Consider the following 126,990-nt stretch of genomic DNA (forward strand, 5'->3'; position numbering starts at 1 on the left):
TGTTTGAGGTTGTTGCTAGGCAGCTGGGTGGTACTCTGGATAAAGTGCGAGGTCTGGAGTCAGGGAGAACTGAATTCAAATCTGGTCTCAGACACTTACTGTGTGATCCTGGGCAAGTCACTTAACTTTATTTGCCTCAGGTTCTTCATCTGGAAAATGAGCTGGAGATGGAGGGAGTGAGAGAGCGAGGGAGAGAGGGAGAGATGGAGGGAGGGAGAGAGAGAGAGAGAGATTGAGGGAGGGCAAGAGGGAGAGAGAGGAGGCCACAAAGAGTCAGAAAGAATTGCACAAAAACTGGTCAAAATACCAAGGCAGAGACCCAGCATAGTTTTAATTAACCTTCTGCTCCCCAGTAGATTGATCAGAAATTCAGTTGTGGGTCCTTTAAGGTGAGGAACAAATAAAGACAATCCTTCTTTCAAAATCAACAGAGCCTCTTTTGAGCTGCTTTTCAGAGAGCATGTGGAAGATGAAACAAAGCAGGACTTACTTGTACTTCTGCTTAGCAAAGTAATTATTTAACTGAATTCTCAGCTTCCAAATCATCCTTTCCACAAAATAGGGGTGTTTTGAATTTGGATTGGTTTTTGCAAAGAGGAAGAACCTAAGACTCGAGGTATATACCATTAACTAGCAATTTTGATGCATAAGGCATACAGCATTAAATATACCCTCAAATCAATTTTATAATCCATGATATAAAAATAATTCAAGAAGTAAGAAAAATCCATTCAAGCAGGACAGAGAAGTCCATTATTTATAATGGTTTCTGCTGTAAAATGAGCACATGTGATACTTTTTTGTACCATTTAAATTTCAATGCCCTGAAGCAAAATCCCATTTGTCCTGCCCTGGCTTTGATTCTGACATATACTATATGAATATAATCTTCAGGTCCTTTTTAGCATCCATGAAGTCTCTTCCTCTTCTTTCCTTTGCTCTCTACTTTACCATTCTCCCTGACCCCCATTCACTACCCAACAATGACTAAACCCCTTTCACTTCAAGGTTTACACTCTCTCTTCACAGAGACAAGATAGCATGTTTACACACTCACACCTCCTCCTCCTCTACCACATTCCCAGCTTCATAAATTGTATCCCCAAGCTAGGAAGCTCATGGAGGTTGAAGACATGGGAAAGTGGCGGGAAGACAGGGGAAAATGGTATCCCCAGAAAATTTAAAAAAGCAAGCTGTTCAGGTATCAGATATTTTAGGAACAGAAGAAAGTGTGCATTTAAAAGAGTAACTTTCACCATATTCCCAGGATAGGAATGACCAAGAATAAATTCAGATCAGTACATTTTCTCCATTTCCTGCCTAACTACCAGGACAGGTTTGGAAAATGTTCAACAGATTGGGAAGGGGTACCAAGTCAGCTTTGCCATTTGAATGAAATTCTCTTTTCTGTTATTTAATTTTTTTGATCCTTAGATGGAAAGTATAGCTCCAAAATTATGTTTCTTGTTACTACCTGGAAGACAAAAGGAGGACCCCATGAACAGAATCCCCAGTATTTCAAAAGAGAGAAGATTCTACACAGGCAGGCAATAACTACCCTGTGGATAAAGCTCTAGATTGCTGAAATTCAATGAGAAATTTTTGTTCAAATGAGTTTTCCTATTGGAGTCTAACTGTCCATTATCTCCTTCCATCTGTGAAGATTTCTGGGGCCTTTAATTAATGAATTTTCTGAACAGTTAATCTGTGTATACAAAATCAATCAATCAATATTTAATAAGTATCTACCACTAAGTACCAGGCACTAGGGAATACAAAAAAGGAGCCAAAAAAGTAAAAATAATATTAATAATAATTCAGGTTTTTAGCAGCAGTTTTATTCACAGAACTTGGCTTTACTGCTTGGGACTGCCTCTGTTGGAAAGGGGAGAGGTATGTAATCCTGATAGACTTACCATGAGCTCCTAGGAGTCCAGAAAGACAGGGAGAACAAAAAAATCAGTAATTTTGAAAGACTGACACATGAAAAAAAAAAAAGGATTAATCTGGCTCTGCATAGCCCCAGATAGCATTGGAAGAAATTCATGGCAGTTTGGTCAGATATGAAAACTTCCTAATAATTACAATTGTCCAAGGTGGAATAAAGAGATAGGAAGTTACCTATCATTAGTGGTTTCCAAGAGAAAGCTAGATGACTCCTTATCAGGGATGATGCTCTAGAAGTACAGGGTGGACTAAGTAGTTCTGATGTGGTTAGTGACAGTGCAGAGAGTTGTGAGAATTGAAGTGGGAATCCCCTCTGGTCAGCGCAGGTCCAATGTGAAAGAATTTGTGATCCCAAAAAGTCTGAATGGCAGAAAAGGAAAGTTTATTGTTCACTAAGCAAATTCTTAATAAGGAATTTTGCAAAGTGTTTTAACAGACCCCTGTTTATGGGTAAGTCTTGTCCTGGGAACTGGGGGTGCAGTTTGAGTTGATTATCAGACTAACATCTCCAATTGAATGAAATCATTTTGAAGGCTTTTTTTCTGGCAATTGCAATTTCCTGAAGGAGATCCAGGCCACCCCCAAAAGATCAATGGAGGATGATTTGACCAAGATCTCCAACTGAATGATGCCACTTAACTTGGGAATATCTTGAAAAAGTATGCTTTTTCCCATGGGAGAGTCTGAGACCCTGAATCTAGTTTCAGGGTTCACCCCCCGTCAGTCTGCATTCCCATCTGATTCTGTAAAAGTGAAATTTTACAGAAGCATATAGATAAGAATTATACAGGAGGAGAAGACAGGAGGAAAAGGATCAAAGAAAAAAGACCGAAAGAGAAATGGAAGAGATATATATAATAGGAAGTATTAGCAAATCACTAATAAATTGTCTCTAAGGCCACAGATGTTTTCCACCCTGGTCTCCTAGAAGTTCAGCAGATAATTGTGGCATTTGACCCTTATTTGTCCATAGCCAATTTTTTAAAAGTACCCTATAGTTAAAGATGGTCCTAATATACCCAAATGGGTTTGAGATGGGAGGTAGCCAATTGAAAGTTGTATATGAAGTTGCCAAGCCACAAAGCTCCAGGGAGGTGCTCCCAATGCACTTGCCTAAGGAAAGTATTTCCTAAGAACTTAGTATTTATAATGACAAATCTTAACATCCCATTACCAGAACCCTTCACCACATAAAGGATTTTAAAGGGTTTTTTTTTTATTTTGATTTCCTCTTCCCAGTGATGTCAGGATTTCCAGTTCAAAGCCATCAAACAAATTTATTACACCCAAGATCCAATGCCATTCCCCCCCCAATTACCCCTTTCTATCTAAATACCCCTAGTTGCAAATGGCTAAGATTTTGAAGCCTGATCCAGTAAAAAATTAGGAGGAGGATGTGCAGGAATGTTGAGGGGATGAGTCCTTAGAAATGGCAATAGAGCACATAAAGATATAAGTTGCTAGGGAAGGCATAAATAAGAATTCTGGCTAATTCAGCTGGGAGTAGGAGAGGTCTACAGTGTGTGATTGAGTTAGATTTGAGAAAGAGATGATGGGACATGAGGAGATTGAGAACTGGGAGGTTAAGTGTCTGAAGGCACTAGGGGCTTGTTTAAAGGAGGAAAGGTATTTATTGAGTGAGGGTAGCAAATAAAACTCTAAGAATGCAAGAGGAAAGCAATGTTCTCATCACTCTCCTAGTCTTGTTGGGAGAAGAAGCAGCTATCCTTGGAAAGGACACCAAGAGATGTGGAGCCTTCAGGAAGAAAAAAAAGTCTCAGTGAGCAGCAGAAGCTAAAAGGTGAGAGAAAAAAAAACATCTAGAATCATAAATTTAGATGCTTTACAGCAGTGGTTCTCAAAGCCTGGTCCAGAGCATCCTCGGAATCTCTGAAATTCTTTCAGAGAGTCTATAAATTCATAATTGGTTTTTATTTTTAATGTGATCAATATCTATAACTATAAACCACATAAACAAAAACTCTTTGGACAGATCCTCAATCATTTTTAATAGGATAAAGATATTGAGAACAAAAGTTTGAGGACCACTGCTTTACAGGGAAGGAAATTGAGGCCAAGTTACTTATCAAAGGAAATCATAGAGCTAAGACTAAAACTTGGGTCTTCTGAGTCACAAGTCAGTGATCTTTTCACTGTGACATACTAGAGAAAGGCTGCAGAAGCCTAGAAAGAGAGACAAAAGACTGATAATAACAGAGAACAAGGAATAGGATTACTGGGACATGAGAAAAGGGAGGGCCATAGGAATCAGAGGCAGCAGCCAATGAGCCTGGCAGACGGGTGTCTATGCCCTAAGTGATTGAGAGCTCCTACCCCAACCATCCCCAAGCTAGGAAGTCCATGGGTATTGGCAATATGTCTGAGAAGGCACCCTGGAAGAGAAGTCTCAGGAAGCAGTTGGACCAAGAAAACTAAAGGAGCAAGTCCATCAGATGTCAGATGGGGCAGGAGAAAATGGGGAGGGGGACGGAAGAAAAGGAAAACTTGTGAGATCTTGCTCTTATCAGTATGTAGGATTCCAGGTAGGGACTGAGAATAAAGCTTTTCTACCTGGTCTCTAAGCAGTACCAAGTGAGGCAATGCCCCTGAATGTCCCATTGCTGAACTATTCAGATAAGTAGGTTCTTTCTTCTAATTTGGCTTGCCTTGGGAGTGGTGATTTTGGCCTCTGTAATCCTCATCTGTATAATGGAAATGGCAAAGTTCCCAGAAACCTGCCTCAGAGAAGTATAATGACTGCTAATTAGTCATTTTGAAACACTTTAAATTCTTAGGGAAAGTGCAAAGGACTATCATATGTTGTAATAAAGGATTAATTAAATGGCAAGTTTAATGCAGTAATTTTTGAAAAGGAAAAGAGATCATGGGTCTACTAGTCCTGTTTGTCAGAGCACAAGTGAATTGATTGCAGACCTGTAACATCTGGTCATCCAGATTCACCTGTAATTGTCTTAACGGCCCACAAATATTTCAGGATGGGACTGTTTGTGTTTGGATCTGCAGTCTCCCTATCTTGGTTGAATCTGGTGCATTTTTCACATTAAACTTTTCAGTCCTGTTCGATCAAACTGTGCTTTTCTAGCCAACGGAACCTCAGGAGTAGAGAGGAGAGTTCTTCCTTGGATCCCTTCATTAGTAAGCGTGGCCTGCCTCACTCTCTCCACCAGAGTCAGAAAGGGCCATTATATACCTCTGTGAGTTTAAACTGAAGCAAATAGGAGTTTGATTTCTTTTCAGATAAAAGAGATGATGCAAATGAGAATTTTATCTTGCATGGAGGAGTGACAAAGTATGAGACTGAATCCTACTTGATTACAATCTTCCATCATTCTGATTTTATAATTACTGAATGAAATCAATCAGCTTTCAATTGTTACCTTGGTGAAAGATTAAAACATCTTTGCTTGTCGTACATATTTCACACTTTGGCAAATTTTAATAAACTGAATGCATGAGAAATGGTGGCATTATCTTTCATAGTATTGGGATGCTAATGACATTTCTATTGATTTTCATTCACATTTGTTGGTCAAAATGAGTCAGATTCAGGTGAAGCATGGCATCCCATAATCAACATTAACAAATGGAGACTGCTGAACACTGAAATGGCCAAAATGAAATCATTCATCAGGAATATCATAAAGTAATTGCCAAAATACAAGGGAGGTCTTATTTTACTAATGACCATCATTTATGGTATATTGATCCGTTTATAATGTTTAGATGTTGGTGACTTCTCAAAAGGAATATTAAAAAGGATGCATACAAAAGCCCTTCAAAATGGGCAAAATTTGGAGGGAATCTGCTGATCAGTTTTATGGAAACAGATATATGATCACATGCCTAAAAACCTCTCCTAACTTCACTACATCTCTGAAAAAACTTAAAAAGACTTTCAAGGATCATTTTTTTTAATTTAAACTTTTCTCAAAACCATTTGGTAAACCTGTAGTCTAATGCCAATTTCATTTCATAAAATGTGAGCAATTAGGATGATAAATGTGAGCATTTCATAAAATGTGGGCAATTAAGATTATACATCTTTTATATGTTTATAAAAGATGTACCTTTGCTATTTAACAGATGGAATTCTTTTTCAATTTTAGATTGGACTAGATAGCCTCTAGTGTCCCTTCTCAGTGAAATCCTATGAGTCTGATAATAATTTTTTTAAATAGCATTTATGTAACACTTAAAGGTTTGCAAAGCATTTTATATACATTGCCTCATTTTATCCCCAGAACAATCTTGGGAAGTAGATGTTTTATTATCCCCATTTTACAGATGAGAAAACTGAGGCAAACAGAGGTTGAATGACTTGGCTAGGATCACCCAGCTAGAAAATGTCCAAGGCTGGATTTGAAATGAGCTTCTGACTCCAAGTCCAGCACTCTACTCACTGCTGATTCTGAATAAAAGAAAAGGTATCGTTTCACTGCCAATGAAAAGCCTCTTTCCAAGGTACCCCAAAAAATTCCTTATTTAAAAAAGAAAAAAATTTTCTATTTTTGATCCCATAAAATCCCTCCATATTTATAATTTTTTAGCATCCAAAATTCCCCAAATACATCTACCCCTACATACTTAATCTACTCTTTAGTTAGATCAATAGGCCAAATGTAGTAAGATGAGATTTTTTTTAAAGATGAATAAAAAGTTATGAACTTGGCTCAAAGGAATCAGCTTCCTAGTTAAAAGATTGCTAGAAATCAATTCATGAGAGAGAGATAAAAGACCCAAGACTTAGATGTGGCCATAAGAAAGTTAATGCAATGTTAGACTTCATTAATAAAAGCATAGTTTATAGATAAGGAGAGGCAAGCATCTTATTTGACCCTGATTAGATAAAAATAAAACTTTTGGGTCCAGTCTGAACAGCATATTTTGATAGAGGCATTAACAAGTTGGATTACAGAATGTTATGGAATATTATTGTTCTATAATAAATTTCAGAGAGGCCATAAACTGATGCTGAGTGAAAGGAGCAGGACCAGGAAAACATTGTGCAGAAAAGCAGCAAGATTATACAATGATCAATTCATTCAGGCTCTTTTCAACAGCAATGTCATTCAGGCCAATTCCAATGGTCTGGTGATGGAAAAGCCATTTGCACTCAGAGGACTGTGGGGACTGAGTTTGGAACAGAACATAGCATTTTCACTTTTTTTTGTTATGTTTTCTTTCTCATTTTTTTTTCCTTTTTGATCTGATTTTTCTTCTGCATCATGATAATTGTAGAAATACATATAGAAGAATTGTACCTGCTTAACATATTGGATTACTTGCCATCTAGGAGAAAAGGTGGGTGAGGGAGGGAGAAAGAAAAAAATTGGAACACAAAGTTTTGTAAGGGTGAATGTTGAAAATTACCTGTGCATATGTTTTGAAAATAAAAAGCTTTAATTTAAAAAAAGCTGGATTATATCCAGAGAATGGCAACCATATGGATAAATTGGCTCAAAATCATCAACATGAGGTTGAAGAGACCCAAGAACATGCTATTTGAGAATCAATTAGTGAATCAAGGGATAGTTAGCCTGGAAATGGCTTAGAGAGAACATTATAACGATCTTGAGAACGCTGCTCCTGGAGAACCAAATCATAACCAATGGGCAGACATTGCAGAGAAATACCCATAAGATTCAGGTTAAGGAAAAAATATACTAGTAGTTAAAATTGCTAAAAATAGGACAAGCTTCATTATGTAGTCATTGGTGCCTGTCACTGGAGATCTTCAAGTAGCTATTGGATGGGAAGGTTGTCAATGGGATTAATGCTCTCAGTGAGAATTAGAATAAATGACTTTAACACTTCTCTTCAGATCTCTATGGTTACAGTTCTCTAAAAGACAAATTTAAACTATGATAGTCTGAATTTTGGTAAACCTGGATTATGTACAAACACCTTGTTTTGTTGTAACATCTTGCAGATATTGCATTTATATACAAACTGAAATGTTGGTGAGTCCTGCATCAAGCATGTCTATACACCATTTTACCAACAGTACATGTTCACATCGTGTCTCTGTGCCAAATTTTGGTAATTTTTGTATATTTCAAATTTTCCATTACTATTACATTTGTTACAGTGATCTGTAATTAATGATCTTTAATGTTACTATTGAAGTTGTTTTGAGGTGCCATGAACTGTGCCCACATAAGGTGGCAAACTTAATAAATGCTGTGTGTGTGACCTGCTAGTCTGTTTCTCTCCCTCTTTGGCTTCCGTATTCCTGAGACACAAAAACATTAAAATTAGCCCAGTTAGTAATCTTACAATGACCTCTAAGTTTTCAAATGAAAGGAAGAACTAATCTATAAGACAATTTTTATTGTCTTATTTTAAGAACTTGCCATAGCCACCCCAACCTTCTGCAACCACCATCCTAATCAATCAGCAGCCCTCAACATCCAGGCAAACCCTCCATCAGCAAAAAGAACACAACTTGATAACATAATTCAGATGGTGGCTTGAATTTTTTTTAGCAATAAAGTATTTTTAATTAAGATACATGCATTGGGTTTTTTAGACATACATCTAATAAAGTATAGCATAGTGTAAATATGTACTGAGAAACCAAAAAATTTTATTTCACTTGCTTTAATTGCAGTATTCTCTTTATTGAGGTAATGTGAAATCAAACCCACAATATCTACAAGTTTGGCCTGAATTCCAAATTATAACATTTAGTGTAAGGTAATCTTTGTCAGATGATTCACCTAATATATTTTTCAAAGATCAAAAATCTAATTAAATAAGATTTGCCTAAATAATACAAAAGCACCAGACAGGGATCCAGCAAACCTGAGGTCTATTCCAGGATCTAATGCTACTTAGGTCTCAGTTTTCTGTCCTAGAAAATGAGGGAATGGGGTAGATAAAAGGACTCCTTTCTAGTGCTGAAGTTCTGATCCTATGAAGTTCTGATTCCAAAGTTACATACTTTGATGTCTGTAAAGGCAAAATTCTTTACAAAAAGGAAAAATGATTTGAAATACCCCAAACTCAACATTCCCTAAATGGAACTCATCATCTAGAGCACCATCATCCCTCCACTTTCTCAGGTTCAAAATCTCAGCATTATCTTCTACTCCTTACTCTTCCTCACCCCAACAAATTCAATCAGCTGCTATAGATGAGCTTTTCTACCTCCACAATAATTCTTAACTGTGACCCCCTTTTCCTTCCTCACATGGTCACCACCAATGAAAATCAGGACTTTTGCAATGGCTTCCTAATTGGTCTCCTTGCCTCAAGTCTCTCGCCATCCAATCTATCTTCCATATTGCATCCAAAGTGATTGTCCCTAAATCCAGAGGGGACCATGCTATCCCCTTCTTCAATAAACTCCAGTGACCTTATCATCTCTAGGATCAAATATAAACTTTGACTTTTGAAGCATTCCATAACATGGCCCCAAGTCATCTTTCCAAACTCATCCTGCTCTCCTTTCTGCACTCCATGGTCAAGCAAACTGGTCCTTTCTCAGTTTCTCACACTTTTCATCATTTGGTTTCCATACCTTTGCTTGGGTCTTCCATGATGCTTGGAATGTGCCCACCCCATAAATTACTTTACTTTCTTCAAGATGCTACTCAAGTTCCTTTTTCTATATGAAGTATTTCCTAATCCTTCCCCCAACTATGTGTCCTCCCTACCAGATTATATTTTATTTATCTATCTTGTATTAATTTTGTATTTTTCCAGAATACACATACACACACTGCTCTCTATGTCTATCGAGTTTGAGCTAACCAAGTATGAAGCACTTTCTTGTGCATTAAGATCCTTCTGGTGACAAAGTGGAGAGAGTGCTAAACCTAGAGTCAGAAAGACTCCTCTTCCTAAATTCAGATCTGCCCTCATTTTCCTCATCTGCAAAATGAGCTGGAAAAAGAAATAGCAAACCATTCCAGTATTTTTGCCAAGAAAACTTTAAATAGGGTCGCAAAGATTTGGGGACAACTCAACAAATACATTCCATTGTCCATTGCCTACCCCTTATCTTGTATGATTTCATCCACTGGAGTAGGGAAGAGAGGGAAATAAATCAGTCAGAGATATCAACTGATCAACTGATGTCTCTATACCATATATTTATTCCATATATATTTCTATGTATACATGTTGCCTCCTTCAATAGAATATAAGTTCCTTGAGGGGAAGAACTGTTTCATTTTTGTCTTCATATTCCTAGAACCTAGCAGATTGCCTAGTATAGAGGAGATACTTTATAAATACTTGTTGATTGAATGATATATTAAGAATGTCCAAAGAAGGAGGAAACTTCTTTGTCTACTATTCCAGCAGTTTATACAATATACCCACATGCTTCTTGTGGTATTTAAATAGAAATGTACAGTCATTCTTTGCTGAAACTCAAAACTAAATGAATCTGTCTGAATTGTTTTATGAGCTGACATTGGGTCCAGGTTCATAAATCTTTCCAGCAAACCTGAACCAAATGTGGAGCTTTAGGCAAGCAAGCTCCAGAAATTGAAAGGACTAGGCTGAATTCCACTTGGAGTTTTAGATTCATTAGTCAAAGTAAAGTTCATGAAGAAGAAACACCTTCCAAGTGTAAATAGAAGCAAAGACAAATAGCCTAAACTATTTCACCCAAGCTCTTATGTTTTGATTATTGAATTTTTCCACAGCTTAAAAAAACTCTTTTGAAAGAGTAAAGAAAATGAAAGAAACTGTGGTCATAATGCATTTTCTTGTTTTTATTTTACTATGATCAGGCTTGCATTCTGTTTTTAGGTTTAAGTAAGCCTAAAATAGAGGTAGGACTAAAGATTAGATCTGTGAACACTTTAATATAGGGAATTCCAAGATGAGAAAACTTCTTTTACCAGTGGAAGCTATTTTATTCCCTTTCTGATCCTATTCCTAGATACCCAATTTAAACCATGTTGTCTCATTATGGAATTACCACCAACTCCTGGAACATCCTTGATCAGGAACATCCACCTCCCATTGCAGCATTGTTCAAATGGAACATTTTTCTGTAAGCACACTCCCGTTGGTCAGTTCTTCCCAAAGAGCTCAGATGGGTCTGCTTTCCTTCTTCTCTGAACCCTGTTCCTGACTTCTGACTTTTGGCCTTTAAAAAAAATAAATAACTTCATCTCTCTAGCCCACCCCACTTTTTCAGTTCTCTTTTATGTTATCTTTCTGCATTAGAATAAGCTCCCTGAGAGAAACAGCTGTCTCTTTTTCCTTGTGCTTATATATCAGTGTTTAACACAGTATCTAGCATAGTTATACTATGTTCCTAATAAATACTTGTTACTTCCCTTCCTACATTTCTTCTCTGCAACTTGCCTCTTAAAGAAGGCAGCCACTAACCTGAAATATATGAATTTTTTAAACATTTTTATAATTGATTTCAACATAATTGATTTCTTTTACAGAGATGGGCATCAGTAATTATAAAATAATGCAGATATTTTGTTAGTTTGTTGACATTGTTGAAAAAATTTTATTTGCTCTCTTCTTAGTTATAAGATGGCTTTCTGGATAGAGGAAGAGATAGAAAATACATTTGGAAGTCAAGGTAATATAAGAACAAAATTTTTTTTAATTTTTTCAGAAAAAAATATTTAAAATCTAGGTAAAATTTGTTTGTTGGTTAATGATATGTATTTAATCTCTAGTAACAAGTAATGAATGTTGAATAAAGAATGATTTACAGGTAAATAGATGAGGAATCAATTCAGATTTTAGGGTTGCTTTTGTTTTTTATAGGAGAATAACTTTGGGTTCTATTTTTCTCCTTCAGGAGTGTCAAGGTCTATATAGATTCTTTTTTTAAGTTTCTCTTAGCCCCATGATTTTATGCTTGTAGTATTTGTTGACTGATTCTATTTCCTCTCTCTGCTGAACCCAGATCCACCCCCTGCCTCCTATTTTTAATGGCCTCAATGGATAGAGCACTGGACTTGGAATCAGGAAAACTCATCTTCATGAATACAAATCTGGCCTCAGACATTACTACCTGGGAAAGTCATTTAACCCTATTTGCCTCAGTTTGCTCCCTGAAAAATGAGCTGGGGAATGAAATAGCAAACCATTCCAGTATCTTTGCCAAGAAAATTCCAAATGGAGTCAAGGGAAGTCAGACCTGACATGACACAACTCAGCAATGGTTTCAGGTGTTCTATGTTCAATCTTGCTATCTGAAGACTCAGACCAGCCCCAGAGGGGGGAAATATTGAAGTAAGGTTGTCTTTGATATCCCTCTCTTTCCTTTCTGGGTCCCTTTCTCCTTCCATTGTGCATCTTTCCTTTCTTCCCCAGACACCCAGTGTAGTTCTCTGGAGACTCAGTCTTTCTCCCCCAGATCCACCCTCCTAAGAAGTAGATCAAGATCTAGACTTTGACCTCTTTGTACCTATATTGCTACATCCCCTCCCCCCCTATAAAACTTCAAATGTGACCATCTATGATTCTGAAATTCATAAAAATAACTCAATGTGTTTGAATCTTTCATTCTCTCTTCTCAGAGCCCCTGACCAAATTGCTAACCTGCATTACATAAATTAATATATAATTGACTGATAACTTTAAGATATTATTAAGTATTTGCATTTGAATAGACTTGTTGATTGATTGACTCAAAGTCAGTGGGAGATTTTTTTGCCAGGGTGCAGAGTAATTTTTCCCAAAAGCCAAAGAGAGCAGTTACTCTGGATGCCCTTTTTAATGGTGGATCCAAAATGCAGAACCCATTCTTTTTTTTAAAAAATCCAAAAGCAACCAAAAAACCTTGGAGTTTCTATCAAGCTCTATAGGTAAGTGACACATCCAAACAAACAAATCTGTCAGGGTTGGCCAGTAGGATTCAGGCAAATTTTCCTCACAGAAAAACAGATTTGGAGACCTATCTAACACATTTGATTACTAATCTCCTCTGGCCAATAAATCTACTTTTATTTTAAAAATATTCTGGCCGAAACTGGAAACTGAATAGATGCCCTTCAATTGGAGAATGGCTGAATAAATTGTGGTATATGAATGTTATGGAATATTATTGTTCGGTAAGAAATGACCAACAGGATGATTTCAGAAAGGCCTGGAGAGACTTACATGAAGTGATGCTGAGTGAAACGAGCAGGGCCAGGAGATCATTATATACTTCAACAACAACACTATATGAGGATCAGTTCTGATGGACCTGGCCATACTCAGCAATGAGATGAACCAAATCAGTTCCAATGGAGCAGTAATGAACTGAACCAGCTACACCCAGCGAAAGAACTCTGGGAGATGACTAAGGACCATTACATTGATTTCACAATCCCTATATTTTTGCCTGCCTACATTTTGAATTTCCTTCACAGGCTAATTGTACAATATTTCAGAGTCCGATTCTTTTTGTACAGCAAAATAACATTTTGGTCATGTATACTTATATTGTATCTAATTTATACTTTAATATATTTAACATCTACTGGTCATCCTGCCATCTAGGGAGGGGGTGGAGGGAAGGAGGGGAAAAATTGGAACAAAAGGTTTGACAATTGTCAATGCTGTAAAGTTACCCATACATATAACCTGTAAATAAAAAGCTATGAAATGAATAAATAATAAAATAAAATAAAAAATTTAAAAAATACTCTGGCCTATCTTGCCTAAGCTGGAAGTCAAGTCAAATCCAATTGCTGATAGATAAAGAGGCTTTGAATTGCTCTGTTTCCAACTTGGGGTAAAGGAAGGTGAAGAGTTTCCCTTCCATAAGCAATTTATTGGCCTTCTCTCCTCCTGGAAGCTTGCCATATAGGTATTGGATTTAGTGTGGATACTTGATCAGCACTACTGCAGCTCACCTGAGCTCAAGCAATCCAACTAGCTCTATCAGCAGGGTTTACAGGTGAGCACTACCACACCCAACTAAAAACCAGAAAAATACGTACACACTTATCCCTTTCACATTACAAGGGTTAGGGATGCTTCACACACACACACACACACACACACACACACACACACACACAGCAACCTGGAAAATGCATATGAAATGTTTTGTCCCTCCCTTCATACTGAAGGAGAAATCTGAATTCTTTTTTCTTTTATGAGAAATTTGGGTTAAGTTTTTGGTCTTAGGCTCTGGCCTCTGGGTGTTGTTTATAATTTCTGCAAAACTCTCTCCTCAAAAAATTCCTATTTAATTTTTTATGCCAACCAGTGATCTATCAAAACCAGTATGGGGAAAGGGATGTAAAAGAGATAACTGCAATGACTTGTTGTTCAATGATTTGATAGTGTCTGACTTTTCATGACCCTAGAGACCAAATTATCCATGGAGTTTTCTTGACAAAGATATTGGAGGGGTTTGTCATTTCCTTCTTCAGTAGATTTAGGTAAACAGCAGTTAAATGGGAGGGACAGAATGAGAAAGGGAGGGAAAGAGGGAGAGACCTCTCCAGTTCTTTCAGCTCTAAATTTCTAACATTAAAAACTTGAAACAGACAAAAATATCCCCAAGTCACTTCACAAATCTTATTGCAAATATTTAGGCAAATCCTCAGCAGTCCTAACTATACTAACATCATCAAAAAAGGTACCCACCAAAAAACCTGGAAGCTATTATTTTTAAATAAATCTTGTGAATGTACAAAACAAATTTTTTCCCTTGCCCTATTCTAGAGCAAGGGGAGGTAGTTATCCTACTCACTACCTCAGGGAATTGTTACAAAGAAAGCCTTCCTGTGCTTTAAAGGATGGTTATACATTTGAGTTATGATACAGAAAAAATAAGAGGCAAAATAGTACACAGGGAAATGACTTCAAATCAAGAAGAACTGGATCAACTTCTACCTGCCAGTCACTGGCTGAGTGACACTGGGCAAGTCACTTTATATGAGTATCCTAGGCAAGACTATTAAATCCTAGGATAGCTGCTGGTCTACATTAGTAGAGGGAATTTCATCACTGGAAGTTTCCTGTGCCAATGAAATCAAAGGTCTACTCCAAAACTATAAATGGAGAAAAAAAAACCACAAAATTTTCACAGGTACATATTTTAACAATCTTTAACAGTTATATCAAATAGACAGCAAGCTATTCTGCTTAGATATGAAAAAAACAGCCTTACTCAAAAGTTAAACCTCTGGAGGCTCTCACATTTATCCCAGTCTCAGTACTGCATGGCTGAATTAATTTCATTCATTTTTTTTATTTGTTCAGTTCAATGAGCATTTATTAAATATCTGCTATGTGTAGGAGAAAGAAATGGCAAACCACTGTAGCATCGTTGCCAAGAAAATCCCGTGAACTGAATGGTCTGTAAATCTCATGGATTGAACAACTAAACAACAAATGCATAAGATGCTATGCTAATCCTAAGAGATGCAAAGATAAAAATGAAATAGAGTCCTTGCTTTCCAAGAGCTTATATTCTACAGGGGGAAAAGAAACAAATAGATGAGCAAATATAAGATAAATTGAGAAACTACCTTCTATGTGCAGGATCCTGTCCCCTCCCTCCCCTTACCTGATCATTGGTACAGATGCACCTGAGTTTAGAAACTGCTTCTCCCAAAGAAACAAACTCATTGAAAAGAGCACCATGGGGAAGAAGAACAGCAGCTGTGATTTTCACAGCACCACCAGACAAAACATAGCCAATTAATGTAATAACTTGTAATGGCTGGCTCAGTTTTTTAAAAAATTATTTTCATTTAAAACTGAAATAGAAAAAAAACAGAAAAAGAAAAAACATTTTTATGTGCACAGCAGAACATAGACTTAATTTTTAATGTGTTTCTAAATTTCATCAAAACCCTCTCCTCTTTGTCTTCTCAGGGTTTATTCCTCCTCATCATTGCTCTTGAGGACAAATGCTGGTCTCATCTCACATGGGGTTCCATGAAATGGAGTCATTAATTGAGCTGTATGTCTCTAACTAGTGTACAAGATTTCAGGGGATGTTAAAAGAATCTGATAACCTTGACGAAAAAAACTTTCCTTTGTGTAAATCCTATTAAGGGATTTTTAAAAGATGGTTCTTTTGCTACATCTGGCTCTGACATATCGAGATAATTCTAAGTAACGGTGATTAAAAATGCCTTAAGCAGTGTCATATGGGTTTTGGAGAGATAGGGAGATAAAAATGGGAGAGGGACAAATCCAAATTTCTCCAACGTTAAGAAGATTGGTAGCTTGACCTAGGAACTGAGTTTCCTGAATCAAAAGGATTTGGGCTCAAAAAAGCAAATAGGTATAACTGTTTCGAACCCAGGCTTCTTCTCCTGCCTCTGATTGTGTGACCTTCAAGAAACTACATATTTTTGTGCTATAGCTTATCCATCATTAAAAGTGAAAATAATACCGGTCCCTTCCTACACCCAGGAGTTGTTATAAGGATAAAACAAGATTAGGTAAAATCTTATTTGAACTAATCTGATAGGACATCAAAATGACTTCATTAAATTCAAATTATGTTTAAATTAAAACGTATTACAATAGTGAATATAGAGAGCATTCTCTCTTCCTGTTTTAAGTAAATCTTCTCATTAACACTCACTAAACTCTAATAACTACCTCTCTGTCCTCCTCTATTTTGTACCCTATTATGACATCAGTCACTACAGTGTCCTCTATTGCAGTCTCTCCATTTTGTTATAACTATAACAATAAGCAATGGAGTCTTGTAGTGTCTTCATCTTTGAATAAATTATGTGATTAAAGATGTGTTCTCCCTAGCCTTATTCCATAGTAGGCTTACTACTTTTTATATATCTGCCCATTATTGTCACCATTTCCTTTAAATAGGAAAGTTGGCTTATATTCCTTTCCATAGCTTTGTTGTTTTCCCCACCCTCAGATCCCTTGTGGATTGTTCCTTCAATGCCTTCTCAATTGAGCTATCCCTAGTATGTATTTCTTCTACTAATATTTGATGTAACCCATCTTCTTTCCCCACATTTAGTGCCATTTCTGCCTCCTCTGCAAACACATAATGTTACGAGTCCAAGTTTGGTGACTTCATTATCCTTAATGATTTTTTTAAATTTTTAAAATCTTTAGATATTTTCCATTTTTATTCTCTATAGTTTTCCTTCTGTTTTCATCCATAAAAGACCTTAGAATTAGTTTGCTTAATTGAGTTTCTCATCAAGCTTTCTTTAAACTGGTTTTATCAGGTTTTAAATGGAGCTAGATGGTTTAGAATAGAGAGAACTGGGCATAGAGTCAAGAAGATCCTGAATTAGGAAGGAAGGAAGGAAGGAAGGAAGGAAGGAAGGAAGGAAGGAAGGAAGGAAGGAAGGAAGGAAGGAAGGAAGGAAGGAAGGAAGGAAGAGAAAGGAAAGAAGGAAGGAAGGAAGGAAGAGAAAGGAAAGAAAGAAAAGGAAAAAAGGAAGGAAAGGAGGAAGGAAGGGAGGAAAGAAGTATTTATGAAAGGCAGTTGAGTGATACAATGGATAGAGCACCAGCTCTGGAATCAGAAGGACGTAAGTTCAAATCTCAACTCAAATACTTGACACTTACTAGCTGTGTGACCCTGAGCATGAGCAAATTGTTTAACCCCAATTGCCTTGCACACACAAAAAAAAAAGTATTCCTGAAATATAAACATAGAGTTTTCTCCATAGAGTATAAATACTGTAATCTCTCATTCTTTTTTCTGGAGCCATATTTTCCAAAAGAGGCCCTACCATTTTCCCTATTTCCATAAAAGACATTAAGTTTCATAATACATGTGGATTTCATTTGGAAAAGGATCCTATCAAATTCTGCATAGAATTTCTCTGACTTTTCAACAGATATTGATACATAAGCTGCAATTGTTTTTATAATGGTCTTTTTTTGAAAATATTTATCATAAAACTGAGACACTAATGCATTGTTGGTGGGGTTGTGAAATGATTCAATGATTCTGGAGAGAATTTGGAACTATGCCCAAAAGGCTATAAAACTGTGCATATCCTTTGATCCTACAGTCTCACAAGTAGGTCTATATCCAAGGAGATCATAAAAGAGGGGAAAGGACTCACTTGTGCAAAATGTTTGTGGCAGCCCTTTTTGTAATGGCAGGAACTGGAAACTGAGTGGATGCCCATCAATTGGAGAATGACTGAATAATTTATGGTATATGAATGTTAAGGAATATCATTGTTTTATAACAAATGGTGAGCAAGTCTTGAATTTGTGGTCATTTTTTGCTGTATATTTTCTCAACCAAATTAAATATTTCAATATCAATCACATATGTGAGTATTGGGAAGGAGTGTTTTTGAAACACTTTCATGAACTGATACTGAGCAAAATAAGCAGAAACAAGAGAACATTGTACATAGTAACAACAAGATTAGGTGATGATCAATTGTGATGAACTTGGCCAGTAGAGTTGGCATGAAAAATGCCATCTGTGTCCAGAGAGAGAACAAAGGCTACATTGCATCAAAACATAGTATTTTCATTTTTTTGTGGTTTTTTTTCCTTTCTCTTGGTTTTTTTTCCCCTTTTGGTCTGATTTTTCTTGTACAAAATGACAAATAAATATGTTTTTGAAAAAGAAAGAAAATACTTATCATAAGCATTGTAATATTTCTTATTGCCTTTAAGGATAATATTGAGCCAATTCTTTCAATTTCTTTATTTGCCTCTACAAAGTAAGATCTATGAAACATTTTTCTATGTAGTTGCAACTTCTTTCTTCCTTAAAAAAAAAAAGAAGAAGAAGAAGAAGAAGAAGAAGAAGAAGAAGAAGAAGAATGATAGGATTAATATGATTCAGTTTCTCAAAGAGTATGTTCTTTTGCTGGTCAATGAGCAAAAATCTCAGACTTAAGTGTCAGTAACTAAATTAAAATATATAGAAAGACTAAAAACTATGTGATTCTTAGTACCCTCTACTCCATTTTTCAACAGTCACTACAAAATCAGAAACAGGACTAAGGACCGTGTTGTATTTTCCTTTGTTTTGTGTGTTGCCACGACAAAGAGTTCATCACTAAGTGATGGTAAACCTCTCTATGCTTGAAAAACACACTCGATCAGCTGCCAAGACCTCAAAGCCTTTTTCCCCTCATAGGACCTGCCAGAACTTGTCCTTTGCTTGAGGAACCCGGGTCCATTTCCACACTAAAATGAGGTGTTGAGGAGGAGGCCTCTGTGGAGTCCAAGGTCACACAGCTGATAAATATCTGATACCACCTGTTCTGCCTTTGGCCCAGCTTCCCTCCATCTGTATCTTGGGGGATTTTTTTTTAAATAGTACAGCAGCTAGAGAATATTGTAACCTTTTCACTAGCAGCAACATGTGGCCAGTAGTAATAATGGCCTTTATGAGCAGCATCTAAGTTTTTCCAAGTATTAAGCACTACTTTTAATATCAAAAAACCTTTCAAAAACACTCCTTCCCAATACTCTCATGTATGATTGAGGTTGAAATATTTGTTAATTTGGTTGAGAAAATATATAGCAAAAAACGACCACAAATTCAAGAAGTGGCTCACCATTTGTTATAGAACAATAATATTCCATAACATTCATATACCATAATTTATTCAGCCATTCTCCAATTGATGGGCATCCACTCACCTATAATGAATATTATTTTAGTAATCATAACATCATTTGGGGAGGGAAGAAATAAAGATGTACAAGGTATGGTTTTTTTTTCAACTTTCTATAAAATGGGTATTATAGTACCTACCTACCCTCCTCACAGAATTTGTGAGGATCAAATGAGATAATTGATGAACCTAACAAAATGCCATCCAAATATAAGGCATTATTCTGACTTGCCTCCTGATTTTAAATCTGACTGAGACTCTAACATATAAATACAGCAAGAGCAAAAGACATAAATATTGAACCCAAACAACATTGTTATTGCAAAGAATGACTGCTTGGTGAACAGGGATTTGTGAACAAACACATCTGTTCTACAGAATTTTTCACTTAATAGAATTCTCTGAACTCAAACCAGCAGAGCACTGCTATGATGGACTGTTCCCTGGGCCATAAAAATAGCTTCTCTGAACAAAATTTGATGTTAAAATGGCATTTGTGAAAACACCAATTAACATATAATATATGGGAAAGTGCTTTAGAAATGAAAGAAATGGCTTGTGGCAGCTTAGGAAATGTTCATTAATGCTAATGAATTAAAGTTTTGGCTCCATCTGGTTTCTGGGCCATGGAACTTACTGTGAAAAAAAAACAAAAAAAAAAAACACCCTGCAATTTCTTTAAAAAAAAAAAAAAAAAAAAAAAAAAAAGAGTGAACCACAAGTTAAAACTAACTGATTTTTATTCAAATTGAGGAAGATTTTCTTTTCCACAGTATTCTCCTTTAATTTAAATTCCTTTTTTCCATGTTTCTGCTCTTTTTTCCTTTCCAAAACTTTTATCCAGCCTAAAGAAACAATTTCTTTATTGTTAATTAACTGATCAACCTGCAAAAATTTTACAATAGTCCTTACCAATATACTATTGCAGAGTTACACTTGATGACAACGAATTGAAGAAGCCTGAAGATGTACAAGAACACTTTGAGTTGTTTATTCTCTCAATAATAAAATCTTTATTTGTTCATAGCCCTACCTCTTCCAGTTCTTAGTTTTTGTTTTTTGTTTTTTTTTTAACTGAGGTTATTGTTTAAAACCACTTTAATCCAAGAGCAATTTTATGTTGTTCTTGATTTATAACTAGGGTAGGGTGGTCAGAGGTTTGTTCTAGGGTGTCAGCTTCCAGTGGGGCTATGGTTTCCCAGAGCACAATCCCTACACCTCAAAACTCAAGGTCTTACATCATCTTCTGCCCCGAAATTTTCACTACAACCCTCCCTATGTTACTATGTAAAAAGAATTTTCACTCCATGTGAAAGAATTTATAAATATCTTTTCTATGGACTCTTAACTAATTCATTGCTGTGGGTTCAGTCCCAGAACTGATAAGCACAGAAACTTTGACCAGTCTTATTTTTTATTTAGGATACATTACCGCTCTGTAGGCAGTCTGGTATCTCACCATATTGGTGCCAAACAGTGCAGATATCCAATTGATTTTAACCCTATGATAATTCTGATCTCAAGTAATTTGCCAGCCTCAATGTCCCTCAGTAGAAGGCTTACCCCACCACCCCAGGCTCCATGTACCCTACCTAAAAATGCACAATATGTTTCTCCTTCTTCAACAAACTAATACTCTTTAATTTATACTAAAGAAGATCAGTTTTTCTCTTGAAATCCATTTCCTCGTCTATTGTCACTTTTTCCAACTTAACTTTCTTTCATACTATACTAATACCAATTCATCTTTTGAAATAGTGTATACCTACTACTTTTCTCCAGGCAATAAAATGTTATGCAAGATCAGGATATCATGATGGAAGTTGATTATACATCCTCTCAAAATCCAAATAAAACAAGATAAACTGTTACTAAAGTCCAAAACAAGATGAGAGGTTCATAATCATAAGCTGATAATGGTTTAGTTGATAAAGGTATCATATTTGCCATTTCCAAATGCATCTATTACAAATCAAAACTCAGTTTAAAAGGGACTACTCATACTAATGGTTTACATAGCAAATAGAGAATGACTATGCTCACTGAATCCAAAATTCTAGTAAAATAAATATCCTGAGACAAATATAAGACAAAATAAGAATTGAAGCATAAGCAAAATTTCAAGAAATACATGTTCTCAGAATCATGTATGTTCCTTCCACATCACCAATGGAATCTCCCTGTGACTCAGTCTGTAGCTAGCATGGATTTATTGTTACCTAAGGATGATGAATAACCTAATGAAAAGATGATGTAACTCACTGACCAAATCCAAATTGTGCTATTATTACAGAGCCATATGTACTCTCATGACATTCTACCATGGGGAAGGTTTGTAGGACAGACCTAAGCTCCCCTAGCAACAAAAGTGCTAGAGACCACAAATTCATTTCAAAATGTGAAAAGATAAAATCTAGTGAATCCTTACTGCTTTTTTTTATGTACCCAAAGAAAGCAAGACAACAAACTCTTCTACACTTTGTAGTGTAGTTGTACTATCACTGCAAAGCAGCTCAGGGACCTAATTTTTTTAAAATAAATTTCCCTTTATGAATAAGGAAATTTAATTTAATTTAATTCTCTCACTGTGACCCATAAAAACTAATGCAGATGAAAACAGGATTCAATTTAACAAATATTTTAAAGCCTCTATTATTTGTAGAGCACCCTATCCCCTTTCTGAGTCTTAGGGAAGATACAAAATTTAAATAAGACATGAGATTTTTTTCCATGATGATTACAGTCTGCTGCACTGAGCAGAGCTCAAAGTGTGGTTTGGAAAATTCTAGGGATCCCAGAGATCCTTTCAGAAGGTCTGTGAAGTCAAAACTATTTTCATAATAATTAGGTCATTTCAGTTTCTAGTATGGTAAATACTGATAGATTTATTCCACATAAACAAAAGATCTTGCTAGGGGATGGAATCCTCATTGATTTTTAAGAGTGTAAAGAAGTCCTGAGATGAAAAATTTAAGAGCTGGTGTTCTATTAGGAAGCTAAGATACATAGAAAGATATAAATGCAACAGAGGGTTGGAAAACAAAGAGCTTTCTGAGGTCCAAGGAAAGAAAGTATTATTAGAAATTGCAAAGGATATTTCTGATAGCCTTATGAAGGTAGTAGTGTAAGTAGTAGTATTCCTATTTCACATTGAGTAAACTGAGGCCCTATGACATTAAATGACTTACCCAAGATCATATTGATACTGTCTGAGGCAGAATCTGAACATAGGTTCCTAACTACAAGTCCATTGCTTTATCATAGTGGGTCACTATAAGAAGGTCCCAATTTAAGGGAAAGGGAAAGTGGTGTCATGAAGTCACTCTAGGGATATAATAAAGTCACTAAGAGCAGTCACTGTTAGAAGGTTCACGGGGTAACCATGAAGGAGGCTGACAGAGTCCTGAAGAAAGAGAAGTAAACTTAACCATGTCACTCAGAGTCCCTATGGAGTTGAGGAGGAGGACCTGAGCCAGCTGCAGCCTCCTTCCCTGCCCTGAGCTTCATAGCACCCGCCTATTGTATATCACTCCCTGCTCATTCAGATGAGCCAACCAGTCACTTAAGCTTGGTTCTGCTTGTTACATTCACTTAAAAATTAAGGAGGACAGGTATTATTTGTTTGTCATTGGAAACTATCTTGTTTATTTAAGGTTCATTCTCCCATCTACTTTCAAAAAGAATTGAGCTGAACACTTGAAAAACAATGCAAGTTCCAAATATTTCAGGACAGAAAAAAGCAAATAGGTCACTTAAGGAAACAACAATGAGTGTTTCAGGACACTTGAACATATGAGTAAACATTATAAAATTTAAAGGCTTTTACAATTTTTTATTAAAGCTTTTTATTTTCAAAATATGCATGCATGGAATACCAGCCCTGAAGTCAGGAAGATGGGAGTTCAAATTTGACCTCAAACAATTAACACTTCCTGGCTATGTGACCTTAGGCAAGTCACTTAACCCCAATTGCCTCAGGGGAAAAAAAAGCATATGCATGGATAATTTTTCAACATTAATCCTTGCAAAACTTTGTGTTCCAAATTTCCCCCCCTTCCTCCCACCCCCTCTCCCAGATGGCAAGTAGTCTAACATATGTTAAAATATATAGATATATATATGTTAAATCTAATATATGTAAACATATTTATACAATTATCATGTTGCACCAAAAAAAAAAATCAAAAAGGAAAAAAAATGAGAAAAAAAAAATGCAAGCAAACAACAATAAAAAGAGTGAAAATGCTATCTTGTGATCCACACTCAGTTCCCACAGTTCTTTCTGGCTCTCTTCATCACAAGATCATTGGAACTGGCCTCAATCATCTCCTTGTTGAAGAGGGCCACGTCCATCAGAATTGATCATCGTATAATGTTGTTGCCATGTATAATGATCTCCTGGTTCTACTCACTTCACTTAGCATATAAGTCTCTGCAGGTCTCTCTGTGCTCATCCTACTGGTCGTTTCTTATAAAACAATAATATTCCATAAGATTCATATACCATAACTTATTCAGCCATTCCCCAGCTGATGGGCATCTATTCACTTTCCAGTCTCTAGCCACTACAAGGACTGCCACAAACATTTTTGCACATATGGGTCCCTTTCCCACCTTTAAGATCTCTTTGGGATAAGCCCAGTAGAAACACTGCTGGATCAAAGGGTATGCACAATTTGATAGCCCTTAAAGGCTTTTTAAAAATCATATTAAGAACTAGAATATAGGTTTTTTTGGATGTCAAGGATCATGTCATTTATACCCATATTTTCCATGCCCCAACACACATATAACAATTCATTTTCCTAGTATTTCATAAATATTTGTTGAATTAAGAGAGTTCTATATGTCATTTTTCTAGAATACTATCATGAATTCTCATTTTTTTCTGCTTTTCCTTTTACATTCATTCAATTAAAATAAAGAACACAGAGCTGGAAAGTGTTCATGGAGACTTTGTTTTAAATTTCACTAGAGTTAAGCATAGAATAAACATACCCTGCCAATCTGGTCTACATCAATGTTTCCTGACATGTTTTATTCTTGGACATTGTCATGAAATTACTGAAAGATACAATAAATATCTTTGGGGGCAAGCCTAACAGAAGAAATAGTCCAAAAGTCATATTTAATAGTACATATTTTTGTTGTTATTAAGTTGTTTTTTCAATTATGTCCAAATCTTTGTGGATGCATTGGAGATTTTTTGGCAAAGACACGGAATTGATTTGTCACTTATTTCTCTAGATCATTTTACAAGTGTGGACACAAATAGGGTTAAGTGACCTGCCTAAGATCACACAGCTAGTTAAGTGTCTGAGGCCAGATTTGAACTCAGGAAGATGAGTTTTTCTATCCATCTACCTGCCCTAATAGCATATTATGATTAGGCTTGTATCTATACTTGGGAAACTAGAAGGTAATATTGTTACATTTAAATGTGTTCCCTCCCTATCTCTTTCTGATAGCCACTTCTAGTACTAGAGAGCAGTGTTCCTTATTGGCAAAATCTTGGCAACTTTGTTATAAATAATAAATGCTTTATTTTCAAAATTCAAAATTTGCTTCTGAAATTGTTTTTTGCTATGAAATCAATATTAATATGTTTGAGAAAGTATTAGGTTTGGGAAATTCAAGTTGAATGTGGAATAATTTTTTGTTTGGTTGGGTTTTTTAGTTAGATAATTTTGCTTCTAATCTTGAATACTATACAGTGTGTCCCAAAAGTCTTCGTACAGCTTAAGTTTTAACAAGCTACAAAGTGTTCCAAAAGTTAAGCTTTTAATAAGCTTAAACTGCACTAAGACTTTTGGAATACCCTATTTTTATTGACATGTGGTCAATCCAGAGCATCTTTACATCACAGTAATGTATTGCAGTAGAACACTTTCATCTATCATCTTCTGATTGCATTCAGGCACATTATTCATTTCTTTACACCTTTGGGATTACATATGTATGTATTACATACATATGTATTACATATGTATGTATTACATACATATGTATTACATATGTCTATGTATATAGTTAGATAAAATGATAAGTTTATATGAAATTCACTACTAGGCTGGGGGTGAGAGTGGGGAAAGGACTGAAATTAACTTCTCTGTTTGCTTTTAACTAGAATTTTAACTGACTCAGTAAAAAAGAACATGATAAATATCTAGACCCAGTCTATGAAATTATGTGCTGTTTCCAAATTGATATTATAGTAAGAACCTAAGCAAAACATTAATTTGTATTTCTTTCTATACAGTACTACTACAGAAAAATAATTATAGAAGTGATCACAAACCACCCTGGGACCACTTTGACTAAAGTCAAAGGACTAAGCAGATTTTTCCATTTTTTTCTCTGGAAATGTTTGTTAATGGGCCATTTAACAAGGGTTAATGGGTTTACAAGCCATTTCCATGGTACCTGGATCTTCTCTTTAAAGCTCTGAAGTAAGAGTCAAAGCATTGAGGTGATTTTGTCATTAAGCAACAAGCCACACATGAATTAGAAGAGTGTTAATCACTCAAAAACATTAACTGAATACCTGTTCTATGCAAGACACTATATAGGTATTACACAACTAAAAAGCTAGTCTTTATTCTCAAGAAGTTAATAATCTAGTAAAAAAAAAATAGATGTACACAAATAAACTAGTTGTCAATAAAACTCAACAGATGCATTGATATATTCCAACCAATTAGATTTTAATATTTAGTCTTGTTTTTGAAAAGCCAGCAAAGTGCATTACAAAAGTGCTACATGGTGGAAACAAGTGTTTATTATCCCCATTTTTATAGCATTTGCAGCATGCCTCCTAGAGATGCATCTCACTGAGCATATTTTAAAACTAGCCATATATGTCACAAAAGCAATGTTATCACTAAAAATTAGATCTGGAAAAAAATTATTTAGTCTAAGTACCTCCTTTAATCATGAGTAAGGGAGTTTGAGTGAAAAGGACCCAGAATCCTTTGATAGTGGCCCAGGAGCCAAAATGTGAAAATTTTAATGTCTTCCTCATTATCTATTGAGGAGATTCCAAATATCATTCCAAATGACACTAAAGACCTTCAAATTTTCAGACTTGATTTTAAAAGTCAGTAAATGTATTATTAAACGGGCTGCATGAATTGGGGAATGGCTAAAAAAAACTATCAGGGCACATGAATGTGCTAAACTATTAGTAAACCCACTAAGAAGCAATAGATATAAAGAACAGAAAAATGAATGGTAAAATTTTATGATATGATACAAACATCAATGAGAAGAACAAAAAAAAAAAAAAAAACAGCAAGCCCAATGATTACAAAACCCAGAAGACTGAGATACTTTGAGATGTAGTCTCCAAGGAAACCACCAACAGAGGGGAAGAAGTTATAAAGTGAGCAAAAGGCAAAAAAGAAGAGGAGAAAAGACTGAAATTATCAAAAATTTTAGGAAAAAGAAAACTCAAAGACTTTAAGACTAAAAAGAAAAACTAAAAGCAAAAACAGTAACAACAGAAGGAAATAGACCCTAATTTTTAAAAGTTCAAATATCTATGAACAAATACTACAAAATTAAGGAAAATGATCCAAACTTTGATGAGACAGAGGATCTTATGGAATAATACAGCATAATGTTTCTGAGTTGTTTAAAAGATAAATGAGAATTATAAGAAAAAATATATGTCCTGTGAAGAAAAATAATGAGCAGAATAGAAAGACTTGCATCTGCAAGGGCAAACCAATCAAAGAAACAAAAGAAAAAAAAATAGATTAGAAATGCAAAATTACAGAAGTAAAAGAAGGAGGACTAGGAGGAGGAGAACAAGAAAGAGGATATATTTGCTATGCAAGCAAAAAATGCATGGAGACAACATGAAAACCATATTTCTTCCAGGAAAACACATCAGGTTTAAAAAGAAACAACAACCGCTTTAAAAAGGAATAATAGAACTATTTGTAATTCATAAACATAGAAAATTAAATGCCAATTAAAATAATTCACAAATAGTTTCTAGGGGAAAAAAAATCTAGACTGAAAACTCCAAAACACCTAGTCTGAATTCAATTCATAAACAATTTCTGCTAGTGATCAGGTTTTCAAATACAAAGTTAAAAAAAAATTCAAATAACACAAGACTATTCTGCTCCCACTAAAAAACATAGGGAAAAAAGGAATAATGTTTTCCATAGAGCAATGGAGTTTAGGAAGCAGCCTGAAGCAACCTATGCTGAAAATGTGAGTTTTAACATAATGGGAAGTGGGAAATGAAGGAAATAATGAAGAAATATTTGAAAGATTTTTTAGGGGGAAAAAATATGAGATTATTTGCTTCTTGAACACCCCAAACAACAGAAACATGGGACTGAATAAATGAAACAGGCAAGGGCATCAACAGTAACAATGACAAAAAAGAGACCAATAGGAGATATCACTTAAACTGCATACAAGGAAGCCAGGGAAGGAGTGGAGGACAGGGGACCAGGCAGAAATCAGGAAAAGTAAAAAGTCAGACAGGGAGCATTATGAGCATAACCTGGCAACACCTTGCTTACAGGTGAAGCAAAGTTTGTTTTGAGGTTTTTTTTTTAATAACCATATTACAATACAAAATGGTACATGAAAGGGGAAGACAAGAGAAAAGGAATCTTCTGGAGTCAAATCAAGGGAAACTCTTGTGGTTTGAGAAAAAGCAGAGCCTACTAGGAAGCAAATGAGAAAAAGAAGGGAAGGACTGAAAAGTAAATGGAATTTAGTACTTTTTATTATAGCAAAGAATTGGAAACAAAGTAGATGCCCATCAATTGAAAAAATGGCTAAATAATTGTGGTACATTACTGTAATGAAATACCACTGTGTTATAAGATGTTATGTGTGTGATGGATATAAAGGAGTATGGAAAGATATATATGAACTCATGTAGGCAAAGTAAGCAAAGACAAGAAAACATTATACACAGTAGCTGCTCTGATGTAAATAGAAAAAAGAACACACACAAAAAAAGATCAAAAGTAAATGTAATAAAATTACATCAGACAGGACTCAAAGAAAGAGATATGAAAAAATACCTCAAACCCACACCTTTATGGAGATGGGAAGTCCACAAGTATGAAAAACTGTACGCCTTCACACTTTTTCAATGTTTTGATCAGCAATTTGCTAACTCTTTTTTTCCTTTTTTAAAAATATTATTTGTCACAAGGAATGACTCTCTGCGATGGGGAGGGACTCTTGAGATACTATGGTGAAGTAAAAAATAATAATAATAATAATAAGACAGAAAAAATCCATAAAAACTAAAAAAAAAAAAAAGAAAGAAAAGTGAGCAGGGAAGAAAAGAGGTCCTCCTTTGGTGGTAGGAAGGGATTCCATTGATAAATGTTTAAATGTTCCTATGGGTGAAAAAAAAAGATGTTCTGTGAAGGGAGGTGGGTACTTTTTGTTGGAAATGGCCCAAGGAGACTGGGTACTTAAAAAGGGGGAGGTGGGTAAAATCCTCTGGGGCAACTAGCACTAGAGGAACAAGGAGAGCATGGAGATTTTGAGGCAAATGTTGGGGGGGGGGGAAGATAACCAAAGGAAGGTATAGATTAGAAATTGGCTATGTAATCAAAGTTAGAAGATCTCTAGCATGACACATCATCCCCTCTGATACCTGCAATATTGGCATTGTTCTGGGAATGAGGCACAATGAGAAAAGAAAATCATTTTCTCTACAAAGCAGTAGCAGAAATCATCTAGAAGGGAGATAGGATGGATATATTTGAAGCTTTGATTATAAGAGGAATGCAGAGAAAAGAGAGAAACTAGATAATTATAACGGTCATGAATCAAAGAATGAGAGTCTAAAATAAACAACAAAAAAAAAACTGGGTAATGAAGAGAGGGAGAGCAATCCTTTTTGGAAAGGAGATAAAAAATGAAAATTTATAAAATACTGAACAAGATTAATTGAAAGGAGAAATGGAAGAGAGAATCTACTTGATTTATTGAAAGAAAAAAGTAGGGAATAATTAATATAATCAGATAAAAGCAGGAAAGGAAAAAAAGACTAATAGTAAAAACTCAAAGGCAAAGGGTAAGAAACTAGAAGAAAAGCTCAGGGATAAGGGGTAAGTCAGAATAGGACCACCGTTAAAAAGATTTAGGTAAAGGAAAGGAAAGAATATAATATTGTGCTTACAAAGAAAAGAAGAAAAATCAGAACTTTAAAAAAAATAGGGACAGATGGAATTTGCTGAACTACTCTTGTTTTCTCTTTTTTATTCTTTTTATAAGGGATGGTCTCTGGGTAGGAGAGAGAGGAGGAATTTATTAGAAAATGAGGGTGATAGAAAAGAAATCAATGAAATTGCTTAATAGTAAATAGGTCTTTTAAAAAAAACATACTGATCAGCTGAAGTTGCTCTTTATATGAATTTATATGAAATTATCAATTATTTTTGTACCCTTACTTACCTACTTGCACCTGAAAGAATATCCAACCTATTCTTCAAAGAATCTGTTCAATTTGCCCTCTTTTTAAAAATCTGTGTATGTGTGTATTTGTATATCTTAGAGAATTAACAATAAATGAAAATACCAGATGGATGTAAGTGAGAGTCCAATCTTCTCTGCTTATAAATTAGAGGAACAGCATTAAACATTGACAGGCTCCTAGATTAGTCAGTGAATGGAATAATTTAATTTATTAAAGATTATAAAATGGCTTAAGTTAACTCATGAAGTTTGACCTGAGGAAAGATTTGTACAGTATAGTTAAAAAGGCATCAATTTTGAAGTCAGAAGGATCTGAGTTCAGAACATCAGTCCTGTCATTTAAGTCATTTGGTTTCCCTCTCTGTGTCTCAGCTACTTCATCTGCAAAATAGGGAAACTGATGCTTTCATTAGTTATTGTAAGGAATTATAAACTGTAAATTCTATAAAAATAGCATTTGATAGTATCAAAAAGGCAATGTCATATGTCTCTCTTTTGGACTCAGAAGATTTGAATTCATGGTCCAACCAGACATTAATCAGCAGTATGAGCATGGATAAGTTATCACCTGTCTGTTCTCCATGTTGTTCTAAGCACTGAGGCAACCATCTGAGCTCACAAGGCTGGAGTGCTATACTATCCTTATTTTTGCCTCTTCGTGCAGTAGGGAAAATAAAACTGAAATAATGAATGAATTGTTTCTTCAATGATTTGTCCTACTATTAGTTCCTATCTTTTCATATCCAATGGGACCACAAAGGGGCTTAATAAGTTGATTCATTGAATTGTCCTCTTTTCTTTTTAACATATCAAAGAAAAGGAAATTATGTTCCCCTAAAGATTTTTATCATAGGGAGTTGACCTTTAGCAAAGAAAGAGTCTAGTTATCCATTTTTTATTTTCTCAAAGAGGTATCTCTAGTTAGGAGGGAAATCATTCATAAAGGGGGAAATCAGGAGTCAGAAGGAGAGTTCGAACACTTTTTCTTCCAACAAACTATCTACATATCTGGTTTTTAAGAACACTTGCATTTCATGGCAGCACCTCCCTAATATCATGGTTCTCTGCAAGAAAAAAGGACAAACGAAGATAATATGGGTGAATAAATCTCCTAACTTCTCCCTGAAGATTCAATCTTCTTACTGAGGGAAAGGCAGAGAATATATTCATAAATTGTTTTAAATCATGCAATAAAAGAAATTCTATAAGGTTGAGGTCCATGAATATAAATTTAGAGTTCCAAGCTACCTTAGAAGTTCTCAAGTCCAATTTTCTCAGTTAAAAGATGAGGAAATAGACCCAGGAAAGTAAAGTGTTTTGTCTGGGGTCACAAAGCTAGTATATGTCTAAAATCCAATTCTTAACGCAAAGTCCAGAGCTTTAGTCACTATACCGTACCTGTCTCTACACATTTGTCTGTCTGAATGTATGAATATATATGTATATATAATTATATCCTCATGTATATGTGTATGTATGTATGTATCTATAATATCATATAATACATATGATATATGTAACTTAAAGATATAGGATGATATATATAATATAGCATATTTGTAACACACACTGTATGCCATTTATCTGTACACCACAAATTATAGTAAACAAAGCCCAGAATGGGAGTCATAAGGGCTGCTTTTTAATCCCAACTCTGTCACTAACTAGCCATTACCTTAAGTATATTACTTTACTCTCTTGGCATTGGTTTTCTCAAATAAAAAAGGGGGAGTTAGATTCTATGATTTCTAAAATCCTATTCTGAGGTTTTATGATTCTAATAGCATTTTATAATATAAATTTTATGTTTCATGAGCAAATGGCTAATAAGCAGTAGATGATTCTATTGGACTCCTATAAGTACATTAGCACAACTCTTGCAAAGGTTAATCCAACAGTCAACCAAGCACTGGAATATATTTATTGAGCTCCATCTGTTTACAGAACACTTCACTGACATTCTGGGGTCATGTTCCAGACCTAATAAGTTTATAATCTAAACAGATAAAAGAGAGAAACAGATAAAAACATTTAAGATAAGAAACAGACAAAAAAACAGATAAAAATATCCAAGTCAGATATCCAAGACAGTTCAGATTGACCACTGAGATCATTTCCAACTCTGAGAACTTATAATTTATGAAAAGATAGCATATAAAGATGGACAAATTTCAACTATGTTAGATTTGGCTCTTCTCAATAATGTGATGCCTCAAAACTATTCCAATAGATTTGGATAGAAAATGCCATCCACATCCAGAAAGAGACTGAATGTGGATCGAAGGTATTTTTCACCTACTTTTTGTTTGTCTGTTTTTTTCTTTATAATGTCTTTTCACCCTTTTAGTCTATGATTTTTCTCTCACAATATGACGAATATGAAAATATGTTCAAAAGAATTGCACATATTTAACCTATATCACATTGCTTGCTGTTTGGGGGAGGGGAAGAGAAGGGAGGGAGGGGAAAAATTTGGAACACAAAATCTTACAAAAATGAACGTTGAAAACTACCTTTACATGTATTTGGGCAAAAAAAAAAAATACTATACAGAAAAAAAGATGGATAAATTAATAGACTACCAAATTTAAATATAAGGACTGGAGTGATGAGAGCCAGAGGGGTTCATCAGGGAAGACTTCCTATTTAACCCTGCATTTCTTTTTTTCTTTCTTTCTTTTCTTTTTTTTTTATTGTTGTTGTTGTTGTTGTTTTGGCTAGGCAATTGAGGTTAAGTGACTTGCCCAGGATCATACAGTTAGGAAGTGTTAAGTGTCTGAGTCCTGCTTTGAATCCTCCTGACTCTAAGGTCATTACTCTATCTACTGCACTAATTTAAATGCCCTGCCACCTTGACTTTCTGTCATAGTTAAAAGTAATCATTCTTTTTGCTTTAAGACCTATGAGGAATTGACAGTACATTATCAAGGAAAAATTGCACTGTTGTAGTCTTGTAGTTTCAAGAAAGAGGAAAAGGAGTTGTCTACCATTTAGTAAAATTTGGAGGGGAATTAAGTGACAGGAAATCACATACATGCTGATCTGTCAGTTGACAGATGTTTTGAACTTTGTTCTCAGTGCATGAAAACTGGCCTAGACTATGCAAATGGAACAATGCCCAAAAAAGTTCAACACCAGCTCAGCAAGGGAATGGATTTCTTTCCTTTACTGCCTCATTTCAGCTACCATTAACTCAGGTTAATGTCACATTTAAAAGACCATCATAAAAGATTCTGAAATGTTCCTGATTTTAAGGAACTTTCCTACTCCTAAAAAAAAATCTTATTTTTCCTTCTCAATCTTAGAAACACAGCAGCCAGTCAAAAGTAAGAGATAATAAAAGATCAAAGGTGATTGTTGGGCTCTACAATAAGAAAAGCAAAGAGCTGTTCAGAAGATTGGTTTTATCCCAGAGCAGTAAGAGGAAAAATGCTAAAGACTGAGGTTGGAAGCAAAGTACAAACTGCCCAGCTGAGACTCTGGAAAAAGGAGGAATCCTGAGAAAGAGAGATATAGATGCTCCCAGCTGCCAGTTATGTCCCTAAGCCTATATAAGTGCAGCAAGAGCTGGTGCTGGTTGTACAGAAAATTAGAAACTAGCTTGGGTAGTGAAGGAGAGAATGCTGACAAAGACCTGACATCTATGTTGAATATTTGGGAGTTTTTGAGTTGATCCAGAGAAAGAGGAAGAATTTAGAGGGAGTGGGCTGTCAAGAAACTTGAAGGGAAGACAGTGGGACCAGGTAAAGGAGAAGATTCACTGCGTGGTACAGAAAACAGAGAGGAAGTGAGTCAGGATGGTGGGTGATCTGGCCAGTTCTGACTCATTGAGCCCAGCCTGGAGAGGGAATGCATATGGGGAATCCAGGTTCTTTCCCTCCCTCCACATAGGATCTGTGCCCACAGTGATGAGAGACTCATGTTCAGATTTTATTTTGTATCATTTATCTGAAAAAAGGCATTTTCTGAGATCTTCTTTGGCTGTTGTGAGATGAGGGAGCATAAGGAGACCTAAGAGCATAGGACATTCATTCTTTACATTCTCCTCCAGTCTCTGATAATGAGATAGATGACTCTTCTCTTTCAAGGTCAAGCCAACTCCATGTGCCTTCATCCCTTTATGGAAACAGTATAAAACAAAATAAAACAAAAACATAAGGATAAAACAAAAAGAGGATGAACTTGGATTCAGAGAACCTGGGTTCAAATGTTCCTCTTCTCCCAGTGCTTACTGTTAAATGAATCACAACCTTATAGGCCTGTTTCCTCATTTGGGAAAGGAAGAGGTTGGACTAGATGGTTTCTAGGGTCCTTATATCTATAGTTCTGTGATCCTATGTGATTCTTCCCCTCTCATCTTCTCTAGTAGATCACCTTCTCTACTATCCTTTGTTAATCCTCCTCTATTGGTTCCTTCCCTGCTATCTACAAACATGCTCTATTTAAAAAAAAAAAATCTTCACTGAATGCTATCAAAATTCTCCTCTTTCTTAGTCAATATCATAAAGAGAGCTACCTACACTCACTGCTTCTACTTCTTTTCACTTCTCAATCCTTTATGAATTGAGCCAATCAATCCTGGCTTCCAACTTCATCATTCACCTAAACTGTTCTCTCCAAATTTAGGATCAATTTCTTAATTTCCAAACTTATTTATCTTTTTTTTCAGTCTCCATCCTTCTTGTACTCTTTGATAAATTTAAATATTTACTAATGTTTACTTATCTTAGCGGCACTGTGCTAAATTCTAAAGGTATAAATAAGAAAAAGACTGTCTTTGAGGGGTTTATATTCTAATAGAAGAAAAAAACATATAAAAAGCAGCTGGAAAGGAGGTAAGGGCACACCAGGGGACATTTTGTTCCACACATCTGAAAACAAGCAAAAATACAGTATGAGGTGAGCCAGACGTCCAAATTCTCTGCTACAAAGTAAGGTTTGGGGAGGAGTTTACTACTCCACTCTCCAGTCCTCCACTCAGAAGAGAAAGAAGTTGAGGAAAATTGAGGAAAGTGGGAGGCTGAATTTGAAGATGAAAATGTGGAAAGTAGAGCAAACTGAAGTTCAATTTCTGCCCTTAATAAAGAAAGGCTTTGGGGAAATTTTAGTTCTCCTCCTGGTTACTCTTTCCTCTCTGAATTTTCATAACATAACTCTCCTGATTTTCCTTCTGCCTTTCAAACTACTTCTCAATCTCCTTTGCTGGTACAGGATCTATATCATAAGTCCTAACTATGGATATATCCCAAGGTTCTGACTTAGTCTCTTTTCTTTCCTTTTCTCCTCTTCTCTCCCCTTTCTCCAACTTTCTCCTCTGCTCTTCTCTTCTCTTCTCAATTCCTCTTCCTCTCTCTATATATGTCTCCGTGTCTCTATGTGAGTCTGTCTCTGTCTCTCTCTCTCAACTCCCATATGTTTAACTATCACCTCTTTGCAAATTATGGATGAATTGCAGATCTATATATCCAATCCATCTGTCTCCTAAGCTCCCATTCCAGTGGGTATCTAAAATCCACTTTTTCTAAAACAGGACTTAATCCTTTCCCCAAAAAATTTTCCTTTTCACTAAAATTAACCATTTCTGTCAAAGACAACACCTGGCTCCCAGATTATTGCAATAGACTTCTGATGGTCGGTCTCCTGCCTCATTTCTCTCCCTAGTCCAATCCACTCTCTATAGAGCGACTATAATAGCTTTTTGCTGTTCCACAAACATAACGCTTCACTTTATACTGGTCATCCCCATACCTGGAATGCACCATCTCCTCAGCTAAACCTCAAAGAATCCCTCTCCTCCAACACACAGCACAAGCACCTCTTTCTACATGAAGCCCTTCTTGATTCCCACCCCCCCCCCATTGCTAATGCTTTCCCTCCTTAACTATCTTGTTAAGTTAAATGCCTTTAACATTATTGTTTTATCCAGTTAAAGTAAGTTTAATATATTTCCATATATATGCTTCCATATGCACACATTGGCTCCTCCAGTAAAATGTGGCAAGCTTCTGGAGAACAGAGATTTTTTTTCTTTTTTTTTGCCTTTGAATCATCAATGCCTAACAACATAGATAGTTATTGAGTGATTTAATCTAGCAATCATAGAAGGATAAAGTCAATAACCATTTAATTTATATGGCCTTAAGTTTCCTTATATGTAAAATTCAGGATTTGAAATGAATGATCTATAAGGTCCCTTCCACTTCCCGTTTCCATAGGGCAAGATATCACAGATCTGCTGAATTTACAGACAATGAAAGAAGGAAAATAGATGGCATATAAGAACAGAAGGCAGTGGGAAAGAAAAGATATACAAAGAAAAACATGAAGAAAATATTCTGAAAGCATCTTTTAAAATTCCTTTTTGATTTCTTTTAAAAATATTTAGAAATGACTACTTTCTCTAGTCTAAAACTCTCTCCAGACTTTTTCCTTCAAGAAAATAACTAAGACTAAGGTACCCCCCCAAAAAAATTAGATAAAGATGAAAAGTTCTCTCTTGTATTATTTATTTTCTTGTCCTCCCCACCTCTTAAGCAACTGATTGGCTAGCCACCTAAGGGAAGAAATCTGTTACTCTGAAAGGTTATTGGTGATATTGACTGATTGAGAATCCTTTCCTTTCAATCCTTAAGAATGTAGTGATCCAGGAAGGAATTTAGTAGTTACTATTGGAATGTTAACTGAAAGTTGTCTTTTAACATTTTATGATGTTTTTCCTGTTCACTATTCCTATAAATGTTACCCCCTAATCATCTTGGGGAAGAGGTAAATCGATATCATGGGAGTTTGAATCATGCCAGTTAGGATTTTTCTCTCTCTAAGCTAGAAATAACTTGGCTATAGAATGATAACTTTATAAAAAAAAATTGTTTCTGGCAGCCATTATTAAAAATGCTGAGTGTAGTACCTTTTCTTGAGCAAGAAGCTCAGGAGTGCCTCATGTGTACCAAAAAAAAAAAAAAAAAAAAAAAAAAAAAAAAAAAACTTAAAGGAAATGAAATAAGGAAATAGTGTCACTCTTAAAGAATAAATGGATAGTGAGATTTGAGAGAAACCAGGAAGGCCCTATTAATTTCAAGAAATAATTCCTCTACCTGCTGGTTAATGTCCAGAATTTCAGTTAGAGCTCTATCCCTTTAGTTTAAAACACCCTGTATCCCTGGAAGGGATTATACCTGAAATTCTTATCATTTATACCTTAGAATATAGATACCTTACTGAAAGCAAGTCTTAAATGTGTGGAGCTGGGAGAGGGGAACAGAGGAGGGAAAGGACAAGGATGGAAAGAGCATACGGAAACCAGCCTATGCCTGAGAGAGGAAAGAAGAAAAAAATAAATTAGAGAAGCAGCATGAATACTCTGAAGACAAATATGACCTCTATAATTTCATCAAAGGCCAGAACAGTTAAGAAAATTTCTTAGCCATCACGATTTTAAAATGAGTTTGTAAAACTCATTGTATTCTAGGAATATTTCTATATAGATCTCTTTAATAGAAAATAAAATCTCATTTGCTTTGGTGAGGAGGAAAAACAAGTCATTTGTAAAGCACTAAAAATTTCTGCCTTTGGGGAATCAGAGGTTTTTAGGACTTTGGATTTTTTGGTTTGTGTTGTGTTATATTGTTTTGATAACAGGTTTCTCTAGCTTACCCAGTTTGGAAACATAGGAGCTACTTACAGATCTAATCTCACTATTCATTATCTCAGAAGCTTTAACTGAAGTTATTTCCAACCTAACCCAGTTTGTCCCTCCTTAAGAACCTGTTGCACCCCCATTACCAGGGGGTCACCAGACTGATGCCTTTCTTAGTATGTCTAACTAATCAGCTTAGTGTAAGGGTCCTCAAACTATGGCCATTTATCCCCCTCACCCGGGGCTATGAAGTTTCTTTATTTAAAGGCCCACAAAACAAAGTTTTTGTTTTTACTATAGTCCAGCCCTCCAACAGTCTGAGAGACAGTGAACTGGCCCCCCCCCATTTAAAAAGTTTGAGGACCCCTGGCATTGCAACACAGAACCCCAGAAAACTCAAGAGAGCTGCCAGTCCCAGCCCCCTTTGGGACCTAGATGCATCAGAGCCTTATTTTTCTTGGAATACCAGAAATCCTAAGGCAAACTGGGTCTTGAGGTACTTTATAGCATCATACCATGTTATGGTGGACAGCTTTTTGGGGGGCTTCCAATTTAAGCCTTTTTTACTGAACTTCTTCATAAATTTTTGTTCCATATAGCAAGACCTCGAGAGAATGCAGAGAAATAGTTCTTCCTTCTTTCTGAACATTTCTTAGTTAAAGGAACGACTTTTGGTATGATGCCCCAAAATGGAAATTTAAACCATTCTGACTGGAGAGATGGGCAACATTAAGAAGATTAATAAAAAGAGAATGCAATTCTCCATCCAATAAGCAGGATATTTAATAAGTCATAAAGTTATGGAAATTTTGGAAATTTCACATTTTCAAATAGATTCAAGGCATGAAGTCAATATAATAAATAACAGTACATAGTATGTACGTGTATTTACAGCCCTTTAATAGAATCCAAGGAGCACTTACTTAATATGTTCTATAGGTGGCACTGTGGTATAAGAAGAGATAGAGCAAGACAAAAGCTCACAAGCTTCCTAAGTATGATCTCATCCTTAACTACCTTCAAATATCTAACTAGTTCTCTTTTTTCGGTAGGATTTTTTTCCCCAAAAAAACTCCAGTTTAAAATAAAGGATTTCAATGGATGATGGATATTGATAAAATATCACTGTTATCTAAACACCTCACTTAATAATTTAAAAATATAAACATACCTTATGCCATTTGAGGAACGTTTCCCATTAATTCTTCCTGTGCCGCTAGAAAGGAAAAAAGTGCCAGATTTGCATACTGTGAGAGTCCGCTCAGCCCACTAATTTAATATGAATGAAGACATTTCTCATACTAATGGCTCAACGTTTTAAATTACAAAAGAAAGGTACATTTTTCCCCATGTACTCAAAAAGCATCCTATTCTCTTCATTAACTGACATTTTCATTCTTTTGTAGAAATTTCATTCAGTGGGGAAATGTAATCAGGTGGGAAATCATAGATCCAATTTTTTTTATAAATAAATCTAATTCATGTAGAGAAATGAAGTTGAAAATTACATTCTTCTCTGATAAGATAGTAGAAAATACAAGATATGTCTTTGAATTTTTGTTGTTATTGTTCAGTCATTTTAATCGTGTCTGACTCTTCATAATCCCATTTGGGATTTTCTTGGAAAAGATGCTGGAATAGTATGACATCTTCTCCAGCTCATTTTTTACAGATGAGGAAACCGAGGCAAAGTGTGACTTGTTTAAGATCGCACGGCTATTAAGTGTCTGAAGCCAGATTTGAACTTCAAGGCTGTTCTTGAAGTACAAAGATGATTTTCTGAACCCCAGAGGTTTAGGGAATGCCTATTTCCCTTCACAGCAAGTCCCTCGGCACATGCCTCCAAGGCAAGACCATGTGTGAGATGGGACTGCCTCTTATTTGTGTCTTCTTTCCTCTGAGACAAGGCCTTGAGATCTTTTCTGGTAGTTGCTTTCTTCCTTTTATTCTCTACTTTCCATCAACAGCCCTGCTTGAATTGGACTCTGAGGAAAGCCATGCCCCACCCAGGATAAACTGATCATTTGAAATCTCATTACTACACTGATCCACTTAGTTTTGGATAATCTATACTCAATTTTTTCTTTTTATTTTATTTATTTGTTTATATTTGCTGAGTCATTTGGGGTTAAGTGACTTGCCCAGGGTCACACAGCCAGGAAGTGTTAAGTGTCTAAAGTCGGATTTGAACTCAGATCCTCCCGACTTCAGGGCTGGTGCTCTACCCACTGCACCATCTAGCTGCTCCTTATACCTCAGTTTTTTCAATCTCCTCTCCCCTCTTGCATTTAGATTCAAAAAATCACTATCATAAATACAAGATGTGGTAAGAATGGCTGTTCAGCAATTTGATCTTTCTGAGCATTTAAGTAACTGGAAGTCTCAATATAGGAAACAGCATTTTGTAATGGGAGCAAAAAAAACCCTAAATCTAGGTGGCGCAGTAGATAGAATATGGGACTTAAAATAAGAAAGACTTTAGTTCAAATCCTATCTCCCATACCAGCTAATTTTTCCAAGCCTTAGTTTTTTCATCTGTAAAATAAAAGGGGGGAAAAGGAAATAAGAATTTATATAATGCCTACTATGTGACAGGTCCTGAGCTAAGCACTATTTACAAATTTTATCCCATTTTATCTGCACATCAACCTTGCAAGGTAGGTATGATAAATATCCCCATTTTACAATTGAGAAAACTGAGGTCAAGGTTAAATGAGTCATACAGGATCAGGCAGCTAATAGCTGTTCGACTACAAATTTGAAATCAGGATTTCCTGATTCCCAGTCTGGTACCCTATCCATAGTACCAACTAGATGCAACTATTTCATAAGGTTATTATGTGGATTAAATGAGGTAACAGATATAAAACATTTTACAAATCTCAATGTACTATATAAATGCTAGTTATCATTATTATTAGACTGCATTGAGACAGACATAGTGCTGTCCATAGTAACAGCAATATTGTATAATGAATAATTGTAAATGACCTAGCCATTCTCAGTAATACAATGATTTGAGACATTTCCTAAGGATTCGTGATGAAACATGCTGTCTGCTTCCAAAGAAAAAAAACTGATGGAGTCTGAATACATATTAAAGCAAAGGTTTGGGGGATTTTTTTACTTTATTTTTCTTGAGGGTTTTTTTTTTTTTTTTTTGGTCTTCATTTTCTTTTGCAACATGGCTAATATGAAAACATGGTTTGCATTGCCTCCTCAAGAAGGAGAGAAGATAGGTAGAAGATATAATTTAGAACACAAAATATTTAAATATGAATGTTAAAATTTGGTTTATACATAAATGGGATAAAATAAAATACAACTATTTGCAGAAATTTTAATTAAATGTTTTTTAAAAGGACATAAAGTCCATGTCCAGGAAGATGACATCCTTTTGCACAGTCCCATGGTCAAATAAGATCTAGAGTGCTATGTGTCATTCTAGCTGCCACATTTCAAAATAGATATTCTTAAGCTACACTATCCTAAGGATGTAAGTAGTACAGTAGATAGAGCACTGGAATCATCTTCCATTTGAAAAATTCTAATTTTAATCCTTCCTGAATTCAAATCCAGGCTCAGACACTTACTAGCTGCGTGACCCTAGGCAAGTCACTCAATGCTGTCTGCCTCAGTTTCCTCATCTGTAAAATAAGCTGCAGAAGGGAATGACAAATCATTCCAGTATCTTTGCCAAGAAAACCCTAAATAGAGTCAGGAAATGTATGACATAACTGAAAAATAACCAAATAGCAACCATCCTGAGAAGGATGATCTGGATGATGAATGGCCTCTAAGTCAAGCATTTAAGCCTTAGCTAAGAGAATTGGAAACATTAATCCTGGAGAAGAGAACTCTTAAAGAAAACATGTCAGCTTCAAGTATTTTTAGAGGATTATAGAATGTCAGGTCATCTAGTTCTAGTCAATCTCAGAGAACAAAACTAATAGTAATGAGTTAAAGTTAGAGAGAAGGAAATTTTGCTGACTTAATGAAAAAATGCCTCAATAGAGCTACCCATATATGGAATAGACTGCCTCAGATGAAAATGTGTTTTCCTTTCTTAGGGATCTTGCAAAGGATGAATGACCAGTTTGGGAGTTTGTTGAAGAGGAGATGCTTAATAAGATCAAGATTGCACTAGATGCTTCTGTATTCTCTTCCAACTCTGAGATTCCATGATATCTAATCTTCAATGGGCTTCAGAAAAACAGGTCTCTGCTGTGACAGTATCAATTGCCCCTTAAATTGGTGCAATCTTTTTCAGAAAGCAGCTGACAATGTACGATAAAAATCACCAAACTGACCATACCCTTTGACTCAGTGATCCTTCTAATAACTGTAATTTAAAACAGGGCTTCTTAAACTTTTTCCATTAGCGACCCCTTTTCATCCAAGAAATTTTTATACAACTTTAGGTATATAGGTGTGTAAAATAGGTAAACAAATTAAACATTTATTGATAATAAATCATAATTTCTTGACTGCCACATTCAGTTACATGACCTCACATGAGGTTGTGATTCACAGTTTGAGAAGCTTTTAAAGAAGCTTAAGATTTAGGGGAAGAGCAGTGAAGTGGGAAGTATAATAATACTGAGAATTTTTTTATAGTTAAGAAAAAGTGGGAAAACACATGTCAAATGATTGGAGAATGGCTAAGTAGGGGTATATTGAGGCAATGGAAATTTTTACACTTAAATGACAGATATATAAATACAAAAAAGCACGGAAAGATTTGTGATGAATTTCTGGAGAAGAGAAAGAAATATTGAATAGAAATATTCAATGGTTCAATATTCAAAGAAAATAAAAGCAGCAAAATTTGATAAATATAGAGACAAGAAGGTATCACAAGGTATCAGATAAGATATTCTTTTATTATTTTGCTCACATTTACCTATGTAGCTGTAATTTTTTTTCTTTCTTAGCAAATTGTAAATGGTTTGGAGTTTAAGATTTTATGTATTATATTCCTTATCTTTTATGGAGAGAGGGAGTCTCTCTCAGTCATTGCTGGCAAGATTCTTGTCAGAGACATCCTTAATAGGCTGATCCCTCACTTAGATAGTTACCTACTTAAGAGCCAGTATGGCTTCAGAAAGGACCAAGGAATCATTGATTTGCTGCCCAACAGTTTCAGGAGAAATGCCAGAAGCAGAACAGAGGTCTGTATGAAATGTATGTCTATCTGACCAAAGTCTTTCATATTGTCAGTCATGAAGGCTTATGAAAAATCATGGCAAAATTTGGTTGCCCAGAGAAGTTTATCAATATTGTATGTTAGTTTCATAGCTTGCTTGTCTAGGTTGTAGAAAATGGACAATGCTCAAACTTTCCTAATCATCAAATGGAATAAAGCAGGGATGTGTGATTCTTTCTTTGCTTTTAAGCATAATGTTTTGAGAGAAAAGATTATTTATCATATTAAAAGCCAATTATTTAATTAAGATGAAAATCTTTTTCTACTTCCTCATTCAGAAATTAGCCTCTCTAGGGTTGTTCAAGCAGCTTTTGAAGTTCATGACTGATAATGAAAGAAACTCAGATCTGTTCAAAAGGCAAAGAAATTTTAATTTAAGTAAATTGATAGATTCCAGCCCTTGATGTTTTACTCTTACAGGTCTGGGGAAAAGTGAATTCTCTCTTTTGTCTAGACTACTCTAGATGGGGTGATATGGATATAGATGAAGTCTTTTTGACCAAGAGTAACCAGAGTCACATCCCCCAGGCCTCCATTAAAATAAGTCCTCTTTTCATTATAACGTTAATTTTCACATAACTTGGTAATCAGTCAAAATTGATTTCCAGCCTCAGGTGCATACCTTTTCCAAAGGCTTTATAAATATTAAAGGTTCCACAGGTTGGGCCTTTTTGACAATCAAGAGGACAAAGGAGGCCTTTTTGTTGACTTCTTGCTAGCTGTAATTGATTAAAGTGAATAATTCACCCAGAAACTCCGTCTTGCAGAAATTTTTATCTATAAGTTTTAGGTAATATTGTCAGATGCCTTCTATGAGGATGAAAACCAAAATCAAAATCAGCTATTAAGCTGATGGTAAATTATTTAATTTGAAAAGGCTACAAGCCATAAATAAAATGGAAGGAAAGTTGATGCAAGTTGGTACAAGGGTTGATGCATTTCTTCACAAATGATTATACAGCCTCTGAGGCTGACAAAGTATGGATTGATTCTCAGCTGCTTGTGCTATTATGATCTAACAATTAACAACAAGAAAACACAAGTCCCTATTCATACATGGGACACATTAGTTACAGTAAATATAAAGATTTTGAATGCTATGAAAAAGTTCACTTGCATTGGGAGTATATTTTCCAAGGATTTTCTTGTCCGCTGAGTGATGTCAGTCTAGATGTGTTTCCATAGAGAGCAATCCTGAAGTAACTGGTGTAAGACAGAAACTGGAAAGCCTCTCTGGGCAAAGGAACCGACCTTTATTAAGGGAAACAAGGTGAGGTCTCAGACCGTACTGGACGGGCCATAGAGCCCACCCTTGTTTCTCTCAAAGGTTGGTTTCTTTGCCCAGAAGCCCTTCCCAGTCTCTCTCTTACACCAAAATGTTCCCAGAGAGAGTGTCTTCCTCCACAACTGTCTTTTCCTCTGAGTTCTGAGAGTAGAGGTGCTTCCCCCAGAGGGTAGTAACTAAAAGGTTCTCATAGATTGTGTCTTCACCCATCAGTATCTCATCTACAGAATATTCAGACATTAGATGCGCTTCCCCTGAGAGTAAGCCCGTAGTAAGTGAAAGGTTCTCAGAAAGATTATCTCCTCCATCCACACGTGTCTTTTCCTCAGAATCTTCAGAGATTAGATGTGCTTCCCCTGAGAGGGTAGTAATTGGAATGTTTTCAGAACGACTGTTTCCATCTACAAGTGTATTTTCATCAGTGATGAAGTTGATTCATGCATTGCCAGAGCTAGTTCAGTGTTTGGGAGGTTCTGAAGGAAAGAGAAAAGGTATTAAACTGAGTACCAAATTAAAGGTCTACAGAGCCACCGTACTACCTCAGTATACCAATGTCATACCAGAAAACTGAATAATTGAATTGCTTCTATTTGAATAGTCTTAGTTTGGTCCTCTTCAAGAATGAAGGACAACAAAAAAACTTTCTTTTAGTATGAAATATCTGATGTCATACTTGACTGATATATTAGTTTTGATGAACTGCTTTCTTTTCTCTTTTATTTTTTTACCTTTTTGTTATAATGGTCAGCTCTTTGCAGAAGGAGTAAGGGATATATTTGGAAATAAAGGTAATTTTTTAAAAAATCAAAAAAAAATTAATTAAAAAAAATAAAATGCAACTATTCCCTGAAATGTGAGGCCAAATACCAGGAACAAAGGTTCAATAATAAAATATTGAATATTGCAATATCTTCAGAAGAACTAAGCACAGCTATGATTTGATGAATTAACAACTGGTGATTTCTATATGAGCTTACTCTTCCCCCCTTAAAAAAAAAAAAACTTAATTTGAGGCAAAAGATGGATTTCTTTACTTGTATTTACCATCTGTTTAACAATAGATCTTCTTAATATTCATATTTTTCCTTGTTCAGAATACAGGCACATTTGCTATTAATTTGGAAAAATAATCATATGTTAAATTTAAATAGTGCCTTTTTTGATGCCTCACTGATTGTTAACCAGTAATTATGCCATTTTTCAAAGGAGGAAGAGAAGAATCAGCCCTGAAATCAATAATATGCCAATACTTCATGTCTCCATGATCACTTTAATGTGGGTACATTAAGAAATTGTTATTTTATTGAAGTTTTTCTCTATTTTCTGAGTTTTCTTTGAATTGGTCCCCTAAAATTTGATAATCCTTGGTAGATAAACAAAACAAAGTTCCCAAACTTTCAAGCATAGAGATTCAATCCCAGTTTTGAATACTCACTGAGGCTCTACTTCAATTAGCATCATTGTAAGAAGCAAGGTGTATAGAAAAAGAGACTGCCTCTCTCTTCTACAAAAATCCAAGCTATCTTCTGCCCAAAAACTTTTCTGATTATCCCAATTGCTCTGGCCTTTCTCCACTCCCCGGAAAAAGAATGAATTACCTGGAATGTGTTTTGTACTTTATATGCTTTATGTTATGAGGCCTTTCCGACACTCACTAAAAAAACACAAATATTCTCTATCTACAAACACAAATCTATCTGCTTTCAGTGGACCATATGGAAGCTGTAGGAGATCAGCTTCTTGTCATGTATGACTCATTGCTGAGAGACCCTGTCTAGTTCCTGGGATGGAATTGTACCTGATAAAGAAGAGATTCCTTCTGGCTGGTGGCTCTCTTAGATGCAGCCCTCCAGATAACAAGATCAGATTTCTGCAAGGGTTAAGAAAAAAAAGCCACAACTAAATGGTGCAGTAGATAGAGCACTGAGACTGGAATCAAGAAGATGTGAGTTCAGATGCTAAGTGAAATGAGCAGTACACAGTACAGCAAAATTAAGTGATGATAAACTGTGATGGACTTGGTTCTTCTCAGCAATGCAGTGATTCAAGATAATTCCAACAGATTGAGACGGAAAATGCCATCTGCATTTTCTATAGAGATTGAATATGGATCAAAACATAGTATTTTCACTTTGGTCTTTTGTTTTTGGTTTTGGTTTTGGTTTTTTTTTGCTTTTTCTTTCTTGTGATTTTTTTCCCTTTTGGTCTGATTTTTCTTGTATAACATGACAAATATGGAAATATGTTTAACACTATTGTACATGTTTGACCAATATCAGATTGCTTGGGAAAGGAGGAGGTAAGGAAGAGAAGGAGAAAAAATCTGAAATACAAAATCTTACAAAGAAGAATGTTGGAAACTATTTTTACATGTATTTGGAAAAGAAAATACTATTGAGGGAAAAAAGAGATGTGAGTTCAAATTCAGCCTCATACACTTCCTACCTGTGTGACACTGGACAAGTCACTTAACCCTGTTTACCTCACTTCCTCATCTGTATAATAAGCTGGAGAAGGAAATGACAAACCACGCTAGGTTCTTTACCAAGAAAACCCCAAATGGGGTCACTAAGAATCAGACATAATTGAAAACACTGAACATCATTGTCAACATCATTATCATCATCATCATCATCGTCATAAAAGAAGGATGGTCCCAATCTTCCTCAAGAAACTGAAAGTAAATGTGCTCCCCACATGGTACCTTGATTCAATTAGTTGATCTTATAGCAAGTCTGACTAACTTTTCTTCTCTTACATGTTTCCTTTCTTTCACATCAATCTTATGAATGAATGAATGAAAAAGCATTTAAGCAGTTATTAAGTGCCAAACACAAGCAAAGAAGACAAGTTCTGCCTATCCTCAAGAGTTCAAATTGTTTTTTTGTTTGTTTGTTTGTTTTTGCTAAGGCAATTGGGGCTAAGTGACTTGCCCAGGGTCACACAGCCAGGAAGAATTAAGTGTCTGAGACCATATTTGTACTCAGGTCCTCCTGAATTCAGGGCTGGTGCTCTACTTACTGCACCACCTAGTGGTCCCCAAAGAGTTCACCTTCTAATCATTGTTGTAATTCAGTTATTTTCAATCATGTCAGATTCTTCATGATCCCATTTGGGGTTTTCTTGGCAAAGATTCTTGTATATCTTAGCAAAAATAATTACACTTCCAAGAACAAAATTGAAAATGATGAAATAACATCCACAGGGTCCTTTCATGAATTTCTTTGAAATACAAGTCTTTCTTGACTAGTCTCAGCAAAACAATAATCCAAGAATTCCAAGGGAATTATCCATCCAGAAAAAGAATTATAAGAGTCTGAATACAGATATCGAAGAGTGCTATTTTTTACTTTTTTGAATTGTGCTTTTTTTGCCTCTTGGTCTTTTTCTTCTTTCATAACATGACTAATATGGAAATGTGTTTTACATAACTGCATACATATAACCTATATCAAACTATGTACTTTCTTAGGGAGGGGGGAGGTGGCAAAAGGAGAAAGGAAATTTGGAACTCAAAATCTTTTTAAATGAATGTTAAAAGCTCTCTCTCTTTTTCTCTCTATCTATGTCTTTCTCTGTCACTCTGTCTCTTTCTCTCTCTCTCTCTCCTTCCTTCACTCCCTCTCTCTTTCCCTCCCAAGCAACCTGTTTACCCTCAAACCTTTCATGAAGCCTCAAATAAGTCAAAAAGAGAACTAAAAAGTTCATCCTAAACCAGTTAGACATATGTGTCCAAACAAGCAAAACTAATACAAACTAAAGGCATTGAGAACAGAGTTGAAAGATAATTCAAAAGCCAGGTCTTGATACCCCATATTGACAATGGAAGCATAAAAAAATAAAGCATATGATATCCATTGTTGATACATAATGTCAAAGATCTGGAAGTGTACTGGAAATGCAAAGTATCTGACCATACAGAGATTGCTCACAATATTTCCCCTAAGAATTGCAAAGTAATTGTTCAGAGAGTATCTTTGACTGACCATTAAGCTTACCAATCTAAATAATAGTCTGAGGAGGAGTGAAACAGGTGATACTACAAAACAGATGTAACTACAAAACTATTAAAAAAAAAACTACTATAAAAAGAAGAAAGTAATGTAATTATTGACTTCTTTTAAAACATTTTAAAGTCTATATACTTCCAAATCAATCCCTTTGAAACAAAAATCATTGTATTATGTAATAGCTTCCCAGTCAATGACCCATTTATGTCAAGTCAGAATTAAACTATAATTCTGGAGATTTTTTTCTTCATATTAGAGTCCCCACATTGTCTAGTATCATTCTGGGCACATAAATCCTTGTCGATATGGCCTGAGTACAATGAAGGAGTAGAGAAAACCTATTCTCATGGGCAGTCCTTGAGTAACAAGCGCTTCAACTTTTCAAGATTCATATTCTCAGCCAACTATTACTCATATTCTCTAGTTAGAGTAAATAGGCAGTATACAAAGAAGCTAGATCAATTTGTCTGCTTCCTCACTGGTTCAATTCTAAATACTTTCTATGTACTCCTCCCTTTTCCTTTAGGGTCTCTTTAGCTGCAGGGCAGCACTTTTATAGTGAGAGCAACATCCTAGGATTAGGTTAGGTTAATTTTTCCTTAAACTAAAGGAAAAAAAAAACACCTGTCCTTAATTAACTTAGGAGGTATGGCACAGGCTAATGACATAGCTTTCTGGTCACCTGATTACTAAAAGCATTGAGGTGTTCCAACTAGTCCCAAGGGCCTGAATGGAGTACTACAATAGGCAACTCAGAAGCAAGGATAGTATATTCAACTGATTGTACACAATATCCTTACTAAACTTATTTGCTGATTAACATTTAGATTCTTCTTACTGTTTAGTCATCTCAGTCATGTCTGACTTCACAACCCCATTTGGGGTTTTCTTGGAAGAGATGCTGAAGTGGTTTGCTATTCCTTCTCTAGCTCATTTTTGCAGATAAAGAAACTAAGGCAAACAGGGTGAAGTGACTTGCCTAGAGTCACACAGCTAATAAGTGTCTAAGACCAGATTTGAACTCACAAAGATGAGTCATATTGTTTCGTGTCCTGGCACTCTCTCCATTGCATCCACTAGTTGCTTGCCCTTCTACTTCTAAGGAAATTGTTAACTGTCGTATGAATTATGCATTTCTCATTTAGTTCCATTCCTGAACTTAATCTACCAAGAGGCTGACCTGAAAAAACCAACTTGACTGCTACCAAAGGAGGGATGAATAAGAGCCAGAATTCTACTCCACAGTTAGATGAGTCAAACCAAGGAGGTCCAGGCCCCCAAGGACTAGGTAGATAGCAATATAATAAGGAAAGGAATTAATCCAGAAAGAGCGCAGCCCTAAAGATTACAGGATCATGAGGTTTAGAGTGGGAAAGGAATAGATAGTTCATTACCATTGTGAAAGAAATTATCACGATTTTTATATTAATTGATATATGTGTAATAAATAGATTAACAATTTAGATTTTTCAGAGTTGCCATTTTTCTAGCAGATTCTGACTTGGGAGTCAAGTCTCTCAATGCAGCTTGAAGTGATCAATTAATTCTTGACAATGCTCTCCTATATACATTGTGAAGTGAATCACAAATGGCAGAACCTGTTCCTATCGCAGAACTCTAGTCCTGTGCCCCAAGTAAGCACTTCAGAACTATTCCCACAGGATTCCAGAACACCAGTATTGTCCTATACTCCTGAGCTTTTCATGGGAAACCACTCAGGCTCTGGGAATGATTGTATTGTAATCTATCTTCTCCCTGCGTTCCCAATTGTGATTTGTTTATATAAACTGTGTCTTCAGCCAGCAGGAGTGAGCTGTCCTCAGGAGAACTTCGAAGGTCTGCAAACCAATTCCCTACTCTGAAAGTAATTAATTAAACTGCTCTTTGTTTCCTGTCTCTGTCTCTATGTGATTCTGACTTTTCCCAGGTTAGAGACTGGTCCTGTCTGGACTATTTTTAAAATTCTGTTAACACTTTTATTTTGCAGAAAAAGAAACTGATTCCCAGAGACATGAAGTCATGGTCTTAGACCATATAAGACTTAGAAACAGAGTTGGGATTTTAAAATAGATCTTACCATATAAAATTCATCACAACTTGGCCCTATTCTATATTTCCTGCATTATTATGAATACTTCTCCACAAACTCATTAGTCCAGTCAAAGAGGACTTCCTGTTGTTCCATTCTATTTCCCATCCCCATGTTTTTGTTCCCTCTTCTCACCTCTGTTACTTGGAACCATTAGATTTCCTTCAAGAATCAGTGTAAGTACCACCTTTTCCAGGAGGCCTTTTCTGGTTCCCCATCCCCATCCCAGATGCTAGTAGTTGCCTACCCAAAGGTCATTTTGAATCAAGTTTATATGTTTTATAGATACTAGATATATTTATGCTGCCTTCACAAAGATCACATGATCTTTGATGACAGTGATTTTTTTCACTTTTTGTCTGTGTTTTCCCAGGGCCTAGCACAGAGTCTAACATATAGTAGGTGTTTAATAAATGCTGATTGCTTGATTACTTCTTATACTATACCAAAACTGCAAGTCCAAAATAATAGGTAGTCTAGAAGGGAGATTGCATGCAGCCTGCAACAATCAATAGGCAATAGGCAAATGTCATAGGAGGTAGATGAAGCAGAATATTAAAGAAATCTACCAGTAGGTCAGGGATTAATCTGATAGTTGGTGCTAAGGAACTGTGACAACGGGTAATTGGACTGGATTCAGAAAAAAGACCTCGGTCCTTTGTAGAACTGGGGAAGGATCAAAATATTAAATGAACAAGAGTACAAGTCAGGCAACTAAGGCAGAAAGACTCAAGCATAGTGGGATAAGACAATGAATCAATTCCAGAGCCAGGACATAAGGTCAGAGCAAGATCAATTGATATAATCCATCAAGTCAACATAACATCCAGTCGATTATGAGACTTCTCATAAAACTTACCCCAAGCCCTGGAAATATAGATGGTACAGTAAATAGGAAGTAAATTTGAACTTGGCTCTTTCTAAGTCCAGGCCCAGTGCTCTCCTCCCTACACCACCTAGCTGCCTCTACTGAGAAGAGAAGGTAAAGTTTGGAATAGTTGCTGAGAGCAGGATGATGAATCAATTAGGGGGAAAATGAGATTACCTTGCTGCTGTGAGAGCCCAATTGAATTAGATAACACAAGTTTGCAGTGGATCCAGCCATCATTGTTTTGTATTTTCTCCAGCTCTGTTCAACAGAACATAAAGTAAACCAAAGGCTGTGGCTGGTGAATGCAATCTAAGTTGCATCGGAGTTTGGCAAGGTGTGAGCATTAGTAGGACAAAGGGATATCAGATTAAAAAGAGAATGTCCAGTTAAACTGGTGTACCAAAGATTGGGAGAGGAGAGACTTCCCTAGAGCCATATAGTGTCAACCTTGTGTCTGAAAATTCATTTACCTTCTGCTGGGGTTTGTTATCAGTTTCCCTACATATTGTAAGAGCAGTTATAAGATAAATTCCTAGATCTTCCTTTAAGTTTTTGTCAAATACATCCTTGTGAGTATCCTGCATTTAACATGACTTGTGTGTATAAAAATAAAATCATATATCTGATTTATAGTCATTAACTGGAAATCACAACCTCATGAAAAATTCATGAAATTGAATTTTATATGGAAAAGTATAACTTGAGTATTTTAATTTCCTCTCCTGAAAGAAATTCGAGCACGATCCATAACCTAAGCTATAAGTAAAATTATCCCATGTTACCATTGTAGGCCCTCAGAGTCTAATATTTCTCATTAGAGGCCAGATTCCCCAGGAATAAATATTGCCCAAACTGCAAAGATCATTCAAAGATGCAGTAGTCAAGCTTCTGTTAGTTCAGCAAGTTTCTAAAGCTTAAATCTCCCTCTAACCTGGACCTTGAGTTATCTAATTCAATGTCTCTTCTATAAGCAAGGCTTCTTAAATTTTTTCTATTCACGACCCCTTTTTATTCAAGAAATTTTCCATACAATGGTAGTCCAAAGGCAACAGACAATGAGCAAGACAATTACTTGGACAAATTACAGGACAAATAGCAAGCAATTACTAAATGTTTACTAAGTGCTGGATACTGTGTTAAGAATTAGGCATGTACAAAGAAAAGCAAAAACATATGGATCACAACCCACAGTTTAAGAAGCTAGGTTCTATAGGCCCCAGGAAAACCATGAAAACTTACATATTACAAGGAAGTCTCAAAGCCTTCTGGGAGATGTGATCTAGGGGAAAAGGAAGTAAATCCCCAGCCACAGATCTATCACATGTACTTTTGTTGTGTATTGTTGTGTTAACATTAAGTTCCCTCAGCCACTTTTCACACTATTTCTGTCTCTTCCTGAGTAATATCATCTCTTTAATTCTGCTAATGTTTTTAATGTTTGTATTTTGTTATCAGTAATATATATTGAAAAGCTTTTTTCCAAATTGCATGTCTCAAGGTATGGTCTAGAGAATCCTGGGGATCTCTGAAACCCTTTTTAGAGGGTCTACAAATTCAAAAACAGTTTTTATTTCCAATATGGTAAATGTCTATAAATATAACCCAGATTAATAAAAACGCTTTGAAGAGATCCTCAATAATTTTTAATAGGATAAAGATATTGAAAACAAAAGTTTGAGAACTACTGATCTAGAGAGATGTAAAAAAAAAGAGAAAATGAAGGATGATTTCAGGTGTAGAACAGGGGAAAATCACAGATTCACACAGAATTTCAAAAGTGGAAACTCAGTATCATCTAGTTAACCCATACTCAAAAGGAATCTCAGCCAATGAGTGATCATCCAGCCTCTAACAGAGGAGAAGGCTATCACTTTCTGAGATGGCCCATTTCCTTTTTAGCCCATTCTAATTACTTGGAAGCTTTTCCTGATATCAAACTCTGATTTGTCTCTTTGGGAAATTTCAATGTCCTACCTGTTGTTCTTAATTCTGTCCTATAAAGCCAACCAGAATAAGTTGAATCCTTATTTCATAAGACAACCTTTCAAATCCTTGAAGACAAATACTATTTAGTCCTGAGTGTATTCTTTTTCTGGGTTCCTTCAATTAATCTTTGTTTAGCATCAACTCAAGGCCCTTTACTATCTTGTTTATCATCCTCTGATTACTCTCCCAATTATCAATGTCCTTCTAAAACTGAGACACCAAGAACTTAAACAATATTTGAGATGTGATCTGACCAGGGAAAAGAACAAAGGAACTGCCATCATCACTTTATTCCTGGAAATTATGCCTCTTAATGCAGCTCAAGATCTAATCTAATTGAGATTAGCTTTTTTGGCTGCTGCCTTCCATGCCAGAACTCATGATAGTTGGCCCTTGTTTATTCAATAACGAATGAAACAAGGTCCTTTATAAAAAGATTGAATAGGAGACAAGAGTAGATGATGTTTGAATCAGCTATTATGGAAAATGTGATAGAAAATCACTTATGAGTAAAAAAAATAAAAAGATTGCTATGCAGCAATGAAAGCAATAAAAAAAAATGAGGGTAGATAACATAATTTTATAGAAGATTAAACCCACAAAATGTCCTTCAGCACTATTTAACAATTCATGAATAGGTGAACATAAGGTAAACAGTAGAAATAATCGTACCCAGTGTTCAATTCAACAAACATTTATTGAGTATCTGCTGTGTGCCCTGCACTCTACTAAACCTTAGAGATATAAGGACAAAACTGAAAAAATAGTCTCTGCTCTCAAATAATTTACATTCTACTGGGTAAACATCATGCAGATAAATTAATACAAAATATATACACAATAAATATAGAGTAATTGGTAAAGGACTAATAATAGGGGAATCAGAAAAGGCTTCTTGAAGGAGTTGGTTCTTGGTCATCGTCTTAAAGAGAACTATGGATTACAAGAGTATTTCAGGCATAGGGAAATCATCTATGCAAAGGTTAAAAAGTGGAAGATATGTGATAGGTACAAGGAAAAAGAAGTAAACCAGTTTGATTAAAATATAGAGATCATAAATAGGAGTAAGGTGAAATTGGTCTTAAAAATAGATTGGATACTATATGATGACCAGTTCTGATGGACCAGGCCATCCTCAGCAACGAGATCAACCAAATCATTTCTAATGGAGCAGTAATGAACTGAACTAGCTATGCCCAGAAAAAGAACTCTGGGAGATGACTAAAAACCATTACATTGAATTCCCAGTCCCTATATTTATGCACACCTGCATTTTTGATTTCCTTCACAAGCTAATTGTACAATATTTCAGAGTCTGATTCTTTTTGCACAGCAAAATAACGTTTTGGTCATGTATACTTATTGTGTATCTAATTTATATTTTAATATATTTAACATCTACTGGTCATCCTGCCATCTAGGGGAGGGGGTGGGGGGGTAAGAGGTGAAAAATTGGAACAAGAGGTTTGGCAATTGTTAATGCTGTAAAGTTACCCATGTATATATCCTGTAAATAAAAGGCTATTAAATAAAAAAAATTAAATTTAATTTAAAAAATTAAAAAAAAATAAAAATAGATTGGAGCCAGATTTCAAAGGCATCTAAATGCCAAACAAAAGAGTTCATGATTTATCCTAAAGGCAATGGAAAGCCAATGAAACTTCTTGAGCACAGGGATAACTCAAGGAAAACTAATTAGAAAGCTACTGTTGAAGAAAGAGATGATGAGACCTGAATTGAGGTAATGGCTACATGAATATGAGAGATGTTGTGAAGGTAGAATAAAGGAGATTTGGCAATTGATATAGAGGACTGAAAGCTAAGAAGTGAAGATGACTTCCAAGTTTTAAACCTGGGTGATTGGAAGAATGATGGTACCCTCAGTAGAATTAAGGAAGTACAGAGGTGAGGTGGATATAGATGCAAAGGAAATGAGCTTTTTTGGATGTGGACTGGGGTTTGGAAAGGCATAAGTCAAAACACAAAAGGCAAGGGATCTGAGAATTAAGGACAGGTTAGGTGTCTTGCAAACAAATATACACATATGTGTATTTTTTCTCCTCTATTTTTTTTCTCCTCTATTAGTTAGCTCCATGAAAATAGTGAGAGAGCTCCTGAAAATGACTTTTCTTTGTTTTTTAATAGTATTTTTTCCAAATACATGAACAGATAGTTTTCAACATTCATCTCTGCAAAACCTTGTGATCCAAATTTTTCTTCCTCTGTCCCTCTCTCCCCTTTCCCCAATTCAGCAAGTAATGCAATATAGATTAAATGTGTGCAGTTCTTCTAAACATATTTCTGTATTTGTCATGCTGTACAAGAAAAATCAGATCAAAAGGGAAAAAAACATGAGAAAGAAAAAAGCAAAGAAACAACAACAAAAGGTGAAAATACTATGCTTCCATGCACATTCAGTCTCCATAGTTTTCTCTGGATTTTGATGGCCCTTTCCATCACAAGCTTATTGGAATTGCCTTGAATCATCTCATTGTTGAAAAGAGCCATCACAGTTGATCATCACATAATCTTGTTACTGTGTACAATGTTCTCTTGGTTCTGCAATGACTTTTCTTTGTAACCTCAGCTTTCAGCTCAGTGCCTGACCCATGGTAGATGCTTAAGAAATCTTTGTTGAATTACATGAACTGATGCTAAGTGAAATGAGCAGAACCAAGAGATCATTATATACGTCAACAACGATACTGTATGAAGATGTAATCTGATGGAAGTGGATTTCTTTGACAAAGAGACCTAATTCAGTTTCAATTGATCAAGGATGGACAGAAGCACTACATCCAAAGAAAAAACACTGGGAAATGAATGTAAACTGTTTGCATTTTTGTTTTTCTTCCCGGGTTATTTCTACCTTCTGAATCCAATTCTCCCTGTGCAACAAGAAAACTGTTTGGATCTGCACATATACATTGTATCTAGGATATACTAGGACATATTCAACATGTATAGGACTGCTTGCCATCTAGGGGAGGGGGTGGAGGGTGGGAGGGAAAAATCGGAACAGAAGTGAGTGCAAGGGATAATGTAAAAAAAAATTACCCTGGCATGGATTCTGTCGATAAAAAGTTACTATAATAAAAAAAAAAAGAAATCTTTGTTGATTAATACATAGTATATATAGTTTAACTAGTTAATTAAAAGGTCAAGATTGGGAAGGAGGGAAGATCAGAGTGAAGGTGATGACCTTATAGGGTTAGAAGGAATGAGACACAGGAAGAGATAAATGAATCGACATTTAAGAGTTCTTGAATATTTAAGTGGAACACCTATGAGAGATGGAGAGGTGGAGGTTATGGTTATCCTTGTGTGTGACTAAAGTCAAGCAAATGTTCAGTTCATAGGAACTGAGGAAACTGATGAACTAGGAGACCATAATGCTGAGGGGTTATAAACATGTATACTCTAGCTCTTGGGTAAAAGAAAGGTTGCAGTGAAGAGGAAAACTGCAAATTGAGTTTGAAAAAGAAGGAAAAATGACCTGGGAGCTAATAGACAGCTGCTATAAGAATATGAATGGGGTGATACTGTTATGCCTCAGTTCTCTTTAACTGTTCTGACTTGGTTTCCCTGAACTAGTTTCCTTTGTCTCAGTTTCCTTAACTGTTCTGTCAAATCCCCTTAGTCATAAAAACCCACTCTAGTCCATTAAGGTTGGGAACCATTTATTCTAAGGTTATAAATTGCTAGCAAGATAAACAAGAGAGCAGAACTCCTGACCCTCTCCTGTCCTCAAGAATTTACACTATCCCTCTAAAATATTCCAATATACCTCACTGACATCTTTATCTCTGGGTATTCAGACATCCTGTCTCTGGGATTTTAGGAGTAAAGGTCTCCCCCCAAACTGACAGAAGCCTTCCCGCCTTTTGGGGGGCCTTTCTCTGTAGAGAATATTTAAGTGATTGGCTTTCTCTTGTCCATTGCTGGAAGAGCCTGGCTGCTAGATGCAGCAGGCTGGATTCTTTGCTCCCCAGCCCTGGGACCAACATGGTTTCCTTGGTCCCAGTATATCTTTATCTGACTGGATAATTTGAGACGAGAGTCCTGTCCAGTTAATTATACTCTCCAATTAATAAACTATTGAAAACTATCTAATCTCTCTCCTGCCTCAGTTTCTCTGGCATTACAATACATCTGTAAAGAGTGACCTTACAAGAAAAAGGGATTGCTAACTGGTTCTCCATACCCGTAGCTTATTTCTTATGGAGCAAAGTCTGCATCTTTTCTCCTTTCCTCTTCCTCCTTTCTTTAACTTCTATCCTCCTCAAAGATTGTCTGCCAACCTAAAATTATAGATTATCCTTCAGGAGACCATAGAAACTACCTAAGGCAGAGCTAGAGTTATATTCAAATAAATCACATTTCCATATAAGATAGTTATACATAATTACTACTACATAATTCTACAAAAATAATTACTACTACAATGTTGTGCCTAAGAGCTTGATAAAGATGTATTGAATTGAGTACATCAAATCCCCTCCTTAGAGGCAGGTAGGGATCTCAGGGAATAGACAGAGTCAGGAAGACCTGAGTTCAAATTTGATTTCAGACATTTACTAGTGGTGTAATTCTGGGCAAGTCATTTAACCTGTTTACCTTAATCTACATGAAATAGCAAACCACTCCAGTATCTTTGCCAAGAAAACTCTGCTACAAAGCATTAGATGCATCTGAATGACTGAATAACAATTGTCCCCCCCTAGATTATAAGATCTTTGAAAACAAAACTATATTGTTATCTATCTTTGTATCTCTTGGCCTCTAAAATTCCTATCCAATAAATTTTTATCAAACTTAATTGAATTGAGATGGAGAAAGGGGAAGAATAAATATAATCTGGCGAGACAAATAAGAAAAGACACATGCAATAAGCCTTTAATATGGCTTTGCTGAAACTTGCCCTTCATCTGTTCTCATTGTCTCTAGATCAACTTGAAGGAAACCCAAAAGAGATCTAATTTCAGCACTACAACTTAGCAGCAGACAAAAAAAAAAAAGTATAAATGATAACTATAATGAATTCTCCAGTAATGAGAAAAGGAACAATATGCTGAAGGATTCAGAATATTAATGACTTCTAAGTATTGTCCCAGTTCTGTTTACTAAAGTGAATCCTTCAGTTCCAGTGATGTTTTATATGTAGCAATCTTACTTAATAAGGGCAAGAAAACCTGCAGTTTGTGAATCCTTTTGCTATCATCACCTGCTTTTGATTCATAAGAAGGGAAACAGCAGCAAAAGCACAGATCAGGGTAAGCTTGTGATTTGGGGGTAATGCTTATCTCTACAAGAAGAAAAGGAGCATTTCAGGAGCAATAGAAGAGGAAGGAGCGCCCAAGTAAAGGGAGAAGGGACAGAGGCTATACTTTAGCAGTAGTGAAGAGGGCAGAGAGTAAAAAGTAGTATGCACAAAGAAGACAGTTTTCACAAAAAGTTTATACACAATATGGTTTATATTTGTATTTCCTTGGTTTAGAACAGTGCTTGGCACAAATTAAATGCTTAAGAAATATTCAATGACTAATATTCATCAAATCCTCCTCGCTATGGGATGATATTCGTGATTACTAGTAGGTCCTAAAAATCTAATCCTGTTAAAAAGATTGGATAATAGATGGCAAACTAGGTGGTACAGTAGATAGAGCCCTGGTCATAAAGTCAGGAAGAGTCATATTTGTGGATTCAAATCTAGCTTTTGATATGTACTAGTTGTGTGAGCCTGGAAAATTCACTTAACCCAATTTGTCTCAATTTTTTTTATCTGTGAAATGAGATGGAAAAAGAAATGGCAAAACACTCTAATATCTCTGCCAAGAAAACCCCAAAAGGGATCACAAAAATTGGACATAACAGAAAATGTGGTCATACAGCTAGGCAGAGTACTGATTCTACCCCAAGCTACTAAGTCCAAGTTGTGTATTCTTAACATTGTACATAATTCCTAATCTTAATAGTTCATGTCCTTGCTACTAAACTGTTTTGCCTTTAGAGAAAAAAAAAGTTTATACACAAATAAATGGATCTTCCGTAGACCATAAAGAAAAATGAAATACTCTCCAGTATAAGCTAGCATGGGACATTGACATGATATCATTTTCTTACAGGAGATAAAAGTGATAGGGCAGAATGGTGGAGTTCTGTAGCAGCAGGGACTGGCCAGTTTGTTGGTCTCATTCTGTTCAGTATTTTTTTAATTTTCAGATGAAGACATGCATATATAAAATGCCCCCAAAAAAATCTAAGTGTAGTTTTAAGCTACTGAAGCTTAAGTACTTAGATTTTTTGGAACACTATATATATGGCATGTTTATTGTTATGATAAAAGTCTGTCTCACAAAAATCCCTATTTGTTTGATAGCTCCCCCTTAGAAGATGAAAACATTTTTTTAAATATTCTATGAAAATTTGTCTATAAGTAGTAAGCAACATTAGTCTGGCTCAAGATTAGATTTCCTTGACAATCTATAAGATCACAGCAACCAAACTGTGACAGATTTAATTTCTCTATCTTTACAGTTGACTCATACTAGCTTAGCATGAGCAGGATAAGGGCAGAAAAACAATTCAGGCTATAATCCCAGAGATGGTTCTAGAAAGGGATGAGAAATTTTCAGAGCTAGGCATCTTCTATGAAGTCTCTTCATCTGGCAACTGCCTAAAGAGAACAATTAGAAAGCTCAACAGACATTTAAAAGCATTTTGCTTTAAGTCAAAGTCAGTAACCAGAAAGTAAGATGTAGAGTTCATGTGAGAGATTAAGCTAAGAGGAGTGAAGAGGCTAGGGTGGAAGAAATAGAAACTTTCTTCTATTTCTCTTCAGACTGTTCTTTGCTTGAACTCTCTCACTTCTAAACTTCAAAAATTTGTCCAGGGCTTAGTAACTGAAAGCACCCAGAGGTATGTCTAATTAGGAAACTTACATTTTAGTCACATTAACCAACAGTTTATCAGCTTTACTAGGTTTTTAATTCAGTAGTACTCTTACTTTCAATGTTCTTAATTTCTCCTTTGATCTTCAAGATTTCCAATTTGATATGTAATTGGGGGGTTTTACATTTTATCTTTTTCTAATTATTTTAGTTTTGTACCCAATTCATTGATCTATTCTTTATTTTATTGACATAAGAGTTTAGAGTTATATTACCCTGAGTACTGCCCCCATGGATTTTTTAATTCCCTTACCTGAAAATGCTCTTTTATTCCCTTCCACCTTTCCATGTAAATAACTCCCAAGATCCAGCTTAAATTTTCTCTTCCACAGAAAGACAAGGAATGGAGAGTAAGAAGTCACAGCACAAATATGGTGCAGTAAATTCACCATCCTAGGCTGAATGATTAATTAATAGAGATAATAGAGTCCTACATCTCTCTAAGTTTCGATTGTACTTTACTTTTGATGGAATTCGTTACTACTTTCTTAGAGATGGATAAATTATTCTACTAATACATCCTGTGTGCTCTCGTTTTTTCATTTAGCAGCTAATGATTTCTCCATCATTTTAATAGAACCAGTCTTGAAGTTTGTGAGAATTCTGACCCAGATGAACAAAAGCTCATTTTTGAAAGCTGCCTTATTCCTTTTCTGAAACTCCACTGTATTGCCAACTATGTGTTGGCTCAACTTACCCTCCAAATTACAGCAAATTATTCTCTCTCAAAAAAGAACTCTCATGTGTTGATGATATTAATTCTTCTGGTAGTCTTTTTGTCTTGAGGCTGCTCCTTTTGTTGACTACAAATAGTCAGCATGGAAAAGAAAAATCTATGATCAATCTAGTACTTTACACCACACATTGCCTTTGTCACTCTCACATCCTATCTGTCTCCTCTTCTTATAATCATACTATTAAATGGCAATGTTTGCTTCAAGAGTTCATAAATGAAGTTTTATTGCATTTAGGTAAACAGAATACAATATTGGGGATGAAGTGGTCATGAGATGCATAAGTAGTAAGTGACTATTGCTATTTCTACTATATTCCTCCCAAAGACTCAAATGTAAGGTGGGGACAGTAATAGCACTTAGCTCCCAGAGTTGTTGGAAGGATCAAATTCCATAATAATTATAAAGCCCTTAGGACAGTGCTTGACACATAGTAAACACATTATAAAGGTTAATTATGACTATTATTAAAGAGTACTTATCATAATCTTAAGTGCCTGACACATAGTAACTACTTAAGTTAGCTATTATTATTATTGAATACTAATTATTATCATCTTAAGTGCCTGGCATATAGTAAGCACTTTATAAATTTTAGCTATGATTATTATTGAATACTAATTGTCATCATCTTAGGTGCCTGGCACATAGTAACTACTTAAGTTAGCTATTATTATTATTGAATACTAATTATTATCATCTTAAGTGCCTGGCATATAGTAAGCACTTTATAAATTTTAGCTATGATTATTATTGAATACTAATTGTCATCATCTTAGGTGCCTGGCACATAGTAAACACTTTATAAATGTGAGCTATGATTATTGTTGAATACTAATTATCATAATTACTATTATAGGAATGGCTGTTATCATTATAGAAATATCACTGTTATCAAAATAATAGTTATTATCATCATCATAAAGAAATACTAACTGTTCAGTGTTTCTACTGGCTTATATTGCAAAGAGATTTTTAAGAAGGGAAAGGGACCTGTATGTGCACGAATGTTTGTGGCAGCCCTTTTTGTAGTGACTAGAAACTGGAAAATGAATGGATGTCCATCAGTTGGAGAATGGCTGAATAAATTGTGGTATATGAATGTTATGGAATATAATTATTCTGTAAGAAATGACCAGCAGGAGGATTTCAGAAAGACCTGGAGAGACTCACATGAACTGATGCTGAGTGAAATGAGCAGAACCAGGAGATCATTATACACAGCAACCAATAATCAACTCTGATGGATTGGCTCTTCAACAATGAGATGATTCAAACCAGTTCCAATTGTTTAATGATGAAGAGAGCCATCCACACCCAGAGAGAGGACTGTGGGAACTGAATGTGGACCACAGCAAAGCACTTTTACTGTTTCTGTTGTTTGCATTTTTTTTCTTTCTCAGGTTTTTTCCTTCTTGATCCGATTTTTCTTGTGCAGCAAGAGAACTGTATAACTATGCATACATATATTGGATTTAACATATATTGTAACATATTTAACATACGGACCACCTGCCATCTGGGGGATGGAGTGGGGGCAAGGAGGGGATAATTCGGAACAGAAGGTTTGCAAGGGTCATTGATGAAAAATTGCCCATGGATATGTTTTGTAAATAAAAAGCTTTAATTAAAAAAAAATAAACTAGCTATAGTTTTGAGGGTCTTCCTAAGCCAAGAGATGCGTGATTCCGCACAGTTCCTCTGTGGTCTTCCATCATTATCCAATCATCAAGACCAGTTTAGAACGCCTCATTCATCTTCTTCCAATTCCACCTGCTTCCTCCTCTTTTGTATCCCTCGGCTTACAGAAGAGAAAGGAAAAGTAACGGAAGAGAGTGGGGCGGGGTCGCAGGTAAAGCTGGATCCTTTTCAAAGGGAGGGAGGGAATAGTGAAGGGGAGGAAAAGGGAAAGGGGGCGGAGCTGGTGCTCTGCGCAGGCGCGCTGGGAGAGGCCGCCCCGGCCCAGCCGGATGACGTGGCCTGGCAACGTTCACGCCGCAGCAACCTCGGGCTAACCCCGCGCCTCTGAAGTGGAGCGGGAGCCGCAGCGGCGGCCGCTCGTGGCCTAGTAGAGCCGGCCTCTGACGGCACGCGTGGCAAGGGCCTCCGAGGCCTCGGTCGGCCGCCATGGGAGAGTGAAGGGCCGGGCCCGGCGGCGGGAGATGAGGAGAGGCCGCGGTGGGGCCGGCGGCGGCGGCGGCGGCGGCGGCTCCTCCTGAGACACCGCGGGATGGAGGAGAAATACAGCAGCCACGCGCTCGCCGGCGGCGGGAGCCTGGGCCCGGTGGACGTGCCTAGTGCCCGGTAAGTGCTGCCTCCTGGGCCGGCCCCGGGGGCCGCCCGAGCTCGCCTTTGGGGCGCGGAATTCCCCGGAGAAACCCCGCCCCCGGTGCTCGGCTTCCCCCGGAAGCCGCCCGCTGTGGGACAGCTCGGCCCCGCCGAGATTGTGTTACTTTCTTCTATCATATCGTCACGGAATCATTTCTTCCTTCACCCGTTCTCCAGATGGCGGCCTCTCCCACCGGCTCCTTGTCACCGCAAAAAATAGCAATCAAACGTTTCCTACGTTGCGTCCTTTTGCTCTTTCTTTGGGGATAGAGACGTAATAGTGATATTGCTGGGTCAGAGGGCATGGACAGCGTGATATGTTGGGTTCCATTGCAGTCCCGATGATCCAACTCATTAATAGTGCCTGAAGGAGCTGCTTTTCTCCCAGCCCTTACACCCACTTCCTGTCATTCTCCCCCGCGTCTGTCATTTCCTTTTTTAGTCAGTTGTCCTTGAATGCTGTATCCTACGGGGCTGCGAATTCACCTGTTCGGAGAGTTACCTTGAAGTATTGTGAAATAGTTCTGCATTTGCATATCAAAGCCTTATATGAGCAAATGTTTATATATAATTATTTAATTATATCATTTGGCTTGAAAGGAGATTTGGGAGGTGTGATTACCCACATTTTAATGAAGGGACCGTGGTTAAAGAAATTGACTTCCCCAAGGCCATAAAATCGGGACAGTTTTGGCAACTATTCTTTGGTTCTTGTCATATGATTATACGGTTGAGTTAGTTTTGTGCTGAATCCCATTTATAAAGTAAGTCTTGAAAGAAAGGAAAAGAAACATTCTCCAGTAATTTTTATGTTAGGTACAATTAATTGCTCCATTAAAACCCTATTTCTTTTTTTTTTTTTAATAGCCTTTTATTTACAGGTTATATGCTTACAGCGTTAACAATTGCCAAACCTCTTGTTCCAATTTTTCACCTCTTACCCCCCACTCCCACCCCCAGATGGCAGGATGACCAGTAGATGTAAAACCCTATTTCAAAGCATCCTTGAAGCATAGAGGTGTTGCTGAATTTTCAAGAGCTGAAGCAGCTAAAGTTTTCTTAAATCCTATAAGGCTTGATTTTGACTTTAACTTTGAATTTGTTAGAAGAGCTTCCTACTTAATTTCCAGATGATACCAGGTGATAAGTTGGGAGGATCCCGGCATTTTGCAACTCATGAAGATGTCTGTAACATTTTTTGACAACACATTTTTCAAATCATCTTTATTTCATAGATTTTTAATTCATTAAGAATTTTGTAACTATTAGTATGAGAAAGACGGTGCAAGATAAGCAAAACAAATAATATGGGAGGATCCTGGCATATTGCAACTCATGAAGATGTCTATAACATTTTTTGACAACACATTTTTCAAATCATCTTTATTTCATAGATTTTTAATTCATTAAGAATTTTTGTAACTATTAGTATGAGAAAGACGGTGCAAGATAAGCAAAACAAATAATATGGGAGGATCCTGGCATATTGCAACTCATGAAGATGTCTATAACATTTTTTGACAACACATTTTTCAAATCATCTTTATTTCATAGATTTTTAATTCATTAAGAATTTTGTAAACTATTAGTATGAGAAAGACGGTGCAAGATAAGCAAAACAAATAATATGGGAGGATCCTGGCATATTGCAACTCATGAAGATGTCTATAACATTTTTTGACAACACATTTTTCAAATCATCTTTATTTCATAGATTTTTAATTCATTGAGAATTTTGTAACTATTAGTATGAGGAAGACTGTGCAAGATAAGCAAAACAAATAATATGGGAGGATCCTGGCATATTGCAACTCATGAAGATGTCTATAACATTTTTGACAACACATTTTTCAAATCATCTTTATTTCATAGATTTTTAATTCATTAAGAATTTTGTAACTATTAGTATGAGAAAGACGGTGCAAGATAAGCAAAACAAATAATATAAGATGCTAAATACCTGATGTTTACATTCTCATGTATAAAAATATAAATTTGAATCCTTAACTAAGACTCCCAAGAGATTGAGCATATGCAGAGACAAAGGAATTGGAAAGAAAATGAAAGGCTAGAAGAGCTGAGGGATTTTAAAAACAGGAAGAGAACCAGGGCTGTCTAGTAGGTCCAAAGTTGAAGGAGAACAAAACAGAAACTATTAATAAATAGTGATAGAAGGCCTGGGCAAAGGCCATTGGATTTGATGACTGGGAAGTTGTTCATAATCTTAAAGTTAGGTTTGGTAGAGTAATTAAGATAGAAACATGATAAGATATGGAGTAGTAGGAACACTGAGATGATAGGAACATCAAGAATGAAGACAGTTTTTTCCAATAAAGGTAATAGCAAAGAAAAAGATACAGAGATGGGAAGTGGTATGCATATGAATGCTCTTGACTTCCTACCTTTGCATGAAGGACAGAAAGGTACATGCTATCCCCAGCCAACAGTCCCCTCAGAATCCTACTATCAAATCCTCAAACTGAAACTTCAGCTGTCACCTTTAGCCTATACTTTGAGATCTGCCTACCTTTTCACTTCATACTTAGTTTGAAGAATTCCCAGTTCTCTCACCATGCATACTAAATGACCACAACATCTTTGGAGCTGATTGAGAGGCATTGACCATAGTAAATGGTTTAAAAGGTATCTTTCTCCTGTTTCTTCCATTTCACCTGCAGATTTTCTTTGTTCCACCTCTGTCATTTTTTTCTTCTTTCCACACATTTTCAAACTATGCTTATATTTCTCCCGTCTTCACCAAATCTTCACTTTGTCCACCTTCAATAGGAATCTCCACTTCCTTTCTTTTTATTCTCTTCTTATAGTCTTTTTTTTTCTGACTTCATTCAATATCAACTGTCTAGAATTGCCAGTGAGCTCTTAATTTCCAAATCTAATGATTTTCTTTTCTTTTCTCAGTCCTCATCCTTCTTGCCTTCTCTGCAACCTTTAACATAGTCACATTCTCCATGATTTTATATCTTCCCTCTAAATAATTATCTCTGTTGGTTCTCCTAATATCTGATCTTTTCAGCCCGATCTTTACTAGATCTTCACCCATGGGTATCCCCCAAGAATCTGTCTTGTGCCTTCTTTCTCTACTCTTTTGCTTGATTTCATCAATTGCCATGAATCCAATTATCTTAAGGTAGATGATTCAACTAAACCTGCTCTTAGCTCTCTCTTAGCCTCAAGTATTGCATCTCTAGTGCCTATTGCAAGTCTCAAACTGAATGTCTCATAGACATTTTAACTCAACATATTCAAAACTGTGTTCTTTCTCCTCTCCTACCCATATCACCTGTGTAGCCTTCTGATTGGCCTTCCTGCCTCAAGTCCCTACCTTCTTCAGTTGTCTTCCTGATAACTATCAGAATGACCTTTCTTCAATGAAGCTTTGACCTTGGCACTGCTCTTCAGTAACTACCAGTAATGCCTTATGATCTCTAGAACCAAACATAAAAATTTGTTTGGCTTTTAAAGTCCTTTATAATTTGATTTCTTCCTGCTTTCCAGACTTTGTTACATCCTACTTCCATCCAGGGAACATTGATCTTGTTGTCCAATTGTTTCAGTCATGTCAATTTGTGTGCATAGTTCTGTTTTCAAAGTTTCTTATAGGTATTAGGAACCTGAGAGGTGCAGTAGAGCTCCTTAATCTCACCACAGAGATTTTTATTTTTTTTTAGCTATGAATGAGGAATCCTGATTCTTCATAATTTATATATTTGATAACTGTCCCTTTTTACCCCAGACACTCATTAGAATTTAGTATTTAGCTTAAGAATATTATTGGATTCAATTAAAAATAAAATTTTTTGTTGGAATTTTCTTGAAAAATAATTAAGAATAAAGAAACTTGGGGCAGCTAGGTGGCACAGTGGGTAGAAAACCTGAAGTCAGGAGGACCTGAGTTTAACTCTAGCTTCAGACACTTAATATTTCTTTTTTTTTTTTTTTTTTTTTTTTTAATTTAATAGCCTTTTATTTACAGGATATATACATGGGTAACTTTACAGCATTAACAATTGCCAAACCTCTTGTTCCAATTTTTCACCTCTTACCCCCCCACCCCCTCCCCTAAATGTCAGGATGACCAGTAGATGTTAAATATATTAAAATATAACTTAGATACACAATAAGTATACATGACCAAAACATTATTTTGCTGTACAAAAAGAATCAGACTCTGAATTATTGTACAATTAGCTTGTGAAGGAAATCAAAGATGCAGGTGTGCATAAATATAGGGACTGGGAATTCAATGTAATGGTTTTTAGTCATCTCCCAGAGTTCTTTTTCTGGGTATAGCTAGTTCAGTTCATTACTGCTCCATTAGAAATGATTTGGTTGATCTCGTTGCTGAGGATGGCCTGATCCATCAGAACTGGTCATCATCTAGTATTGTTGTAGAAGTATATAATGATCTCCTGCAGACACTTAATATTTCTAGCTTTGTGACCCTGGGCAAGTCACTTAACCCTAATTGCCTCAGGAAAAAAAAAAAGAAAGAAGCTTAAGCACAATTTTAAAGTCATCCTTGCATCTGACTCTTCTCTTACTCATCTGGGACATTGAGACATCTATTCATGTGTCTGTTCACCAAGGCACATTATAAAATGAAAATTAAGTGATGATGGGCTGTCCTCTGGAAAGGCTTTCGCTATATAACATGAGGGTAAATCATTAACTTGTCTAATCTTCAGTTTTCCATTCTATAAAGCCAGGGAAATAATCTCTCCACTCCTTCTAGTTACATATATATCATTTCAAATTTTACAGGGCTAGTATAAATGCTAATTAATTAAATTGACTGAAATCTAGTACTAATCATCTATAAAGACTATAAAAGCACAGTCCATACTCCTCTAATATCATCTAGTCAAGTTAGTTTATTCCCAATTGCATATACTTTATTGACGATGAATAAGGAGTTGTCTGTAAAGAAACTATTCTGTAAACTTTTAAGTGGGATGATCAGATATTAGGAAAACCAATAGACATGATAGAGAGAGCCATCTGCATTCAGAAAGAAGATTGTGGGGACTGAATGTGAATCATAATATAATATTTTAACTTTAAATAAGATCAGATATTAGGAGAACCAACAGAGATGATTATTTAGAGAGAAGATATAAAATCATGGAGAAGATGACTATGTTAAAGGTTGCAGAGAAGGCAAGAAGGATGAGGACTGAGAAAAGGTCATTAGATTTGGAAATTAAGAGCTCACTGGCAATTCTAGACAAGATTGCAATGCAATATTGTTGAGAAGTAATCAATATGGACAAAAATCCGTTAAGACAAGTACAAAAGCTCTGTGAGAGGAGGACTATGAGAGTTGAGAGGAAGGAAAGATTATTTGACAGCCTAGATACTAGACCCATTGTGTAAGGAATTACTGATCTGTTTTTAAGAGCTTTCTAACCATGTGAGACTATCATTTCCTCTCCTTTCAAATCATTTGCTAAGTCTTGAAGAGTTTATCTGCTGCACAACTTCTATAAATCTCTCCCCTCTTCTCTACTCCTACAGTAACCATAGTGGTTTAAGTTCTTATCAACTCTTTGTAAACTATTACAATAGACTCCTAACTGGCCTCCCTTATTTCAGTCTTTTCCCTCACCTATCCATTCCTGATTAAAGGTGCTAAAATAATCTTCCTACAACACAGACCTGACTTCCTTGCTCAAGAACTCTTGTTCATTATTCTTCTGGAATAAAATACAGACTTCTTAGCCTAGCAGTTAAGCTTCTTCACAACCTGCCTTTCCAGTCTTTATTCACATTACTCCTAATCAAACTGGAGTACTAGGTGGCACATAGGCTGCCTTTAGTAATCCATCGTTTTTGTTACTTCATTAACCCTTATCTTTTTCCTACTCTATTTCTCAAATACCATCCTTCTGTGTGTGATTCTTTGTACTATGTTGTAGTCTCTTAGCAGCAACTTCACTTATTTGGAGTCTGACATATCCATTATTTGTATGAAAACAGTATCACCAGAAGAATTTGGGGATCTTTAGACAGAGATTGAACCTGTTTACATAGAGAGTTCCTGGTGAGGAACTTCTTCTATCATTGAATGTTAGCACTTTCTCTTGACACTGAGCTGAAATGACTTGCCTGGGATCACAATTAGTATGTATCAGAGGAAGGACTAAAACCCAGCTCTTCTGAATGTGAGGCCAGCTTACTGTGCATGCTGTCTTTCATCACAAAAAGAATAATAGTTTTGGATGAAGAAATTAAAACATTTCTAGTTATATGTAAAAATGCTCTATTGATTAAAGAAATACAAATTAAGACAACTATGAGGTACCACTTCACACCTCTAAGATTGTCCAAGATTGGCTAAGATGACAAGGAAAGATAATGATGAATGTTGGAAGGGATGTGGGAAAACTGGGACACTAATATATTATTAGTGGAACTGTGAACAGATCCAACCATTCTGGAGAGCAATTTGGAATTATTCCCAAAGGGCAACCACACTGTACATATCCTTTGACCTAGCATTGTTTCTACTGGGCTTGTATCCCAAACAGATCATAAAGGAGAGAAAGGGACCCTCATATACATGTAGCAGCCTTTTTCTTAGTGGCAAGGAAGTGGAAACTAAGTGGGAATGATTAAATAAGTTATGGTATATGAATGTAATGAAATATTGTTCTATAAGAAATGATCAGCAGGATAATTTCAGAAAGGCCTGGAGAGACTTACAAGAACTGTTGTTACGTGAAGTGAGTAGAAGCAAAGAACATTGTACACAGCAACAACAAGATTATGCAATGATTCATTGTAATAGACTTAGCTTTTTCCAACAATGAGATGATTCAGGCCAATTCCAATAGTCATGATAGAGAGAGCCATCTGCATCCAGAAAGAGGACTGTGGGGACTGAATGTGGATCATAACATAATATTTTAACCTCTTTTGTATTGTTTGCTTGCTTGTTTGTTTTCTCATTCCCCCTCCTCCCTTTTTTTTAAACCTGATTTTTCTTGTGCAGCTTGATAAATGTAGAACTATGTTTAGAAGAATTGCACATGTTTAATCTATGTTGGATTACTTGCTGTCTAGGGGACAAGGGAGGTAGGGAGTTAGGGAGAAAAATATGGAACACAAGGTTTTTCCAAGAGTGAATATTAAAACTATATTTGCATATATTTTGAAAAATAAGCTATTATTAGGGTGAAAAAAAGAATATTGGTGTTAAAAAAAATATGTTCTTTTGTTTCAGGAAAAGCTTGGGGTCATTAAAAGTCTATATAGTTCCTCCACAACAATCCAGTCTGATCTCCAGTTTAGTTCTAAGTTCAACTTAGTGTTTAGTGTCTATCCAAGATATATGTACTGATGGGTGAACTCTTTTGGTTCTCCATCCTATACTGAGTACTGTAGTCTCAACAACAGGCATTCTTCATTTGCATGTTTTTTCAGGGTAGGTAATTATGTCATAGTTTTTTGAATAAAGGAGATATTATAATGTTCTGAAGATTGATATAGTCAATATAATGTCATTGGCAAAAAAAGATCTGGAAGACTTCACCATCTATTGGGAATTCTTCTTTCCTTTAGACTTTGTGCTTGTCCAGTTTCCAGGACAGTTAGGAAACACCATCAGCAAGCTTATATCTCCTAGTTTCCTACCTGGCTAAATGTTAATAACAAGAACTAATAATGAGAAACTGCTGTCAGTATTACTTCAGTTACATTTTTATGGAATCGTTCAATTTTGTACAAGAAAAATATGCATGAAGACACCTTAAAGAAGAGCCTTTAATATGAGATTTTTTCTCTATTAAATCAAACTCACTTTTATTGTCAACAAATTGTAAACACTAGAATCTTGTATACTCTATTCCCACTTAATGGTCTACTGTGGAATATTGTTTGTTGAAGCTTTGCCAATTCCTTTCCGATACTTTCATCAAGGAAACCCCCAGTTCATCTATAAATTATTCTCATAAAAATCTCTATACCACTTTTTTTTTAATTTGTCTAGTATTTTTTTCTTTATTTGTTTAATTATTTTTTTATAGCTTTTTATTTACAAGATATATGCATGGGTAATTTTTCAGCATTGACCATTGCAAATCCTTTTGTTCCAACTTTTTCCCTCCTTCTCCTAGATGGCAGATTGACCAATACATGTTAAATATGTTAAAGTCTATACCACTTTTACATTGGTAAAGGAAGTTGTTCACCAGGAGCCCTCAAAACTCCAATCTTTCCCAAAAGACCCCCAGATTCTCCTAGTATTAGTGTATGGACAAAAGTGGGTATATGGCTCATTAGTCTATTTGTGATAATATTAAAGTCCAAGGTTTTTACACATCTTTCTTGTTTTTCCCTCTTAAAAATATTTTAAAAATCAGTAACAACATTTCAGAATTGGCATCTCCAATATGGACCTACACTGTTTATGCTTGGTCTTTTTTCTTTTCTTTTTTTCTTTTAGCTTTCTCAATAGTATTTTATTTTTCTAAAGGCATGTAAAGATAGCTTTCAACATTCATTTTTGTAAGGTTTTATGTTCCAGATTTTTTCTCCCTTCTTTACTTCCCCCCTTCCCAAAGACAGTAAGCAATAAGATATGTTACACATGTACAATACTTTAAAACATATTTCCAGATTTGTCACCTTGTGGAAGAAAAATCAGAAAAAAACATGAAAAAAAAAGCAGCCAAGAAAAAAAGCAAAGTGAAAATACTGAATATGGATGGCTTTTTCCATCCCCAAGTCTTTTGAAATTGTTTTGGATCACATTGCTGAGAAGAGCTAAGTCTATCATAGTTGATCATCACATAATTTTGCTGTTACTGTGTACAATGTTCTGCTGGTTCTGCTAGCTTCATTCAGCATCAGTTCATGTAAGTCTTTACAGTCCTTTGTGCTTGGTCTTAATTGTTTCCCTAACTTTATTTCCGTTAGTGCCATTTCCATGTCTTTATGCAGAATATCCAAGTTGATCAGTTTAGCAACTAAAGGTGGTAGCTTCCCTGCCTCTGATGTTGAAAAATGTTACATAAAATTTCTATGAATCTTTCCATAAGTTTTCTTGTCTTTTTTCCAATTTTGACTTTAAATACCTTTAAATGACTTGCTTAGTTATCTCTTACTAAGCTTTCTATAAACTTTTTTCATCCTTTATTGTTTATTTATCAGTACTATTTATAATCTTCTGCCATCCTCCATATTTTAAATGCAAATTGATATTCTAAACTGCCTTTAGGCTTCCTTTACTTCCATTTAGCAAGTAGATCATGCAACTTCTTTAGGACATGATTATAATTGGCATCTAGATTTGTTCCTCCAACCATTTCCCACCTTTTTTTTTTTTTTTGTATTAGCAGCTAATTTAAATGGATCAGATTAGGTTTGCTCGGTTCCATGTCATATCTTCTCATTTTTATTTTTTAAATTGTGTTTTAATCTTTGTCTCTAACAATTTTATAGTCTAGACATATGCAGATATCTTATTCAGGAATGATTCCCACAATAGTACCAGTAACTTCTTTATCAAAACCTAAAATATAGAAATGAATATAATCCTTTATTGAATTCCCTCCAACAATGCAGAATGATGTCTATCCATGCCATTCCCTCTCCACTTTGACTCTTTTCTATCCATTTTCTATCATACAAGCTCCATCTAACATGTTGGCAGTGTTTTTTGCTTTCTCCTGATGTTTCTTTCTTTCTTTTTTTCTTTGAGTCTGGCCTAAGTGACTTGCCTGGGGTCACAGAAGCTAGCTTTCAGTGTCTAAAACCTAATTTTACTCAGGTCCTCTTGACTCTAGGACCAATGCTCTCCATTGTGCTACCTAACTGCCCCTCTCCTGAGATTTCAAAGGTACCAGTAGAGCAGGTCTGTTGGCTATTTATTATCTCTTGTTCTTGCCACATAGATCATCTTTTCATTATCTTGACAATTTTTTTAGATTTTTTTTTTTCTTCAGAATTTTTCATTGTATATGCATGCCTTGCATTGCCACTACCACATGCTTCTCCACTTCCCTTTATTCAATATTCATTTTTACTCTTTAGAGGTAATTGTATCCCACAATTTCCTGCCATCTTGCAACACCAGTAGATTATTAGTATTAAAAAAAAAAAGATCAGTCTTTGCTTTCCCAGGAAGCTTGAAGCCCAAAAAGGAGCTTTACACTTTCCTAAAAGCTATTCAAGTTCACTATTTCTTCCCTGTTCAACTCTGAGCTCACCTTGTCAGTCTGTACTTTCTATCCTAGACATACTGATGAACAAATTTTGCCCAAATAATATTGAAATCTGAGCAATTGACATTCTTCTTTTATTTGGTTTTCCTGTATGAATGGACTGGCTAAATTCTTTAGGAGCCTCTCTTCCCCTTATCCCCAATGTATATTATCAGAGGATCATTAAACAGAGGTATTTCTGCTGTTATGTTTTCAGAAGAATTCCAAATGAGTTTAATATCTGAATGAGACACACCAAGTTTAAAAAAAAAAAAAAAACTTGTAAGGTGGTATTTTGTTCTGTAAAATCGAATGATTTTTCATAATCAACAAATGATAAGCATAGTGAGAGCGTATATTCTCTCTTTTACTTAAGTTATTTTTAAATATTGTTTGTGAAAATTCCCCCAAAATATACTCATGAATATACCTCCAATTTGTGAATAGATGGCACTTATAAAATTTTATAGATGAGAGAGTTGGCATTTAGATGGTTTGTTTCTTATGTTTTCTCAGGTTTGGGGTTTTTTGGCCGTTTTTTTGGTGGTTATTATTAATGTTTGAAACTCTTCCCCTCATTCGGATATCTTTTATTTTTGAATATACTCCAAACACAACTCTAGCACAGATCTCTTCTATATACCCTTCATCTATTACAGATGATTTCTCCATTATTATGTTCTTTAGTGCCATTTCTAACTCCTGTAACTCTATTCAGTAGTGTGGTTTTAGGGTCCAAGTCCATGATGGAGAAAGAATATATTAAGATGTTTTTTGGTTTGGGGTTTTTGTTTTTTTTGTAAATCCAATTCTCCATCTGTCTTCTGTTTATATAGCCCTTTCATTTTCATCCTCAAATGCCTTTGGATTAATTTTGTTTAGTTGGATATCTTGCCAAATTGTTTTTGTTTTATATTAGACACAAAACTAACAAACCGTTTATTTTTAAATTTTTAATGCAGATAACCTTTTCTTTTTAAAAATGATTCTTCTGGGGCAGCTACGTAGAGCAGTGGATAGAGCACTAGCCCTGGAGGGGCTGAGTTCAAATCCTACCTCAAACACTTAACACTTCCTAGGTGTGTGTCACTGAGCAAGTTATTTAACTCCAATCAATACACACACACACACACACACACACACACACACACACAGCAGTGTGATAGAAGTTAGGCTTACCCCAACAGCTTATTATTACATATTTATTTTAATACATTCTGAATTTTAAAAGAATTAGACCATATGCCTTTTGTGTAGCTCTGTAAAGTCAGTAAGCATTTTGGTGAGAATTTGAGATTTACTTTTAGTCAGGAAAAGCTGATAGGCATTTATACAGTGCTTGCTTTGTACCTGGCACTGTGCTTTTTCAAATATTACTTTTTACAAATTGCTTTTACAAATATTATTTCATTTAATCTTTACAACCACTGCAAGTTAGATGCTGTTATTATCCCCATTTTACAGTTGAAGAAACAAGGCAAACAATGTCTAAGTGACCTACCCAGGATCCAACAGTTAGGAAGTATATGAGGCCATATTTGAATTCAGGTCTTTCTGACCTCCAGTCCCAGTAACTTTAAGGCAATTTGGGGAAGGAATGGAAAATTTCAGGGAAAAATGTAAAAGGTAACAATGATATAAGTCACAAAGTTTCCTGTAATGTAATCTTGATCTTCTGTGACACTAAAGGATACTTACTCATTGGTCTAGACTATTAAAGAAGAAGCAAGGAACAAGGAATAAGACTGCTCAAATTAGCAAATCAAAAGGTTCATTTCTCATCTTCCTTCATTTGGAGAGATGAGAGACTATCAGAGTAAAACTGCTGTAGTTTATATGTCATTTAGCATTCCATAACTTTTCATCTTTGTTAAATAAGAATGATTCCTGGCAGTAGGAATGGCATATATTTGGAAATTACTATGATATAAAAGTAAACAAAAAGCATCAACAAACTTTTATTTTAAAAAGCAAAATATCCATTCCTACTGTTCACTCAGACCATCCTGATATAACTTAACCAACTGTGGCTGTTCTCTCTGTATTAGCTTAATCATTTAGGTACCCTGTCTTGATCCTTCAGCATCTCTGACCTATAGTTACCATTACATGGCCTTTAACATTTTAGAATCGTATCTGTTTTCTCTGGGAAACTTCTTGAGTGAAATTTCTAATTGGCCACTAGTCTTGGTCATTAGCCTGTCATAAATATATGTCCTCTACCCTAAATGCTTTCCTAATAGAGCCATCATACTGATAGCTATTGCTGCTTGTGGTCAGACTTTTTTTTTGGCAAGGTAATTGGGGTTAAGTGACTTGCCCAAGATCACGCAGCTAGGAAGTGTTAAGTGTCTGAGGTCAAATTTGAACTCAAGTCCTCCTGACTCCAGGGCTGGTACTCCATCCACTACACCATCTAGCTGTGCCATGGTCAGGCTATTTTTGATATACTCTAGAGGAATGATAGTATTTTGATATTGTAGGCCAGGCTAACCCAGCTCTTAAGAGGACATTGCTGCCCTTTGACAATAAGCTTAATCTTACTCTTCTCTCATTATGGAATATCAAGAGACAAATATCACTCTCATTTCACAGTATGGCTTCTTATCTTATAAATCTGCTTTTCTGGATTCAGATGTAGACTACATTTGTCAGCAGATTGAAGAATTTTCTTTGATTGTCTTCTTGTCACTTACAGTTAAGACAGCAGCTTAAAGTGCTTAGATTTCTTATAAGACATATACATGGGTACTTTTTCACCATTGATCCTTCTGTTCCAACTTTTCCCATCCTTCCCCCCACCCCATCCCCTAGATGGCAGGTAGTCCAATGCATGTCAAATATGTTAAAGTATATGTTAAATGCAATATATGTATACGTATTTATACAGTTATCTTGCTGCACAAGAAAAATCAGATTTAGAAATAAGGTAAAAATAACTGAGAAGGAAAACAAAAATGCAAATGGACAAAAACAGGAGTGGAAATGCTATGTTGTGGTCCACACTCATTTCCCAGAGTTCTTTCACTAGGTGTAGCTGATTCTCTTCATTACTGAACAAGTGGAACTGGTTTGAATCATCTCATTGTTGAAGAGAGCCGCGGCCATCAGGATTGATCATCATATAGTATTGTTGTTGAAGTATATAATGATCTCCTGGTCCTACTCTTTTCACTCAGCATCACTTCATGTAAGTCTCTCCAGGCCTTTCTGAAATCCTCCTGCTGGTCATTTCTTACAGAACAATAATATTCCATAACATTCATATACCACAATTTATTCAGCCATTCTCCAACTGATGGGCATCCACTAAGTTTCCAGTTTCTACCCACTACAAAAAGGGCTGCCACAAACATTGTGGGTTCCTTTCCCTCCTTTAAGATCTCTTTGGGATATAGGCCCAATAGTATGCACAGTTTGATAACTTTTTGAGCATAGTTCCAAATTGCTCTCCAGAATGGTTGGATTTGTCCTCAGTTCCACCAGCAATGTATCAGTGTCCCAGTTTTCCCACATCCCCGCCAACATTTAGATTTCTTTGTGTCTACCTTCTTTAGCAGCCTTGGTCTTGATATTAACTCAGTAATTCCTTTGACATGGGTTTTGCTGCCATGTTTCATCCCTCCAAAATCTGTTTCTTCATTACAGGTGGTAAGAGTTTGGGGCTTTTTCTGTTCTTCAGCTCTCTAGCTCAGTAATTCTTAGAATACTTCACATTGATTTCCTGAATATGACCAAGGAAAGTATCTTTTGTCACCTCAGAGTCCCATCAAGAAAATACTATTTTTACATGGGATGGTAGGACGGGCAAGAAGAGGTAATACTAGGGAAAACCGTGATAATTTTTAAAAGACAATAAAAACTTTTTTTCTCAAAAAATCTTATCTAAAAAATCCTCCAAATCTAGGTCTCAAAACAACTTCTACCTTAAATTATCTGTTTACCTCTTCCCTTTGAAATCACAGTTATTGTTACTATCTTATCTCATACTCCCTTTGACTGGTCATCTCAAGCTGATTCTCTTATCAAGATCTTTTCAATCATTCTTTTCCCTACTGTAGTTCAAAGTGTTCCTTCCATCTAACCTTTGAAAATCTATGTGACTCATCTGTCAATTGGCCAGAATGACAGGGAAAGATTAATGCGGAATGTTGGAGGGGATGTGGGAAAACAGGGACACTGATATATTGTTGGTGGAATTGTGAACACATCCAGCCATTCTGGAGAGCAATTTGGAACTATGCTCAAAAAGTTATCAAACTGTGCATACCCTTTGATCCAGCAGTGTTTCTACTGGGCTTATACCCCAAAGAGATACTGAAGAAGGGAAAGGGACCTGTATGTGCCAAAATGTCTGTGGCAGCCCTGTTTGTAGTGGCTAGAAGCTGGAAAATGAATGGATGCCCATCAATTGGAGAATGGTTGAGTAAATTGTGATATGTGAATGTTATGGAATATTGTTGTTCTGTAAGATATGACCAGCAGGATGAATACAGAGAGGATTGGCGAGACTTATATGAACTGATGCTAAGTGAAATGAGCAGAACCAGGAGATCATTATATACCTCAACAACAATACTGTATGAGGATGTATTCTGATGGAAGTGGATTTCTTCCACAAAGAGAAGATCTAACTCAGTTTCAATTGATCAAGGATGGACAGAAGCAACTACACCCAAAGAAAGAACAGTAGGAAATGAATGTAAACTGCTTGCATTTTTGTTTTTCTTCCCGGGTTATTTATACCTTCTGAATCCAATTCTCCCTGTGCAATAAGATAACTGTTCGGTTCTGCACACATATATTGTATCTAGGATATACTGTAACCTATTTAACATCTATAGGACTGCTTGCCAGCTGGGGGAGAGGGTGGAGGAAGGGAGGGGAAAAATTGGAACAGAAGTGAGTGCAAGGGATAATGTAAAAAAATTACCCTGGCATGGGTTCTGTCAATAAAAAGTTATTAAAATAAATAAATGAATGAATGAATGAATAAAGAAAGAAAGAAAATCTATGTGACTGAGGAACTTTATGAACCTGAATTCATCTGTTTTCAGCATATGGGTCCTGGACCTAGATTAACCCTGGTTTTGAGCATATAACCTCTAAATGTTCCTGTCCTAATTTACCCAGTAAAGCGTTTCTTATTATTTAAGTGACTATACTGTATTGATTCTTTGATAATCCCCAGATTTTCATTTTTAAAATCTGTTGGCAAGGTATTTTTTGTGGGAATGTTTTCGTTCATTGGAATTTTCTCCTCGACATAGACCTATAGGCCTAGCAAAAGTATGTCATGGCTAAAACAATTATTTTAGTCTGGTATTCTTTAACTAATGTAATACAACTAAAGCTTGATCCTATGGAACTTTTCTATGATAGAACTCATTTTGAACTCATTTTACTCATTTTGAAAGAAAATCTTTCTAAATAGTATATACACTTTGCTTTCACTTTAAAATGTACTAAATACAATTGAATTTGTTCTTAGTGATAAGGGGTCATGAATGCAGGGATCGATTTCAGCAACATTTTGGTTTATTGGGTTATTTAACCTTCTGATAAATGCGTGCAGATTACTCTTTGTTTAATTGTTGCTGCTCTCTATATACTTGCCTGTAACAATCCCTCTGTCTACTTCCAATTTGCAGCTTTTAATTTCTTATGAAATTGAAAACCTAATGGACTATTTTGGCTGCCTAAAGGCCTTTTTCCCCCCTGTATTATTCAACTGGATTACTCAAATCTATAAGCATTTATTATTTGATATACCTGCCCAGGCACCAAGAATACAAAGACAAAAATAAAACTCTCTGTCATTAAAGGGTTCATCATTTGTCCAATAAGTAAGATGCAGATTCCTCTGATAACTTTTTTATAATGGAAAAGAGTTTGGGATTTTAATTTTCAAATATTTCCAAAAATGCTGAGATATAATAGGTACTTTTTTAATGTCAGAAAATTGTGAGATTACACTGCAACTATAACTTTTTGATAAAATATCCTTTTCTTGTTCTATTGTTCTAAAGCTATACGTCCTAGTGACTTCAGAATACTAAAACTTATGTATCTTTCTTTTTCAGATTCACTAAATATATTGTATTGCTATGTTTCACTAAGTTTCTGAAGGCTTTGGGACTTTTTGAATCATATGATCTCTTGAAAGCAGTTCACATTGTACAGTTCATCTTTATATTAAAACTTGGGTAAGTATACAGAATTTTCTCCCAACTTTTTATTTGGGTAGGAGATTCAGAGTAGATTACATTATTCAGTTTGTAAAACAATTGGGGACTTAAAAAGTAATTGGTAAAGTTCAAAAAGTCTTATACTTGAATTAATTCCTATAAGTTGAAAAATCCCTCTCCCCCCTCAAAAAACAAAACAAAACTTTTTTGTTTAAAGAAATGAGTTATTTTGCTAGAAGTCTTGTCAAAATAATTGACCCTTTGGGGGTCTAAATTAAAATGCCATATCTCATTATTGATAATAGAATGAATAGAAAATAAGCATAAATCTTTGTTTTATCATTTCTCAGGCAAGATATTAGTCTAATTTTACTATTTACATAGAATATTTTGAGTAGCATGATTACATATGTTTAATATATAATTAAATTTTTCTTACAAATTCTGTAATTTAAATGAATCCCTGTATTACTTTGAAATAACATGCTGATGTATCTCTGCATTAATTAAATAGCAAGTACCTGTGTTCATTCCTACCTTCTGTTGCATGCAAACTATAATACATAAATTGTTTTAGATTATATTTGTTATTTTACTTTAAGGGTACAAGGTATGATTATAAAGTCATGGTTGATTAAACCACTGGCTTGAATAATTTGTAAACTGGTTTTTAAGGCCATCTAAAAAGCAAAATTCAAAAATATTTTGAGCAATAACATAGAATCAGCATAGCTCCCCATGATGACTAATTTGGAGAACAATAATACTCTTATGGATATATAAGTTTTGCTATGTTTGCTTAAAACCCATTCTATTTTTCCTGAAATCTTCATGTCTACTGTGCTAATGTTTAAATATTTGCTTCAATAGGTCTGCATTTTTCATGGTTTTGTTTCAAAAGCCATTTTCCTCTGGAAAAACTATAACAAAACACCAGGTAAGTTGCTTGCAAAGTCATTTTGTGTTAGAGAAGCATTTCTTTCTTGCCTCTCTGCCCAGTAATTTAGAATTTTTTTTAAATGTACATAGTTTGCCTTATTTAAGGATTTCTATACTAAATGATTTAAGTAGAAAAGTAAAGATTTTAGACTCAACAAAATTTTGACCGATAAAATTTTCTGAATAAAACTAAGCACGTATGGCACAAATTAAATTAATGTAGTAGACTTAAGTGATACTAGGAGTTCAGCTGAAGTTATTGTGTAAAGAATATTTAAACCTGGTAATTTTTGTACTTCCGAAATCTTCCATAATGAAGTATGCTGTTGTTATTCAAGTCAAGGAAAGTTAATTCTGTTGTTAAAGATTAAAATTTCAAAAGTAAGGGTGTTGGAAGAAATAATAAAAAATGGGATGTATAAAAATGCAAAAAAGGAGTATAAAAGTTTTAACAAATTCTTTTAGTGCTAATATTTATAAATTTAAGACATACATTTGACATTTTAAAATCCATCTTAAAATGCCTTAACCTATTATTTTTCATTGTGTTCTTCTAGTGAAAAAAGCATTAGATTTAGGGTTTTAAAAAATAGTTTTAAATCCTAGTTTTTCTACCATCTACATATAACTTAGAACAAAAAACTTAACCAGAACTGGCCTAATTTTTTTTTTCAAGCAAAGATCATCCTTCTCTTCCTTCTCTTCCCCCTCTCCTCTCCTCAAAAAAAAAAAAAAACAAAACCAAACCTCTATTACAAACTTGTATAGTCAGGCAAAACTAACTGTTAACCAGAATTCTGGCTTTATCACTTCTCTCAGGTATGTTTTATCATGAATTCTCAGGAATTGTTGTTGATCACTGTGTTGATCAGTTCCCTGATTTCTGGCTGAGTGTGTCCATGCACATGCACACATACCAGAGCATTCATTTTATTTAATCAACTTTGCAAGTTTCTGGCCTGAGTTTGGGTCTGAGCAAGAGTAAATTGTTTTTGGACTCCCCCCATATTGACAGCTGGAAAATTCTACTGGCTCAGTGTGGCAGAATTATAGGTTCCCTTTTGATCTGGGATTTCTGCCCCAATTATTCTCTGCAGGCTGGACTAGATACTACAAGTGAAATCCTTTGTTCAACATTGCTACTACTGGCTTCTTAACTTCCGCTTTTCTTCATATACATAGCCCAGGCCCTCCTAGCCAATGAATGCTAGTTCCCTATGTAAGTCCCTTTCTCATTTCAGCCAGAATCTATGATAGTATGCAATAGAGACGATAGTTATAACTGTCCTTATTACAATGATCCAGTATTTGAGTCTGGTATCTCCTATTGCCTTGGTGAACTGGCTCTATCTGGAGGCTTATAGTCTTCATTTAAAAAAATAATAACTTAACAGGCACTATCCTTAGCTCTTTATAATTATTATATCATTTGAGCCTCAGAACAACTTTAGGAGGGACATGCTATTATATTCTACTTTACAGATAAGGAACCTGAAACAAATATGATCTGTCCAGCGTCACAAAACTAATAAGTGTCTGAGATTGGATTTGAATTCAGGTTTTTGTGACTTTGAGTCTAGTTTTGATAGAATTTAGGGCTTCTTCAGTCTAACAAAGATGATGTTTCCAACTTATAGTTCAACTTGCATTTAAGAGCATGATTGCAATTCTTCCTCTCCTTCCTCTTTCGTCTTCTTTTCCCTTCCTTTGTAGCCTCAGTAACCTTCCTTCTCTCCCTCCCTCCCCCTCTTTGGACAAAGTTATACTAATATGTAGTAATCAGAGAAAAAAGCCCTCTTAAAATATTAAGCATAGCCACACTAACATTTGAACATTCTAAAAATTTTAACGATTCAAAATTCAGATATTCAAAGAAAATTTTAAGCTCTAACCAAAAATTATGAAAGTAAGACATATAGAAGGTTATTTTTCATTACTCTAGAATGTGCTAAGTAGATAATCCTAATGTTTTTATTTACTTTGAGATTATTATATTTTATCCATTTTAAACCTTTTCATTATTATTTTCTTATTTTTAATACGAAGTTTTGGGTTATCTTAATGGTTTCTATCATTGAAATTTTTAATTTTCACTTTTCTCTTTGCAGTGGATCAAAATATTTAAACATGCTGTTGCTGGATGCATTATTTCACTTTTATGGTTTTTTGGTCTCACTCTTTGTGGACCATTAAGGTAAATATAAATTTTTTTTATATCAAGCATTGATAAAGAAGTTTAGTTTTATGTAAAAAATTATAATACTTTTCTTACAGTGAGTTCAATTTAGGTATTTGTATATGTGTACTTTAATGGATTGATACTTTATATTGGAAGCCCTGCTCCATTCTTAATCTGTCATAATTGTCAAAGTACTTCAGGCCTTATCTTTGCTTTAAAAAAAAATAAAATCTTTAAGGATTTTTATTGATTGCTGTTATCAGTTATCCATTTGATAATTTCACAAAACAAATATATCACATACTAAAGTGGTAACATAATTATCCTAATAACTTTTTTTTTAATTGGTACATATGTTTAAGACCTTGTTATAAGCAAATGAGTTAAGAGGACCCATAGTCTTCAGATTACATGGGAGTGAAATTATTCTCTTATTTTCAAGTGCTTTCCTAACCATTTCAGATATAAACCTTACCTGATGGGGACTGAAGTTAAGAAAAAAAATTGAAAGACTCACTCCTAAATCTTTTTCCTTTCCTAATTCATTTGCTTTCTCAAAAAGAGGCATCCACATTATCAAAAAGTTGTTTGAAAATTTTTTCCTTTGTTTTAGTTTTTTAGGTAGCAGCAACAAAAATGTATGAACACACAAAAAATTTTATTTAGGATTTTATTCTTCGTATTTGTTTATTGGTCATTTATATTTGAGGATGTTTTTTAGGATTTTTTTTTTTTAATTTAAATCAGTGTTTTATGAAATAATGTAGCAATTTATTTAAATGGTTTTATATTCTCAAATAAAAGTACGATTAATTACCTTTGAAGTATTTGGACCCTAATCACTAAAATGTCTTTAAATACAAATTCCATGATTTGTGGAGAGTAAGAAAATTAGTGAGCAGTTAATAATCTACATAGTAAATAGTTGTGATATTTAAGTTTTGAAAGGTTCTTTTTTCTTATGAAAGCCAAAGAAAACTATTTGATCCATTTTCCTAACCTACCTCAATTCATATGTATTGGAAAGTTGTATAGGAAAACCATTTAAATCACTTTTTGTTTTCATAGGACTTTGCTGCTCTTTGAACACAGTGATATTGTTGTCATCTCTCTACTAAATGTTTTGTTCACTAGTTCTGGAGGAGGACCAGCAAAGGTATTTTTTTCCTCAGCTATCTCTTATTTCAGTATTGAAATAATAACTGTAAATTTTGTCATTTGAGAGTTAAATAACAATTGCAGTCTTTTCACCATTATCACTAATACAAATATCTCAAAGTTCATATTTTAAAATTTTTATTTTCATCTTCAGGTTCTAAATTCCCTTCCTTTCCTTCCCCAGCTCATTGAGAAAGCAAGAAATATGATACCTATTATACATAAACGATTGTGGAAAACATTTCTGCATTAGTCATGTTCACCTCCACTGTTACCACCCCACCACCTCCAAGAAAATGCAGGAGAACTAGAGAAAGTGAAAAGCTTTGTTTCAGTCTCCAGTGTGAATCCAACAGTTCTCTTAACTGGTGGTAGATAGCATTTTATTTCTTGAGTCCTTTGGAATTATGGTGGCTCATAATATTGATCAGAGTTACTGATCATAATACTGTGATCAACTTCACAATTGATTATCTTTTCAATATTGCTATTGTTGTGAAAATTACATTAGTCCATATGGTCTTAACAGGTTTTTCTGAAATCAATCCCCTTCATCATTTCTTACAGCACAATATTATTACATCATATTCATATATCACAACTTGTTCATCCATTTCCCCACTAACTGGATAACACTGTTTCCAGTCACAGTTCACATTTGAAAAGTATTTGATAGCTTTGATACTTCAAACAGAACTAATTAATATAGAAGCAACTCCCTACTCTCTAGTAGTCTATCATTTGAAAATGTTTAACAAAATAATCTCCCCATTTGACAGACTTCCCAGTTCAAGTGATATTATTTTTGAAATTTATGGATTAAATATTTGTTAATAAATATTTATGAAATAATTTGTATATCATCTTCTTAGATTTTAATATTTTAAAAATTGTCATTGTTAAATCCATTATTTCATTGGTATGGGTAATTCCACTGTTATCCTCTAACCTGTCAAATTAAAATTTGCCTATGATCTGGGGGCTTTCTCTTTTTCATTCAGCCTCTCGGGGCTTACTGATAAATTTATTACTAAGGTTTCGGTTTGTTGGTTCTCAATTCTGTTATTTGTTTGGTTCATCTACCTCTTGATCCTGTCCTTAGCACTATCTTCTTTGCCACTTCTTGCTCATCAGATGTGTAATCAGCTTACACTAACCTTGTGTCTTTTCTTTTATCCTTGGGTTACTTTTTATTTTTTAATAATTATGGTGCTATTCTATTCTCTGCAACCACATAGTATTTTCATTATTCAGATGGATCCATGATCTCATCAATATAAATAGTCCTTCCAGTAGTGAAGACCATCTTCTCTTTCTTGATCTCTGATGCTCTGATCAGTCTTCCAGGAGAAAATCACCCAGTGAGCTGCAAGCTCCCTCTGAGTCCATCAATGTTAAGTTTGTGTCAGTATAGACTCTGAATATTTATAAAGAATTTGATTTAATATTCAAGATAACCATAAAGCAATGTGGTTGGGATAGTTTTAAAAATGACTTGTTCAATTTACTGTATTGTTGAAGGAGAAAATGAGTTGTATGGAATGGTTTCACATATAATTCTTTTCTTTTGTTACATGGAAATCTTTGTTTAGTGTTTTTCAAGTTTTGGGGGCGCAAATACTAATTTTTAAAAAATGGAAAAGTGGAAAAAGCTCTCTGGATTTAGAATCAAGTAGGCCTGAGTTCCAGTCCATGCTCTGCCACTAGCCATCTAACTATGAGTTGTCATTTAGGCCTTTGGAGCGTCAGAATCCTCTTTTGGCAAATGTGGATAAAAACACTTCTGTTGCCTGTTTCACAGAGTTTTTATGAACATAAAATGTTACTGTGTATAAATATTTGTATGAACCTTTATAAATCAACAGTGGTGTGATCATTATGATCAATCTTTATTATTCCCCCTTTTTTGGTTAGTATGTGTCTGAATGGCATTTTTTCACCTCATTTTCTGCACAAAAGTCATCTTTGGTGACATGCAGTAACCTATTTAGGCTGCCATATGCCTTTTGGTTGTATTTTGAGTTATCAGAACCCTTCAGTACTTGACTTTTGTGGTATTTAATAATTTATAGCAGTCTACTGGAAGAATGTTAGAGTTTAAAGATAAGAATTTTGTTTAGAGAGGAACTTAGCATTATTGAATGGTTTCACAGATACAAATTAGCTTACTCCCACTGCCAATTCTGGACCTAGTTCATTGTCCCTCTCCAATGCCTATGCAAAGTATATCAGTCAGTGAACTGTCTATTTACATATCAATAGATATTCTTCACTCACTTATTTTCTACCATGTGAACATGTCACTGTACCATGTGACAGCAACTGTCAAATGTGAACTCATTTGAGTTTTGGTGAATCTCATTTAGCTATATATTTTCTGAACTTTGTGTTATTGGCATGGCTCTACAAACTAGAAGAATCACACTTCTTTGGGGTTGTGTACTGACTAGGTTCCATAATGGCAGCATATTCTTCTCAGAATGTCTCCATTTTATGCCTCTGATGATTATCAGAGGATCATTGAACAATTTTTTCTTAATTGACTTGCATCTGTGAAGGAACCTTATATGTTTTTAACATATGCACGAGAAACACCTTGTTTAGGTATTTAGAGTGTTTAGAGAAGAATCTTTAAGGTTGCAGTTTGTTTTACTGAATCAGGTGCTTGTTTTACAATTAAACATGCTGGGATTTTTTTTTTCCTTTGCATCCTTCAGTCATTTGTGTGCTAGAGATGATTTGCTGTATTACTTATGAAATTTTTCCTAACTCTACTCTTATATTTTTGTCAATTATACTCTCCAAATATATTTAATTTCTTTTCCTGAAAATTTTATAGAAATAAGTAGGAAATGTGAGTCAATAGTTATTGATGTTCTCTGTCACCTTGTTTTAATGGTAGTTGAATATCTCACACATGTATTAAATCTAAAAATTCTTTCCTAAATGTAACTACAGAGATACAGCAGCATTTCAAAATCCCCTGATTGTTAACATTAGTTGAGACTTAAAAACAGAAAAATAAATGTATGCTTTGCCAAAGGTGCTTGTCATTGTCATGGAGGATATCTTGGGGAAGATCCAAATGGAATAACTCTTCACTCTAGATAAATGATGCCTTTCAAATCTTTCTCTTGGTAAATAATATAGTGCTGATTACATCAAATTCCAGAACATTACAAGCCTTCTTCAATGAAGTCTCTGATTATTCAAGAGCTTAGTGGAATAATTCATATAGGAAAAAACTAAATAATTACAAAATGCCTGCTGCCCAGAATTGCATATACTTGTTATGGGTCCTGAAGTAAATGAAGGATTTCTCAAAATTGAATAGGAAGAAGAACACAATACAGATCAAATTTTGGAAATTGTATAGTGCTTTTAAAACTCCTTTCTAATGTAAAAATCCATATATTTAAATACACGTTTTGTTGATAATTGTGTGTGTATCACTTCAAAGAGAGCAGTCTTCAAATAATAAATCAGTTGTCACTCAAGAGGCATTGTAAGGACATATAATAGCCATGGCTTGCAGTCCATTTCCAGTAATGATTTATGTGCAAAAAAAAGTGACATAAAGCTATTATCCATGAATTATATATGACTGAAAAGGAGAAGAGGGCTATCACCTAGGTGACAAGAACAAAGGCTGACAGCCCAAGTATTATGCAGTCTTAACCACAAAATATGAAAAGATCTAGAGGAAGGTCTGTGATCTGCTCTGGTGAAGGGAAATACTTTCATTAGTAAAATCACATATTTATTGAAGTATTATCCAAAGAGGCTTTTTTTCCCCTTGTCATTTATAAGCCTTTAAAATATCTTGAGGTTTGACCTTTAGACATAGCAAACCCCACATAATGACATTAAAATAACAAAATTAGCTACAGAGAAGAAATAGCTTTTGCCAATATGGGAGGAATACCTGTCACTTTTTAGTCACTATACTTTACTAACAAAAATCAGTCAACATCAAATTAGAAGAAAAAGTAAAGATGAGAAAATACATGTAGCATATATCTACAACAGTTTCTGCTTTTTAGTTTATTTTGTCAAATTAGTGATGCCAAAAAAAAAAAAAAAAAACTGGGAAGGGGTTGGCAATGGGCAGAAGAAAAAATAGCAAGATGCATTACCAATCAACATTAATGTTTAAGAGTTTTTGTAACAGCTTTCAAGGAATCATTGAACCCATCATGCAGTTTTCCAAATGCAATCCAAATCAGTGTCTTCTTCCACTTTACTGAGAAGGATTTTAAATATTCTGGGGCTCGGTGGAAATTAGCATATTGTCACCACAAACAAGAGCATTTGGAAAATGTCACCATTAATCAAGACTCGAAGTTTTGTTTGGACTTTACAAAGGATATCTTTTCTGACAGTGTCCTTAGGTGAATACTTTTCTCCCTCTTTAACAGGGATCAGTATCCAATAGAGCACTGAATAACATATATGTCCTATTTTGTGATGTGATATATGACTGATGGTAAATTTTGTTGAACTCTTCATAGAATTTTTCTGTTTTTGTTCTCTGCCAATGGATATTGATGGGCAGGCTTCATTGATCTTCACGAAGTTAGTCTGTTTACACTGATTGTGAGCCTTTATGGTTATATGGCTTTGTGGTTATATGGCTTTATGATAATTCTTAATCATATTTACTAGATTAACCCATTCCCTGTTTTTATTAGAATCCATTTTCTAGAAAAATCATGATTTAGTAGTTGATCTTCTTGAAGTGGAACTCTGATTTCACTATAGGCAACATTTCATAAGAATGTTAGACTTTCATTCTTATGAATGAAGAGTCGTATTCTAATCTGCTTCTAACATTTACTGACTTTGTGACTGTGAAGCAATCACTTCAACTCTCTGAGGCTTGGTCTCCTTAGCTGTAAAATGAAGATGATAGCTGTGATACTTATCTTCCCAGTTACAAGCTTCCAAGGAGATAGTGCACATAAAGCACTTGGCAAATTGTAAAACATTCAAGAAATGTCCACTTATAATTAACTCGGCTAGTTCCCAGATAGGCACAGTTCAAGGCCTGTGCTTTGGGAGCCTTGACTGTATGTCTCTGCTTCTAACTTTCTGGGCTTTGCCAGCACGCTTTAGTTGCCATCTTACCCTGCAGCTTCACCTCATCCTATTATAACATCCATCCATCTCTGCAGCCTTACCCTTTTTTCAGTTGCTAAGTCCCTGCCAAGCACTCCATTTTAAGTAGATACCCAGGCGGGCCAACCTTCATTTGCTTCCTGACTCTGCTTTGGACTTCCTTATGTTGGTATTTCCCTCTCCCTTCTTTTCAGCTGCCCCCCCTCCCTTTTTTAAATTGTCTTTCCTTTTTAGAATATAAGCCCCTTAAGGACAGGAATTCTTTTTGTTCCTGTTTGTTTCTCTTTACATTTAGTGCTGTGCCTGGTACCTAGCAAGTACTTAATAAATGCACATCTATGTATCCTTATCCAAAATGAGTCTCTAGAACAGGATTTAAGTAAGAGTCTGGAATAAGGGGCCAGATTATGAATAGGTGTAATTGTTTCACTTAATAATAGACACACTTTGATATGAATTTGCAACTAAGTGAGCTACATGTTTCTTTGATCCAAGGATTGTGATGGGAAACAATGTTTTTACTATTCCTGTCATTATATTTTATTGTCATTATTTTAAAATTTTCATTTATGTGTTTTTTACTTACGTGCCATTAACTGCCTCCTTCCTTATTTAGTAATGTCTATTAAATAATTATTACTGGATTAGGTAGGATTTCCAATTATCAGTTATATAACAGCTGAAAATTTTAGCTTACATTAATTGAAGCGTGATAACATGCCATAACAACAAAGAAAAGGAAATTCTTATTTTTCTGCATTATGTGTTTTAGATGCCTCAAGATGTTCTTCTGAACCTAATGGGCCTCTTTGCTCTTATATATTATCTTATCAGTGAAGATATAATTTTAGATCATTATGTACTTACTTTTTTCAGATATGAATTTTTACTTTGATAACTTACAATTTCTTTTGCATCTTCAGAATATTTTTAACATTAAATTTGATAACCTGAGAACCTTCTAAAAATAAATAATCTTATTTTCAGACAAGAGGAGCTGCTTTTTTCATCGTTGCTGTGATCTGTTTGTTGTTTTTTGATAATGATGATCTTATGGCTAAAATTGCTGAACACCGTATCCTTTCATAAAAGAGTAAAATCAAACCAAGATTTTTTGATACTGTAGTAGAAGAGTGCCAGTGGTAAAAGAAGAGTATGATTAACACTGGTCACATTCACAAATGGAACAGAATAAAATTGCTTAATATTGAGTTATTTCACAAAACTAAAAGATTTAGTTTAAAATAAATAATTTTTCCAGGATCATAGAACTTTCTATAATGGCTAAATATTCTGAAATTGAAGGGAGTTGAAGTAGGAAAGCCTATAGAAAAATGACATTTGTTCTTAAGTAATAGAAGCTGCTAGATCTATAACTAACAAGAAGTAAGTAAATTATTGGACTCTCGTAATTAGCTTTATAAGCAGCATGTCTTTAGTTTGGCAAACATATTAAGTGCCTGTTTTTTTTAGCATACTGTGAGGAGTGACATAAGCCACAAACACTAAAACTACTCATTTCTTTCTCTAAAGAAGTTAATGTTTCATAAGGAAGGATACAAGATGTATGCAGATATGTACAACAATGTACAAGAGTAATTCCCAGGGGGTAGAAAGTGGCAATCAGTAAGTAATATGGTAGAGTAGAGAGTGCTGAATTTTGGGTGAGAAAACCTGGGTTCAATTCCTGGCTTAGACTACGGATACCACTCTTAATTTGGGCAAATCACTTAATATCTTTAGGCCTCTCTTTGTTCACTGTAGAGTGAGAGGGTTCCATCTCTGAATAAATTATCCTATGATTTGATTTGCTAGTAGGGTTGATTTATTGCCATATTGGCAAATGTTAGAAGGACTTGTGAAAATTAAATGGTTGATAAAACTTGAATTAATTAATTTTGTCTACTGCTAAAAAAAAAAAAAAAAAAAAAAAGATTCTTCAAACTAAATTCATCTGGATATGGTCATAATCTCTGCTACTGGAAAGAGATTAAGGCTGGTAGACCACTTGAGCTGAGGGAGTTTAGCTGCACTAGAGCTAAAGTCAATCAGATTCTCTACAGTAAATCTAGTACTTAATAGGAATAACTTCAGGAGTAGAAAGTTCCCAGGCTATTTAAGGAGGAGTTAGTCTGCACACTTCAGAAAAGGAACAAATCAGTGCTTCTGGACCAATCAATTAGTTGTGATATCTGGCCCTTTGAGGGACCTCTGCAGTTTATTTGCAATTTGATTGTTTTCCCTAATAGTGTTATAGGGAATAATTAGGTTGCAAGGAAATGTCAAAATAAAACAACATCCAAAAAAATCCTGTTTAGCCCATAGAATCACCAAGCAGCTGCTCCACACTAGATTTGTTTCCTTTTCTGGGCTAGCCTTGGAGCCAAAGACCTGCTTCTAATGATGATTACTATGATTTCTTAAATGCTGTTACCTCTATATCTTTAACATTTCAAGACCTTTCTCAGTCTAAATGTTGGAGAAAAGACTTCATCCCTAGCAGAGTAGTTGGAGAGGAAAAACAAGATATCGTCTGTTTCAAATCCACATTAGCATTAGAGCTACTAATGAATAAATATATGAATTAAAGATGCATTGTGTTTTCTTTAACTTAAATTCTTTAGCTGAAGGACATCATGATAGTGCTCTCACACATATGCTTTACACAGTCATTGCTTTCTTAGGTGTTGCAGATCATAAGGTACGTCATTTTCCTTATACCTAAATTTCTGGAATTTTTTTTTAAGATTGTGATATCTCTGAAATGAGTGTGTGTGTCTGTCATTGTCAGTATCTAGAATAAAACCTGACTTTTAGTAATTTGATTCTGGTTAAATGGGTTTCTTAATAGAGATTTAGGCAGTTTGATATTATCATTTCTCTTTTTCCCTTCCTAAATATCTAAGACTGCAACATGACAAAATAAGTTATGTGTTGAATAGTGCCTTATTTGATAAGACATTTTTTGGGTTTTTACTTGTCAAATTTAAAGATAATAAATTGCTGTTACATTTTTAACAGGATTGATGTCCCTAATTCAACATAATTCCATATTTGGATTTTTCATAATGGAACTTTTTTTTTGTTATAATGCTATGATAATTTTAAAAATATAGAGAATCTCATTGAAAATGGACCTCAAATCATATATTTTTAAGCAATAGATTTGGGATAGTAACAGAGTTTGCAAGAACAGTTTGCAAGTTCTTTCCAACATAATTTAAGAATTTTATTATTTTATTAACAGGGTGGAGTATTGTTGCTCGTATTGGCTTTGTGTTGTAAAGTTGGTTTTCATACAGCTTCCAGAAAGCTCTCTCTAGATGTGGGTGGAGGCAAACGTCTTCAAGCCTTATCCCATCTCGTTTCTGTGCTGCTTTTATGTCCATGGGTCATCATCCTTTCTGTGACAACTGAGGTAATAACAAAAAGTAATTTTAGCAATAAGTGAACATTTGAATTACTATTCACTCACAGATACATTGTTTTAATTATTTATAAGTAGCATAAAACTTTACTTTCCCCTAAAGTCAAGAATGTTCATACATATAGATTTACAGAATGCTTTACATAAATTCTCATCTGTTCACAGTATTTTCTTCTCCATATATGTCTATAATGATTAGATTCTTTTTTTCTCTCAATAGTATTTTATTTTTCCATATACATATAAAATAAGTTTTCAACATTCATTTTTGTAAGATTTCGTGTTCCATATTTTTCTCCATCCCTTCCTTCCCCCTCCCCAAGACAGCAAGCAATTTGATATAGGTCGTACATGTATAATCCTTTCAAATATATTTCTATATTTGTCATGTTGTACAAGAAAAATCAAGCCAAAAGGGAAAAAACACAACTAAGAAAAAGCAAATACTCCTCAACCCCTCCCACCTACCCCCATCCCCCAAAAGGTAAAAATACTATGTTTGATCTACATTCAGACTCTATAGTTCTTTTTCTGGATGTGGATAGTATTTTCTATCTCAAGTCTATTGGAATTGTCTTGGATCACTGCCTTGCTGAAAAGAGCTAAATCTGTCATAGTTGATCATCACATAATCTTGCTGTTATTATGTACAGTATTCTCTTGACTCTGCTCACTTCACTCAGCATCAGTTCATGTAAAATTTTACCAGGCTTTTCTGAAGTCAGTGTGCTCATTATTTCTTATAGAACAATAATATTCTATTACATTTATATACCATAACTTATTAAGCCAATCCCCAACCATGGGCATTCACTCAATTTCTAATTCCTTGCCAGTACAAAAAAGAGTTGCTATGTATATTTTTGTGGGTCTTTTGCCCTCTTTTATGATCTCTTTGGGATACAGATCCAGTAGTGAAACTTTAGGAATAAAAGTATACAGTTTTATAGCCCTTTGGGCATAGTTCCAAATTGTTCTCCAAAATAGCTATATCATTCCACAACTCTACCAGTAATACATTAGTGTCCCAGTCTTGCCACATCTCCTCCAGCATTTATCATTATCTTTTCCTGAATGATCAAATTCTTAATTGATTTTGTATCTTTTCACATTTTCATATTCTTTTTAGATGGTAGGATTATGATTGTTTAGAATTTGAAACAATATTCTAGAAAATGCATTGAGAATTAAATATAGTCCTTAACTATCATATTCCTTTGATCCAGGAGGTTGTAGGATGTATTTAAATCATGAATTTGAAAACAAAAAACAAAAAAGCCAATACCAAATGGTATTGGCTCCCCAAATATTGGAGAGAAATGTGCAGATACAATACTATATTTTATAACATTCACATTTGGTCATTTCTATCTCCTTACTTGGACAAAGGATGTTAGTTTCACCCCCAAAAAAACATTAGCACGTTAAAAAATTATTTGCATACTATATCCTTCACTAGTAGGAATTTCGTTCTTTTTTTCTAGAGTAAAGTAGAATCTTGGTCTTCTCTCATCATGCCTTTCACAACAGTTATCTTTTTTGTTGTGGTCCTGGATTTCTATGTGGATTCCATCTGTTCAGTCAAAATGGAAGTTTCCAAGAGTGCTCGCTTTGGATCTTTTCTTATCTGTATGAGTGCTCTGCTTTTTGGAAATTTTTGGACACATCCAATTACAGACCAACTTCGAGCTATGAATAAACCAGCATATCAAGAGAGCACTGAACATGTTCTTTCTGGAGGAGTAGTAGTGAGTGCTATGTTCTTCATTTTGTGTAAGGATCTTATTTTATTCCTTAATTTTCTACTTGTTTAAGATGAGAAAAATTGATTTGTTATTGAGAAAACTAGGGAAGAGTGACACTGCCAATTAAAAGCATGAAATAAAAATTAAGAACTGCTCTGAAGTATTGATTTTTTTTGCTAATAAGTGCTTTCTATATAATACTGTTTTGCTTTGTGGTTCACTTTTTGATCATGGTGGTCAAATTATTTTCTACTGGAATTTTTTTTTTTGTTAAACATATTAACAAAATATAATTAAATCTAATATATGTTATACAGTTATGCTGCACAAGAAAAATCAAATCAAAAAAAGGGGGAAAATGAGAAAAAACAAAATGCAAGCAAATAACAAAAAGAGTGAAAATGCTATGTTGTGATCCACACTCATTTCCTACAATTTTCTTTGTGAGTGTAGATGGCTTTCTTCATCACAAAATCATTCAAACTGGCCTCAATCATCTCATTGTTGAAAAGAGCCATGTCCATCAGAATTGATTTTAGTATAATCTTCTTGTTGCCATGTACAATGATCTCCTGGTTCTGCTCATTTTACTTAGCATCAGTTCATGTTATACTGAATTTTTAAAATTTTAAGTACTTCCAGTTAATGTTAGTAGCTGGCTTTTGTAAGCATTGACTATTTGAATATTTTCCTGGCAGAAATTGATGATTAAAGAAAACAAAAGACTTAAATAAAAATTTGTTTGAAACAAAACAGAAAGGAAATAATTGTAATTCAAAGCTGGTTTATGAATTTTTTTTTTCTTTGTAGCTGCTAACATACTAGCTTCTCCCTCTAAAAGAGGACAGAAAGGTACTCTTGTTGGCTATTCTCCTGAAGGAACGCCTCTATATAATTTCATGGGTGATGCTTTACAACACAGCTCTCAGTCAATCCCTAGATTTATTAAAGAATCACTGAAACAAATACTTGAAGAGAGTGATTCTAGACACATCTTTTACTTCTTGTGCCTGAATCTGGTAAGATTTTTTAATAGAATAATTTAATTTTAAAGCTTATTTGTCTTTTAATATGAGTTTTTACTTAATTGCCATGTTACCAATTTTAACATACTTAGGAACTTGAAGAGAAAAGATCACACATTAAAATTTGGTTTGAGAATTAGTATATATAAAATCTTATGTAGCCCCAGTATTTAACATTTCTAGCTAGAGTAATTTTTAACATACTTTTAAAATTGTATTTTCACTAAAAAAGAAAAAAAAGTTTGCTAAGCAATTGAAACAATGTAAACAAGATTGCAAGGATATATTCAGCCTATTTATAGAGATATTCTTTGAGCTTTTTAGAAATTCCTATTTGGAATATTAATTATAAATTGATTTATGTAAAAGTTACAAATTATTATATACAAAGGTATTCCTTCATTATAACAAGTAGTTGTCTTTCAAATGAATATTACAAGCAAAATTTATTTCTCTTAAAAATTTTTATATACTTTTGTTTGTTGAATAAACGAAATTTTGGTATTTTATCCCTAAGTTCACTAAATTTTTTTTAGATTAATGGGAGAAAGAGAAGGAAGACATTGTCAATTTGTAAAGTTTGGTTCACTTAATATTTTTAATGTTGTTCTGTTACATGTAAGTCATACAGTCATACAAAATCTTTTTTTAAATGCTAACAAAGATCCTGTTGGATTAGTATTAATATTTATGAGAAGCCAAAGTGCTTAAAGAATTTGTTCTCTTAGGCTTTTTTTTTTTTTTTTTTTTTTTTTTTTTGCATTCCTTGCTAAGGAAACTCTTACTGATATTGGGTAATCTAATGATTTCATCAGAAAAATTGAATTAGCACTGATAGATGACATTTTCTCCTTTGGTAGTTTCCTTGTACCACCAGAACCAAAGGTCTAGTCCTAATCCTCTATCCTTATTCAATTATCAAGGTCCATGCATTCTAGGTGACAGGATTAATGTTCTCATAGTACCCAACTTTGTGCCTTGCACATGATAGATATGATAAAATATATACATACATATGCATTTCCTTTCACAATATAGTTCACACTCCTTTGAATTAGATCTTCCTTTTTCTGTCGTCTGAGTTAGTGAATTATGTAATTATTATTGTTTAATTTGACATGAGTGGTTTAATAATAGCACTCAATGGTGCTATAGTTACATTGATTTGTATGTTTCCTCTAATGATGAAGCTCAAAACCAATTCTGGCTTTTTCGTTCTGAAAGAGTTGCAATTTAAGATTTAAGCCCTCATGGATAGAGAGTTAATAACCCCATATACCAACAAAATCACAAGTTTATTTCTTGTCTTTACATACTATAATATTTCTTTTGGACCTAATAATTCTGTAAGATATAATAGATGTTGTTTTCTATTCAGATCTTACAAGTGAAGAAACTGAATCCTAGAGAAAGTAGTCATTTGACCAAAGTCACCCAGCTAGTGTCAGAGGTGAGATTTGGTTCTAGGTGTATCCTAACTTCAAGTCCACTATACTTTGCATCATAGGATGCTGCCACACATTTAAAGAAGCAAAGTTAGATCATATAAGGTAGAGTCATAAAGTAAGGGTTGTATAAGTAGTTTGAAAGTGCTTCTTATGTAATTCTAAGAAAATTAAATAAAACTGGTATTTTATTATATTTTATTATCTAAATTGTTATTTTTAGGTTTTTACTTTTGTGGAATTATTCTATGGAGTGCTGACCAACAGCCTAGGTCTAATATCAGATGGATTCCATATGCTCTTTGATTGTTCTGCTTTAGTTATGGGACTTTTTGCAGCTCTAGTGAGTAGATGGAAAGCAACCCGTATTTTTTCCTATGGGTAAGTACTTGAATTTGAATTATCAATATGTTACTGATGTTAGATGACAATGATAATGTTTTTGTTTTGTTTTGTTTTGCTGAGGCAATTGGGGTTAAGTGACTTGCCCAAGGTCACACAGTTAGGGTGTGTTAAGTGTCTGAGGCCAGACTTAAACTCTCAAGTCCTGACTTCTGGCTGGTGCTCTATCCACTGCACTACCTAGCTGCCCCAACAATGATTAGTTTTAAACAGAAAAATCCATCATGAAAAGTGGATTCATAAATCTTAGTATAATGTAGAAATGTTTTCAGATCATTTTTCTTTCACCAGTAAATCTAAAGCTATAGGACTTAAATTTTAACTGATTGCTTTACTTTGACAGATTGCCCTATAAAGAAGGGACTATCAAAGTGACTTTATATAAGCATAGTAAAATAGAAAAAAGGTTTTTAAAATTTTTATTATAGGAAAAAGTACTTAATTCTCTGAGTGGTTAAAACTATTTTTAACTGATAGCAGATCTAATTTTCCATTTGTTTGAAAAAAGAGTAGGGAATGAAAAAGCAAATCTTCATTGGTAAGGAGTTGATAAGTTTCACATTTGCCACTGCTAATTACATAGCCTTTGTAACCCAGCTAGATATTGGTGACTTTAGAATCCAGTTTTTCACCTGGATCAACTCTTAACTTCATTTGTCTCATTCTCTCCTTTGGATCCCCAGAATTCAGGGTTCAAACTATAGATTTGACTTACGACAGTGATCCTGTTTATGATTTAATATATTATTATGCTTGAATGCTACTCATCAAGCATTTGCAGTTTTACCCATTGTTTTTAAGCTTTTGGCTTCACTTTTTTTTTTTTTTTTTTTATATGGAAAAGAAACTAGAAAAGTTTTGAGAGAAGCAATAAGTACTAATAAAAGGATGGCAAACTGGATGAAAGCTGGTGAAAAGAATTCACATGGTTTAACCTAGAAAATGAGAGCATGGAAAGTTTCTTTTGGACTAGTTTCAAGTTATTAAAGAGTTATTTGAGGAAGGATGCTAACTTACTATCTTCTTAGAAAGTTAAACGACAAGAGTTTGGGTAAACAGAAAGACATCTTGATTTCTCAAGTAAAAATAATCATTAGATTAGACCATCGGAAAACACTCTGGAATAATCCCCTAGAGAGTGTTGAAAATAGGATCCAAAACTACAAGAAGCAAGACAAATTAACTTCTTAAAATTCTTTCCTGCTGTGAATCTGAAAATCTTAGGCTGCAACATACAACAAAACTGGTATGCAATACAAATAAGTACAATGAAACACATATTAAATAGTATGTACAAATCAGTGTTTTACAAAATGATACCATTTTTGATATTCAGGAAAGTTTTCAAGATTTGAAATTGTTGAGTAGAAGGGAATGCTATTTCATTGAGAAAGTGGGTGTAAAGTATTTTTAAAACCTTGGGTTTTTTTCCATTCTCATTAATTATAAACTATGGAAATTTGTATAAGCCTAGCATTTTCCATTTTAGTTTTTACATTTGTCAGTATAAAAATATTGTTGAAGCCTTAAAAGAAAAATGCATTAAAATATTGTCAGTTATTTGCATTATTAAAATTTCTCTTATTTCTTAGTCCTCTCCTTAAAAAAAAAAAAAAATGCTCTGTTCTCTTTCAGATATGGCAGAATAGAAATTCTCTCTGGTTTTATTAATGGACTTTTTCTGATGGTAATAGCTTTTTTTTTGTTTGTGGAGTCAGTGGCTAGATTGATAGATCCTCCAGAATTAGATACATACATGTTAGCGGTAAGTGTTTTTAATTTACATCTGAATTTCTGTTTGCATAACCATTAAAATTTTTTCCACACTAAAACCAAAACGTAATAGTCATTGATGTGAAAATAATGTGTTTTTACTGATATGGTTTTTCTATATTAGCATGTATTCATAACTTTTTAAAGTAATTTTTTTTTTTGCTTAAATATTCGAGTTTGCAAAATAGTAAAATAAATGAACCTTTAGGCAGTACTTTATTTTTCTGACTTAATAATCTGTATTTTAAACATATTTTCATTGTATTACTTCATTTGACCCATGATTTGAATAAGTATACAGTAGTACCAAGGGGTTTATTTTTGTGTCCCTCTCCATTAGTTCTCCAAAGAGAATCTAACTAAAGACCTTTCATCCTTTCTATGGCTCCTTATAATATTTTATGCACACTAGTGCAAGTTCGAGACTATTTCTTGCTAAATCATCCAAGGGATAAGAGCTATAAAGATCTAGCAAGAAAACATTCTTCACTTCATTTTTTTTTCCTTGTTGATTATTAACAGATCTATTGTAAATATGAGGCAGTATCATTTTATTCTTGGTATTGATGCAATTAATATTATATCAACAGCATAATGCAGTGAAAGAACCTTGTCATTTTATAGGGCTTCATTTTTTCATCTTGGTTTAGTATGACCATGGCAAAAACCGTTGGTAATGTACCTAAAAAACATACAATTGTTTTATGCCTCATTTGATATAATCAAAAGATAATTGTACAGAATCATCTTTATGAACCTCTTAAGGAATTTTATAAGACCTTATTATTTGCAGGCATTTATATTATTGAATATAGTAATTATAGCTACATTTTACTCTTTTGTCATCAGTAATCAACAAACAATGAACAACAAACAATAGAGTCTTGTAATACCTTTCAGTCACTTTGTGACTTTGAAGATGTGGCACATGACTTGCCTCTTCCTTCTTTAGATTTTCATCAAGAATACCTTTAATAAACAATTCTCACACAGATTTTAGAAAAAATGAAAAAAATAGGCATATATGGGTTAATAACACTTTTAATAACGCTTCTCTGATGCCTTTTTTGTTGGCGATGTGGGGAGTAATATTACCCTTTTTTTCTTTTGGGGGAGGTATTTTCCTCTCTTGGAGCTCTCTAAACTCCCTTTGTTACTTTAAATTATTTCATTTCTAAGACAGATTTCTTCATATACTTGCTTGAGTTCAGCTACTCTTCCCAGTTTGATCTCCTTCAGTTTCATTCCCTACACAGGTGTTAAGAGTACAAGTATGATGGGTTCTACTTTCACTGATGCTTATAATATCACTGATGATTTGCCAGCTATAAAAATATTTTGCATCTGCCAGTCTTTTCCAAATATTATTTGTAGATGTTTTGGACTGAATCTAGCTAAGTTGAATCTCCTGCCAACTTTTCTGCAGATGTCTTCACCTTTAAAGTTTTTCATCATTTTGTAAAGCAATACCATGTGTGATCTGCTAGCCTTGTTTACAGTGTTTTTCAAATGGTCTTCTATTTTAAATTGGCATTACCCTTAGCTACAAGTTCTTTCTGATTGACAAAGAGATCTGGTTTTGTTGCCTGAGTGATTTCTGGGTTCCTCTGGCCTTCTTACTACAACAACTATTTTCCATCACTTAAGATTTTCTTATGAACAGTGACCCTGAACAAGTTACTTAACCACTTAGTGCCTTAGGAACTTAAAGAATCTATGAACTATAGAACAAATTGTCGATCTGCTTTGGTAGAGAGAGTGTTTTCTCATTAAGAGGAACCAGAACCTAAATGTAAGAAATTACAGTTCTAGTTTAAAAGGGCCAGGGTATTTTGTGTTAATATCTTCTTACATTGTCTCTTCATTTTAATCACTATGAAAACATGCTTATTTCCATTTCAGTCTGTTTCTATTTGTCATCCTTCTAGTTCCATCTATAGATGCCATATTGTTGAATTGATCTGGTTTAGTTAGATCTCACTCCTCACTTTCTATAGGCTGTCTTCTAATTTGATACTGATTTTGACTTTAAGTTATGACTGCATTGACTGTCAATGACTGATTGAATAGAGTTGATTCTTAAGTGAATTTTTTTGTTAGTAATGAATAATTTGCTTTTTATTATGATATAGTCAATTTGGGGCTTTTTTGGTAATTTTTGATATTCAACGTATGTGAGGAAACTGAGGCATGGGGATTAAGTGATTTACTCAGAGTTATATAAGCAACTAAGCGCCAGGGCCAGATGTGAACTCAGAAAGATTAGTCTTCTTGACTTTAGGCCTAATACTCTATCTACTTTGACACCTAGTTTCCTTTGATTCTTTACCATCCCAAAAAGGAGCTCCTATATATTTTGTATATATTTGAGAAATGGAGCCTTTATCAGAGGAATTTGCTGTAATGTTTTTTTGATACTTGTCATTGTCTATGACACCTTTTAACATAGTTCAGTTTCCTTGTTTGTCTCCTTTAAATAGATCTTTTTTTTGCTTTTACTTTCTCTGGAATCATGATTGTCATTCCTGTCTTTTTTACTTCAGCTGAAGCATATTAAATTCTATTCCAGCCCCTTATTCTAACTTTTTATGTATGTTTCCATTTTTAAGTATGTCTTGTGAATCTTTGGATTCTGGTTTCTAATCCATTCTACTATCTACTTCCATTTTATGTACCTCTTCATTCTATTATCTTCTGTTTCTTTCTCACTTTTTCTTTTTATCTTGTCCCTCCTAAAAGGCTATTTTGCTTCTAATTAATCGCCTTCTTTAATCCATCCTCATACCACTCCACCCACCCCTTCTCTTATTCCTTTTCCTTTTTTTCTGTTTTGGGTAAGTTACATTTCCATATATAACTAAGAGACAGAAAAAAATCCTTCTTTGAAACAATTCCTGTGAGAATAAGGTTCAACAGCTACGCCCAGAGAAAGAACTCTGGGAGATGACTAAAAACCATTACATTGAATTCCCAATCCCTATATTTATGCCCACCTGCATTTTTGATTTCCTTCACAAGCTAATTGTACAATATTTCAGAGTCTGATTCTTTTTGTACAGAAAAATGACGGTTTGGTCATGTATACTTATTGTGTATCTAATTTATATTTAAATATATTTAATATCTACTGGTCATCCTGCCATCTGGGGGAGGGGGTGGGGGTAAGAGGTGAAAAATTGGAACAAGAAGTTTGGCAATTGTTAATGCTGTAAAGTTAACCATACATATAACCTGTAAATAAAAGGCTATTAAATAAATTTTAAAAAGAGAGAGAGAGAGAGAGAGAGAGAGAATAAGGTTCAAGCCTTACCTGCCACCACCACTGTGTTTTCCCCCTCTAATATAAAAGCTCTTCCTGCATGTTTTTATCAACTCATACTCAGGCCTTCTATGTAACTTCCTTTTAACTGCCCTAATAAGATGATAAAGTATCATCTTCCCATATAGATAGGATTGTAAATAGCTTGACTTTTTTGAATCCCTATGTTTATTCTTTCATGCTTACCTTTTTATGCTTCTCTTGAGGCTTTTTGAATGCCAGATTTTCTGTTCAGCTCTAGTCTTTTCCTTGAGAATGCTTGAAACTCCTCAATATCAATATTTTCTCCTCAAGGATTATACTTAGTTTTGCTAGGTGTGTTATAGGAATTTTCATTTTGAGATCTCTTTCAGGAGGGGATTGATAGATTCCTTTCCTTTCTATTTTGCCCTCCAGATTAAATTTTTAGACAGATTTCTTTAATAATTTCTTGAAATTTGATGCCTGGCCCATTTTTTTGATCATGACTTTCAGGTGGTCCAATAATTCTTAAATTAGAATATTTCTTTGATCTATTTTCTAGTTAATTAGCTTTTTAAATGAGACATTTTACATTTTCTTCAAGTGTTTAAATCTTTGTTTTATTGTTTCTTGATATCTTATGTGTCATTAGCATTCAATTCAATGCCCAATTCTAATTTTTAAGGAATTATTTTCTTCAGTGAACTTTTGTATCTCTTTTTCCATTTGACCAATTCTTTCTAAGGAGTTCTTTTCTTCAGTGAATTTTTATCCTTCTTTCACTATTAAGCCAATTCTAATTTTTTTAAGGTATTGTTTTCTTTTGTGTGTGTGTGTGCCTCATTTACCAAGCTATTAATTCTCTTTTCATAATTTTCTTATATCATTCCCATTACTTTTCCAATTTTTCTCTACCCTGCTTATCTGTGTAACTGTTCTAATACTTCTTTTTGGCCAGTAAACATTTTTCTTTGATGCTTTGTAGCTGTTTTCACACCGTTCTCTTCTTTGAGTTTGTGTTGATCTTCCTTGGCACCATAGTTAGTTTGTTATGGTCAGATTCTTTTGTTGCTGTTGTTTGCTCATTTTTCTAGCCAAGTTCTTGACTTAGAACTTCATGTCAAAATTGGGTCCTCCTCACCTGAGGGTTGGGAGGCAAACTTAAGGCTTTTTTATGCTGCCATTTTCAGAATTAGTTGTGAAGATCTGCAAGTTGTTGGTGTTTCCAAGGTGGGAGAGGTATAGACACTGTTCTCCTGCTCTGTGCTCTGGTGTTTACCCAGTAACGTCTCTTGGTGCACATAGTAATACTCCTCTTTGCTTTCGAACTGTGACCAGGCAACAGTTCCTCTCCTCCCAGAAACTGCAATCTAGAACTATATGTGAGCAATTGAGTTTCCAATCTGTATCAGGTTTACTAAGTGCCAGCAAACAATCCCATAGTCTCTTTCTGAGCATTTGTCCGTTCCCCTCCTCACCTCTATGCTGAGAATGTCCAAAGCAGTTGTGGCTGCGGCTGCTTTTGCCATCCCTATGTGTGGGCTCCCAGCAGACTTCCACCACATCTCTTGTCCCGGTTTCAGACTTGGCCTGCCTATCTCTTAAGTTTTATTAGGCTAGGGAAAGATCTCACACTCACATTTTTTTTTGTCTCTGCCACTCCAAAATTTAATTTTAAAGTTGTTTGGAGAAGAATGTTGGGAAAAATTCAGCTAGGTGTCTGCATCTAATCTTCCATCTTGGGTTTACCCTCTGTAACTAGTTTTCTAATAAACTTACAAGAAAACTTAAGCAGTTCTGATTGTTCATTATTCAGGTACATATTTTGTTTAAGAATATAGCATAAATAATATTGCCATGGGGCTATGTAGTGTGATTTAGGAGGCAACATTTTAGGTTCTTTTTAGAACCAATTTAATAACATTTATTTGTATGTAAAACTTTGCCAAATGTAAAATATTTTTATTCATTGAAGCAGGTTAAGCTGGAACTTCTATGACATTTTCAGGATCATTTCTCTATTGCTTTATGTTATAAAAGTTATAAAATACCATTTCATCAAAATTTCCCTAAAATTTAGGTTTCTTTCTAATTTGGGTTTACCATCTCCCAGATGGATTTTAATGAGATTTTACTGTAAATATTTCTTATACTATTAACCAAAAAAAAAAAAAAAAGGCAAAAGTTTAACCATATATGATGGGAAAAATAGTGAAGATATATTTTCTTTTCTTCCTTTTAATAGCCCGTCTCAGTTGGAGGACTGATAGTAAATCTTATTGGTGTCTGTGCCTTTAGCCATGCCCATGGCCACGTCCATGGAGGTTCTCAAGGAGGCTGTCACTCACATGATCACAGCCATTCACACCATGGCCACAGTCATGGACACAATCATTCTCACAGCGATCATGGGCACAGTCATAGCCATGGACATTCCCATGGATCTTCAGGAGGAGGCATGAATGCTAACATGAGAGGTAAATGCTGTCTAGATATTCTATAAATAATGGTGTTTAGTAAACAAGTGAACTAATTGTAGAAATAAAGGATATCCTGGAATATGCCCACCAAAACTACCTATTCAGAAAAATACACATTCTACCAGAAGAGATTCTCCGGACAAAGAACACACAGTAGAAGCTTTTTTAAGTCTTAACATGGAAAAGTTCTAGTAATGGCATGCAGAATCTCGAAGTTCTTTATGAGATAAGAGTTGAAATATTATGACATACAAAATTGTACAAGAATGCCCTCCCTCTTGTGGGAGGAAAGAGACCATTGTGCTTTCTGTAAGGTTTTTTAAAAAGAGGTGTCATTGCATTGGAAGGTATTAATAGGTTATGTTACAACAAGATTCCAGTATCCAAGTAATATGAATGGATATGTTTTTCAGAGAAAGAAAGGGGGGAAAGGCTCCAAATAACTGCCGGGCACTGTGCTACGCATTTTGAACAACACTGAGAAGAAAGTGTTATTATCCACATTTTACATATAGGACAACTGAGGTGGCAGTAGTTACTGGCTTGCCCAAGGATACATAGGTAGTAAATATCAGTGGTCAAATAGGAGCTCAGGGCCCAGCTAAGCCGCTAGTAAGCTAATGAAAAGCTGAGTACCAATGACTAAAACACAGGGGATGGGATAAGAGATGAAAATAACAGAAAGGAATCATACCAAATCTTATCTTAGGGAGACAGACCAGAAGAGAAGAATTTAAAATTGGTTGACCAGTATCAGATATTGCAGAGAGATCAAGGAGGATGAAGATTAAAATCAGTCTCAGCAGAAATTCTCAAGCCATTCCATGCTTGTAATATAATTAGTAAGAATTCCATGACAGAATTATCCCTAAAATAACAAATGGAAACTAGGTTGGTATACAATGGGTAAATAGCTAGCCTTGGAATCAGAAACACCTAGGTTTAATGCCTACTTCTGACACAGCTTAGCTGTGTGACCAAAGGCAAGCCATTTAATCTCTCCATGTACCATTCATTAAGACTCTGAAATTATAAGTGATTTCCTCTTGTACATAAGTAAAGAGTTTCTACCCTGGAAGTTCATTTCATCAGTGAAATCACCGAAGTGTATGTGATAAAATTATATACTAAACTTAGCTGTGTGACCCTGGGCAAGTTACTTAACCCCAATTGCCTGGGGAGGGGGGAATTATATGCTAAAAGTACTGGTTTGATGCTTTTAAAGTATCATAATAGGCTGAATTGTCTTGGTTCTGCTTCAGAATTTCCAAAAGTCGTTTTTATCCCAGAAATAATATGTATCTGCACACTCCCCACTCCTACAGTGTCTATATATTGTGACATTATAATTAAAACATTAAGAGTATTCAGTTACCATTTTAGTGTAGGAAAATTCTATTTCTGTTAAGTTATTTATCTGTTGTTAAATATGTTCAATTAAATTCATAATTGCATCTTGGAATTAATAGTGAATTTAAAGTTAGAGCAATGAAATTAAGAAATCCTACTGAGAAAAATAATATATTTATTTAGGTTTCATATTAATATTTAACATGATTGAGGAGAAGAAGAAAGAAGTGTAAAAGTACATAGGTGCAGGAAATAACTAGGAAAAGTAAATTAATTGAATGACTTCCTTCTAATTTTAAAATAATTTTTATTATAAATATACAACTATTTTCATAGTAGCAGGCTTTTATTCTTGACACTATGGAAGATGGCTGTGTATCATATAGTTTGGTCATATAAATGCATAGATGTTTAAGCATAATCTTAATATATGTATGAAATTCTTGGAAATGTTTAGATTCTATTTATGCCCTATAAGTGATTTGGATAAGTGTATATATACATGTGTATATGTAAGTGTGTGTGTGTGTGTGTGTGTGTGTGTGTGTGTGTGTGTTTAAACTTATTTGTTTTTATTTACAGGTGTGTTTTTACATATATTGGCAGACACACTTGGCAGTATTGGTGTGATTGTATCCACAATTCTTATAGAACAATTTGGATGGTTCTTTGCTGATCCTCTCTGCTCTCTTTTTATTGCTGTATTAATTTTTCTCAGTGTTATTCCACTGATTAAAGATGCCTGTCAAGTGCTACTTCTGAGATTGCCACCGGAAAATGAAAAAGAGATAAATATTGCACTAGAAAAGGTAGGCTTAGAACTTCTACATGTTGTGTGTGTTTACTCAATTTTTTCTTTGTATTTTAACACAGAACAATTACAACTGAATAAATCCCTCTCTGCTGTAATTTTTAAAAACTCTGTAATTAACAAAAACGTGACTTAGGGATTTGATCTATGTAGGAAAAAAACTGCTGCTTTAGAGATAGATATAATTTAGTTTTTTTTCAATTAGCAAACATTTTTTTCTCCTATCTTCTTAATTGGAATGGGGGAGTAGATGAAGGGAAGGGAGAATGGGGAACTTTTGTAATATGCATAGTCGAACAAAACATCCCCACATTGGCTTTGTTCAGTCATTCTATGTTTTGAGTCCATCATCTCTCTGTCAAAATATAGGAAACATTATCATTTGGTTTCTAGAATCATTATTGTATACTGCATTAATCAAGGTTCTTTAGCCTTTCAATGTTTTTTATTTAGATTTTTTTGAGGGTTTTTGTATAAATTATTCTCCTGATTCAGTTCACTTCATTCTGCCTCGATCTATATGTCTTCCCAGGTTTCTCTGAAACTATCCCTTTAGTAATTTCTTATGGCTCAATTACATTCATATACCGTAATTGTTCAACCATTTCCCATTTGATGAGTATCCTCTTTTTTTATGTATTTAAGAGTTCCTGCTATTTTCTTCTATCTTTTTTGATTGTAGGCTAATTGTGACATAGCTGGGTCAAGGATATACACAGTTTAATAACCTTGAGGTTATAGCTCTAAATTGCTTTCCAAAATCGCAGGGCCAGTTCACAGCTCCACCAATAGTCATTTCCTTTTCCTTGGATATTTAAACTATGACAACTTAAAGATGATCACTTGTGAAAGTAGAATATTTTCTTTATTTTTCCTCTTACCTAATAATCAGTGAATCTTTTAGCAGCATCATATTTTGATCTGTAGATATTTCTATGCAGATTTTTCCTACGCATATTTATTTATATTAGTAAAGATGTAGACGCTGCAAATGAATGATGAATATTTCTGAAAAAAAATTTTTTTGCATAGAATGGTAAAAGTATATATGTACGGCATGCCCATATATCATTTATTGTATGTGTGAATCGGAAGAAGGGTATGGAGCTGTTAATTTGGTAAAAGTATATTGCATAGCTTAGTGTTTAGGAGTATGATGGAGTGTATCTTGGTGTAGGGTTTATCTAGTTACCAATATTGGGTGTCATATTTTTATATCACTTTTTTTTTCCAATTTGGCAGATTCAAAAAATTGAAGGTTTAATATCCTACAGAGATCCCCATTTTTGGCGTCATTCTGCCAATGTTGTTGCTGGTACGATTCATATACAGGTGATGTCAGATGTTCTGGAACAACGGATTGTACAACAGGTATGACATTTTAAGAACTATTAAAAGACATTTCAAAGAAGAAGCAAAGAAAAAACTCTGAATTACTTCTGATCACATAATTTATACAATTCAGAAGTTGTTGGCAATCCTTTCTCTGAGAGGTTTATCAAGAAAGTGTTCTGTGTGAATAAACCAAATACACTAAAAAATATGTTCCTTCTTTGTTGAAAGTAGAGTGAATTGGGTCATAGGCAGCTTCTAGGAGGCAATATGCCTATCTAGTGAATTTGGCTAAACATAGGCTTTACCACTGTTATTGGGCACAATGATATATCTTTTTTTATTTAATACCCCATGCATAGGCTAAGCGACACTTTTAGCTAAGAAGTAGCTATATATAGTATAAAAGTATACTTTTTGTTACTCTACCTGCAATAGGCCATTAAAATCAGACTGTTTCTTAGTGGTTTATTTATGAATACACTATTAAATAGGTGATAATCAAAAGCACAAATCCTTAAAATTTAAAATAATTAGTTTTAATCTGAAAAATAGATTAGAACAGTTAGAATTTTTATTCATTTTAATCAGCAGATGTTTTTGATGTTTAACCATGAAAGGTATTTTTCCATCCTTACCTTCTCACATCCTATCCCATCCCTACTCCCAAATAAAAATATCCAGAGTTCTTTCTTTAGTATATATTCCCATTGACTATGTCAGTTATTCATTGGAACATATTCTATTAGATTAGTAGTAGTAAGTGTATGTGAATTCTTTACATAAACTTAAAAAAATACCAAAATCTTCTCTTCCTCTTAGAATTAATCTATTGGTCCAGCTATCAATAAAATACTCAAGTATAGTGAAGATATATTTGTACTTATCCATTCATCTACATGGGCTAGATGATAGCCCATTCCTTGTTGCTATCATGGGCTACTTTGTTGTTAGATGATAAGCCAGAGTGATAGGAAGAATTAATGGTTAAAAAGTACACTGGCATTATCTGAATATTGTTCTAACTCTAAATGCTATACTTTCCAGGCCAGTAAAAACTTAATTAACTGTCCTATATCTTATCTCAGGGCCAGATTCTGTGTTCCCCAAGATGACACTTGGGTAATTTGGCATGCTGATGCTTATAAGAGAAAGTTAGAGGCCCTTCCAGTGTTCCTCTCTTTTTCATCTAATCCAAAGGAGTGATTCTAGTGATAAAAGTTTCAGACCAGGTAGGAGGGAAGAGGGGGGCACTGACATTTTTGCATGATAGGTTTTTTAGTAGTTGAATCTTTGGCCCTCTCCAAAACACATTGTTAGCTACCTATTTTGACTCTACTCCTGTTTTAGTAAACTCAGCTTCATGATTGATTATAACTAATTGAATAAACAGTTCAGTGTCTTTCCTTCAGACAGTAAACATTTAAAAGCACCTGCTTTGTTCCAGGCACTGTGCTAAGTGCTAGGTATACCAAGAAAGCCAGAAGATAGTCCCTACCCTCAGAGAGCTCCCAGTTTATTGGAAGACAGCATGCAAAAAACTATGTCAGCCAAGCTATTTACAGGATATATGCATGGGTAACTTTACATCATTAACAATTGCCAAACCTCTTGTTCCAATTTTTCACCTCTTACCCCCCACCTCCTCCCCCAGATGGCAGGATGACCAGTAGATGTTAAGTACATTAAAATATAAATTTGATACACAATAAGTATACATGACCAAAACGTTATTTTGCTGTACAAAAAGAATCAGACTCTGAAATATTGTACAATTAGAGCCAAGCTATTTACAAAAGAAACTGGAGCTGATAACAGAGGGAAGGCTTTAGAAGTAAGGCTTCTTATGGAAGGTGGGATTTTTAGCTGTAAGCTGAAGGAAGCCAAGGGAGCCCAGGAAACAGAGGGGAGGAGGGAGAAAATTCCAGGCATGGGGGACAGTCAGTGAAAATAGCTGGTCAGGAGATGGAGGAACTTGTGCATAAAACAGCAGGGAGGCCAGAGGCACCTCAGGGAGAAGAGATGCAAAATGTTAGAAGTCTAGAAAGAATGAGCATGGAGGGCTACATTATAAAGAGCTCTGAATCTCAAAAAAGAATTTTATATTTGGCCTCGGATATGATCAAGATTCAATAGAGTTTGTTAATTAGGGGCATGACATTGTCAGATCACTGCTTTAGGAAGTTTACTTTGACAGCCAGGTAGAGGATACACTGCTGTTGGGAGAAATCGTGGTGTGGAGGCCAACCAGCAGCTCTTGCAAAGAGTCGAGATAGGAGCCCTGCACCCAATTCAGGGAAAAAAGAAAGGTATATATGAAAATAAAATCAGCCAGCCTTTGGAACAAATTGGATATGGATGGATGGTGATTGTGAGAGAGGAGTCATAGATGGGTGCCCAAGAGGGTTAGTAGTGCCCTTGGAAGTAATAGAGAAGTTTGGAAGAGGGGACACCTCTCAACAAATTTTGAGTTTAAGATGTCTCTGGGACATCCAGTTTTAGATGTACCTTAGATAGTTGTAGAATGAATCTGGAGAGAAGGAAAGAGGTTAGGATTGGCTGGATAAGGAGATTTAGACATCATCAGCATAGAGATGGTAATTGAATCCATCGATGGATGAATTCAACGATGAATACAAGAGGTAATTTTGGTTGTCAGTGGGCTCAACACTGATAGACATGAGAAAAGACTAAAGAAGTATGAGATAAAACTCTTGTTTAAAGAAATTCACCACCTTATTGAAAGTTGAAACAATTCAAACATATTAATATATCAAGTGGGGGAAAAAATTTAAGAGGCTCAAGTTTGTATCTGGCTGTGTGACTTTGGGCAAGTTGTTTCATGTCTTGTGAGCTTCATTTTCCTTATCTATAAGTGAGAGTCAGACCTACCTAAAGACCACCTACATTTTATATTCTTAGCTGAAATGCAATATACAATAACATTCCATTCACATAGAGGTCAGATTTCTCGTAGCTTTAGCTTTCTAAAACAGTCACAAACCCTAGAAATAAATTTTATAAGGGCTTTACCATTGCTAAAGTAGTAGTCACCCTCCAAAATGATATAAAAGTAGTCACTTTAGTGGAGAAACATTTCATTTTTATATGTCATTCATGTGAATGTCATGAAAGTCATACCTGGCTTTCTAATAGATTAAAAGCAAATTAGGTGATGATAATAGCAAGAAGTAACAGTTGACAGTGGGAGAACGAGACAAAATATGAACTGAAGACCTAAGAACTGAAACCAACATTCCGAATGCACTTAACACAGAGGTGAGGATTTCACTTCATTTGATGTTCATAATGTTAATATTGTTGTCAAAATATAAATTTAAATTCTATACTAATATACTCAGAGGTATGTTGTGTTTCAGAGATTTCCATTCAATGTGGCTAAAGCATTTCAAAAGTTAATGTTTAGAAGGAAGAAATTTCATTTATTTGGACAGTTCACTCCGATCGTGTTAGATAAGGCATAACAGTTAAAGTGCTAAATTTATTGTGAACTAGTATAATAACAATGTATAGTTTAGAAAGTTTGTGTATGGAGCATGAGTTGGCTGACTATGGTTCTTGATGTGTGCCTATTTGAGACTTGCACTGTTGGAAGTTGATAACAGATTCTCTTCCCCATGTATCACTGGGATTTCTCCATACACATGGACCTAGATGTTTTGCTTGAATTAATATTAACTGTAATGAGTCAGATTTTGATTGGTAAGGTTTTTTCCCCTTTCAGTTCAGCAAATACAAACAGACAGAGAGGCGAGATGGGGGGTGGGGGGGAGAAGGGTGTAGTGGCTACAAGATACCTTCCCTGCTTTCCTGAGACTTTTACCCGAGGAATCCACAAGTAGTAGACAGAAATAGGAGAAAAGACATGAATAAAAGGCTAACATTGGGCATCTACTAGGAATAGTGAGATTACCCATTAAGATGGAAAGTAAAGTACAAGAAGGGGAAACAGTAAGCATGTATTCCTGGGAATTTGAACTTGACTCAGCTTGAAAGCCCTTGAAGTGTTTTGAGCCATGACCTGACAGCACACAAGAAAAGTTAGCCATTGAACAGTGTGAGAGGTTAGAATTAAAGTTGGAAAGTAAGGGTGAGCAGGCTTTTGAGGAGGTGCAGAGGAAAGAGTATTGGAGTCAGAGGACCTAAGGTTCGATCCCAACTATCTGTGATTCAAGTCACTTAACTTCTTTAGGTCTGTTTTCTCATCTATAAAAACGAAGGGTTGGAACACATGATCTCTACAATCCCTTCCAGCTCTTTGGTACTGTGGACATCAATCTCTATGTCCGTAGTGATCCCTCTCTTAAAAGTAGTCATCAAAAGGAATAACAGGTTTTGGAGGAAAGATAGTAAGTTTTTGATGCTAGTGAAACACTCAAGCAGTTCCTTTTTCTAAGGAAAATGGAAGTGGGAATGTAAATCAAGAGTTAGATCTACTGATATGAGACTTATCTGCAGGAAGGTAAGAGCTAAAGCTGTGGGAATAAATCAAATTGCCAAGAGAAAAAAAAAAGTTAGGAGAAATTTTAAGGTAATACCCATTTGTAATATCTGCTTTAATGAAATTGTTAGAAAAAACAAAGGTAGGAGAAAAGGAAGAGAAGTGTGGAATCTTGAAATCCAAGGGAAGAGGAACTCTCCAGAAGTAGGGGCAATGGCCTTTGGTCAGAGAGCTCAAAGAAGGTGAGCTTGGAAAAAGCAATTACTCCCCTTTGAGAGCATCATTTCAGTACAGTGCTGAAAAAGTGGAGGCATCAATAAATGTTAACTGCTTTTTCAAGAAGTTGGTTCATGAAAAGGGAGAGAGACATGAGATGGTAACTAATTGGAGTAGCAGGGTCAAAGAAATAATACTCTTTAGAACTGAACAGGTGTGTAGATAAATAGAAGAAACTAGTAGAGAAGAAAATGAATATGAAGAAAAGGAAAGAGTAGTAATAGTTAGAATATAGGCCTGTAAAAGATGAGAAAGGATGGTTTTAAGGGCTTGGATGGATCTGTAGCCTTAATAACGCTTATTCTAAGATAAGAAAGATAAAGAATGGGTATGATACGAAGTTTTATGGAGGTCTAATATTATCACCCATTCTTTGTTATTTAAACAATTTTAATAATATATTTTGATTTTACCTCACCTACATTTCCCTCCTAAAGAGCCATCCCTTATAAGAATAAAAAACTAGGGGAAGAAGACAAGCTCCAAAATACTAATCAATTTGTCATCAGAACTCTAGGGTGCTGGGAAATCTTATCTTTTCTTCGAGTCCAGCTTAGTCATAATTTAACAGCATTCAGTTTCATTTGGTTTTTTGTTTGTTTGTTTGTTTGTTTGCATTATTATAGTCATTGCGTATAGTGTTTATGTTCTACTTATTTGACTGCATCAGTTTGTCAAATTTCTAAATACAACTACCTATTATCTCACCACAAAAAGTTACTTTTTTTAAAACTTAGCTAGGTGGCACAGTGGATAAGAGCACCAGCCCTGAAGTCAGGAGGACCTGAGTTCAAATTTGGCCTCAGACACACACTTCCTAGCTGTGTGACCCTGGGCAAGTCATTTAACCCCAATTGCCTCAGCCAAAAAAAAATTAGCCTGAAAGTTTCCAAGTTATTTTAGCTCAAGGTAGGAAAGGAGAAGAGAGAGCTGGGGAAGAATTGACTGAATTTCAAAACAACTGCTATAGTCTAAAAGATTTTAAAAGGCTTAAAACCATGACTTAATTTTATTTATTAAACTTGATAATTTCTTATAATCATGATCAGGTCACAGGAGTACTTAAAGATGCTGGAGTGAACAACTTGACAGTCCAGGTGGAAAAAGAGGCTTATTTTCAACACATGTCTGGCCTCAGTACAGGATTTCATGATGTCCTTGCTATGACAAAACAGATGGAATCCATGAAATACTACAAAGATGGCACCTACATCATGTGACAAGATGATTTACCTGTTGGTTATGAATAATGAAGATTAAATGACTTATTATTGGTAATGTTGAGGGGAAATGCACATAAATGTACAGAAATAGTGTACTGTATTTGAATTTTTTAAAGCTCAGTCCTACTGGATCAAGATGTTTTTCTAAAGGAATTTTTGAAGTGGACTGATTGTATATGTGAAACATTGATTGTATATGTGAATAATGATGATTTGAATTACTATACTTTGTGTTTCTTAAAAAGAAATCTTACTACGTGTGTTAGCACAGTGTATCATATGTTCTTGGGGATGTACAAACAAATTTTTCATGTTCAATTAGAGAAAAATAGAAATGATGTGTCATAGTAAGTCTAAATTGCTTCTGTGTGCTTATTTTCCTGTCATATTTGTCTTTGTAAATATGTATTTACACATTTATTATAAGGATTCAAGTGAAAGTTTGAATTTTGACTCATGTTTTTTTTTTTTTTTTTTTTTTTTTTTTTTTTTTTTTGCAAAGTCTAAGCAAAACGAAATAGGTATTAAAGTTCTATATTTATGAGTTTTCTGTACATAAGACTTCCTTCTAAATATACTTTTTATTACATCCAGCAAATTTTGTGTTGCCATTTTACGTTTATGTCTAAATTGCTTGATTTGAGAGATACTTGATAGCTACCAATTCAAAACAAGAAATGAGAATTAGGAAATCATACAGTTATAGAATTCTTTAAAATTAGTTATATAAACTAGCTTTATTTTTAGCAATAATTGCAAATCAATAGTTATTTAGATATAAAACAGGCACTAAATTTTTTTGTTGCCCATTGATCCCTCCCTTTTACAGTAGAATCTCCTTTTCTGGTTAGCTAAAATGGCAGGTTTCTCCTCAGTAAGCAGTATTTAATGTAATTAACACATATGCACATTGGCTGTTAGTATATTTTGTTGTTCACTTGTTCCATTTGTATCCATCTCTTTGTGATCCCATTTGGGGTTTTCTTGGCAGAGACACTGAAGCAGTTTACCATTTCCCTCTCCAGCTCATTTAACAGATGAGGAAATTAAGGCAAACAGGGTGACGTGACCTGCCCAGGATCATACAGCTAGTAAGTGTCTGAGCCCTCATTTGAACTCATCTTCCTGATGCCAGTCCAGTTACTCTAGCTATCCACCGTACCACCCACCTGTCCTTAAAAAGGAGAACAAGGAGAAGGGAGAGAATGAAAATTAGGAAGATAGAAAAAAAAAGGAAAGATTGTTGTTGTTCTGAAATGTCTAACTTCCTGACTCCATGAAACATAGCATGACAATACTGTACATGGAATTGTCTTGACAAGGAGCCTGGAGCAGTTTCTTTTTCAGTGAATTAAGACAAACAAGTTAAGTAACTTGCCCAAGTTCACATACTTAATAAGTATATGAGGTCCAATTTGAACTCGGCTGTATCTACTGAACCATGTCTATATAGAAAACCAAAAAGATTGTTTTGCCCTTTATTATTGTCAGTTCATTTTGATAATTCCATCAGATAACTCTTTCTGGAACATTTAAACTATTTCCTTTGATTCAGGACTGGAAAAAAAGCAACTTTTAAAAATCATCCCATTTCAAGTGCCTCTTTTTAGAGGAAGGAACCAAGATTCTGAGACCCACAGCTGAGGCTTACTTAGCTTCAGGTTCTGTGATGTCAATTTCAGTTTTCTTTTCCACTACTTGGAAGTTTAAAGTAGTCAATTTTGTGCTAAAAACAGGCAAAAAATATTTTATAAAACATACCCGTAGAGTTAAGTCATTTTAACTTTAGCTATATTACCACCTACATTGAATTCTGTTTAATTTTGTTTTTCGTATTTCTCTTAAATTGCTTGTCTGAGAAGGCTCAGCAAAAGTTATTCTTGGATATTGTTAAAAGATAAAATTATATGAAAACCAAAAAAATTCAGTATTTGCAAAAAAGATTTTTACTAGCTATCATTCCACTCCTATGAGGTTTTTCCTTACCAAGGAATTTTCATTATTAGGTATTTTCATTCTGAGGCTATTCTCTCATACTTATCTCATATATTGTTTTATATTATATCATGTTTTTGATAATGTTCAGATTAATTTGAGTCATTTGTTATTTGTCGCCTCTTTTTTGCATGTACCTTGAGATAGTATTTTCACCTTAACCTTTGGATAGTAAGAAAAATGGGATTTTCTTTTGAATTTAAATTTAATTTATATTAATTATATATATCATATATATAATTATATAAATTTAAATTCATATTTAAACTTTTAAAAGTATTAATGAATGGAGTTCAACAAATACTACATACAGCATCTTAAATATTGAAGTTTATAAAAAATTTTAACCACCTAGTCTTACTTGCTGTGATCCCAAAAAATATCACTTCATATGATAATTTAGCTTACATCATTAGTTACTTTCATATTTTGTTATCTGTAAAACCCTAAGTGTCCATTTCAAATTTTTAAATATATGTTCAACAAAACTTTTAAAACCCTATTTCAAAATAAATTTGAAATATATTTTCAAATATTTCAGATAAATCATATTTCTAAATAAATCATCACAAATAATCTATTTTTCAGTTTTAATTGGATCAAAATTTTAAAGCTAGAGACAATGCTGCATTGTGATTAAAGAGTTAGCTTTCCAGTAAGGAGGTCCGCTGTTAGGTCCTATCACTGCTACATACTAGCCATGTGACCCTGGGCAAATAACTCTTAAAGCTATGTTTCAGAGAAGGTGCCAAGCAGCATTGGTAAAGGCAGTTTCCTCATGTAGAAGTTCCTTCTCAGTGAAATCAGTCTAGTTTCTATCCCAATTGTAAAAAGAATCTACCCTCCTTCCCACCTGCTTTATGCTAAATTAATGTTTTTTGCAGATCTGGACAGTGATCAAGAGCTGTTTTTTTTATACTGTGATAGTATAAAAGTTTCTTAGAGCAATAATTTGCAAATGAAGATTATGAATTATTGCTTTTGGGTGTTAAACTGCGTTTCAACTATGAAATTACTAATGATCATTTCATTTACATGTTAGTTTTTCATGATAAAGGTTTCTAGTAAGTTATGTATAATTAAGCCAGAAGGATAATAATTAAAATTTGAGTTTATTTTTTCATAAAATTTTAACATAACATTGATTGTTGGAGGGTTTTGTTTTTAAAGAATAGATTTTGAAGAATGAATTACCTCAGTTCCTTGCTCATACTGTGCAATACATTATCTTACACGGTTTTTAAAGTTCAAATGTTTTCAAAATTAATGTTTCTAATCAGTAAACACATGCCAATTTGTTAGTCTTGTTTGATAAGTATACATGAGTTTTGTTTCTTTCCAGATTCAGCAGTCAAAATAATTTTTATCATTGTTAGGACTTTTCTTAATATATGAAGAATTATGTAATTTAAATTAATTTAATTTAAAGAAAATTCAAAATTGCATAGTAAACTAGACTTCATACATGAAATTTCTTGAATATATCTTATATTTCAGTTCTTATTCTGTCAGTGTGAATACTCACCTGGACCCAAACTTCAGTTTCTCTTTAAGCAGTCTTTGAACTGTATGCAAAAAGTAAAGTTGTCAGGATTGGTTTTATCATATGCCCAATGACAAAAGAAAATTGTAATGTTCTTGGGTTTTGGTTTCCTTGGGGTCTCTGGGAGCAGTCTTCCTTTCAATTCAGTAATCACCATAAGTACAGCCAGAGATTAAAGTCCAAATCCTTTATTGTCTCTTTCCAAGTCTTGTCTCCTTTCCTGGGGCCCGCTTAGCTTTCTTATAGTCCTTTATTATCCTTTATTATCTCCTTTCTGGGGCTGGGCAGCTTTCTGGAGAGTCTTTCAGTCTGGCCTTGATCTTAGTGGGGAATTGCAGGAGTCCAGGCCAGCCACCAGGAAGATCAAAGATTGAATTAAATTTCTCCTCTTGGTTCGAGAACTTAAAGCTCCCGTTTCCAGTTCTTTGCCTTCTCTTCGAATTCTCTCTGAATCTCCCTGGCTGAGGCTTCTAGCTTATATGCTCCACATTGAGTACACACCAATCATTATATCACTAGGAAACCATTATTTGTTGTAGGATTAAATCAATGTTAAACTAGATTTAACCAAAAAAATTCAATTCCACCTTAACACCTTGTAAGCATCCTTTGTTTCAAGTTCAGAGTTCTGGCCCATAGCAAAAATGATCATCATTTATTCATGTGACCATCTTCTGTTGAGGTGCTCAAAGTGAGTATTTGTAAAAAGACCATCCTAAAAGCAATTGTAGCTTATACACAAATTTTTGTAGAAAATGAAAAATTTTGTAACTCCCAATCAATTTAACATATAGTTGGATACTCAGTACCTTCAGTTCAAAGATAATAATTCGTGAGTAATACTATGGGAAAATTGATCAGAAATAAGGAATGACATTTCATTTTTTAAAAATTAAGAATTATATTCTTCAAATCTGCCATGACTATTTATGTGCCCATATAACATAAGAATGGCATAGTATAACATTTATAATAACATCACAGAAAAATATGCTAAAATATATTTTAACAGAAAAGATGTTACTGGCGTGAGACTTCTTCATAAATCATCTCTTTTTATGTAGTCAAACTATTGACTTGTTAATCCAAAGGTCAAAATTAGTACAAAGCCAAAAAGAGAACAAAAATGATAAAGATATGACATGTTAATTAAAACCAACTTTCATCTTGGCCTAGTCATACAAGTTAATTGATCACAATGAATAAAACAAGTGCAAATTATTCAGTACAATAAATTAGATAAAGAAGTTTGAAGCATATAAATGACTTTCCTTAACAAGGAGATCAAAAAAAGTGAGAGATGGCAACAATGTTTTGGAATACAAACTTGTTTGTAAAATATTACAGAAAGGATCATGGAAGGTTATGAACAGTACTGACTCATAAAACAGAGAAGCAGTGTCAAGTCTAAAGCCAAATATGTCCAGTCATCCTGAAGACATCTAAGAATGAAAGTAGAAGGACAGAAAGCAAAAAAAAAAAAAAAAATGGAAAAGACCTACAAATACTTTTGTAGCAAAATTTTTCACTATTCCTATAAAGTTAGCACCCTCATTCTCTTAACACAGAGTTGGATATGCTTGATAGAAGATAGAAATTGCACTTGTGAGAAGTTGGGAAACAGCTGATTTAGACCAAGTAAACTGAAGAAATCTAATTAACAGCTAATGGTTAGCATCAAATGAGATAAAAAATTTAAAAAAAATGCTCACCACCACCATCAGAGATTCTGCACAAAATTCAAGTTAAAAAGATTTCCATACTATTGGTGAGAATTCCAAGGACTCCTGATAATAGATGATATCCTACTGATTACATAAAGCCCTAAGAGATTAGCCTAAGAAGCAATCATAGCCACCTGAAAAACTAAGTGGATGAGGAATTGTCTGTAGACTGGATTATTACATGGATTTAGAGTTCGACCTATGTACTAACTGAGATCATCCAGTAGTACATGGCAACTGGGTTGTATAATGTACATGTCTTCCCCAACAGAACATAGACTCTCTTATTTCTGTCTTTATATTCACTGTACTGGCCATATAGTAGGGGTTTGGAGAATGTTGAGTGATCCATAACAACATTCTGTGAATTTAGCTTCAAAGAATGCCAAAAAAAAAAGCATGCTGTTCAAAACTACTAGCCTATAGAACTCATTCAGCAGTACTTTACACATGGGAAGGAACTTCATGCTTATTTCGTCTTCTTAGTTCACAAATAACAGGCTTGATTATCTTGTTTTCTTCCATGCAGAGGATTAGGGGGAAGAGGAAGAGATACTACTATAAACCTGCTCACACAGCAAAAAGTTATGAAAGACACTGAAGAGAGTGAAAAGTCCAGAGAACTGTGAAATTTTAACAGCCATATGACATTACCTTTTATTGGAGGGAAACAGCATACACACAGATGAACAACTACAAAATATTTGCAAGTTAATGGAAAGATACTACTTTCTAGGAGAGTAGAAGGAAAGTTCAAAAGAAGACTTTATGTAGGAAGGGGCTCTTCAGCTGAATTTTAAAGGGTGCTGGAGAGTGCAAAAAGCAGAGAGGAAGAGTTTTGTTTTTGTTTTTTGTTTTTGGCTTTTTGCTGAGGCAATTGGGGTTAAGTGACTTGCCAAGGATCGCACAGTATCTGAGTGTTAAATGTCTAAACCAGATTTCAGGGTTGGTGCTCCATCCATTGCTCCATCTAGCTGCCCCAATAATAAGAATTCTTAATCAGCACCAAAGGGGTATTTGATCATCTCATGTTGTAAAAAAAAAAAAAAAAAAAAAATTGTTCATTACTTTTGACTTCAGAAGTCTGAATAGCTTTTCATTTCTCACCAAGAGTTCTTTGTCATTATTAATGATGTTAAATGTTTTTTTTTTCCTGTAGGATTACACTAAATTTTTTAGAATAAATTATTCCTTGTTGAAGAGTTTTCTTTTTGATGTATTATATTCCATTTTTTTTCTTACTTGATGCATGGTTCTTTGCCCTGCCACTTCTCAATTGTGGCAATCATATTTGGGGGTATTTTAATATCTAAGAATTCCTAGTGGTGATCTGTTAATTCTGTAAATTTCCATTTTGCCTTTGCTTCCAATAAATACTTCTGGATATTTTTTTTTAATGTATGTCAAATATTTTGATCACTTCCTTAAGTCCCAGAACACGGTTCTCAACTTGTTCCCCCACCTGTCTGACAGTTTTTTTAAGATCATCATCTTATCTCCCACCTCCTTAGAATGAACCCCGTAGAACTCTGTCTTACACCCTCTTGTCCTTTGGTTAGGGTGTGCCATAAATCCAATATCATCTCTACATAGATGATTACCAAATCTATATACCCAATCCAAATCTTAAATCCAGGCCTATTATTATCAGCTGCATATGCTAGCATTTCAAAGCTCAGTAAATCCAAAACAGCTTACACTTTCCCACAATATCCACCACTAAATCTATTCTCCTATTTGTGTTAGCACTACTCTTATCACCTAATAATCCAAATTTGTGACCTTGAAGTCATTCTGTAATTTTCTCTTTCCTGTGCTTCCATATACAATTAGTAAGACTTATCCATTATTGTTTCCACATTTCCACATGTATTAATCTTTGTCTCAGCCACCACCCTGGGACAGGCCTTCTCATTTCAACTACTGTAAGAGCTTTCTAATTGATCTTAACTCCTCTGAGTCTCTCTCCTCCATGTCTATCCTCCATGTGGCTACCAGCCTACTTCCTTTAAGGCACACATTTGACTTTATCATTTCTCTATTCTATAATCACCAAGGGCTCCCCATTGCTTATAAGATTTTAAAAATGCATGGTTCTTAGGCTGATCCTTACTCTGTACAATCTGTCAGTTATCTTTCCAATCTTATTTCATACATCTGTCCTTTATGAGGACAGCTAAGTGGTTCAGTAAATTGAAGTTATATTTTATGTCACACAGTACAATGTAAGCTTAAGGGTAGACTGTTTTGTTCTTGCTATATCTAATGGGTACTTTATAAATGATTTTAGAATTTGATCCACAATCTTAGTAATCAAGAACAGTTAGGTATCTTACATTTATGAGGACCAGGAAATATACAGAACAATTTAGAAAATATTACAAAATTAAAATTTCCTCTATTTCGATTGTTATTAGTGTTAATTATCTGGAAAATCCTCCTAATGTGAAACACCTTCCTGTAAAAAATAGCTTGTATTTATGCTCTAAGATTTGCAGAATGTTTTACATATATGATCATTTTTCACTACTCTGATCTGGGTTCTCATGGAACTGAGTTTGAATAGTTGTGACTGGGCCTTAGTAAGAAAGGAAAAAGGAAATAGATAAAATGTTTTCTTGAACAAAAATCACATCTGTTTCTTCTCATCTTTGGAACTCCCACCACAAGACTGTATTATCCTAATTGGTGATCACCCCCCATTCCTTAATAAACTTTCCCTAAATTTAACCATGTTTCACATTGGCCAGCTTCTTGCCATTTGTGAGACACATACCTACCTACCTCCTTTCACTTTTTATCCCTTACTCTAAAAGTATCAAATCAGTAGTATCATTACCTATGAAAAGATTGTATCAGTTTTGGTACCTTGTTATTACTTCACTCACATTCCTAAGACTTGCCAGACTAAAAAACCTTTTTGATCATCACTCCCTTTTCTTTGTTAGTCTCACTGTTCCAATAACAAGCTTCTTGATGGCAGGGATTGTAGTGCTTTTATTTTATGCCCCCAGCTCTTATCAAAGTGCTTGACATATAGTAATCACTTAAATACTTTTTCGTTCATTCTCTTGAAATAAACATGGTATTTCCTTTATATTACATGAATTATTTCCCTGATTATTCTTTTGTGGCTTTAGTTGAAAGTATGAAAAGTTCGTAACAGATATATTATGATCATGACTTACACCCCCAAAATACCATCTTCCTCCCTGTCCCTTTACTTATCCCCTACCTACTGGATCCAAATCCATTTACATTAATTTGGAAAAAGTGAAATACTACTGAGAAAAAAATTCTTCATGAAGAGCCAGTAGATAGATCACAGACCAGCATACAGCCTTTTATTAGTCAAGTGCTTATGTTCATCCTCCATGTTAGGCAATAGAGGGATGATGGATAGAAGAGCAAGAAAAATGGGAGGACTTTCCATATAATTGAGTCACCTCTACCATGCTTGGCTTGGTCATGATGACAAGGAAAAACAAGAATAGAGGACCTCTAGTTAGCTAGCTTCCTATGATTAAACAAGTGAATTTAGAATCTAGTTCACAGTTCTGGGGCCTAATATGCAGAACTTATAATCACTACTTATAAGGAATTATGTCAAACCAATTAATATCGATTGAAATAAAATAGTAATCCAATTAATTGTTTATCATATTAGGAGTGCTTATGAGAATGGCAATTATACTTCCCTTTTTATACATCCTCCCACACATACACTGGCTCACCAGCTTCTCCAATGCTTATAAGCTAAGGTTTTTCTATTCAGACACTCTCAGTGAATCAGTAATTAAACATTTATTAAATACCTTCTGTGGGCCAGGCTCTGGGTACACAAAAGAAGCAGGCAAAAAAATAGTCCCCACTCTCAAGGATTTCACAAACTAAATGAGAGACAGAAAGTATATGGGGGAAAGAACAGACACAGGATAAATAGGAAATAATACAAAGAAGGCAATAGAATTAAAAAGAGAGGTTAGACTTCCTGTAGAAATTGGGAATTCAATTGGAACTTAAAGGAGACTAGGGAAGCCAAAAGGTCGTGAAGAGGGAGAATATCCAAGGCATGAAGTACATCTAGAGAAAGTTTCCAGAGCATAAACTGCAGTGTCAAACTGCCAAGAGGCCAGTGACACTAGGTAGAAGAGTACAATGGTTACAAGTATATGAAAACTGAAGGAGCAGCTAATTGGCCTAGTGGATAGAGCACCAGAGTCAGGAGGACCTGAGATCAAATTTGGTCTCAGATACTTAACACTTCCTAGCTGTGTGACCCTGGGCAAGTCACTTAATCCCAATTACCTCAAAAAAAGAAAAGAAACCTGGAAAGTAAAATATAACCTATATCATATTGATTTCTATGTGGGGAAAGGGAGGGAGGAAGGGAGGGAAGAGAAAGAGAAAAAAATAGAAATCAAAATACTATAAAAGTAAATATTGAAAACCAATAAATTTTTTAAAAAGAATATTGGATACTTAGAAAGGAGATAGATTATGAAAGTCCAGACATTTAATCAAGATTTTCCTTCACTTGGCCCCATTTACAAGTTCTAAACGTTTCATGGGTGGTCATAATGGAATATTGGTTTCAGAGCCAATGGACCTGGATTCAGATTCTAGTTCTGCTTTCAGACCTTCAGTTAGTCAGCCTCTCTAAGCTTTGATTTTCTCATTTCTAAAATAAGGTTTGCATTAACAAAGTGTTTCTAAGATTTTTTGGTCTTAGAACCCTTTTATACTATTAAAAAATCATTAACAACATCCTCAAAGAACTTTTATTTCTGTAGATTATACATACATATATATATATATACACACACACACACACACATATATATATTTACAATATGAAATTAAAATGTCAGAATTATGAAAATCATTTTGACCTCAAAAAGACCCCCTGAGTCTCCAGAAGTCCTGAACCACAAAAGATCTTTTTGTCATGCTCATTTAAGAAGCATTTATTGACTACCCTGGGATGACTATCCAAAACCTTTCGCTAAATTCCTATAGCAGTCTCCATGCAATTTTTATTGTGTACCTCTAACAACACACACACACATAATATATGTATGATTTGTAGATATATGTATATTTACAAATCATATTAATATATTATTTAAAAGTAGGCATTTTATATCTTTGGAGAAGAGAGGAATTTATGATTAAAAAGGCAAATTGGACAACTTTGATTACATTAAATTTAAAAGATTTTGCACAAACAAAACCAACAGAAACAAGATTAAAAGGGAAGTACAAAGCTGGGGAAAAAAATGTTTACAGCCAATATTTCTAATAAAAGTCTCATTTCTAAAATATATAAAGAACTGTGTCAAATTTATAAGAATATAAGTCATTCCCCAATTAATAAATGGTCAAAGGATATGAACAATTTTCAGATGATAAAATTAAAGTCATCTATAGTTATATGAAAAAATGCTCTAAATTACTATTGATTAGAGAAATGCAGATTAAAACAACTCTGAGGTACCACTTCACACATCTCAGATTAGCTAAAATGACAGGAAACGATTTGTGACATGATCTAACCATTCTGGAGAGCAATTTGGAACTATGCCCAAGGGGCTATAAAACTGCATATCCTTTAACTCAGCAATGCCATTACAGGGTCTGTATCCCAAAGGAATCATAAAGGAGAGAAAAGAACCCACATGTGCAAAAATGTTTTAGCAGCTTTTTTTGTGGTATCAAAGAATTGGAAAATCAGTAGATGCCCAGAAATTTGGTTGAACAGGTTGTGTGGTATATATGAAGGTAATGGAATATTATTGTTGTATAAAAATGATGAAAAAGATGACTTTAGAAAAGCCTGGAAAGATTTACATGTTTTGCTGAGCAAAACAAGCACAACCAGGAATACATTGTATGTACAATGATCAACTATGAAACATTTGGTTCCTCTCAGTGGTTCAGTGATCCAAAGCAATCCCAATAGACTTTGGACAGAAAATTCCATCTACATCCAGAAAAAGAACTATGGAGACTGAATGTAAATTAACATAAGCTATGTTCACTTCTCTCTCTCTCTCTCTCTCTCTTTCTCTCTTTTAATCTTTCCCATGGTTTTTTCCTTTTTGCTCTGATTTTTCATAGCACGAGAGTTTGAGAGATTAAAAAAGTTTTAAAACTTGTGAACAATACAAAAAATTTTAATACTCAATAAAAAGCCACTAGTATTTTCAGAGCAATATGATAAGAGTATGCTTTGTTTTTAAAAATTACACTTTAGCTCTTTGATTTTAAGTGTACTTACTTAGTTTTAATGTCTGTCAGCACAGGGTAGGAAAACATACCTTACAAAAATACATAGATGCAAATGGAGGAAGTCTATAACTGCCTTCACTTACTAAATCATGACACTCATTTTTTAGGCAAATTTATTTTACATGTGTATATATTTCCCTTGTTTGGGACAAAGAGACTTATCCAAATTCACTACTCAGAGATCATTCATAAAAAGCAGAATTATTTATTAGAATCTCGAGAAGCGGACCCCATCCTAGTCTGTGAGCCGAATTTCACAGCAGAAGAGAGCCACTCCCTTGACAGTGCTCACAGCTTTTATAGATTTCAGACAAAGAACCCCCAAAATCCCACCTCTATATGGTGTGATTTGTCACATAAGTCTCTATTTCCCTATTTAGTCAGTGGAATGCAGTGGATGTATAGCTTTTTCACCAGTGTCCTTCTTTGAACAATGGAATATAGTGCAGGCCTTATCTAAAATCACATGCTTCCTAAACTGAGGCCTTTAAGGCTTTAGCTAATAGTCTCTGATCAATATATGTTGATCTGTAAGTTCTTCACTTTTTCCATACACCCTCAAAAAAATGTACTGTACACTTCTTGAGGAGAGATTTATTTTCTCTTAGTATCTTCAGCACCATACTAGGCACTTAATAAAAACTTATTGTTTGAATATTATTGTTGTTATTTGGGAGTAAAGATGATAAAACCACCACTTAATCTTGCTTATTTTCTCTGCCAAAATGACATCTTTGAACTGGAAAACAGTAATGGCTGAAAGAAAGTTGAAATTCAAGATAAATAAGCACTTAACTGTCTTTGATGAGTTCAAGTCACAGAATTCAGATGAACTACATCACAGGATATTGAAAGAACTCTAGCTTTGATGTGATTTCTGATCTACTGTCAATGAGTTTTGAAAGATCATAAGAAAATGCTGGATGAGAGAAGAGCAGAATTTGTCCTGATGTTCAGAACAGGGGGCTAAAAGGTAATGAGTGAAATCTGCAAATAAAAGGCTTGACTAAAATTCCCAGTAAGATAATAGAACTTTTATAAAAGGATAGTTAGTGAATACCTAGAAAAGAAAATGATCAGGCACACTATTGGTAAAGCTCTCAATTGATCAAACCATTCTGGAAAGCAATTTTTAGCTATGTCCAAGACTTATGAGCTTTGATCTAGCAATAACCTTACTCAGTCAACACACCAAAGAAGTCAGAGAAAGGACCTACATACAAAAATATAGCAACTCTTTTTCTTGTATCAAAGAACTGGAAACAAAGGCAGTGCCATCAATTCACCAATCAAATTATGATATATTATTGTAATGGACTTATTTCTCCATAAGAAATGATGAAAGGGATGGTTTTAGAAAAACCTGAGAAAACTCGTATGAATTGATGCAGAGTGAAGTGAATAGAGCCAGAAGTTTATAAAATAGCTACACCACTGCACAGAAAACTTTGAAAGACTTAAGAATATGATTAAGGTAATGACCAAACCATTCCAGAGGAAGATGATTGAAGCAAGCTACCTATTTACTGAAAGAGATGATGCAAAATTA

The 126,990-nt window shown here is 34.7% G+C and overlaps 1 protein-coding gene across 1 annotated transcript; it reads left to right on the top strand.

Moving 5' to 3' along the window:
• The first annotated feature begins 62,932 nt into the window (after positions 1–62,932).
• On the top strand, positions 62,933–114,335 carry SLC30A5 (solute carrier family 30 member 5). Its single transcript, XM_031965884.1, has 16 exons — positions 62,933–63,028; positions 79,359–79,481; positions 80,334–80,400; positions 82,511–82,596; positions 83,650–83,737; positions 89,845–89,932; positions 91,482–91,558; positions 92,105–92,275; positions 93,769–94,057; positions 94,840–95,048; positions 96,723–96,880; positions 98,537–98,666; positions 104,200–104,431; positions 106,367–106,593; positions 107,838–107,966; positions 113,715–114,335. Exons 1-16 carry the CDS (start codon positions 62,955–62,957, stop codon positions 113,883–113,885), a joined length of 2,319 nt encoding a protein of 772 aa, XP_031821744.1. The 5' UTR covers positions 62,933–62,954; the 3' UTR covers positions 113,886–114,335.
• Positions 114,336–126,990: the final 12,655 nt, after the last annotated feature.

The sequence above is a fragment of the Sarcophilus harrisii genome, chromosome 1, assembly GCF_902635505.1.
Source record: "Sarcophilus harrisii chromosome 1, mSarHar1.11, whole genome shotgun sequence".
NCBI lineage: Eukaryota > Metazoa > Chordata > Mammalia > Dasyuromorphia > Dasyuridae > Sarcophilus > Sarcophilus harrisii.

Bases quoted from the DNA above. Each gene is read 5' to 3' on its own strand.
- SLC30A5 (XM_031965884.1), top strand. From the start codon at position 62,955: ATGGAGGAGAAATACAGCAGCCACGCGCTCGCCGGCGGCGGGAGCCTG. The intron at 92,276-93,768 runs GTAATAACAAAA...CTTTTTTTCTAG, and splicing joins TCCTTTCTGTGACAACTGAG to AGTAAAGTAGAATCTTGGTC. The intron at 106,594-107,837 runs GTAGGCTTAGAA...CCAATTTGGCAG, and splicing joins TAAATATTGCACTAGAAAAG to ATTCAAAAAATTGAAGGTTT.